The following is a 144,179-nucleotide window of genomic DNA, read 5'->3' as shown; positions in this document are numbered from 1 at the left end:
ATGATAATTTAATGGGGGGTGGGAGGAGGGGGTGGGTTCATGTAGGTGGGCCCTATGACCCCAAAGTATGCCTTGACTGGGCCTCAGGTCAAAGAAGTTTGAGAGGCTGATGTAGACGACAAAGCAGCAAGGAGGCATCATATGATCATTTAAACAAGTTTTATGACAAGGTCGGTGAGGATGGGAAAAATCGTACATTTGTGCAAACTTTGCCCGCACTTCAGTCACAGTCATTATTCATTTAATCATTAAATAAAATACAGTACACATCTTGGTTCAATAGGTTGCGTGCAGTCATTTTAATATGTTTTAATAAACATTGAACCAGTCCGGCCCTCGGCTTGTAGCAAATTTGTTTTTTTGGCCCTCTAATGTATTTGACTTTGATATCCCTGATCTAGACTATACAGTCTATGCTTGAACAAAACGAGTGAATGAATAAATAGTATAAACTCAAAAACAACTTTGGCATATATTCAAAACTATCTATAGCCTACGTTCTTATATTAAAAGAGTTCACTCCAAATTATTGTCTAGGTGTAGGTGGTCATAAAATAAATTAGTATCAACATAATAGCCTATTGTCTCCCGTAAGTCCCAAAGTGTTTGAAATAAAATTATCTGAAATGCAATGGCTTTCAATTCAATTTATGCCTAGTATTTAATCTGTTTAGCACACAGTTGATTTGACATTCATGAACAATCGTCGATTCATGAAGCAGTTTTAATTATTAGCTGCCTAGGCTACAGAATAATTATCGTTTGGCTTGCATCAGATAGCCTATAATATAGCCCGCAAAGCTGTCACTGAACAGCCTACCAAATGTGCATGACCCTTTATCAGCAGTAGACATATTTCTTTCATCAAAGATTATATCTAAAAATGCCATTATCAAGGTGATAAGCAATGTAACCTTCATACTTCGTATGGGAAGCGAACCTGCGAACACGCAAGAAAGTAATTCCTTTCCTATGCCGTCTCGCTGCACGTTACACCACCACCGAACATAATTGACGCAGAGTAGCACGATTCCTAGAACCACACGCATGTGAAGTTCAAACATTTTTAATCGTATAATCTTCATACATTCTTTGGAGCTAGTGAATGTGTAAATCCATGCTTGGTGCACTGTCGGAAAAAAACATTTAGGCCTACTTCTATTTTTGAAGTTATAGGCTACAGGTGACGACAGCGCAGGTTGACGGAACCATCTTTTTGGACTCTTTTTCCGACTGATTGTTTTTTTTTGCAACACAGCTTAATTTAGCTTGAAAGTTAACCTGCTACGGAGCAGGTTAGTTCTGTGGCATAAATTCCCATGGTTACCAAACTGGGATTCACGTTAACCTCATTAATGGAACGGAATTCTCACTAAAATTAGCGAGACTTATCGAAATAAGCCAGGTTTGGCCTTTAGCGAGGTTGATGGAATACCGGAGTACACCGGCTATAAACACACAGGGCAAGTTGACCAATTACGGCCCTTGCAGTCTGCATCGCTTCAATGCCAAATTAAGCTTTAAAACAAGCAAGGGAAACAAGGCCTCAGCTTCTACTGAGCCTTCTAACTAATTGTTATCCGTGTGTGCGAAGACAGGTGCACTTTTGACCTATTTAGCCTCAGGTAGTGACATCACTGAATCGACACCTGTCAGTCAGGGGTTCCCTACCTGTTAATGCCCCCTATGCATGGAATTCCATGGAATGTAGTCTGTCTCCAAAGAAAGTTTTGGTGATATTTTGTAACATTTTAGTTTGGTTATGTTTGGACTAGGGTTGGGTATCGTTTGGGTTTCATCCGATACCGGTGCTAAATCGATACTTTTAAAACGGTGCCTGAACCAGTAGGCCTACTTTGTTTTTAAAATGTTTTAAATTAAAATGGTCTAAAGCATGAACAAATTTGAACATGAAATTGATCTGTTATATTCAATTTACTATCAATATCTCATTGCTCCTACTAATAATACATTTAACTCATTGAATGCCAAGCTGTTTTCGGGAGCTTTCTCCTAGAGTGCCAGCAATCTAGACCATTGTTGATGATTTTTGTACAGCCACAGCATATTCTGTGTTATAGCTATGAACACATACAATGGCTTGTTTAAAAGGTGAGACTTTAAGCTCTCGGTGGGTGCAAACCGTGTATTTCTACACGCCTCTGTTTCTGAGAAATCCCAAGCTAAACAGTGGCTAGTTTTCATCAAAATCGCTGTTTTTTTTCTAGAAATGGAGATATAACGTCTTTCATGAAATATGAAGTGTTGCCTGTTACTTACTTGTGTAAACTTTCCGGGAAGTGATCAGCGAGACCTGGCGAGACTGCCACCTAGTGATAGACCCACGAAAATGGCCTGGTTTTGACCTGACGTGCATGCGTCACTGATTCGACCCAAAGCGGCAACCGAGTTATGATAAAATGTCCAGATAAAATGTCCAGATTGTGCGTTTTCATGAGTTTTCAATCGTCATATATTTCATTTCCATTAATCACAGAGTTCCCAAAATCACATATAAGGTGTGTTAGAGTGTCTAGTTTTGTAATTAAAAAAAAAAGCTAAAAACGTAATATTACGTTTTTGGCACTCAATGAGTTAAATGTTAAAACAGCTTGCCATGCATGGACACACAATGGTAGGCTAAGCTCTGCTTTCAAGTTTACCCAGTGTAGGCGGCTTGCCATAGAACTGCCAGGTCATGGACAACGGCATTTGCAAGCAAGCTAATCTAACAGGGACTCTACTTTCCAGTTAATTCAGTGTGTTCCCAAATGCTTCAAGAAATGTCATGTCTTAACCCAGGGGTTCCCAAACTTTTCCACGACAAGGCCCCCTAAATACCACTAGGTTCTGGCCAAGGACCCCCTTGATGTGTTATTAAACCCATCGACAATACTACGGCAAATGTAAGAATACATTAAAAAAAAATAGCCACAAGCACTTTGCGATAGAGCATACAGTGTTTAAAAATTGTATTAGGGGCTTTCTGCTATATGAGAGCTATCACTCTACTATTATTCACAGTCATTATCATGGAAAATATAATGTCCAGATATGCGACACAATATTATAATGGCATTGTATAACAACCCTCATAGTAATAGGTATTTTACATGTTCAAATGTGTTTATTTGTTCCTTTTATTTTTCCTTCCAACTTGCTGAGGCCCCCCTAGCACCTCCTCGCGGCCCCCGGCCCCCACTTTGAAAACCACTGTCTTAACCCATAACAAGCAATAGTTTTGAACATGTTAGGCTACATGTCGGTGTTGAAGTGTTTACATTCCCAGCGCTAGCCTAGTAGGCATTTTAACAGCAACTATGGCTATGCGCTAACACCAGTCAGCTGAGTTTAATTAGCGATAACGTACGGAGATGGATTCGTAGCCTCTTAGACAGCTCAGTGACATCAGGTATGTAACCTACATAGGCCTACAGTATTTATGTTTTTGCCAGCTAACTTGATCTTCATATTCATTGTGATTCTATATGGGCCTCATGCACATGAAAGATTAACATCATGCCATTATGTTGTTTAGAACACACCGTGAAATAAAGTTTTCACCTTACAACTTTGCTGATAACATTTCAAACTAGATGTACCGCATAGCGGTACAAAATATGACCGCCGCTCAGTCCTGTACATCCGTTCCGCGAAAATAAATCACACTTCAATTTGTCTCCATATTTTACTCCATCCCCCACTCTTGAAACTTTTGTGTATGCTTGTTTGGCATGCCTGAGTGTGTGTGTGCGGCTGCACAGAAAGTAGCCTACTGTAGCCTACCTAAGCTACAGGTAGGCTTATAAGGTAGGCCTATTTACAACATAAATTGTCAATAGGCTATGCTGGCGACACAAATAAAATCTCATTTGGAAACCAATGGCTCACGCCTTACAGTATCAAGCGGACTTAAACTGCCATATCGTGGCGAAAAGTTGTAATAAAATTCACGCAGCTCCATGAGGAAAGGAAAGCGCGAATGAAGTAGCCACTTCTAAATGGGACCCACTACACAGTAGCTTAAGGTGTGTTGCTAAAGCAGCCAAAATGAAATGAAGGTGTCATTGTTTGGATACTTCACACACACATGCTTTTTAATTTCACAACTACCAAGCTGGAATCAAAGCACATCGATTCCCCTCTCACACCCTGCACGCACTTAAAACAAAATAAACAAGCGTCTCAGTCTCACGCATGTATAGACAAAACTGTATTAGACCGGTGTAACGTTGGTAAATCTTCCATTGCACAGAATGATTTTTGTAGCATGTGCAACAAATGACAGTCGAAAGATACAATTACAGTGCTGCTATCAATTTGCTTGGTATAACCGCATTTATAGTTTTCTACAAATGCAATCAATCAATGCCTCCATCACTCAACCAACGCTAACGGTAACATTACCTATTAATATTATAAGATTAACGTACCTGCAGTAAAAACCAAGCATGTCCGATAAACATCCTCAGATTTATTTCAGCTTCAAGAAGAAATGGGAATTACATTTCATGTGAACATCGTCCTATCCTTATTAGATGTTCTCTGCGGTAAACTACAGTCCTTGTAGGAAGCGTCCATTGTTTTTCCAACCTACTTTTAACTTCCAACAAAATTACGTCTCACTGCAACAATGCGCCATCTAGTGGACAAACGACTACTTATCGCCAATACTGGAAATGCAGCCATGATGATGATGATGAATATTTATTTTGGCTTTCTTTTAATCCTACTGAATTTGTAATTATGTATCGGCCGTTCTAATACCGATAGTATGTGGGTGCCTGTGTGTGTGTGTGCATGTGTATGTGCACCGCCATCTACAGGCCAATGAGTGTACAGTCACTAAATGTACACATAATCTAATTTTTTTTAGACCCCCCCATGGATGAAATTCTACGAAACTAGGCATACCCCCAGAGAATGCCAGGTCAATCATAAAATTTGGTGCAGTTCTGAACATCTTAACTGAAGATAGGAGAATAATATTGCATTTTCATTTTTTACCGGGGGGGTGCAAATCACAAATGAGTGATTATGGGCCAGGTTGATGTGGGCCCTTGAGACCAACATACCATAAAAGATTCTTTATCCTCAGTGCCACGGTTCAGGTAGTTATTTAGGAAAAACTGCTTTTTTTGCGGTTCTGGGGGCCCAGCACGGGGAGGGGGGGGGATGGCCCCCGGGTACGAAACTAAATTTTTCCGTAAAAGTCTAGTGGGGCTACATACCCACCAAATTTCATGTGCCCCGGTGGTTCGGTGTCCCGTGTATCGTTGACCAAAAATTCAGAAAGTAGATGACGAAAAAAAAAAAAAACTTTGACAATCCCTATATGACCACTTCGCTAGCGGCGGTCATAATAAATGTCAGTTAGCACATTAGCAAGGATATTGTGTAACGTATAGGCTACTGTTGATGTTGTTTCATAGCCTTTTGCTTGTGTGTAGTTAGGCCCACTGCTAGATTTTGAAAGCTCGCGATATCACTTTAAAGAAAGCTACTTGGGCTCACGCAAGCTGTCAAACACTGTCCACTCGCCTATGGGGTGCACCCCTCTGGTTTATACATCCAGTGTTTATGTTAGCTAACTGTATCTGGATGTGTTGCTATCAGAGCAAGACGTTAGAGATGGCGCATAAAATGCAGTGATGCCTCATAAAAAAATTAAAAAAATAAAACGCAATTTAAGCACTGAAATGAGGCACCGAAATCCACGTTGTTATTCGATGCAGTTACTACCGTTTGCGTCGGCACCGGTGCCATATTAGAACTGTGTTTCGGTGCCCAACCCTAGTTTGGACTTACATCAGAATATATTAGAAATACAATCATTACTGATCACGCCCTGTTTTATTGATGCACAACTTTAAAATAGAAAGCGAGAAAGCACATTTTTTCAGCAAATTTTTTCAGAAAGCACATTTTTTCAGCATAATTTCTATAAATTATGTGTACCAAATTTTGTGATAATTAGATGAAAGGCCTCAGACTAGTTAGTTTGACTTTACTGTTAGATTAGATTAGATTCAACTTTGTTGTGATTTAGCAGAGTACAGGTACAGAGCCAATGAAATGTAGTTGACATCCAACCAGAAGTGCCAAGAAGCATTAAATACCAAAGTCCAAGTTGAGTACAGTATTTTGTGCAGTTATGTGTAGACGATAGAGATTAATTATGTACAACAGTGTATAGTTAGATACAGTAAATACAGGTTTTTCAGATTACATGTCTACAGTGGCAGATAAGGAGTATAGAGGGTTATGTACAGAGAGTATAAATAGACATTCTATATAAATTAAATATATATAATATTATTCCACTGCTTGGTTGAATTTCCCATTGTCCTACATAATTTAGAACGTGTATTAACCGTATGTTATTTGCACACCTATGAAGTAGATCCAGTTTGTTGGCCATATCACACTTATTAATTCGCCGAACTCGTTTAAATTAACTGTCACGTTGCTGTACAAGACAGACGTTCAGAACATAGCAACATTGTAGCATATGACGGAGTTGGATTTTAGCTAGTTGGATGACATGTAGGCTAAGTAAAATAGCGATGTTTCAAAGCTGAGATTCATCAGAATGCTGAGATATGTCTGCTTGACAACGGGAGAGATGGAACTAACGACTGGCCTTTGACCATAGCAACCATCCATTTTGAACTAGTAACGGCAGTTTGTCCTGCAAGATGAGAAATTAGTTGATATGTGGCGGAAAGAAATAGTTATACAAACAAGACAGTTTTAGAGATTAAAATGTACCGCTTCGCGTCGGGCCATTTTACCATCTAGAACGTGTATAAACTTTGTATAGTCGAATGGCGTGTCGTCCATTATAGAGAGCCAAAGTCACGCCCCTTCCATTAGCCACCATGGGACCTATCTTTCGAAAAATTATGAACGGCAGTCAATGGCGAAAGAGAAATTATTTTCTGGTCCTGATCGACTTGAATTGCCTTGCATTACCCATGTCAGTGTTTCCCAGAAAATTTAATTCCATTTGTGGTGGTTGGTTTGCAGAATGAACTTGAACGCAACAGTTTTTAACAAATTAGCACGGCGTGGTTATGATGCCAACCAGATTTAAGCACAATTTAGTACAACCTGGAAAATCATTGTGTGGTGGTCAATGTTGATATTGTGGTGGGCCGCCACAAATAAGTCAATGTATCATCATCAATCATCAACAGTTTTTTATTCAGGGAGAAATTGACTGAGCATCAAGCTCTTTTACAGCAATGCCCTGAGTTACAAAACAAAAACAATAATCAAAACAACAAAACAAGAACAATAAAAGATACAAAAGGCAAATAATAATAATAATAATAATAACAAAAATCAAATAAAAAAAATAATAATAATAAATAGAAAGAAAAGAAGGGGAATGTATAAATAATAATAATGATATAAAAGGTCTAAATATCATTCAAAGCAAGAACATTGTGCAACAGCCATATCATCAATCATACCCTTGAATTGGTCTAGTGACACAAACCTATCTTATTTCAATAACTCTTGCAATTTGTTCCATTTATTAGATGCAAAAAAATTAAAAGCTAATTTACCAAATTCAGATTTAATTTGAGGAGTTTGAAGAGATATAAAACCCTGTGAGCGTGTATTGATGATTTTATGTCCAGAAGAGAAGTTAGGTAAAAAGGTAACTTTCCCAGTAATGCCTTATAAACAAAAAGGAGGCAGTGCCTTTCCCTCCTATCATAGAGGGAAGACCATCCTACATTTTGGTATAATTTACAGTGATGAGTTTTAAACCCATCTCCAGTTATAAAACGTAGTGAACTGTGGTAAACTGCATCAAGTGATTTCAGAGTGGAAGGGGCTGCATGCATATACTGTACACAATGTCACCATAGACTAGGACTGACATTATAGTTGCTTGAATAATGGTCATTCTGCTTTCTAAAGAGAAGCAAGACCTAATCCTGTAAAGTGCACCTAATTTAATTTTTACCTTTTTTGTGAGATCAAGCACATGTGTTCTAAATGATAGTTTGTTATCTAGCCAAATGCCCAGATATTTGTATTGAGAAACTTGCTCAATTTGTGCCCCATTTAGGGAACAAATGTTATAGGCATTAAGGTCATACTTTCTTGATTTAGTAAAGATCATAGATTTTGTTTTTGCTTCATTTAGAACCAGTTTAAGATCTTTCAAGGATTTCTGCACACAATCAAATGCACATTGAAGATATGACACTGCTTGCTCTACAGATGGTGCATAGGCATAAAGAATTGTGTCATCTGCATAGAAATGCACTTTACAATTTTCTATTGAAGCACAGATGTCATTGATATACAATGTAAACAACAGTGGTCCCAAAATTGAGCCCTGTGGAACACCATTATTTAGTCTCAATGGCTCTGAGGTTGATCCTGTCACATCTACCCACTGTGTTCTATTAGAGAGGTAGTTTTGAAACCATGGGAAACACTGCATATGATGTTTATCAATTTTAAAGACAATTTTTCATGTCAAGACATTTGCAGTTTGTTTCGTAACTATTGAAATAAAATATTGTGAAAGATTGTAATTCCAACGACTACAAACCCATTAGTTGCGCTAGTGATGTTACCCCATTCACAGCCACAAGGGATTGTACAAGCATACCAGCAACAGGTCTTACTTGCCGATGCCGATGAAAATACCATGAGTCAGAGGATTAAACACATCAGTTGTATTCGTCCAGACTGTACATTAACTGCTAAGTGACATAGCTGGCAGCAAGACATAACAGCTAGTCATATCGTTTCATTATGTAGTCCACTGAGCGGATTCGCACAAAACAAACATAACTTTTAAAGTCTATCGGACAACAGTACTTTCTTGACGTGGAAAATGATTGTTTAAATTCACACACATCATATGTGAAATTCAAGGCACAATTCGAACAGGACCAAAACATAATTGTTATTTCTCCATTAACTCCCGTTCATATTTTTTCGAAAGATAGGTCCCATGGACCGGAAGTAGAAAAGCGTGACTTCGGCTCTCTATCCCTTACTTATTTATATATACATGTGATATAGTGTATATTGCACCGGTTTATGGGCGGGTTATGGAATATAAAAAAATGTATATATTGTGCAGTTTTGCGTGTTAGCAGTACAAGGGCATTTATGAAATAGTGCAGGAGTAAATGTAAACAGGCAAGCAGTGCAGTGCAGTAAATGTAAACAGTTAAACAGTGCAGAAGTAAAAAGTACAAGTGCTAGACAGGAGGTAGTGTTGCGCGGGTTAAGGTTTTTTAACATCCGCACCCACCCGACCCGTCTGGAGAGTCGATCCGCACCCACCCGACCCTCAAAAATATGCGCTGATTAACGACCCGAACCCGACCCGACAAAAAAAAACAATGTGCCTATAGCCTAGGCTATCCTTTGTAGTTCATATTGAGGTAGAAACATGCTTTCTTATTAACTAAACACTGAAACAAGAAGAATTTGCACTGTAGGCTATATGCTTCAACAAAGAGTTGTTGCTCTAGGCTTGGCTCGCTAGCATGTTGGATTAATTGAATCTGAATCTAGCTTCAAGGACATAGGCCTACTAAATAAATAAATAAACAAACTGAAAGATCCTTAATTCTTTATTGATGTATTTAAAGGTAAAACACAAGTAATAGGCTACATCATGTAGCCTAACATTAACTCTCTCTCTCTCCACGGGCGCGTGTTCACAGACGTGTTCAATCAGTTTAAACCCTTGATATCTGTCTGTTGCCTAAACTTTACATTTTTATGAACTGAACCAGAAATCTGTCTAATGTAAGAAAGTTGAAAATTATCATTATAGCATGCATCCACGAACTTAACAAAAGTTCTGCGGGTAGCGGGTTGACCCACACAACACTAACAGGAGGTGTAGTTTTGTTCAGCAGTGTTATAGCCTCTGGAAAGAAGCTGTACCTAAGCCTGCTGGTGCGGGAGCGCAGGCTCCTTTATCGTCTGCCAGATGGAAGTAGGGTGAAAAGACCATGGTTTATGTGGGTGGCATCCTTGACAATGGATTTGGCTTTGTTTGTACAGCGTTATGAGATCATGATGAACCTACATGCCAAGTTTTGTGCCTGTGGGACTTTTAGTTTTTGCCGCCCAACCCAATTTTATGGCAGGAAAATGATTTAGAATAATAATCCTTACAAATACAACAGGGATCCATGAGCTTCCCTGCTTGGACCCCTAATAATCGTGTTAAATAATCATGAAATATTTATCATGATGACATTCATAATCGAACAGCCTTACCACTTTTATATGAGGGTTAGCTCATTAAAAGTCGACTGGTACAGAATAGCTATTCCAAAGCCTTGTCTTTGGTGCCTTATAGTCAACAGGACAAATCTTCAAATACACATTTACATATGCGAACAAAAGCAAGTAAAATATTCATTCATAAATGTGATTATGGAATTACATAATGGAAATGCAAATTATGTGCTTTTTGCCTTGCAGTGCTATTGGACATTCTTTCTGGATGAGATCTGAGATGTATTTCCAGATCAAAATAGTGAAAGCCAAGCCAGACTTGAAAATCATAATGAAATAATCATATTTTGTTGATGCCAGCAGCCAAAAGATGGCACAGTCTCAATTTACCTGTTGCTTCTGCTTTGCTTTCATGTGAGCTGGTTCCTCTCTCATGGGTCTTAAGTGAACGTGTCGTTTTCTCAAGGCACTACATGTTCATCCAAAGAGGACTCATCAATTTATTATGACTCTGGGGAAACACTGCAATGCTGAGAGTAACATGTACATCTAACTTTAACTGCCATCCTGTGTGTAGACATGTGATGGCCAGTTGGTATAAATTAGTATTTTCTCTCTGGATATCTAAATTAAAAGATAAAATATTATTTTAGTTTAACTTTTCGGTGTATATTGCCTGAAAACCCATATTGTTAATTTTGTCTGTGCACTAGAATTCTCTCACAAGGAATAACATCTTTGTGAGAGAATAACAAAACCACAAAATGCTGCATGTAAAGCTTATTCTACTGTAGGTGAAAGTAATTTTCTGAAAATCCCATGAAGTTAACTTATTGTGAACAAATGTTATCAGAAGGTATTCTTCTCATATAATGCACAACTTAAAAAGCACTGAAAATTATACCGAAGACTGAAGATTGTGTGTGCCTTTTTAATCAGAAGAAAAATGTGCAATGAATTTGCTTGAATTTCCCCTTGAGGATCAATAAAGTATCTATCTATCTATCTATCTATCTATCTAATGGTGCAGCAAACATGCTGCATTTCCTGACGTACCAGTTTGGAAAAAGACTCTTTTGAATGCTTTTCAGCATCTCTGGAAAGTGTCTCCTGTACCGTGAGCTCCTAGAATGATGACACTAGCTTTAAAGGCTGCTTTGAATAAAAATGAATATGAAAAGGAATTTGATATGAGCCCCGATACATAGAACTACAGCCCAGTATGGGAGATGCCTGCAGGGGTCATGGTGGTAGATATAGCTTCACATTTGTGCTTTTCATCAACCAAGTGGTCAGGCAGCAGGATACGTCTTGTGAACTGCTGCAGGTCTTGTTGTAAATGTTAGGGTAAACACCAGTAAAATATCTGCCTTGCTACAGAGACTGCCTGCTGTACCTTTTCTATTCAAAGGGGAAAAAAATAGCCTAAAGAAGAAGACATGGCTGGCTTGTCACATTATACAGTATGTAAATGAGAGATCTCAAAAGGCTATAGCACTATGTTGTGCAGATGTAAGAGTGTGAAACATCATTATTATTATGCTATCATCATAATGCTAACAGTAGGCTACTATAAAAAAAAAAACTATGCTAATTAAGCTTGTACCAAGAATCGAGTACTGCTGAACTTTGAGTGTATGGTAAAATCTGATCAGACATCACACTCTGGTGTGAACCAGTCTGGCCAGTGGAAAAGACTCTTTGTCTGATTTCACATCTGCAGGTACTTGTTGGAACATGTTGCTATAGAAACAGTTTGTCAGGAGGCAGAAAAAGTAAACAGATCTTGATGTCTATTTGGTTGCATACAATAGTTTTGGCAGAAGTTTATTGTCATACAGTCAAAACCAGACATTCATGCTGTTTACAGGAAACCTGTCACCCTTGGAAAATGAATTCCCAAGTAAAGCCTGTTCGTTTAGCCTGCATTTTCAGATTCAGTGAAATGTTCTAATTAAACAGAACAGGCTCTCCTGATGCGATGCTGGAGCAGAACCATAAAACCTGCAGTTTTTTTCAGTCTACTGGCAGATGTTTACAGAGACTATCTTCATTTCCATTTCAATGACAGTGTAACGTTAGCAAAAATATTATCATATCCACCAAATGCACATGTTTTAGCGCTGAGGAAGCTCTATACTTTATGTTTAATGAGCAGGGTTTCAGTAAATTGGCATTAGAGGAAAATCTTGCAATGCTATCAGAGTCAGCCTTGGACCCCAACTAAATTGTTATGCAGAGTGAAATATTTGCATAAACACTGACTTGGAGCAGCCGTGGCCTACTGGTTAGCGCTTCGGACTTGTGACCAGAGGGATGTCGGTTCAAACCCCGACCAGTAGAAATCGGCTGAAGTGCGCCCTACTAGACTTTTACGGAAAAATTTTGTTTGGTCCAAACACTCCCAACCCACAAATATTCATCATCATTTGGCTGCATTTCCAGTATTGCCGTTACATAGTCATTTGTTCACCAGATGGCGCATCGTTGCAGTGAGACGTAATTTTGTTGGAAGTTAATCTGAAGTGGGTTGGAAAGACAATAGAGATGTGGACCCCATGTGACTACTGGTGTTCGGGACACCATTTTGGCAGTAAAAAATGACCAGCGCCGAAGCTTTCAAGCCATCGGAGTACTCATCTCACTTTAATTTGCATGACATTAAGCTTTATATTAAAAAATTAAATAGGTTAAATATTACCGACCGACTCGACAAAGTTTCTACATCCATCATGAAGGCCTTCTACACTTCAGCGGTTGAGAGTGTTCTAACTGGTAGCATCATCACCTGGTATGGGAACTCCACAGTTAGAGATTGTAGTACTCTGCAGAGAGTAGTGCGCTCAGCTGAACGTACTATAAGAACTCAACTCCCTGCTCTACAAGATATCTATTCCAGAAGAGTACTCCTAAGAGCCCAAAAGATTCTGAAGGACTCTTCTCATCCTAACAATGGATTATTCCTACCGCTGAAATCAAGAAGACGCCTATGTAGTCACAAAGCCAGAACTGAGAGACTCAGGAGAAGTTTTTATCCCTAGGCCATCCGAACTCTGAACTCACACTATACTGACTTTGCACACATTCACTCCTCAGCACTCTCAAACATTTCCCAACCCTGAACTCACACTATACTGACTTTGCACTCATTCACTCCTCAGCACTCATGACCCCCCCCCCCCCCCCCCCCCACACACACACACACCTACACACCTACATGACTTTTAGCACTTTTACATCCCTCTCCCTATGCTACAGACCTTTTATTTATTTTCTTATTTCATCACACGTCAAAACACACACACACACACACATCTGACTTTCTCCAACTTTTGCACATCTCCATAGAACTTTTTATTTATTATTTTTGATTTCTCCTCCATCTATCTACCCATGTCCTTGATTGCCTAGCCTTGTATCCTTGTATCCATACGATGCCCCCGGGGTGCTTTTAGTGCTGCACAAGTATCTCCGCTGAAGAAGACGTCCCAGATCTGCAATATCCGGATATATATAACTACCTGATAAACTTCCCATCGTCCTACTCAGGTGACTCTCTAAAAGCCTACAAAAGCCTGGAGGGTTACAAATGGACTCAGTCTGGCTTTGTAACGAACATCCAGCTGTGGAATCTTCAAGCAAAAAATTGCTTTATAATCACTGGAAGGGTAAGTGTCCCAGTTTAATCGGTAGTGTAACGTTAGCATGGCTAGTAGGGGTCCAGGTTGTTTGTTTATGTTAGCTTGGCTAGCTACCGTGGTGCGTCTGGCTATCTGTAGCTCAACCAAGTTAGCTGACATTTTTAATTTCATGTATAGGTTAATCATTCCCAAAGGCTTAATGACCCGCAGTTAAAGCCATAGATGGTGGTGAGGAATGATGGGGTTGTCTTGGGAGCCCACTGCAATTGCACAGCAATTTGAGGAAGAGTTTTCTTTTGAAAACTGCATGGAACTGACAGGGATTGTTTTGTTTAATAATAAATAAATAAATAAATAAATACATTATGCTGCTACCTTCTGCTTTTCCCAAATACAATGTAGCCTACAGGTGTACCTTTCATCTGTCCAGTTGCAATGCATGGACTGTGATGAACTGCCCTACTTGTGTTTGTTTAGAGATTTTAAAGGTTTATAACAATGCTACAAATGTTTTGGCAAGTGCTACAAATCTATTCACCTTTGCAGCGCCAGTAGGCTAGTTTCTGTGCGGCCCGCACACACACATGCCAAACAAGCATACACAAAAGTTTCAAGAGTGGGGGATCTAGTAGAAGATGGAGACATTGATTAATTCACATACATGTCTTTCTCTTTTTTTATCAGTTCACACACTTTTTGTTTCTCAGCAAATGCCACGATGAACGGTAACAAATAGACTAGGCTATGTAGGCTAAAGTCATATTGTGGGGAGTTTATTATTTCGTTTTGGCAAGTAGCCATGTAATAAGCGGGATAATGTATAGAACGCCGGTCATTATTGGGAAAATAAGTACCGACAGGGCGAACCGGTCTTGTTCCGCCCTGAAGGGACTTATTTTCCCAATAATGACTGGCATTTTATACATTAGCCCTTACATAACGACATGGCAATGTGAACTTTGACCCCCCTATTAGAAATTCATGATATTTGTCGCACTATGCTACGATGAGAAGTGGAATAAGCTTCCGGAACAATGTGTTTACTTTAATCATCTGAGAGCATATGCAGAAATAATAATCCTTAGTATGCCTGACACCCTACACTACTCTGACATACACAGCATCTCTTTTTTTATATCAAGGAGGCTTCTGGTATACAGTTTGATTGTTTTGTGCATACTCTGATAGTAAACTACTTGCATAGTAAAAGAATACAAGTATGCAAGTCAAGTGTTGTGCGTGTTAAATGTTTTACTGTGCACATGTGATTGTAAAGGCAATGTGCAGAAATGTAAACAAAACATTCAGGTATAATTTATCATTGTGAGGAACATTATAATAGCTTGGATAATTCTGGTATGACCTTGACTGAAATGGAATAGCCAATGACAAAAAGCTCTTGATCTAGTCCTGTTTGGCTTTATTAAATATAGACTTTAGTCCCCTGGTTCATCTTTTCAGGGCAGCACTGAAATCTCCTGCTGTATTTTTAATAGGAATTACATCCAGCCTATTCTAATAACTCCATGGTGTTGATTTTTAAACAATCATTGAAGGTTTCTATTTATTATCACTGAAAATGTAATATCCTCTCGTAACAAAATAACAGGAATTTTATCAAATCAGAAGTAGGTCTCCCGCAGGTGTGTTGGAAATGTGAACATATTTGGTGTATCATTTCTGTTTATTGGCTATCAGTTAATTGCATAATGTGGATACAATATGAAGCCTATAGCTATAATAAGTGTCAGTAGTAAAGTGTGATTTCACATATATTTGTCTGAAATGTTTTTTCCATTGGTATTAATGGTCCATGCCGTTGGTCAGATTCTAACTATTGAGGAATAATACACTACTCTCCACGGGATCTCTTGCCGAATCAACGCTGCTTTCCAGAACAGTCCGCTCCTGCAAACAAACCGCTCCCTACAGTGTCAGTGGAGAATCTACAGCGACCTCCTGGATTCGTCTCTGTACGGCACCTGCACACGGCGATTGCTGTCACCACCATGCAGCAGTGTCCCTGATAATGTGCCAGACTCTCTTGTGCCATCCACCAGAACAGGCGAGCACCAAGACTGCATAGGCCTACTCCCACTGATTACTCCGGACAACGGATCACGTGACCTCAAAGCCGCTGTAATGAATGTGAGGTCTCTTTCGAACAAGACCTTCATTCTCCAGGACAATTTTACGTCTCGTCAGCTGGACTTTCTTTTCATCACGGAGACTTGGCTTAACAATGGTGATGTAATGCCTTTTGGTGAACTTTGTGCAGCTTCTTCAATTCCCCAAGGTCTACTGGTCGTGGAGGTGGTCTAGCAACTGTGTTTAAAGACTGTTTTAATTGTAGAATTATACCAACTGATGTTTACTCTACTTTTGAGGTTCAACTTTTTAAAAGTCATGCTAATCCCCCTGTCCTCTGTGCATTAGTGTACAGACCACCTAAAATTGGTTCTAATTTTATTCAAGAATTCTCTGACCTTTTATCAGTCATGGCCACTCATTCTGACAAATTATTGATTCTTGGGGATTTCAACATTCACATCTGTTGCCCATCAAAACCTTTGGTTCATGAGTTTTTATGCATAGTGGACTCTTTTGACCTCACTCAATCAGTGATGGCACCAACACATCAGAAAGGCCACACTCTAGACCTTGTACTTTCCTCTGGCTTCTCTGTGTCTAATTTAGAAATTGTTGATATTGGTATCTCTGACAACTCTATGATTTTGTTTGAATGCTCTATGTTTTGTTCCCCTGTCTCTCCACCCAAGTCCCACTCCTTTGTCCGAGCCATAAATTCAACCACAGCTTTACATTTCTCTAACACCTTTATGCTTACTCAGTCACCTGCTATCAATGATGTCCTGTCCACCTGCTCTGATACGGAAGAATTAGTTAATCTCTTCAACACTTCCTGTTCTGCTACTCTAGACTGTGTTGCCCCTTTAAAACTAAAACGGTCAAAAACCAACTCCACTCCCTGGTTTAATGATTCTACTCATTCTCTTAGACAAGTGTGTAGGAGAAATGAGCGAAAATGGAAAAAAGACAAACTCCAAGTCTCTTATGACATTTTTAGAGATTCTCTGAAGATGTACCAAAACTCTGTTATGTCAGCTAGAACAGAGTATTACTCTAAGTTGATTGCCAGTAATGCTCACAGACCAAAAATATTGTTTAGTACCATCAACTCTATTTTAAATCCTCCTGCTGCTGTTCTCTTTATCACTCCCACCACTGAAAACTGTGAGAAGTTTCTCAATTTCTTCATTGATAAGATTAATAATATTAAATCTCAAATTCCTTCCTTAATTTCTGATCCCTCAGTTATAAAACTCTCACTCAGCTGCCTTCAGCAGTGGCAACCTGTGTCTCCCTCCCAGCTATTTGAAGTGGTCTCTCATATGAAATCCTCCTCTTGCCACTCAGATGTTTTACCTTCACACCTGTTTAAGGAAGTCTTTAACATCATTTGCTCTGTTGTTTTGGCCATTATCAACAGCTCTCTATCTACTGCAGTGGTCCCCATCTAGTTTTAAGCATGCAATTGTCCAACCTCTACTAAAGAAGCCCAGTCTTGATTACAGTGACCTGAAAAACTGTAGGCCTATTTCCAAATTACCTTTTGTTTCAAAGATCCTGGAAAAAGTTGTTCTCTCTCAGGTCACTTCTTATTTGAATGCTTTCAACATCCTAGATACATTTCAGTCAGGTTTTAGAAAACTTCATAGCACCGAATCTGTTCTACTTACGGTGCAAAATGATATTCTTTGCTCAGTAGATAATGGTTCTTCTGCCCTCTTAGCACTTCTTGACCTTAGTGCTGCTTTTGATACCATTGACCATAGCATCCTGTTAAAACGTCTGGAGGATGAAGTTGGTCTGCAAGGGGTGGTGTTGAAATGGTTCACATCATATCTGAATGATAGAACATTCTCTGTAAGATTAGGTAATTGCTCTTCGTCCATTGCACCTATCAAATGTGGTGTCCCTCAGGGTTCCATTTTAGGCCCTCTGCTATTCTCCCTATATATGCTGCCTCTTGGCTCCATTTTTAACAAACATAACATTCAATATCACTGCTATGCTGATGACTCTCAATTTTATCTGCCATTAACAGCCGATAGTTCCTGCACCGTGGAAAGCCTGTTTAACTGCTTTAATGACATAAAGAGTTGGATGGCTGCAAACTTCTTACAATTAAATGAAAAGAAAACAGAGATAATTATTTTTGGTCCACTCAGTTCTGTTCCTAAGATAATAAATGCACTTGGACCACTGGCTGTAAATTGCCACAGTGAGGTCAGAAATCTAGGTGTTTTCCTAGATTCCTCTTTGAATTTCAATAAGCAAGTCAGTAGTGTGGTTAAGGGAAGCTTTTTTCAACTAAGACAAATAGCTAAATTAAAGCCCTGGCTCTCATATACTGACTTAGAAACTGTAATCCATGCTTTTGTTCATCTAGGCTGGACTATTGTAACTCTCTGTATTTAGGTCTGAACCAATCTACCCTTGCTAGACTTCAATTAGTCCAAAATGCAGCAGCTAGGCTTCTTACTGGAACAAAGAAACATATGCACATAAGTCCTGTGCTGACCCAACTCCATTGGTTACCTGTCAATTACAGAATTCATTTTAAAGTTTTACTTTTTGTTTCCAAAGCCCTAAATGGAATGGCACCACAATATATCTGTGACCTTTTAAGTCCCTACTGTCCTTCTAGGCCACTGAGGTCTTCCTCACAACTTCTCCTATCAGTCCCAAAGGCAACCCTTAAAACTAAAGGTGATAGAGCTTTTTCTGTTGCTGCCCCTAGACTCTGGAACAATCTCCCTATAGAAATTAAGTCCTCTCCCACCATCAGTAGTTTTAAATCAAATTTAAAGACCCATCTATTTTCTTTGGCCTATAATGTCCATTAATTTCTCCCCTTGTTTGGTTGTTTATTTTTATTTTATTTTTTATTTATTTAATCTTATTTCTATTTCTTTTCGGCATTATATTAACTTGCATCTAACTTTACTGTACATCTTTATCTAGGCCTATAGTAGTAGTAGTTTCAGTAACCATATGTTTATTTTTATCTACAATCATAATCTGTTTATTATTATTATTATTATTATTATTATTATTATTATTATTATTATTATTATTATGTATTTTCATTTATTTATTTTTATTTTTTGTCATTTATGTCTTTATTTTTTGTTATTATTTATGTTTATTTGATTTCTGATCACCTTGGGTCAATAACATTGCGTTTAAGTGTGCTATATAAATAAAAATATGACTTACTCCATCACCAGCTGAAATACATATAAACATTTTGACCAAAAAAAAGCTTTGTTGGAATTCTGGAAGTAGCATGTGCTTTTGCTTTTTCCATCTCCTTCACACAGTAGTCTGTTGTTTCAGTTACTGGAAAGGTCTTGTTTGGGAAGCATCTTGCCAAAGATTTTTCTAGTTAAACATTTTAGAACATTTTGAGATGGACTTTGAGCTTTAGTATTTGATTTTGGTGTGTGTGTGTGTGAATCTCATCTTAATAGGGTGAAATAGGCTTTTTTTCTCTCTGTCAAACCTGTTTTATTTTCTCCTTCCCATAATATATGTCATGTTTTTATTCCTGGGAAGTGGTTTCCTTTAGGATACTTCTACTGTAATTTCTTTACATGTACTGTACACATGTGAAGACGCTGTATGTAATGTACTGCTCTCAATAAAAATGCAGATACAATGTAGATTAAGTATTTTAAAGAGAGAGTAGATATGTTTTTTTTATTTTTTCAATGGGGAAAATATCCTCCATAAGGTCACTACATCTCTTACTTTAATAGTTGTGGGGGGGAAAAGGAAAATAAAGGTTATTGTTGTGTAGTACCCTTTTAGGCGTTCCTACTCTATCTACTGTAATGTAGTGCCAGCATGCTGTGAAGCACCTGCATATGGAAATGAGGTGTCGCTTGTTCTGCTCTGTGGAAGCCCAGTGCTGTCGCCGTGCATCAGTATGCAGCAGACAGTGGCAGCTCAATGGGCAGCACGGGTTCAGCACAGGCATCCTGCAGGAGAGGCAGCATGTTAGACTCTCTGATTCATTGTTGGCCGATGCTGCCTCTGAGAGGCTAGCAATTACTGGGGGGAAAAAATCTTCGCTCAAGGAACCCTCATTTGGCTGGATCAAAGCAGTTTACCGCCATCTTATCAGATGGGAAAGATAGACATGTGGTGTGACAGTGTAATTTTGTTCCAACATTCTTATCTTTTCCAGACTATTAAAATATGTTTACCATAGACTGTTGAAATATTCAGTGACCTACATCCAACTGTTTTTATACTTGTCTGACTCTCCCAAATACACAATACAGAGAGTTTATATTTTTCTATAACAAAGGCTCATTAATCATGACAATATTTGATATTGGTGTGTTTAAATTGTATGATCTTGCTTAACAAGACACATTAGCAGTGTAGTAGACACAGACCATGAGAAAGATTCCAGCTATATTTTAATGTCCATTAATTAAAATCTCCATAAATTGTCTTTAACTCTCAGCATTGAAGACTTCTGATTTAATATTTACTAGGTTTACTCATTGGGTATATAGGTAACGTAGTGTAGACATCTCTCACCCAACATCTGTTTAATTCAGAAACGAAGGTGAAGTCTTATTTTTTAATTTGTTCTGGGAGCATATGAGTCTAATTCCTCAGTGAGTCGAGGTGGGATGGCGTGCAATATTAAGATAACAATTCTGACTCTTTAAAAAACAGAAAGATTACCTAGCTATTACTTTTGTTCCCTAAGGCTGGATAATTTGGTTTTTAATGTCTCTTTCAAAGCTTTTCTGTTTATGCTTTCAGCCAACACTGGCCAGAAACACGTGAAGTAGACTGGTACTGAATCATAAACAGCATATGTGCAAAGACTGGCTCGTGAAAATGTATTCAAAAGGCAACTAATTAGAATTAATGATTCCGTGGGAAAGAAGGAAAGCAAAATTCAAAAAGGAAAAACATGTTCACAACAATTAACACCAGCCATTTATTCCTAGACAGGGCTGCATATTCTACACCTCCAACAGTGTTAACAGGGGATTCGGAGTCTAATCTCCTAGCTCTCTATCCTACTCGCTTCACTAGATCCTATCTAGCTTCACTTTATCCTTTCTAACTTCAAATGCCAAGTTGTAATCTTGGTCATTTGTAAAAGGACCTAAAAGGAAAAAGTCAAATACACATGGAAAATACATTAAATATCATTTAGTGGTGTATATGTTTTATGAAATGGCAATGTTGACTCATTATTTATTCATGTTAGGCGGAATTCTGGAATCACAAGAGCAGATTGGTGCTACAGATATTTAAATGAGCAACAGGCATGCTGCTGTCAGGGTACAGATTTATCCAGCTGTGTGATTTATTGAATGTTGTGTTGTTTAGAACACGAGAAAGCCAGACCCAAGCTACCGTTACACAAACTGCTGAATCTAGAGTTTGAAAAAATATTTTGCATTGCCTTTGATTTTGAGTGAGTGTGTTACTCAGTGGCGGGTCAGTTTGCATGTCCATCACTAAATGTTGCTGAACGCAAACAAATCACACACATCAACCCACTGCTATAATACTTTTAACGCTATGGGTCCCTGTATGTGTTGTCATAGTGTGCCTAAATGTGTTACTGTATGTCTTGCTATGGAGGTGAGCCAGGGAAATAGTGCCATGTTGAATCTCAGTGCCAAACTCACAGGCCAAACTCACTGGCCCATTGGTAACAGAGCCCGTTTCTTGCATGGTTGAGCTTCATGCTTGCAGAAACTTGCTCCCAGTGCTATTTCTGAGTGTGGGGCAGCTGTGGAAAAGAGAGCACTTGATTACAAATGTTGGAACAGGGTTTGCCCCATAACAGCAACATGTCCTTGAAAAGGCATTACTGTAGACCAAACTTAGTGTACAATATACAGTGTAAAGATCCGATAACCATGAAGAGTACTCTAAGTGTACAGTTTTTGTGAAGATAAAGGTGTGGAAATGACAGTGATGGTCATCTCCCTATATAAGTCACTTTACTTCTGAATTAGTTTGAAGTCGATAAAAACGGCATAGTGCAGCTGTAACTGAAGCCTAATGCTTTGTTACTTAATAAATCCCCATCCTGAAAACAAGCAAATTTGTCTGCCAGTGCGCTGAGTAAATTTCTTAAAATTTCTTGAATTTTAATCTTCTTCTTAAATTAAGTCAAAATGATCTTTTGAGAGTGCTAGGTATGTCTCTTCATACTAAAAACAATACCAAATAGATTTTTTGATCTTAAGATAAGATTAATAACACTTGGTTAGATTTTATTTTTTGCAGTGTTGGATACATTTGAAAACTCCTGGTTGGCATTGTAGTGTGTATGGGGAAATCAGAGTGCTTCAAATACTATGATGTGTGGTTAGGCTGTTAGGCTGTATTTACATTAAAACAGGTAAATAAAAAAAACACATATTTGAGATGAAAAAGATCTCCGTCCATATTATCATTTTCGAATATAGTTTTTCAAAGGTTTCTCTAGTGAGTCCACCGTAGAACATTAAAATATCATAGAGGTGTTTGTTGTTGACCCTGTTGCTTCCCTTATTTTTAAAAAGATGATTCAGGGTTGGGCACTTCCTGACTCATGATTTCAATAGAGGTTGAAGATGCAATTAGAGATTAAGATGTTACACACTTCACTCAGCTGCACACTTTTTCAAGGTGATTGATTTTCAATTGATTAGGCTTTATCGTATTGGTACCGGGAGGTAATCTAATCCAAGACGCAGTGTGAGCCAGAAGTACTAATGGCTGCAATCATTTGGTAAGGAATGAGATGACAGCCCACAGGAATTTCAGTCAATAGCTCCCTGCAAGTTTTGATGCCAGTGGAAGGTTGGGTTGGGAAGTTTTCTCTGTAAGTGGAGCAGATTGTTTAAAGGCAGGGACTCACTTTGGGAAGTGCAGTAGATTCAGAAGGCCAACTGTCTCATAGAACTGTCAGCTAAAAAGGCTTTTACTGTTCTATGCAGTGCAGTGTATATTTTATATAACCATAGTTGTAGAGGATTCTGTAAGATATTCTCTGTAGAAAAACAAATCTGAGTGTTATGATTAGAACCGCTTGTATTTATGACCTACAAACGGCCGTACATAAACAAATATACATAGATAAATCTTTGACAACTTAAAGTCCTGACGAGGATACATAGCAGGTTTTTAAAACCACAGTTGAATTCCTTAGTTTAGTTAAACCACAAATTCTCTTTTCCATTTGTTAAAGATCAGCCTTCGTAAATGCAGTTTGAAATACAGTAATAATATGATAGAGGAGACTTGGATCTGTCTGATGTGTCTCTACAGATTCTACTCCTACTAAAGTGTTTTCTGTGATGTACTAGGTCTTTGTGTGACTGCTCCATGGCCCTGAGCTTGAGTACTTATTTACGTCCTCCTTGAGCATGAATGATGGGGAGAAAAGTGAGGAAATGTAGGAACCCAGTACACCTCTACTTGAAACTCAGTAGAGCAGCAGACGTTAGTAAGAGCTTTATCTCGTACACACAAGTGCACAGCTGAGTAACGTGTGACATCTTCATTTCTATTTGCATCACTAACCTCTTTTGAAATCATGAGTGCCATGAAGTGTGTGCATGCTTTTTAGGCAGAACGATAGGTGACATGAAGTATATGGTGTCATCTCATGCTGTGTGGCTGACGGACAGACATCGGATTTGGTTGAGGATGCTTTGTTTTGAAATCCAGCATACAGCGATGCTTGGGAAAGGAGGGACTATGTAATTAGTGTGAGTGTTTAATTAGGTAGTGGGCTTAGATGGTGCTGAGTGCTATTGAGATGGATTACATTGTTGACCTTTAGAGACTTGTGTCTTTAATTGACTGAAGCCATAACCACTTGGATGCTTAGTTTTAACATGGTGATGAAGGACATGGTGAGATCTATTTGTGTGGCTAAATTCTTTAGAAATTAACATGCTCACTCTTTGTTAGTCTGTACATTTGTCTAAATAAAGCTTGAAAAGATGCAGTAAAAATGTGCATTATCAAAAATAGAGATCATCCCCTAGCACAGATTGGGCATTGTAGCAAATAATCTGTAACAAAGCTTGCCCTTAGCAGTGAAATATATGACATTTCAGTTTTAGTTGAAATAATGCACAAGAGACAAGGACTTCATTTATTGAAGTAAATATAGCAACTTCAAAGAAGAAAGGACACTGGATAATTTACTTACATGTACCACTTGTATTTACACAGCTCTTTGTTTTTATAGAAAACAAACCTCAAGTCTTGTGAGTATAGCTGCTTGTCAGACCAGCAGAATGTATTTTCAGCGTGTAATTTCTGCCTTTGGCCTGTAGCATCAACCCTGACAGAAATGTGGTGTGTATACAATAGTGTGTGTGTGTGAGTGTGTGTGTGTGTGTGTCTGTGTGTGTGTGACTGAGTGTGCATGTTCCTGTGCTTGTGCATGTAGATGTGTGTGTGTGTGTGTGTGACAAAGGAAAATATTATTGGAGGTAACGAGAGCCTTGGCTGTCTAGGGGGAACATTTCCTGGAGGGACAACACAACTTTTTTCACTCCCCTTGAGGCGAAGAAATTCTTTGGCAGTGGTTTCCGTTAAAGACTGTGTGTGTGTGTGCACGCACACATGCATAGATATTGGTGTGTGTGTGTGTGTGTGTGTGTCTGCATACATATCTATATGTGTGTGTGTGTGTATGTGTGCAAGGAAGAAAAAAACAGAGATGGAAAAAGAAAGAGCTCATCACGTTACCTGCTGGTTTATCTCAAGGAGTTCAAGGTCATGCTGGTGAGTAGTTCTGTGGGGCATCTCAGCACGTTCTGAAAAGCCTACCAGGTGTTTTATCACCTCTTGCTCTGTTGTGTCAGGAAGTGTTGCAACCAACCAACCAAAATAAAGATAATAGCCAGTGGTCACTGTGCTAACAAAACATCTCAACAGGACCAGCTGAAGCCCAATTGGTTATCTGCCCTCTCAGAATAGTATAGCATTTTAATTAGCCTCCCATCCTAACCAAACATGCAGGAAATGGTCAGTCACACTCTTTTCCATCTGGGGCGCGTTTCCCAAAACCATACTAGTTGCTAACTAAGTAAGCAACTTTGTTGGTTGCAATGCAATTTCCCATTGCCAACCAACTAAGTTACTAACAGGTTAGCGACTATGGTTTTGGGAAACACACCCCTGGCCAACAGGCCTGTAAAGTCACACAAACACAGACAAAACAAGTCAGGATAAAGTTATTTATCTAGTGGTTTTAAACATTTGGAGAAACAGAGACAATGGAATACTGCTGGTGATCCATTTACTTTAATCAGTTTCAAATGTGCTTAGTAGTGTACAGATTCTGCAGAGATTCATAATCGTTCATTTTGCCATATGGACAAAGGAATAGGCTTTTACAATCAGAAATCTCCAATGGGCCAGCCAACTGAAGATCACTGAATTTTTCACAGTTCTGTTTTATTTTGCCATCTGCTTCTCTCCATCTGCTGAGGTGACTGAACATGAGCAAATTATTATGTTTTAGGCTACTTCTAAATGAAGCCAGCCTTGAAGGAAAATTCCGGTATTTAGCACTTTGAGTCCCTTTTCTGGTTTGTTTCGGATGAACTAGAGTGGTGGACACCAACATTTTGACAATTGGTCCGTTGTGAATCGCCTTTGACTAGTCAGAGTGGCTGCTTACAGGCATGCTCAAACATGTCCTAAAACAACCCTTAACGTTCGTTTTCAAAACTGTGCAACTCACCGCCGATATATGCGCCGATATATTTGAGTTTAATAATCAACGAACACCACTAAACCACTCGGTGATTATTAAAAGTGATATTAAAAAGGGTTGTTTTAGGACATGTTTGAGCATGCCTGTAGGCAGCCACTCTGACTAGTGAAAGGCGATTCAAAACGAGTCAGAAAAGTCGAGACAGGACCATCGTCAAAATTTCGGTGTCCACCACTCTAGTTCATCCAAAACAAACCAGAAAAGGGAAAGTGCTAAATACCGGAATTTTCCTTTAAAGGAGTAATCAGGCGATTTTTCATGTAGATATCCGTTTCTCAAGGTCACCAAGTACTGAAACGAAAACAAAATCTTTGAGCCCCCATTAGGGCTGAAACGATTCATCGAGTTAAATTACTCGAGGCAAAAACCCTGCCTCAAAGCCTCATTAAATTCCTATGACGCGCACTGTACGTGCAGGGATCTGATTGTTCCACACGGACCGTTGTTGAGGAAGCACACCACTAGCGCGTGAATCGTGATACATTCTGAATTTAGCTGGCGCCATGGCGGAGTCAAGATGTCCATAAATGGCAGAGAATGTCTAAAGTTTTCAAGTAAAGTTTTGGGATCATTACATACTCAAAAAGGAAAAGAACAAGTATCTGAAACGAAAACATCCACTCCATGCTGTTTCACCCAGTGTCAATAAAGTAGGCTATCTATCAATCTGTCTAGCCTATCTATCATCTATCTACGTAGCCTATAGCCTACATTGATGTTGGTTGATTTTAATCACATACTGTATTTGTAGCGATGTCGTGATATAATGTTTAGCTTTGATGTTTTTAAGTAGTAAACTTATTCACGTTCAATTGCAAGACAGTATGCCTAAAAAACAACCCCTTATACACACATGCATGCTGCACCCTCATCTTTCCTCACGCACCGCACGCGTGCACACACACACACACACAGGTTGCTAGGTTACCATAGCAAATAGGCTCACCCCAGAAATTATTTTTTAGTAGCCTAATGGTAGGCTATTTTTTAGTAGCCTAATGGTAAAATTATTTGTTAGTAGCCTAATGGTAAATGCTGCAGGTGTAGAAATCTACATAACACTGATATTTACTTTGATGTCAGGTCTAGATTACAGCATGAAACTTGTTGTGCATATTAATATGGTTATGGTTATGGATTTAGCAGACGCCTTTGTCCAAAGCGACACATAAATACAAAACAACATAATAATATTTAAAATTGAACAGGGAACAGATTAAAATGTAGGTCAAATATAGTAAGGAGAATAGTTGTAGTACACAATAATATCAATTCAAGCAATAGCCTAATAAAAAGCAATGTAAAAAAGGGGAAAGGCAATAATAAAACAATAATGTCAATTCAATCAATAATATAAAAACAATGACATGCTAAGACTACATTAAGGAGAATATCAATAATAAACAATAATGTCAAATTAATTAACAGCCCAATTAAAATAAAACAACATTATATAAACCATAACACATAAGCGCTTAAACAACTAAGTATATGTTGAGTAGGAATGTCTTTAGACCCCTCTTAAACAACCCAAAACTACCACAGGAACGGAGAGCACTGGGCAGTTCATTCCACCAACATGGAACCACTGAAGAAAAGAGTCTGGAATTAGACCCAGTTTTCATGACTGGTCGACACAACATACTCTCACCAGAAGACCGCAGTGGGCGGTTGGGGATGTAAGGCTTGATTATTGAATTAAAATAACTAGGAGCAGATCTAGTTAGTGTCCTATAGGCCAAAGTGAGAGATTTAAATTTAATTCTGGCTACTATAGGGAGCCAATGGAGAGTAACTAGGAGAGGATGCTAACCCTGTGCCTGAAGGGGATAATTTTGAGGCCAAACTGTTGGCGTTGTTACAGCAAGAGGGTAAGTCAATGGGTGACGTGAAGGCTGTTCTTATGGGCCCTCAGCCTTCTAAACCTGATGTGAGTCTTGATTTGGTGAACGCCATAGGCAAGCTAGTTGACCGCTGTAACCATACCTCTGCTGATGCGCCTGGCTGTAGGAAATTGAGGCTGTTCTCAGGATTTAGACCTGTACCCCCTAGCGAGGAAGAGTATGATATCTGGATGGAGCAAGCTACGCAGATGATTACTGAATGGCAGTGCGGTGATACCGCAAAGAGGCAACGCATTGTTGAGAGTTTGCGTGGGCCTGCTGCAGACATTATACGGTTCTTGAAGGTCAGTAATCCTTTTGCCACAGCTACTGAGTATTTAGCCGCTCTTGACACTGCTTATGGGTCCACAGAGAGTGGGGTAGATCTCATAGCCTCGTTTCGCCATACTTTTCAGAAAGATGGGGAGAAACTTTCTGCGTTCTTGTATCGCTTGGACAAGCTTCTCCATTGTGCTCTTTCAAGGGGAGGCATTGATGCTGCGGACTTGAATCATGCACGCATTGAGCAGCTATTCAAAGGTGCACTCACCAATGATGTAGTGGCTCTGCGCATGCGAGTGACGTACAGTTTGAGAGATCCACCTTCCTTTTCTCAGCTGATGCGAGCAGTGAGAGAGGAGGAGCACTGCTAATACATTAAATTGTTTTCCCTCTTCTCCCTCCCAGCACTTCACAACATAGTATGGACAGCTTTGTTCGCCCAGCTAAGTCATGCACAAGAGGCTGCAATTTTACAGAGAGCATTTTGAACATTATTTAATTGTTGGCACTGGCACTTAAAAACACTAAATGGGTAAATTGCAATAAATGGGCTTAGTTTTGTAGCCTAATGTTGAAGTTAGAATAAATACCTCTGTGCCAGTTGCTTGATCATTTTACAGCCATGTCATTATTTGTTTTGGTTGTTTAAAAATGCAAAAAATATATATATATATCCGATTAATCGATCGATAAAGTGCTAGATTAATCGATTACAAAAAGAATCGATAGCTGCAGCCCAAGCCCCCATGTTCATGCCCCCAGAGTGTAGTGCTGTAGATACCTGGCTGCTTCAGCTGTTGGAACTAGTTGTTTTCAGAGTTTTTTGTTCCATACTGACAGTACTCGAGAAACAGAGATCTGTGTGAAAAATTGCCGGATTTCTCCTTTAAAATGCTAAAGAAGTAAAATTGTGAAAATGGTTATATCTAATACCACATAAGGGCCCCTATTGTGTTCCCGGTGCACTAGTTGGATGGTCCCTCTTATCTTTAGTCAAAAGGATGCAGAGTTGATGAATGCCATGATTTCCAAAAAGAATGACAAATCTTGATTGGTCTAACCCAGTGGTTTTCAAACTACGGGGGGTCACCAGGGGGGTCACCAAACACATAGGAGGGATCGCAGAATGATTTGCAGTCTGAATTAAAGACATTTTTCCAAAAGTTTTTAGACCAACCTGTTTTAAAAATGGGGATATTCAGTAGCCGTAGATGTAGGTTTCCAATTCACAGTGTTTTCATAATGTTTCTCAGAAAGTGGATACTCTGTTAACACAAACTCAAATATCTACCTGCGCCCCTTGCAATGATGCCTCTGCTTCCAATGCCCATCTCGCAACATTTTGAAACCAAATTTTGCCGGTTGGAGAGAAGGGGGTCGCGAGGCCCATGTTTTTTGGGGGGTCACCATACAAAAAGTTTAAGAACCACTGGTCTAACCACAGCATAGTTTTTCATATCTAGTCTATTTTACACGGCCACGATAAGACAGCAATATTTATGGATCATCTCTATGCTTTCTACTTTGCATGGTAGAGTTTTAACCAGCATTTGTAGATGGAGCATCAAACTGTATTCGTAGACAATAGTTATCAGAAGTTTTCCTGAGCCCATGTAATGATTTTCATTACATAATTAGGTCTGTATTTCATGCAGTGCCATCTGAGGCTCTGAAGATCACAGCCATCCAAATGAAAGAAAGGACTGTTTATGTAAAGCCATTGACATGATGAAGTAAAGGAAGGGTTGTCCCATTTCATAGGGAAAGATTTCAACCTTTATCCCATGTACTCCATATCATTGGGTTATGGGAAATGGTAGGGATATAGATAAGAAATAAATGGGGCCTAAGCAATCACAGCTGACTACAGCCATGCTGTATTTTCACATATTTACTATGCATTATTGCCCTGTATTTCTTCATGATGTTTTCAAATAGGGTAACAAAGCACTGAGAGAGACCTACTAGCCTTTACCTTGTCTATTTGTACCAGTGCCACATTATACTGTAGATGTTCACTTCCATTAGAAAGATGAAGCACTCTGTAAAGTCAACATTCTTGTGAACATGTGTTTTCAGGCAGAAGCAAACTTTTTAATTGAGTTTGGTTCTATGAGAGGCCTGTTATGTGTGTTTTTTATTCAGGCATTGTAGGTGTCTAGTGTGTGAAACCTTTAAAAATACATGAGATCTTTCCCAGAGGCTTTATTCTACTGAAACAAAACGTCTGAATATCTGTCTAAATGCAAAACCCATGTTTTGTTTTATTCGCATTTAAATTGGGGGGAGGGGGGGTACTTGAGAGGTAGTGACACATTATGCGCTTATTCCTGATGTGAGAATTAACACAGTGGCACAGTCAATATCTATCTTGGGCACTGACTGCCTTGGGCTTATTTCTAAGATGGAGTAGAATGTTATCATCTCCGCCATCCATTTAACATTGCAAATGGACAATCTGGACTTCAGGTTCAGTGAGTCCACATCCTTATTTTTCAGGTCCCGCCCGTGGTGACAGAAACGCAATCAAATGACTCACTAAATGCATGACGCAAACTCCCACTATTTTTATGACTGAGCATACCACCTACTTAAAAACCTTGACTATCACAAAATGGAGGCAGTAGGATCCACAAGTCCATTAATAATCCATGAGTCCATGATAGAATTTTAAAAGAAAATAGAGGTTCCATAGACACTGACACATTAAGACTTGCAGATAGACTAATGGTGAAGGAAATGGAGAAACTTTACACAAATGTGGGACATCACCTCAGATATTTTAGCTTACTAGCTATCTAGCATAGACCAGCTCTGAGCCTCCATTTCTTAGATGACCCAGTTGGGGGATTAAGCCTCTTTTAATTCAGTAAATAAAACATTCTCAGAGGGTTTCAAGTTCCTTTGAGGTTGTCTAGGGTTGTCAAACCTTTTGTTTCCTACGACCCCTTGTGGGGCAGAAAATGTTTGAATGTTTTGCGGACCCCTTGGCTATGGGGCTATGGGTCGTGGACCCCCAGGGAACCATAGTCTAAATTTACCATAATAATTACTTAATATGCAATTGTGGGGTTTGAAGTTACTGCTATTACTTACTATAGGCTAGATGAACTGACCACGTAGTTAGGTGAGGTCGTTGTCATATGAGGTCCCAGATGTCATACAGTGTTTGTGTGACCTCTCCCAAGTAGTTTGACAGATCTTCAACAAACCTTGCTTGTTATTCACTACAATGTCTAAAAGCACTGATTAGATACTCAAGGTCATGGGGCCATAGGTCAAGGTCACATGTGGTCAGTGGTCAAGGTCTTGTTCTCTCCTGGCAGTGACAGTCCTACCTTGTATGACGTCCTGAGCATGGTGATTTATACCATAACATATCCTGCTGCCCCCTATCCCGCTTTTGTGCAATTGGATCACGGATAAATTGAGCCAGGATAACCAAGATATCCCGGCTTAATCCCTTATCCTAGTTTTGTGCAATAGGGCCCAGATTATCTTGTTTTAACTACAACCCCAAAACAGAAAAAGTTGGGACGTTGTGTAAAATGTGAATAAAAACATAATGTAATAATCTGCAAATCTCTTAAACTCATATTTAGTTGCAAAAAGGACACACACAGACAACATATCAAATGTTGAAAATGACAAATTTGACTATTTCATGGAAAACATATGTGGACGGGGGTAACAAAATGCTGTCAAGCATGCATGCTTATAATCATTCAATGTAGCCTACTTATTGTAGGTTGCATTCATAGGATTTGGGGTTAATTAGTGCAAAAGAACCAAGCCAACTTCCCTGAACTAGTTGCTAACAGGTATTTACATATGCTATCTACTATAACTATATCTGGTGGTAATGATTGCTGATATATGGACATAGGAGATAATATGATCTGAAAAATAATGCAATCTCCCTGAAACACTGAGACATTTTTGTCTCTCACATTACTTAAATAGTGGATATACTGTAGACTAGAGAATGTTGTTATTGAACAGGAAAACACATGTGCCGTAAATACTCATGCATTTGAAATCAAGGACACATAGTAAAATGGTTAAGTATTTGAAGTCAAAGCACAATTGAGGCATTTCTTTCTCCACAAAGAACCATTTATTCTTTACACATTTACCAAAAAAATCACGGTTTATTGAAAGGACACAGAAAAGTAGAGATAGAGACAGATGTAGCGAAGATTAATACTCAGTGCATGGCACATCATTCTCAGGGAAAACGACTCACTGTGAGTCTTTAGCTCTTCACCTCTGACACCAACAAGGAAGGAAGAGCTCAGGAATATTCAATGGTGAAAGTTGGCCAGCCAACTTGAGCCTACGTACTTTGGAAAATGGAACAGGGAATAAATCAACCTTTGCTACGATGCGTGAGAAACCATACTTTTTGTTTTCAATTTTGCAGAACAGTTCTTAATTGATAAGAGAGAGAGCAGTATCAGCACTGAAAATCTAGGTTGAACCAGTTGACAAGAGTAGTTTATTTATAAACATCACAAATTAATATAGTGGTGTCCTCACTTAAAAAAATTAAGGAGTTAACAAAGAAATGAACATTTATAAAACAAAATTACCAATACCATTGCAACCTTTAAAAAACCTATAAGTCTAGTATGCATGCCATAGTACTATGCTGCTTATTTAATCAAGAAAGTTCAAAAATTTAGTAAGTTGGGAAGTGACATTTCTACAAGAGCAGAGCTTCTATGTGACATTGGTTTTAAGAGAGTGTGTATGTGTATGCATGTATGTCAGTGTATGTGTGTGTGTGTGTGTGTGTGTGTGTGTGTGTGTGTGTGTGTGTGTGACTGAGCGAATCTAATTGTGTGCTTGCCAGCGTGCATGTGTGTGTGCTTATATGCTTTTTGAGTGAAAGAAGGGGCCTAAATTCATTTGACATCATCCAGACCATGCAGAAAATCTGCAGCTTCATCCTGTCTGCCTTCAGTTGTGTTTGTCGAGATGTGTCTTTTTAATGGCACCCTCCATTGTCATGTCGCCCTCTGATGTTCTTGCATTGCCATTTCCAGTTCTGTCATGGCTCTTCTGTGAAAGGGTCGAAACAAAAGAATGATATTCTTAATGGCGAAACAAAGCAATGATATTCTTTATGGTCTAGGCCTGTGTGAAGAGAAGCAGCTTTGTTCAGGATTAGTGGGGTTAGTTTTCAGAAAATACGTCAGCATTGCAACAAACACACAAGTTCTCAAGAGAATTTTAAGGTTAGCCATCGTATGCTTTACTGATGGATGGGAGCATTTATTTCAACAGCATATTTAGCTCATAGCAGGTATGACAGTGTGAACACCACATTTATTTTCCCTAGGTTTCAGTATGCAACCTCAGAGTCGGGCACTGAAAAAATATGAGGACAGTTAACGAGGTGAAACCTCATTATGCTTGCATATGCTAATCGCAAGTATCCCCCCCCACACACACACACAGACACAAAGAGAGGAAGGACCTGGGAACATTATTTCACCTATCCCAGTGGGCTGCCCTCTCAGATGACTGGCTCTGCACACCTCCTAAGCTCTGTGCCTTTATCCTGAGGGCAGGGGATCAGCTCTACGGTGAAATCCAATATCCTCCTAAGGACTTGATAAGGCCAGGGTACTCGGGGGAGAGAATTTACAAGCCGTTTCATTTCCACAATCCACTGTGTGATTGCATTAATATCTCCATTCATAAGGTGGGAAACAAATGGTCGTAAATGTACAAGGAAAGCCCAGAAACAGGAGCGTATCTGAGAAAAAGGTTCCAGAGGAACTTGTCAAGAGACTGTTAGCAGAGATTAACGCTTTATGGGAGAGTGGTACTTATTGCTAAATTGTGAAGCGCTGGTCTTACGAGCAGTCGCAGAGAAATCAGTCAGAGCTAACGTCAGTCTGTGTTTGCAGATAGAACCAAAAGGACCAGTAGATTTTTTTTTTAAAGTGGCATGCACTGTAAGTGCAGCCTGCTCTCTAGATCACATGAGATTACTCGTATGAGGAAAAGTGATGGCTCACCTGGGTGCTGTGAGCCATCATTTTTTTGGTCTCCACAGATACCTTCTCAGTCTGATTCTGGGAACAGGTCCCGTCGACCTAGAATGAACAGGGAAATAGTCTTAGTTAGGGCATTTTAGACAGAATTAAAGATATAACCCAGCACCCAGGCGCCAGCACATATATTTTAATGGAGCCTTTCTTTTGCATGCCATAAACTCTGGATCATTATCCTCTTCCCACTCCCAAGAAATTATCTCACTCTCTTTTATGTCTCAACATGCAGCACTACCCTCAAACTGTCTGTCTCTTCCTGTGTCTCTCTCTCCTCCTGAAAATTGTGTGTGTGCATGTTTGTGTGTGTGTGTTAGAGCTTAATCTGCATAAAGCAATGATCCATAAAAGGTCTATGCTGCACACATAGCAGGAACCTTTCCAAAAAAGCACAGATTACGACATGATGATTAGGCTGCTTTGCATTTAAAACAGATTCATTGAGATGCTTGGGGGGGGGGGGGGGGGGGGGGTACACATAAAAGAGTACAGATAAAAAACACAGAATATAAAATCATGGTTATTTGAATCCCACTGTAAATTGGAAGTGTGTCCAAAATTGACATGAGACACTTGGAAAGAGTATAATTGTTTACTGCTGGGGCTGCTTGCTGAGTTAGGATTGCTCATGCACAGTGCTTTAAGAGAAGGGTGTACACTGAGGACTCAGTCAGGAATCTTGAAGCAACGGTGGAAGAAGCACACACACCCACACACACACACGTTGACACACCACACACGTCATGCACACACACATACAGTATAGTACACACACGTTATGCACCACACATACTGTACACACAAAGTATCTCTGAGACTGCAGTCGCACAGTGAGAAATTCGAAGACTCCTTTGTGCCCTCTTCCACTCCCTCTCTAGTGGCTTCCATGTACAGAAAAGGAGATTCGGCCTGTCTCCCTACCAACCCGCATGGAAAAATATTGAACAGAAAATTGAACAGTGTTCATGAATGATATACCACAAGTATAATTTTGATCTGTCTCATCTAATCTAGACATGCAAGCCTTTTCCCAACCGCAATGGGACTTCCTCCATCAAGTCTCTGCCAAAATGATATCATCAATAATACCATGAGAGTGAACATTGTTTTTGGCACATTTTCATTAAGGGACAATCTTTCTGACATGTTGTTCGTGGAAGGTGATTTTCTCACTAGATGTGATCCCTCTGGAGGCTGTTCTCTTTATCTCTCTTCCTCTCTGCCCATCTATCTCCCCAACCCCACCGCCCCTCCCCCCACCACCATCTCTCTGTCGCCCCCATCTCTTCAGCCTCGCACGCACCCCCTCATTTCTATTAGTGTTATTGATAACCACACGTCAAGAAGGTCCCACCGCACCCAACTTTTCCCTTTTCTTTTGTCTCTCCTCGATACACTGAATCTTGACAAAGGTCCCCCTGTGGCTTCCTTGCAAGGAGGCAATGGCCATACAGTGAGAGTTATTTGGAAACTAGCAGCATGTTGTATTTTATGGTTGCTTGCTTGCTTGCCTAGTAATGAGCCAAATACAATGAACATTAGCCCTTGAAAAAAGATCATGTATGTCTCCCTCGACCCCAAAAATCCCCACTAGTAAATCATGAGGAACAATAAAGTTTGTATAAGGATTGAGAAACAATGGCTATTAGAATATTGGTTTGTAAACTTATAATCAAGTGCTTGCCTTTGCACCCAATGTTGTCGGTTGGTTGATATTGATAATGACATTGTTGAAGAGCATATTGGAAGCGTTTAACTGTGGAACTAAGGCAATGACAATGTCTTAGTTTGACTTCTCCCTGACCTTGCTTCAGACACCAAGACATTTTTTAACTCAGAGTTTCAAATCTTGCTGCAAATGCTGTATTATGTATCTCCACATTATGATGTATAAAAACTGAAAGAACACTGATTTAAGTTCAGCATTGGGTGTGTCTGTTTTTCCATTAGATGCTGTAGCGTGAAAAACTATAGCTGTTTCTTCTGAAGAGAGTTTCTGTTATTACTGCTGTGCCTTAAGGGCAATGGTCACCTTGCAACAACCCACCGATTAAAGCAGATAAATCCATTAAGTGAAGATACAAGGTAATACATTATTTAACTCAGTCAATTAAGCACTAGAGGGAAATGAATATCAGTGTACACACTGGCCCTTTCCAGAAGACCAGTGCAAACTATCTCTTAGGCACTCTGGACTTCTGACGACACCTGTGACCTGTGGACTAAAGATTTCCAGAGGAAAAGGGCAAGAATAATATAGCAGAAGCACCCCCTGGATGGATGACATTTCCTGATGAGTAGGTAGGGGTAGAGTTCCTGATGGACTGTAATGTTCTAATGACAAAGGGATGCAGTGAAGCTCAATGAACAGATTTGCCGCTACATTTGGGCCGGAGGGTCAGGAATTGGCTATTAGAATGTAATTGCACTAAAGATTTACCTTTACCACCTGGCAGTCCTTGACTCCTGAACTGTCTCTCCTCATTGCTTCTGTGTTCACAGATGATTTACTTGTTGTAGTGATTCTGGGAACTTTTGGGATATCCTGTGACAAGAAAGGAGGACAAAGGGCGGTTTAATATTTTGTGGAGAATCCCCCCCCCCACACACACACACCATCAATAATGCATTTACCCTGCAAAGATCTATATCCAGAAGCACTGTCTGAATTTATTTTTACAAAACAGAATCTGATGGGATGTTCTATAAGACAACATGGAGATGAAATATGTAAGAATGTGAAAAAAAGAATGCTTTATTCAGTTATTTTACAGGGCTTTTTTTAATTATTGCATCGACTTTGCATTGAAGTTTTAAATTAAAATGTTAAATGATCTTCAACAGTTGTCCATGGTATAATTATAGGGATTGTCAAAGTTTTTTTTTTTTTTCTACTTCCTGAATTTTTGGTCAACGATACCCGGGACACCGAACCACCGGGGCACATGAAATTTGGTGGGTATGTAGCCCCACTAGACTTTTACGGAAAAATTTAGTTTCGTCCCCGGGGGCCACTCCCACAACCCCCCCCCCCCCCCCCCCCCCCCCGTGCTGGGCCCCCCGAACCGCAAAAAAAGCGTTTTTTCCTAAATAACTACCTGAACCGTGGCACTGAGGATGAAGAGTCTTTTATGGTATGTTGGTCTCAAGGGCCCACATCAATCTGGCCCATAATCACTCATTTGTGATTTGCACCCCCCCGGTAAAAAATGAAAATGCAATATTATTCTGCTTTAATCGCCCCTATCTTCAGTTAAGATGTTCAGAACTACACCAAATTTTATGTGTATGATTGACCTGGCATTCTCTGGGGTTATGCCAAGTTTCGTAGAATTTCATCCATGGGGGGGTCTAAAAAAAATTAGGTTATGTGTACATTTAGTGACTGTACACTCATTGGCCTGTAGATGGCGGTGCACGCATATACACATGCACACACACAGACACCCACATACTATCGTTATTAGAACGGCCAATACATAATTACAAATTCAGTAGGATTAAAAGAAAGCCAAAATAAATATTCATCATCATCATCATGGCTGCATTTCCAGTATTGGCGATAAGTAGTCGTTTGTCCACTAGATGGCGCATCGTTGCAGTGAGACGTAATTTTGTTGGAAGTTAAAAGTGGGTTGGAAAAACAATGGACGCTTCCTACAAGGACTGTAGTTTACTGCAGAGAACGTCTAATAAGGATAGGATGATGTTCACATGAAATGTAATTCCTATTTCTTCTTGAAGCCGAAATAAATCTGAGGATGTTTATCGGACATGCTTGGTTTTTACTGCAGGTACGTTAATCTTATAATATCAATAAGGACCTAATGTTACCGTTAGCGTTGGTTGAGTGATGGAGGCCAATTTGATTGATTGCATTTGTAGAAAACTATAAATGCGGTTATACCAAGCAAATTGATAGCAGCACTGTAATTGTATCTTTCGACTGTCATTTGTTGCACGTGCTACAAAAATCATTCTGTGCAATGGAAGATTTACCAACGTTACACCGGTCTGATAAAGTTTTGCCTATACATGCGTGAGACTGCAGATGCCTGTTTATTTTGTGGATGCAGGGTGTGAGAGGGGAATCGATGTGCTTTGATTCCAGCTTGGTAGTTGTAGTCTGTGAAATTAAAAAGCACGTGTGTGTGAAGTATCCAAACAATGACACCTTCATGTCATTATGGTGCTGCTTTAGCAACACACCTTAAGCTACTGTGTAGTGGGTCCCATTTAGAAGTGGCTACTTCATTCGCGCTTTCCTTGACTCATGAAGCTGCGTGAATTTTATTACAACTTTTCGCCACGATATGGCAGTTTAAGTCCGCTTGATACTGTAAGGCGTAAGCCATTGGTTTCCAAAGGAGATTTTATTTGTGTCGCCAGCATAGCCTATTGACAATTTATGTTGTAAATAGGCCTACCTTATAAGCCTACTTGTAGCTTAGGGAAGCTAACAGCTTTCTATTAGGATCTAGTTTGTTAGTTACAGTTTTGTCATAACTCCCTGATATCGGGTGCCTATGGACTGCTGGGTGAACCCAGCCTGATCTGCCCACTATTTATTTTTTGATTTCTTAAAAGATTGAGCTTGGTCTGGTGAAAGCCAGACTAGCCATGGACCTCAGTTACACAATGCAAGGGAACATGAATCGGCCTATATTTGCACGAACAATAACGGACAACAGCTCTTCAACTTTGGCCCGTTAAAATGTGTATGAACAGTCTAGCGACGCATTTCATCAAGGCCCATTTGGACATGTCAGTTATTTGCACCACTGGTTAGATGTAAAACAGCATTTCGTTTCAGACTACTGTTACTTAATTTGTGCAATTCATTAACAATAACGTTTCAGACTACTGTTACTTAATTTGTGCATTGACACTAAAGTATTACATGAACTAAAGATGACTAAAATCTTATGTAGAAGAAGAAACATTCACAAAAAATCCATCCATCCAAAAATGACCTTTGTTTTTGATAGCTGTTGAAAACGGCATGGAACTGACAGAGATGTTTTTGTTTATAAATAAATAAATAAATAAATAAATAAATAACATTATGCTGATACCTTTTGCTTTTCCCAAATACAATGTAGCCTACAGGTGTAAGTGACCTTTCATCAATCCAGTTGCAATGGATGAACTGTGATGAACTGCCCTACTTGTGATTGTTTAGAGATTTTAAAGGTTTTATAACAATGCTACATCTTCTTTGGCTATTCTACAATCTATTCACCTTTTCAGCACCAGTAGGCTACTTTCTGTGCAGCCGCACACACACACTCAGGCATGCCAAACAAGCATACACAAAAGTTTCAAGAGTAGGGGATGGAGTAAAATATGGAGACAAATTGAAGTGTGATTTATTTTCGCGGAACGGATGTACAGGACTGAGCGGCGGTCATATTTTGTACCGCTATGCGGTACATCTAGTTTATCTGTGAAAGTGTGCTTATATTAGATTATTCCCTTTAATCTTCAAGACAAATTAGTTGAATCATATATCACTCACACAACCCAACAAAAAAAGTTAAAATATTAAAAAAGATTATTCTTCAATATACATTACATACAGTAAAAGACGAAAAGCATTTCGGACAAGTTAGTAAAATCAGCATGTTATTTCACCAGAGCACTTGCCACCTCTCAAGGCCTGTTAAATATGAAGAAACCCCTCCAATCTGGCTGATCCCTGAAACTCCACTAATGAATCTTTCACTAGCCGGGAATTGTGTGCAGAGGCTGCGGTGTTATCACTAGTGTCTGCTGGAGCTTAGGACATTACGCACACAAACAGAAGATGAGCCTGGTGCTAACACAAAGACAATTTTCACTTATAGCCACCAGCAACTAAAAATATATATATTTTCTCGCAGATCATGAAAATGAATGGCAAGCTTTAGAGATTGCTGTTGGGGAGACAATAGAGATTTGCTGCAATGTGTTATAAATAGATATGATATGGTTATGAGTTCTTCAAAAAATAATGTTTTATAGATAGTCCAGAAAAGTCTTGTTGAATCACAATAGGTACAAATATTACTTTAAAACAAATCATCTCTTGATTGTAAGAAAATACAATGAGGAAATAAATCACTGCCATAACAACTTAATACCTGTGCATCCACAGAGCACACAATACTTAAATGACTATCACAGTGTAGCTCCCTGTACATAAATATAACCATGAATAATTAACGCACACTGCTGATCACACCACTGTGTCTAACTGCTGCATTTCAAATTAGCTTTAAAGTAAATACAGTGAGTGTAGTCAGGCCTGATAACTCAAAACACCCTTTTCATGTTTTGAGAGAATTACGTTTATGTATTATGTCTTTATGTAGTTAATGCTAAGAGAAAGAATTTAAGGAACATCTGAACAAAATGTGTATAAATACATTGTAGGTCATGCATGTATTTTACGCTAGCATACAAAATGTCATTTGTAGTAAAATTTTACTGTGGTTGTTTTGGTTTGAATGGCGAACAATAAGCCATGTTGATAGAGTAGTTTTATGTTCATGTGGTTTTGTGTACATCCATTTATTAAGTGATAGTGTCTGTTCATTTTGTTTATTTGAACATTTAAATGGGATGAACGTTATCCCCTTGAAATTAGTTCCTGGGTGCTGAGCTTGTTTGGGCATGGCACTTTAAAATGTTTGGAACTCCATGAGCCAGTAGAGCCGCAACTTCTGCAAAACCTTTACAGATGAAAATCAGTTGATGAAATAGCTTTAAATGAGCAGAAATAGACTACCACCAAAGTAGAAGTGAATGCATTTTGAATTTGTAGTTTTGCCACGGACACTAATTGAAACCCCATTTCCCTGCCTTTCTTCAAGTAAAAGGAGTATTTCATATTGACAGACAAGAGCAACAGTTATGTATCTGACAGATACCATTTCCAATTCATTAAGAAGACTAGCACAGTGGAAACATGAGAGTACACCAATTCCTGATGGGAGATGTGCATTAGCTATTTGAATGCTAATCAAGCAGGCTGTAAAACATAAAATTTCACCATCTCACTTTCTTTAATAATAAGCAGTGTTTTCAATCTAGATTTTTTTTCGGTTGAACAAGCATATGTTTGCTGTTCACTGCTCTTGAAACTAAAAGCTATAGCCAAATCACAGGTTGCTGTGATGAGGTCATCCTCTCATGTGCTTCGCCTACTGTGTTCAGATATTAACTCGATACCATGGACGGCACTATAAGATGGCTTTTATACGACTATTTGATGTTTCTTGATATTGTTCAGGAGACGTATCCAGGTTATGGACGGGACTACTGGGGTGTAATGAAAAATAACTGCAGTGTCCTCTGGGTAGCTTATAACGTCAGGGCTCTCAGCAAGACATCTCAGAGGCTGAATGCATTCTGACTGCAACACAGAGGGAAAAGCCTCTTACATACTGATTCACTCACAAAGAGCAGTGTGAGCTGTGAGACACTGCAGTGCTGTCATCAGCTTGATTAGTCCAATATCACAGTGATAGCCTTTGTAGAGGAGCTGTCGCAAAAAGCATGTACTTCATCTAAAAAGGACTGTTTGTTCCTAAAGGCACAGCATGAAATCCATAATGACAGGAATCTTACAGACAAAGAGTGCAATACAAGGAAAGAGCTCCTCTTTCTTTGGATCACCATGATCAAAAGTGTCAATTAGCAGATGTTTAGTGAAGTCATCCTGTCTCTTTCATGGCGTGTCTTTATAGCAGGATTCTGCATGCCACTGCTGAAACTGATTGGTGTTCCTCCATTCAGTATGCTATGTGCTCTTCCTTCTTGTTTTTGTGGTGAATCTATTAATTCTCTGTACATATTCCAGAGAAGCTTTTGTATACCTCTAAAAAGTAATTTACGCACATGCTCTTGGGAGACTGTGAAGGACAATGGAATAATGGTATGTGTAGTAGCACAGCTCGAGCACATTATTCACTCAAAAGTCCACCCCTCAGATGCCTTTGGTCCAAAATGGGAGTAGGGAAGATGATGTTGACCTATGCCACACAATTACATGATCACTTTATTGTTAGCTTCACAGTGGTGCTAGCTGCTGAATAGTATAGTATGTTAATTCAGTCCCAATGCAAAAATGACTGGCAATACATTTTTCCTTGTCCAAAGCTGCAAACGCTCTTCTAAAGAGACAAATCGGTTACACTTAACTTGACAGTGTCGACATAAGAGTGACATGACACCGTCATGAATGTGTCACGTTTATGACATTACGCTTCTGTTATTAAGTGACATTCGGTTTTTGTCATAACAAGTTAGGGTTAGGATTAGGGTTGAAGGATAGGATTAGGGTTAGGGTTCATGTGTCATGACAGTGTCATGTGTTCATGACAGTGTCATGTTACTCTTATGTCGATACTGTCAAGTAAAGTGTTACCGACAAATCTTATTGCAAAACCTCAGCAATTACCCTGCGATTTCTTTCAAAAAATATATAAACAATACACACCCGTAAAACAATGCATGAACATTGATGCATTGATGCAGTAAAAATGAAAACCAATGGTTCATGAATAGTGAAAAATCTCACATCATACACAATAGGTTAGTTGTATAACATAAAAGAACTCAGAAGTCCTGCTGAACAGCTATAAGCACAAAATAAGATATAATGTTTTATTTTGCCTGCCAACCAAGTTTAGACATTCTGTGGACTGTGTAATGTGTACTGCGCTCAATGCATTGCAACTCTGGCAAGTCTAGCTGTGTCCCAGTGGGGCTAGGTAACAGTGTTGTACACGGCCTGTTTAATAGATATTTTACAGAGAGTAAGCATGTGTCAGGTTGGAAGGTACTTTACCTTTGCGTGTGGCTGCTGAAAAGTGACTCTGGAGCTGTTGATCAGTGGAGCGTACCTAAACAGGTGAGTCGGGTTAGCAGGGAATCTGTGTCCGTTTGCCGTCTGGCTGTGCAGAACAGAGGAGAAGCAGAGATGCACTGTGTCCTTCAGGGCTTTGAGCTGAGACTCCTGCAGACAGCACATAGATGTGAAAAGGGATTATAATGGCGTATTCCTCTAGTGTTCCCTGCAGTGCTGTAACCTCCTCCCTCCTTTTAGGGATGTGCTTGCTGTCTAGCCAAAATGAAGGTCCCAAGGTAGGACAAGCAGCATGCAAATGAGAGAGGGAAAGGGCAACTTAATTCTCAGAAACACTGTAATTGTCCTTACCTTGTCCAGCGCGGCTTTCTCCAGCTCCTCTTTGGCTACTCGTAACTTGTTTTCCAAGTCCATTAGCTGTTGACCCTGTAGGAAAGACACATTGCTGACACAACTGGACCTCAAGAGATTTCCATACAGTATGGTACGTATGTGCTAACAAGCAAATACAAAGCCAATGGCACAGCATTTCTCCAGCTGGTTAATTCACATAATGGCACATCAGCTTGCAAATATATGAGCATTTGTTTTGCTACAAAAGTATTCACATGCCATATTGTTCTGGAAATAGACTGCATATAAAATAGAAATGTCCTGGATTCTTCCACCATTGTGCATACCTTGATATATTATTGGCTGAAAGCTAGATGGATAAAAGCTACTGGTCCAGAGAGAGGAGAGGCTACATTGCTCCAAAAGAGGTGATAGTTTAACAAGCCATTTAATATTTTAAGCTAAGCCTGCAAAAAAATAATCTTCAAAAAAGAAATCAATAGCAAAGCTGTATAAGCTCCATGATGTATAGCCAATTGATATCAAAATGTTATTAAACTGGCATTCATGTGGACGCCTGAGATTCTGAGAACATATCCTCCATGCACATTTTCAAGTTAGCCAACTGACCTACTCAAGACCCCACACACATTGTTTTAACTGTCATGGTAGCCATGTGTAGTATTAACAACTTTTTTTAATGAACACAACACTTTTTTTGTGCTCATTTACTCAACAAAATAGTACCAATTAGTTTGTCAGAAGTTGTTGGTTCACTGAATAGATTTTTTGGAAATGTAAACAGTGGTATATTTATGCAGTATGACTTTCCACAGTTTGTGAAACGGTATTACGTATTACTACACTATCTGGTGGCTTTCTCAAGACTCGCCATGGTATGATATGAAATGCAGATGTCTTTAAAGTTATTAGACTGAAGTGCACCACATGCTTATGGCAAGTTAACAGTAGCTGCAAATGAACAGGTTCCCCAGACGCAGAATCCTAACAAGTCATTGGCCACTGGAAAACACAAGTGGGATCACATATCAATGTTTTGAAAAACTTCAGCTGGGAGCTAAAGCAATCTGAGCAATCCCTGTTGTCTGTGATATCACTGAACAATGCTTTTTGAAATGACTCCTCAGTACTTGAAAGGCAGCCGATGCTATAAAGTCTCTGATGGTCTTCTTTAATCATGAGCCCAAAAGCCAGTGGGTAATCTTTCCACATCAATTCCAAATTGAAAGGCAGACAAACTGTATGCTGTGTTCCTTAAACCAAATGACTTTAAAGTAAAGCGGACCATGGATGTACTCGCTTGAACAAAAACTGCCTCAAATAGGGACATTTTAAATATAATTGGAAATGTAACAAAAAAAAAAGATCAGATTTGTCTTTAAATACTGTCATCATTGAACCTGTGGCAGAAGAATCAAAACCTGACTTTAAGAATGAAACAGATATCACACTGATAGCGACAGTGGCTGTTCTTTACAGAATTCAAGTGGTGATATCAAATCTTTGCTTCAAAGAGCACCTAGTTCAATCATGTATTCCAGAAAGAAGAAAGTAAGTGTGTGTGTGTGTGTGGAGTGGGGTGGGGTGGTGGGTGTCTGGGTCATATTCCATCTGGCTGCCTCCCTTAATGCCAAACCATATACATGAACCACTGCACTGCCACACCTCACCTCAGCACATTTAGCGTGTCATCATTAATCTAATGAACTCCATTATTCATTTCGGTAACACTTTACTTGACGGGTGAGTTCATAACACATTCATAGCAGCTGTCATTAACTGCACATAAAGCATTCATGACTGTTTCATGAGACATGACTCAACATTCATAACAAACCTTTCATGAATGTGGAAGACAGAATGATGACAACTTGTCAAAATAAAAGTCCAACAAGTCGCAAAGCAGCATTGCCGTTTTTCTCTTCAGCCTTTGTAAATATTTCATGAATATCTTATGAAGTCTACATCGAATGTCACTTTACTATACAAGTTGTGAAGTATTCGTAATCACTGAGTTTAACACTGGGAGGTAGCCTAAACTAGCCTACATTCAGCTGACCCTTATTTGTTAACCTGGAATGGTTGGACAATGGACATTCCCAGTAGCAAATTATGAGAAATTATCTGCAAAGGTTACATCATAAAACAAATAATTTTTTGTATGAAACAAAAATTATTTGCTTGACCATGTTCTGTCTTTTTGGCACTGGAGTAGCCCATTGACTCAGATGTGACGTGATCAGGTAAGAGGTTTGGAACAAAAACGGCAATGCTGCTTTGCGATTGTTGGACTTTTATTTTGACAAGTTGTCGCCGTTCTGTCTTCCACATTCATGAAAGGTTTAGTATGAATGTTGAGTCATGTCTCATGAAACAGTCATGAATGCTTTATGTGCAGTTTATGACAGCTGCTATGAATGTGTTATGAACTCGGCTGTGTTACATTGGGGTTTGGGAAGTGACAGGCTGCACCAAGGTTAAGCATCACAGATAAACAAAATGCAAATACCCCTTATCGATAAGGATGAATATTGATCCATCTGATATTCTGTGGTAAACACTATTGGGGAAGAAATTGATGGGATTCCAGCTAGTCTGCCCTATCAAAACCGTGAGGTCAGAGATATGCAATTTTGACCCCCTGGCTTACATCATGTATGAACACTAATGTCAACTTGTGTGCCAGGTCTCAAGGTTTATAGGTTGATATGAAAATCCACTGTGTCAGAAATAACCACTGACATTTCCCCATCTGCATGCAAGACTGGAAAGGTCGCCTGCATGTGCCAATAAATGCCAATGATCATTACACGTATTCCCTCATGCAAAACCCTTTTACAAAGGTCACTTTTCTCAACTACAGTAAACTCGTTCCTCAAACACATTATTATTTTTTTATTTTGTTGGTTTTGGTGGTTAATGACCAGTTTTGCTAAATTTACTGTATCATATTATTAGCATGCTGTTAACTGCTCCTGCACCCATGTGAAAAGTTTGTAATAACCTGAAAATTATTTCAGTGTGTTTTTTACATACTTGCTTACATTAGACCTTTGGATGGATGATTTGGAAGGTTTTTATTATAAATCTTTTCGCAAAATCTGGCATAAGCAATTAGTATTGAAGATGTTAAATTATTGAATGCCAGCTCACCTTGGCTGGAAAAGAAAATGGAAGACCAACATATGCTTCTGTCAAACCCTTTTCAAGTAAGAGCTCTGCAAAAATCAACTGTGCAGTAGCCTATAACAAGGTCCCGGTATTCAGATTTTTTTAAAGGGAAGAATCCAGTCTCAGGGGAGTGACTCTGCCAATGCCACCCATTTCAGAAATGCCGTAAAAATAAAGCTGTTTTATACTGTATGGGGAAGAAAACAGAACTGAAAATTGGATAGGATGACATGTTGAGGCTCCCAAATGCATAGGCATTTCCCTCAAGGCAGGAAGTCAATGATCTGAGACTCAATTAAGCTGGAGGCCTGGCTGGAATCACCTTTGAAGGTGGACTGAAGCACCAGTTTACCTCTGTTAAGGGCCAATAATGAGGAATCTTTTTTTGGTTGATGCTTACCTTGAAAATTAAATCCTTTTTGCCGTACCTCAGCTCTTTCAGCTGCGCCTGGATTTTTTTGGACTGCAAAAGGAAGATAAGGAAATGTGCGTTAGCTTATTCAAATAGTGAAATTGGTTTTAGATCACGTAGCAGGATTTTTTGAGCCACAGCAGAGGACTCTTTTGTGGACGCTTGCTGGGCAAAGCTTCCAGTCAAAGGAGAGACCTTCACAAAACAGCAAAATATAAAAATCTTCCCTTCAGTGAACTGCAAGGCCCACACAATGATACAGTCACGCACTGGCGGCCTGCCCACTGAATAAATGCTCAATCCCACTCCCACTGCTATCCTGCCACACACACAAACCAAAACACATCACAACACACACACAAACCTTGTACATCTAATGGTGGGTAAAGACAGCCCCCTCCCCAAACAGATTATGGTGCTGTACATGTAATTACATAAGTGCATTGCAGAAAATAGTGGTTAGCATCCATAGACACATAGAAATGCTTACAATAATGAAGAAGCCATTTGACAAGCTTTTTAGCAATGTGTATAACATTCACTGAGTTATAATTAGATATTCTATAAAGCTTCATTTAAGTGTGTGTGTGTGTGTGTGTGTGAGAGAGAGAGAGATAACGAGAGAGAAACCCATGTAGTGAAAAGGGAACTTGCCTCTTCTGCATGGATGTCGCAGAGCTTGTTGCCGGACAGAAGTTTGTTCTTTAGGCTTTTGTTCTGTTGAAAAAATATGGAAAAACAAAGATGCACTGTAGTAGAGATTGATGTTTGTGCTCTAGAGCAGCTAATCCATTTGTGATCTGAAAAAAAAGTCTGTTGTATAGAAGACTCCTGCTTTGTTGTTGTCCCCAGTGACAAATACATTTCTTCTTGAGTAAGCCTATTATGACTCCTCAAGGTGACCTAGGTGCGGGACTCTCTTTCAGTAATATGAGGGAAATGACAATGAACGTCTGTCTCAAGATGGAGTGACAGCTAAGAGAACACTGCCACAAAAACGGCTCACTTCCTCCATTTTTCATATCCACCCTAGTCTTAATGGTCCTCTTTATAAACACAACATTTAGGGAGAGGGCAAATAGTTGTTCTGTCAGGGTGCCAGTTATTTGTTGCCACGGACAAAGGAAAACACATCAATACTAAAATAATGTGTTTGTGCAGATACAGGAAACATTTGGGGTAGGGGGTGGGAGTTTGCTTTCTTTGAAAGGCACTGTTTGGTTTTGTACATTTGCAAGGAGCTTTCTCATATCTGTGTACATGCTGTATGGCTTCCATGGGTCAGAAATCAAATCAACTCTGTGACACTGATGCCCCCAGCAACACCACTCTCTTCCCAGAGAGCGACATGAAACCCTATCTCATCTCCTATCTTTCTTCTGACTCTTTTGTTCTCCAGACACATACATACACACACACACACACACACACACACACACAGTTAATGAGGTAGAATAGCTGTGCTATGTGACTCAATGAGGCGGAATTGGCCTGGAATCAAGTCCAGGCACTTGCATCTCCTCTTTCTAAATAAGGGCCATCCTCTGTGCCTGGTAGAGAAATGGCAGCTGTCATTAAAAGTGACATGTGGCCACACCAGAACAGACCCTGAGTGAAAATGAGATCCATCTGAGCAGATATGTCATTGTACTGTGACTTTTTATGCGCAAAGTGCCAAGTTTCCTGCAACGCTCCACTGTGGCTGATGGGACCACTCTAGGCAATGGCACCATAACAGATAAGGCCTGTGAAAGACTTTGCGGCAGAACAAGATAAAAGCCAAAACATTTCCAGGGCATGCATGTGAGCCTAAAAGTGCAAACGATAGCACTTTTTTTATGACAGATTTTATGACACACGAACACTCCCTTTGGTACAATTTAAGAATGAACAGCAAGAGGTTGTGTAACATGTGGCACGCAGCATACTGGCACAAAAACATATGCCCTTTAAATTCAGAGTTACAATTGTTGGCAGTGGAAACAAGTATCAATAAAGGGGTTTGATGTATCATCATGAACTTTGTGGTTTAGGGCTTCATGGTGGTTGGTTCCTTGCTGTCCACTGTGCATTACAATCAACTTGCATACTGCTTGTTAAAAAGCACCCTTTAAATTTATAGATCAGTGGTTCTCAACCAGTGTGCTGTGAGGCGTGCCGTGGAATTTTGAGGAACCCAATTCGTTCTTATACAGGCTCATGAAATAGGGTATAGGGCTATTTTTGCAAATGCATCAATGACACAGCTTCTTAATTAAAAAGCTCAGTTAACATCATCTGAGCATACAGTATGCCTATCACTGTGGTCCCAGCTCATGAACACTGTATAGAAAAAAATATGGGCATAAGAATGAACACCCTTGTTATAGCTTATAATAATATGTGTGATACTTTATAATCAGTAACCATAAGCTGGTGTGGCTTAGCCCCAAAAATGTGGAGAACCTCTGATATAGATAATGATTAAACGTGTGGTAAAGACACTCCATGCCACCCATAACCCCAAGAGACTTTGCATGTACCTCTTGTTGCAGGTCCTTAATTATCTTGGTCTTCTTCTCCATTTCCATCTTGAGGAACTTGATCTGCAAAAAGGGGAATATTCCTCTCAGCTATCTCATTAAGTGTAGAGCACTGCAAAGATAGCTTTAGAATGTGTGTGTATATGTTTTCCATTGTAATTTGAGTTAAACATAGTAAAATCGGACTATAATTTGAAACAAACTGCAGAATTTGCTTATAAACTACATTGCCATACATGTTACTGTATATCCACCAAATAACCACATTCTTCAATAAAACCTTTTTCAAAGAAAAGTATCCCAAGTAATTGCCCATAACATGTCCAAACAATAAGCAAACCAAGAATAGCCTCCCAGGTCTGCTTACTCTGTCATTAAGCATACACCAATTTCCTTGCTTAGAAGATATTTGTTTTTTGTTTTATAACTTCTCAGGTAATGATAAAGTAATTTAACAAAAAACCCACTGTTCGGCAAAAGAAAATGCAACAGGGCCATTCCTGGATGTGGTGTTATGTCATAAGAGAGAAAATTTCCACAAACAATATGTGCCGTGTTTCTAAAAATGAACATGATCTGCACTGTTTACATTCCCGCGGGGCAAACACAACACCAATCAAACTATGTTTTCTACCTTCGGCCCTTATATTGAATTCGCCAAGCTCAGTCTCAAATGTCAAACACCCTCGATTCTAATTCCACTCTTCTGCCTCAAGCAATGGCCGCCACCATGGGGGGAAAATGCATCTAATTGCAAGCTAGAGAACAACATCTGTGTGTGTATCCAAAATGCCCAGCGCCGGGGCTAGTTTTACAGTAATTGACTCGCAGGTAATTATAAATTCAGCTATGGGTATCTTCACACAACATACCTATATTGCTGTGCTGTTTAAGCTAGCAAGCAAACAAACACAAATGTGCAAATATTAGGACACTGTATTTGTATGTCAGCCAAAATATTTGAATATTGCTCACGAGAGGCCCCTAATTTATGCACTACTCATTTTGTGAGTTCTGAATGCACTGTATGTCTACTGTACTGGACTGGACTGGACCCAGCCAATAAGAGACTGAGGTGAGGAGCTGTGACAGAGATGAAGATATAGCAGGACATCTGATGGTGCAGCAGGGGAGAGAGAGGCATTAAAGGGCCTCTTTGCACTCACAACAGGGCAATATTGAAAATGGTTTCAACATATTTCCCATTTCCATTATAGTGGCCTTTAGAAGACCACAGAGGTGAATTCCACTGTCACCCATCAAAAAATCACTATCAAAGCTCCAGAGCTGCACCACTGATGGGGGTACAAACGTGCTCTTGTCACAGACAATACCACGTTTGAGTGGATATGAATGCCCTTTGTATTATTAAAAACGCTCAACAGAGGGACAGAAATCCCCAACGAGAATAAAGCCTGCAGCCTGAGTGCACTGACATATTGCCATCTTTCTCCGTTTGTGTCACCTTTTAGGCTGGCTGGCAGACACAGTGAAATAGAAGACCACAAAGTAAGTCACTGGACCGATTCCTCCAAAAATAAAAAAAATCAGGCACAATTCATGTCCATACTTTTCCATACTTGTCCATAGCACTGATTATGTCTTCAGCTGAATGGGCATACTTTTACAATTTTCAGGCCATGAATCTGTCACCAAATGTGTAATTAGCGTCAGATGATGGTGAACTGGGAGCGCAGAACAGCTCAGGCTGGTAAAATGCAAATTTTCCCCAGTGATTCATTCAGATTCAACGCACGGCTGCCAGAGAGCTCTTCTCCTGCACAGCCTTTAGCAAAGTAACTGGGGGAAGAACGAGAGTAGCTGAGGAAAAGTTCCAGAATGCAGATACCTCTCTACCCCTGCCACTGAGATGCCTCCCACTGTTTTCTATAATTAACATACTCTATACTTAATAGATATAAAAAATATATTTTAATACTTAAAAATACAATACATGCCAGTCTGCCTCTCCACCACATAATCTGTGACATTAATTAGACATCCTGTTTTGATTTCCTGATAATTAGCTTTAGAGGGCACTTGTGCAGGCAGATGCTCATAGGACCGTGATGCCACCACGACAGGAAGGAAGAAGAAACGCTGTTTAACAAGTGAGTTGCATCAGTCATGACTAAACGCACTGTGCAAACAAGCCTACTTAGCTGTTGTTGTGCAAACGTGCTGATGTGGTTCTCATAAAGCAGTCGGTTACATGCAAGCAGATGAACACGTACTGTTGGTTTCATACAGACAGATGGTTAATGAGCTACTTTGGATGCTAGTGAGTGCCACAGCCAGACTACCCAGGTTATGGAGAAGGCGTACTGTATGTGCTTCGGCTGCTGGCTAATTGGTGGAGAAAGCGCCCAGGCACTTTGTGATCGTATAGTCAGTGGCCAACTTCTATACAATTTAAGAGGTGTGAAATAAATATGTAAATTATTTGGAAAAAAAAGAGGCGTTGTTAAAATAACATTTGCCTGAGAGTGAACTAATGATGCAGGCTATGCCGGGGTGACTGTTATCGTCTCACATGCAGGGGCATGAGGCAAAGGCCTACCATGCATCTGACAACTTTTAGCTGGGGTGTGCCGTGCCGTTTATGCTTGAGCGAGGCCCACTGGAACGTGATGAGAGGGGCTGACAGGGGAGGAAAGCGGCGGTGCCAGTGGACTCGGTTTGGATCCTGTCACACTTGCTCTCACCTAACCAATGATTTCATACGAGGGGTAATGAAAGCAAGGGTTCAGGTAAAGGGGGAAGAGGAAGAAGAGAGACAAGCAATAGGAGGTGGGGGGGGAGGGGGGGGGGTTGGGCTGTAGCCGGGGCTTACCGTAGCCTGCTGCTTCTCTGCTTTCTCCGTCGCCTCATCAAGCTGCTTCTGCAGGGCCGTCTGAAGCGACTTCATTTCCTCCCTGTGAGTGTGTTGGTGTGTGTTTGACGTTTGTGCATGTGTGTGTGTTTATGTGTGCATGTGTGTGCAAGAGGCAGAGAGAGAGAATAAAGCAATAAGAGAGAGCTCACCAGAGTGCCTGAGTGTGCATTAGAAAAGAGCATGCATGCCTACAGTACATCCAACAGGAGGAGTAAATTGAATTTTTGAAGTGTGGTCATTTCCATTGTCAGTGCAACTTGAATGAATTCAATGTTTTCAGTGTTAGTCCAATTCCATATGGACAATTTAAACCATACATACTGTACAGTATGATGAATAGCATTTTGTTGAAGGTTGTTCAGTATACCGTCTTCAAATATGAGAGCTATGTTCAACAGTAGCAATTTATTGTTTATTGGCAGGAAGATTGGTGTGGAGGCAGAGCAGAGGGTTAGGTTGTCCAAACAATTTCAGTTTTACACAAGTCCAATTACTGAAAGATCTAGTATGACTAGTCCAAACACTTTATATGAAAACATCTCATATCTGTGATCCTACACCCAAACAATATGTAACTAGGGTATTATATTTTCTTGATAACTTGCATGTGTATACAGTACATAGGGGCACATTTACTAAAAGGTGCAGTAATCCCAGGTTAATGAGTTGCTCAATATCTGTGATATTGGCTTATTTAGCAGTGAATTAACAGTTTAAGTCATTTAAAGGTGCGGTATGTAGGATTTAAGGGATCCTTTAGCATGAATGGGTTATAATGATTTTTATCAGTATAATCAGCTTTAACTATGAATCAGTAGGATTATCTTATGATGAGCTCTTTATATATACATAGGGAGCAGAGGCGATTGCTCTAAGACTACAGGGGAAGCTCAGCCTCCTCTAAAATATCACAGAAAATCGCATCAAATAACACTATTACATTAGCTTCTTGCCTACTATTCCAACTAGAACATGCTGAAAACATGTTCATCTTCATGGCTAGTTTGTTCAGCAATAAGGTTTTGCTGGTCATTTGTCGTGATTTCGCACCCGTAATAAATTGCTGTGATGACACGATCCATCAAAAAACCATGCAAAAAACCCATAGACGCTGGGCTTCACTGGACTTTCAGTGGCACTACAGAGTGGGCTGATCTCAGTGCAGAAAAGCTACACGTTTATTGGACAAGCGCCACAAAATCGTCATTTCCAGGGAAGCCCGGCGTCTCTGGGAGTGAATGGGACAGTGGGATGGCCCGGACGCCGAGCTTCTGTATGATGATTGGAGGAACCGTCATAGAGGCTGGACTCTTTTTGATTGACAGCATATGTCGCGATCTGACAGGAAGTGGTTAAGTTCAAGGAATGAGTTAACGTTAACGTTGGCAGGTGAAATCGAGAGGCAAGGCAATTTGCTGCTCAAGTTCTCATAATTTGGGAGCAATACAGTCGGTTTCTATTTGTCTTTGTAAATAGCATACTGTAAATAAAACCGTAATGTGGAGTTACAGAGTTTGTGACTTGCTTTTGTTTCAGTTGTGTATTTAGGCTAAGTTAGGTAGCGCGCTATATAACGGTGTAGGTTACATTACATTATGCCATGTCTGCCATGCCTACTGTTTGGACTATTCTGGGTTTTGGGATTTTTGCCCTCAAAGAACAATATAGCACCTTAATAATATTAATTTAATAATTGACCATTTTTATCAGAGCTTCCCCTGTTCCAAAGAGCAGCAATTGCCACTGATAGGAAGTTGGTCCTTATCTACAAACCAGTAACTCTTTAGTAACTCGAAACAGACAACATACAGTAGGCTTTAGAGCAGGGGTGGGCAAACTTTTTGGCTCAAGGGCTACATTGGGTTTTGAAAATTGGCCAGCGGGCCGCACAACCCGCTTCCCAATTTAATGGAGTAGCATAACGTTCAAGTTAGATCTGCTGCAAAGGAGATAACTAAGAGTAGGCCTATCATCTCTATTTAACATGACGTTTTGACATTGTAAACATTCTCTAAGGAGAGTGAAAAGCAGTTTGCAGTAAAGCTAACCAACATAGTCTCTATCGCAGGAAAAAAATAGCGAGCAGTCTGATAACCAAATTAAATGCTCGGCGGGCCAGATGAAAGTGCTTGGCGGGCTGGATCCGGCTCACGGGCCGCAGTTTGCCCACCCCTGCTTTAGAGAGTGCCTTTTGCTTTTTTTCGTTGAAGTGGCAAGAAAAGGAAAAGGAACCAGTGGTTGCTGAACTATTTTGTGATGACTGAAGTTTGAGATACTAAATTTAACAAATATAGGCTCTATATACTGTAGCTCTACAGACTAAAGACCTAACAGTTTCTGAATATATTGCGGCCATGGACGATGGCACCATTTTGGATGTAGCCCTTGGCACCTGACAAACACTGTATATTCCCCTACATGCAGTATAGAAACTGCTGGTAGATGACACACAGCACCATTAACATCACTGTAATAATACAGTAGCATACTGTTTGAATCAGTGTTTTGCAAAGGACTTCTTACTGTGATGACAAATGCAGTTTATGTAAGAACTAGTCATTACAGCTGAAGATGATGTTTGTGATGTTCCTGAGGCAGATGCCACAGCTTGGGAACATACATTCAGCTCCAGCTCGCTAGAAGCATCCATCTACAGTCCCCTGTACCATTTAATTGCTATTCAACCAGAAGAAGAACACCACTTTTCACAAGGGCCCATTATCTTGAACGGCCAACTGCTATTTTAAGCTATGGATTTTTTTAAAGCTGTCTGCAGAAGTAAACAATATATCAGAACTATTCTTATTAACCATCATTTTTAAACTATTTAAGCTATTGAGTGTCTGCAGGAATAAAATCAATCCACACCTGACGTTCAGGGAAATTGAATTCTGTCACTGTCTAACCTGGAGCCGCAAAGAGGATGACCCTTAATGGATTTAATCTGTTGCTATGATGTTGTCAAGGAGAGTTTACGTGGTAGCCATCTGAAGAATTAAGTCTAACCAACTGAAGCCTGACTTTAGGGTAAATGAAGGCAAGGCCAAGTGAACTATCAAGCATGCTGCAATTCAGGTATAATCACGCTGCTGTTTGAACTGATGAATCAGTAATCTCTTTTCTCATTGTTTGATTCATGGTTTGATCTTAGTGCCACTGTTTTGGACAGTGTTCTGTATTCTGAGCATTCTGTTTTGGATAGTGTTCTGAAACTACATAAGTGCATCAGTGATATGACAAATGATTCAAGAGGACTTAATTTGAGGCAATGGCCTGGTGCTAACTTGCCAATAGTGCTCAGGTACATTCAAGGATCAATGTGTGTCAGTCAACGCTTACGGAGATCATCCCAGTGCCATAATTACTGTTGTTTTCACAAAAGACTATTATAATATTTGGCTAGTAAAGCACCCCTTGGCAGGTTTTAAAGTAAATTCTTATGAGGGTGGACGGTAATTCCATTTGATGCAGCACTCTATTGATTCATCAGATACGTTTTTTCAAATTCATTTAAAGCGCTCTGGGGAGAGAAACAAGATTACTGATGAAAGCAATAATTTTGAGGAACAGAGGGATGGTTCTACATAAAAGAGTCCAAAAACTGTCCAAAAAAATCAGTGGTTATGTCACGCCTTCCTCTTTTCTTTGAAATATATGAGAACATTTTCAATTGATTAAAGACAATCTAGAAAAGACTGCATTTATCTGATATTGCAATACTTATGGAATAGAAGAGACCATTAAAGGAGGGAAAAGAAGAGAAAAGAAGTTGACTGAAGTCAAACAGATTCACCTCTGCTTGTGGCTGAGCTCCAGAATTCTCTGCACATCCGTCTTAGCCACGGAGTCATCATTCTTCAGCGTCTGGAGGAGAGCGGTGGAGAGAGAGAGAGAGGGAGAGTCTTTTATTTTCAGAGAAAAGTCTGCGGTACTATAAGAGTCCACTGCCTTGCTCCAGTATCCTTTTGGATAAATCATATCCCTTCTTAAAATTGTAGTTCCCAGACTGTCCGTGTGAGCGTTTAGTATCAAACTACATGGCTGAGGGAGCCATATAGTGTATCACAGTATACACAGTGTATTAGTTGTTTTAGCCAGCATTATAAATAACATTACCTTGTTGACAAACAACTGTGGATTCTTAAAAATATCTATCTGGGATAGTTTATTTTGAACTCTGCACAGTAGCTAAGGCGATGCATAGATTTTTAGCAGTAGATGTCACATCATAATCATCCCTGAATCATCTGTGTTAGCAACTATACAATTAAAGCGCTCTTTTAATGAGGATTGTAAGTACCCTGTAAGTACCAGGAGAGTGATTAAAGATCGCCATTTACACTACTGGTCAAAAGTTTGGGGTCACTTAGAAATGTCCATTCCACTCCATTATAGAGAGAATACCAGCTGAGATCAGTTGCATTGTTTTTTTAATCATGGCAGCAGATTTCAGATTATATTATGTGCTTACATAATTGCAAAAGGGTTCTTGACTGTTGTAGAAAGAAATGGCTGATCTTCAATGCAGTGTTTCTTAACTCATTGAGTGCCAAAAACGTAATATTACGTTTTTTCTTCCCATGCGTTGAGTGCCAAAAACGTAATATTACGTTTTTAGCTTTTTTTTTTTAATTACGAAACTAGACACTCTAACACACCTTATATGTGATTTTGGGAAATCTGTGATTATTAGAAATGAAATATATGACGATCGAAAACTCATGAAAACGCAAGATCTGGACATTTTATCTGGACGTTTGATCTTAACTCTTTTGATGGTTGCCGCTTTGTTTCGAATCAGTCACTGTTTAGCCTATCAGTGACATGCACGCCAGGTCAAAATCAGTGGGTTTATCACTAGGTGGCAGGTCTCGTTAGATCTCTTCCCAGAAACTTTGCAGGCAACACTTCTCAGGTCATAAAAGACGCAATATCTCCATTTCTAGAAAAAACAAACAGGGATTTTGATGAAAACTAGCCACTGTTTAGCTTGGAATTTCTCAGGAACAGAGGCGTGTAGAAATACACGGTTTGCACCCACTGAGAGCTTAAAGTCTCACCTTTCAAACGAGCCATTGTATGTGTTCATAGCTATAACACAGAATATGCTGTGGCTGTACAAAAATCATCAACAATGGTCTAGATTGCTGGCACTCTAGGACAAAGCTTCCGAAAACAGCTTGGCATTCAGTGAGTTAACTGGTGGGTCGGGACCCAAAAGTGGGTTGCAGAACCGTTCTGGGTATTCCGTTATTCACACAAGAGACAACTGAGACAAATTGGGACAGAAATGGAGACAAAATTTCTCTCTATTTAGACAAAATGGGACAGAAACCCCAGTGAGCGGTGTTCACTGAATTACTAACACATGAGAGAAAATGCCACATGGAAACAAAGCACCTCTGTCAATGACAAACCTGTCGAGTACTTCATACATGTAATGGCAAACAAGTAGGCCTACAGGCACTTTGCGTGGCTTACCATGTAGCTCACCGTATCCGTTGCCAATTTATAAGTGACCCCAATCTTATGACCGGTAGTGTACGTCATTTAGCATTTCCCCACAAACACGAAACACTGTGACTCATAACACACATGAAATGAATCACCATTGAATATCAGCACTTGACTATCACACAATCTCTGAGTCTACACCATTTGTACCATGACCCTCTCCAAGTATCCTCTGTTAGAATGAATCATTTTGCCTTTGTACCCAAACCCAAAGATAGAGTGTTTCCGGAGTAACAAAGATGACCTCAATCCCAAGAGGTCTTTTCAGAGTTGCCATTCATCCATTGAGTCATCCATTGCACCTGAGTTTACTTAGCTGCCTTTGATTTGAAACAAACACATCAATAAAGTGCCTTCGGCAGGCCTTTTGACTCAAATCAAGGCTGAAATCTGTGTACTTCAGAGGAAAATAGATCAATGAAATTCAAGAAACAATCAATGACAATTGAACAGAAGCCCTAGATTAACATTTAACTGTAAGCGAGCATTCATTTAGTCTCACACAGCCTCATGTGCATGCTGTTTTGTGCAACAGTGACTTTAAAACGGCATGGCAACATATATGGAGTCTAAACACAATTCTAGAATTAATAATGGAAATTAATGGAGGTGCCCTGAGCAGCAAGATTGCATTACTGGTGTACAACACAAATAAATTGATATTACAGGACACAGCATGAATACAAATGCAGGTGCAACCTTGAATTGACCCTTATGGTTTGAAAGGCCTGTTTAGATTTGTGATATTATTTCTCTTTCTTCGGATCTTACATAATAACACGAATGCACATTGATACCGAAATATCTTTTCGTGTTTAGACCATCATTATTTCCAATTACCCAAACAAGCTCTTTCTCTCACACAGTACTGTATGTGTGTGTGTGTGTCTGTGTGTGTGTGTGTGTGTGTGTGTGTGTGTGTGTGTGTGTGTGTGTGTGTGTGTTTATTCACACACAGTAGCTGATCTGTATAGTATGATCTGACAACCTGATGTCCAAGGCATGCTGGCATGAAGCCACTGCCAAGGTTCACCCTAGCAGCCCGTAAAGCCTCTGCCAAGTCTATGAGGTCCATCAGGCAAAGTTTAATTATCATAAGCTGACCCACAGTCTCGGGGTATCTCATTATGAAAATAAACACTACCAAAAGACAGTCTTCCAGAAAAGGTTAATCAGTCACATATACATAATTGATCACATTAGAGTGGCTAACACTGATGATAACTATATGTCTGACTTTAAACCTCACATACAGTATGTTCCAAATAATGCCACATCTACCAAATACCAGTGTCATGGTAGGCAAAGGCAGTTGATAACACACACACACACACACAATGGTATACTGTACACACACATAAAGTATACTTGAGCAATGCAAATACAGATATACATGTGGGTGTCATCAAAGAATACTTTGTTGTTGCAGACTTGGTGCAGTCTTAGTGAGTCAGTGCACACAAGTTTGTGACCTTGTAGAGAATATGAGGATGAGTGTTGCTTTACAACTTGTACATATTTTGAGAAATGTATTACTTATGCAAAAGCAAACATTTGACCTCCAACAATCATTGAGGAACCATGGGTAAGGCTTACAGTGTATATAGTGAGCAGGGATGGAGAGAAGTTGAGAAGTGTGATTTATTTTCTTCACATAGTACATACAGCACCGTGTGGTGGTCATGTTATGTAGTCGGTGCGTCTTTTTCTGTAATGAAATTATTGCAGGATTCTTTACACATTTGCAGTGCACGGGCAATATCTTTTCAGTGTCTGCAATAGACACATACACCATGAAATGCAGTTACCTCTGCAGGCATTGAGCGCCTGCAGACTAATACAACTAGGACGAGGGAACTGAATAGAAAGAATATTCTTTGAAGAGGCATGTTGGTACCTCTGCTCAATAGGTGAATTTGGCCCTGTAGCAGAGTATATGCAGCTGCATAGCTATGGTTCTTTTAGCTGAGTCTTGATCCCATATATAATATCAGAACTGTCATTTCATGGCCATCAACTCGCATCCATCTTTGCAGAATGCTTTACAGATCATTTATTGTTCATTCTCTCAAGGGTCCCTTTTGGCTGAGTAGTGACATTTCATTTTTTAAATGTTTCTAAGAAAGTTCTACTATACATCCAAGAGATTACTGGGGACCGTCTCTCAAAGTTCCTGTAGCATTCACATCAACTTATTTGAACTGTGAAGGCTGTCAGAGAGAGAAAGAGAATACTCACCTGAAGGTTTCCTTTTATGCTGTCCAGCTCCTTTGAAGTTTTGGAGAGTTGGCGTAAGATCCCCGTTCTCTCTGTGAACACCTCCTTCAGCTTCTTCTCCAGGCCCTCATAGCTATGGAGGAGAAAGAGAGATTACTTCATTTATACCGCTTGCCTCTAGAGAAAATCAGTTTAGTATTCCAGAGTCTGCGTGCAGAGCCTGGAGAATTTGCACCAGGCATTTCATGAAGATTAACATGCACTGAGAGGGTGGCACATTAACCCTGAAGATGAACAATCCTTACTGTAGTTTAAGATTTTAGAATATCTGCTGATGTTTTTTCATGAGAATTTGGCATATGGTTTCTTTCTCCACAGCTAATTGTGAAGCCAGCTGAAGGAAATTACAGAAATTCAGAAAGGGAAAAGTACAATGAAAGCAAAAAGAATACAACTCCAAGGGGTTGGCAGGTAGAAGTTCTCCATATAGTGTGCTATTTTATGCATGACCATTCGCTTATTCAAAATACTGTTCTTGACATTGTGCAGGGAGGAAATATTCACAGGCCCCGGAGAGAGCACTGATCAATGCTCTTTTTTCTCTTTCACCCTTTCTGTGTCAAAGTGCCTCTCCATCTCTTTGCCCTCTTTTCCCACTCTACCCCCCCCCCCCTCTGTTTACCTCGCTCTTTCTCTTTCTCTCTCTTTCCCCTCCCTCACTGTGTGTCTCTTGCTCTCCCTCCCTCTCTCCCTGTCATCTGTGCTGGGAGATAAAGATATGGGAGACTGATGTCTGACTGCTTCAGGTCTGCCTTCCCTGCACCAGATGGACCACAAACCTAAAACAGAAACACTGAGCTTGTCTTGCTCAAACCATCAACACATTTATTCATTCACACACACACACACACGAATACATAGATGTGCACATTTAGTGCTGTACAAATAGACATGGGCAACATGTTCGATAGGGACCAATTAGAACATTCACACTGCTGCCTTGTGAGTAACAAAACCACAGAAGGCCTCCATTGCTGAAAGGAATGCTTCATTTTGATGCACTCACACAGCATGACTTATGTTGGAGATGATCAACAACACCAATCAGAATGTTGTTGGTACTGCTTGATTTTGTTCATGTAAATAATGCTGGTGGGGACTAAACAAAAGCTGTTGGCTTGTTCAAATATATCCGGGCATTTACAGGCATGTATCCAAAGCCCCTCAGCAGAGCATCGCATTGAATCTTGTCAAAAATCACGTCAACATCTCCAGCACAATAACACATAAATCAGTAATAGAGTGAGCACCTGGGAAATAAATAATGCATACAGCAATGCACCCTACACAGGAATCCCTTTCTCTTGGCATCTGTGAAATTTATACTGGATGCGTGTGAATTCAGATGATTTTTTTTAAAGACAATTTTTTTTTTTAAAGGGAAAGAAATCACCTTGTGTCTGCCAAGCCTGTTACCCAAGGGAGTCGGCTCATCTGGCTCTGTTGGTCTGCAATTTGAGTCCCACTGACACAGAAACAGCTCTATTGCAATACTACAGATAGCTGGCCCCCGTTCACGTTAGGATGAGGAGTAAATTGGTCATTACTGTGTGGGGGGAAAAAAAAAAGTGCGGAATGCATAATTGTGCTGTGACCTCTCCTGACACGGATGTTCTGGCAAGCTCTCACACACAGGAAAAAGAGTTGGATTGCTGAAGTGCAGTAATGAGAAGCTGGGTGTCAGACAAACGGCCTTATGATCACTCTCTGCAGTCTGTACTGCGCTGGTGCCAGTGATCACATAAGTGTGGTGTGGGGAAAAGAAAAATGGCTCCATCTAATTTGTAGTTTATTTTCCTTCCAAATTAATCCAGGATAGCAAGCAGAGATGACCTGTTGTGCTCTGACCTGAGAGGGCATGCACCTTATTCTCAGAACAACGTAATTGTCTGGCAGAGCAGAAAACCAACATATTTCAGGGGAAAGACAATTGGAGGGAAAGCTGTTATGTCTGTAACATGGCTGTTGCTATGAAGCCAATCAGTGGATTATAGCCTCAAGATTATGCAAATACTGAAACGTTCAGATGTGTGGCCTCGTCTTCAGAGGGGAATGGCGTGATATGCATGGGAGATTAGCTTTGATTTACTAATTAGAAGATTAAGTGACAACGTATTAAGGGACGCCATGTCATTGCTAACTCGTTCAATCACTGATTTACCCCCCCCCCCCCCACCACCACCACCACCACCAATAACTTTCCGGAACTTTCTAGGCTCAGTTTCCACAACACTGACTGCACAGGCCCTCTGAGGAATGCAGTCTAGCAGTATTGGATACGATATTAGATGGAGGCTCGGATAGTAGTCTGCTGCATCATTTGCTAATGTGTATTATCAGTTGGTTTACATCTGAACTGTGTGTGTGGAGGATTCTGCAAGTATAATTATTTATAGAATATAGTATACTGGCAACACTATCAGAAACAAAAAATGGTTTGAGGTATTGTTTCCTTCAGAGAAATAGATCTTTTAATAAAATAACAAAAAAGGCATACTGCCAACCTGGAGCATTTACGTCTCAAAACACTTGGACCAAAACCAGTTAAGTTCGCAATATAGAAAATACTATATTGCTGGTGATAGACTGTGTCATGCCAGCTCTGGTTAGAGCACATGGGGACGATCTGCTCACATTCTGAGAACAACTGTTTCTGTGGCCCCGGCAGCGACTGAGCTAAATGAAGTTGACCCTGCCATATAATGAAGAAGTGCTGAGCTTTGGGCCGAGAAGAAGGAAAAGTGCTGAGGTGCACAAGCCAACCTCACTGATACAGCTCAATAAGGTTGGACAAGGCCAAACAGGAGGCCGGGCCGGGAGATGTGCTCCACTCGACAGGCCAGGGACAACCACTTCTCCACTCTAGCTCTCCGGTTAACAGTTATTGACCCAAGCCCTTAGAATAAGCATTAATAGCTTTAAGACGTTATTTTGCCTTTTGTGGCTGTACAGTAAAAAGAGGGGGATTGGATTATGTTAAGAACATAGGAGACCTTTTTTCTTTATTGTACTAATTCATATTCTGCTAACCCCAGCGTAGTTTACAGAAAGCAAACCTTGTCAGTGCGCCCAAAAAGGTTGTTACCGGTTGAGAGGGCAACAAACAAACTCATTATGTCTTGTCCTGTTGTCAGTCAGTTTAATTTTAATAGCAGCAAATTAGATAGTTGACTTTTCTGTCATAGACATTATTGCCTGACAGCAGTTGTATAACTTCCAATTTATATGTGGATTTATAATGCCATTAAGAGGATGCAAATAAATAGTTTTAATGAGGAGGACAGCCCAAGGGTTGTAAGGAGATTGATGCATTGCTTTAGCTGAGCATGACCACCAAACACCTGCGACAAAATCAATCAGTCATGTTTACAGAGTCTCGTCTTGTACAAACATCCCATATGAGTAGAATATTAAGTTTGTTTCTGTCTGAATTTTTGACACTAAATCTCCTGTAATTGCAATAGTACTGAGCTGTCGTTAGACAAAGCTTATGTCGCAGGCTCATTTCCCATTGACCGCAGATGAGAAAGATGTCAAGAATCGAGTGTCAGAGGCCAGGTGTACAGATGAGTATAGGGCTGGCGGCACAGGCGCCGGAGGCTAGGGACGAATAAGGGCTCTCTGCAAATCTGCCATTTATCCCCAATCAACTGGAAAATATGACAGCTTGATAGCTATGTAACCCATTTTCGTCAGAGCAGTTCAGTTCCTGAATGCTTACAACATTAGCATAGCTAATCAGCAGCTTTGTTCTCTGAAGCTCTGCTTGTGTTGGTCTGTAAAACCAAGCCCATGCGATTTCAAGTGCAGCATCTGTCTGTTTACACTATGGACCTCTGAGACTGCAGGCATTTACGAGTGATATATACGGCGATATGTAAATACCAGCTTGCTAACCTCCAGCCATTCCTCACATGAAAAGCTCCAGAAGACTGATGTGTGAGCTGGGCTCATAATGCTAATGGAAATAAATCTTTGGGCAGCATACCCTTGTAAGCCACAACACATATTCCCTAAACCATTCATCTATTTAAATACTCACCCCTCTCCTTCAACCAATTATGAGTTTGGTACTGATAAGCACGGGCTGTCTTCAACAAGCTTGGAGCAAAGCAGGAAAAACCCATCAATAGGCAGTGCTATGGTGTAGTTTTTTTTTTTTTTTTTGAGACAAGACCGAAACAACGCAGCAGGTTCAAAAGCCATCCACGCTAATATTGTGTCTGTGCCCTTGAGGCCAACATTTGGCCCGAAATGACTTTAGCTGAAAATGTGAAATTTAAATAAGGCAGCTTGCAAAGCAAAGATAACACGAGGCAGTAAAGCACAATACAAATCATCACCACGAGTCAAAACTTCACAGCTGATCTTAAGAGGCCAAAATGTCAGTAATTTGCTGAAAGATTTGCCTCCTAAAACAGCCTATTTGTTATATGTCTTCCAATGTGAGGCCGTACACAGGTCTTACTTTAAGCTTTAGCATTTACTCAATGGACAATGAATGACCTCTTGAACTTGAGGGTAATTCTTTGGTTCACTCACTGATGAAGTATAGGGGAAAAGCCAGGCCACCCTACTGTACATTCCTTTATTAAAAGGACAGGTCATAGAGAATACACAAAACATCAACAACAATGTCACAACTAAATATTACTGCACAGGAAGTTATGGGTAACATTGTACAGGTAAGGATCATTCATACGTAAGTGATTAAGAATATAACAGATGCATTTCCTCATAGTTCTCCACATTTCTTCCCCAATGTATTTTCTGATATGCTGATTAATTCTTTATTAGGACAACAATGAAGTGGATCTGAGGGGTATTTCACAAAACCTAGATAAGGGATTAAGCTGGGATTTTTTGGTTATCCTGGATGAATTTAGCCTTGACTTGGTTTCACAAAAGAGATGGCACATCAGTTACCATGGGGATTCATTCTCTGCACCTAGTCTGGTCCCGACCAGGCTAACAGCCAAGCTAAGTTAATTCTAATGCTAATTATGTTGTCTTATTGGTTCAGCTAGCTGTCATTCAAATCAGACCTCCATGCTATTTTTTTAAGGAGCTTTATTCCATTTATATACTATTTGCTAAATGTATTTGCTCGCAAAACAAACAAGATTGTCTGCCTACTACTGGTTATTATTTTAATTGTGATATCCTTATAATTATTAACATAGGCCTAGGTACTCCTTGTTTACTTCTTTTGTTGATAGATGTTTGATGAATAGCCTACTGTAGGTGATTGGAAGTGGAGGGGCAAGTTTTTGAAGGTGTTTTCAACTATAATATAAAGGTATATCATACTATGTGCATCTTTGCAGTGGCAAGCGCTTTCTTAATGACGTTGCGTGCCGAGACAAGGAAGCACTCGGACGTGGGTGCATACGTAAATTTGCATTCAGTTGGTCTACCACGCCTACTCCTGCTGTTTTACAGAAATAGCCATGATTCCCCATTCCAAAAAGGACAACTTCACTCCATTGTTAGTCTATATCAAAAGCAGTTGTTCACTTTGTGTGAATGACGCTATTTTCCGCGTCTTTTTTTTTCAACCGTGAGTTCTTTGGGGCAGAAACGAGAACGCGCACACATCATAAATCAAAAAATAGTTGCTCCTACTCATCTTGGATTGGCGTTAGTGAAACGAGTTTAGCTAGGATGACCAGAAAACGCTATGTCAAACCTCGCTTTATCACTTATCTTGGATGTGTTAATTCTGCCTTTGTGAAATAGGCTACCCCTCTGGTAAAGACGTTTAGTTGCTGTACCGTGTCAGTGCTCTTTTGAATGGCAACTTTAACAACCATAGTTGGCTAAACGACTGTTGAACAAGCAGGCTTCGGGACAGTGGAATCAATTGTAACCAGGAACACACCCTCATTGTCCGTAGCCGAAGAAAGTAGTACAACAAATTGAACAGGTTGGCTTCTTTTTAAACTGAACCTCATGTTTCATTTCTGTGCTATAAATGCATGCCTATTTCCTACATGAGTGAAAGGCAGGGAGTAAGCGGGACAGCGGACTTCAAGGTGCCCTGATGTATGGAGTTAATGAACTTGGCGGAGGAAACTCCACTCCGCTTCACGTCGTGGAGTTCTTTGTATCCGCCTCATCCATTAATTTCATGGATCAGGACACCTTAGTGGCCATTATCCCTTACACAGTTCTTCACAGTTGTAAAATATCTTAAATCATAGAGAATCATAAATGATCAGACAAGTGCTCTCTTTGAGCAAGCACTTTCACTAAAGTCAAGTCAACTGTCAGACTCTGAAGACTTATTTGATCACTTTAATGCAAAAAAGTTAAGGACAAACAGAAAGCACCATGGAGGCAAAATCCAGCAGTTAAACTTCTAAAAAGAGAGTGTAGGAAGACTGAAAGAAAATGGCGTAAATACAAACTTCAGATCCACTATGAAATCCATAAAGAGATGCTCCGCACATATAACTCTGAAATATGCAAAGCAAGACAGTCTTTCTTTTCTAACATTATCAATAGAAGTTCAAATAACACTCGTATTCTATTTTCAACTGTTGATAAGTTAACAAATGGTTTTCGGGCAAATCACAGCACTGAAACAGCTCTCATTAAAGTTTCCAATGACATACGCCTCAACACAGATTCAGGTAAAACATCAGTCCTAGTGCTACTGGACCTTAGTGCAGCATTTGACACTGTTGATCACAATATTTTACTACACAGACTAGAACACTGGGTTGGATTTACAGGCATAGTTATCAGCTGGCTAAAATCATATCTACAAGAAAGGAGCTTCTTTGTTGCCATCGGAAACTGTACCTCAACACCAACGTCCTTGACCTGTGGTGTTCCCCAGGGGTCGATCTTGGGGCCACTATTATTCAACCTCTATATGCTCCCACTTGGACAAATCATTCAAAATAATTTGATTTCATATCATAGCTATGCAGATGACACACAAATTTACTTAGCTCTATCACCAAACAACTATGGTCCTCTTGAATCTATGTGTCAGTGTATAGAACAAATCAACACCTGGATGTCTCAAAATTTTCTTCAGCTGAACAAAGAAAAAACTGAAGTAATTATATTTGGTAAAAATGAGGAAAGACTTAGGGTTGCCACTCTCCTTGACACAAAAGGGTTGAAGGCAAAGGATACTGTTAAAAACCTTGGTGTATTAATTGACAGTGATCTAAATTTCAACAGCCACATGAAAGCGATAACTAAATCAGCTTTTTACCACCTCAAAAATATTGTCAAACTCAGAGGGCTGATGTCAAAACATGACTTAGAAAAACTCATTCATGCATTTATCTCCAGCAGGGTTGATTACTGCAATGGACTGTTCACAGGCCTTCCTAAAAAGACTATTAAACAGCTTCAGGTGATACAAAATGCAGCAGCTAGGACTCTAACAAAAACTAAAAGAACTGACCACATTACTCCAATTCTTAAGTCCTTGCACTGGCTTCCAGTAAGTCACAGAATTGACTTTAAAGCACTATTGCTTGTTTATAAATCAGTAAATGGAGCAGGACCTAAATACTTGTCAGACATGCTTCAGCAGTACACACCTTCTCGTCCTCTCAGGTCCCAGGTGAAAAACCTGCTAGTAAAACCTACAGTTAGAACTAAACATGGTGAAGCAGCTTTTAGCTGCTATGCGGCTCAGCTGTGGAACCAACTTTCGGATGACATTAAAAAGGCCCCAACTGTAGCCAGTTTTAAATCTAGACTTAAGACCAAACTGTTCTCAGACGCTTTCTGCTAACTGTGCCGAGTTACAAATTCTGAATCTGCCTCAATAATTATTCTACTTTGTCTTTTATTACTTTTTTTTTACTACTTTTGCCTTTGTTTTTGCTTACTAATTATTCTTTATTTTTAAATGATTTTACCTTGTGTTTTATGTTTTCTTTTTATTATGATCTTTACCTTTTAACTATTCTTTGACTATATTGCCCTTCTATGCTTTTATTTGTTATTATTGTTTGGTTTTGTTTATGTAAAGCACATTGAATGACCTCTGTGTATGAAATGTGCTATATAAATAAACTTGACTTGACTTGACTTGACTTAATGACATGCTGAAAGCTGAATTAATGATGACATATTATTTTAACTTTACATTGCACTATTTCCTTGAGTAAATCCATCTGATTATGTCATTTGATAGTGCTCTGACATGACAGGTTTGTTATGTACCCCCAGTTTGGAATGAGATACAAATTTCTCACATTGTGTAGCTGTCTGTATATAGCCAAGTGGGGATATATTCAGAGCAAGTGAGCTCTTAATAATCCAAGACACAAATCACTGCTCTTATAGTGTGGCAGACCTGTTTTGTTATTTCCTCATTTTTTTTCTTATAATCGTATTTCAGTGGTGACTTGGCCTTTGCCGACTGCAGAGTGAGCCAGTCAACCTTAAAACACTTTCTTGAGAAAAAAATCTACTTGTCATGTCTGCAATTTGCCCTTAGAATATACAGCCATATTTGTTACACAAGCATCAGTGAGTTATATTTTTTTTGACAGTCTCAAACTGTTTTAAGGAGTAATGGAGTGAATTTGGTTGCCCTGTTAACTAGAACAGATGACATCAGTGCTTGCCTTTTTTCCTGAATGTTTTGGACTGGTCTGTGTTAACTGCGGTAGCAAAAATGTATTTTTATCGACTGAGACTTGAAAGGGAAGTAAAATGGGAAAGCCATTAGGACACATTGTAGTTTTGATGATAACAATTCAATGTGTGTGTTGCCCATATAAACTTTGTGGGATTTAAAGCCCATTTTCATAAGTAATTCCGCTTGCATACTTATCAACAGACCCAGCAGAGCATCTAACTCAGTCTTGGTAAAACATGAAACATCTGTGCAGTCAGATTTTGATACAGCTTTTATGTTATCTCAATATCATCAACAATTAACAAGATGATGACTAGCTTTCATTGTCAGTTACTTTACCCAGTATAAAATCAACTAATTTCTTCATCACTTGAATAGTGTGATATTTTTAGAATTGGAATTAATTGAAATAGAAATACTTATCATAATGGATGAATAATTCAGTAATTTCTTACAGGCATATCCATGCATAAATGTCAGCCAATTACTTCCCAGGCTTTAAAAGCCTTTGTCGTTCTGTAATTTCCTGTTTGTGAAAGACATTTTTCCTGTTTTGTTCCCATCCTACATGAAGGACAGATGAGAAGAGTAGGTGTCTGACATAATGTCACTGCTTATCACAAAAATAAATAAATAAGCACACTGCATTTCAGGGGCAAGAATCACACATCCATGCACTGAACAAATCAGAGAGAGAGAGAGAGAGAGAGAGAGAGTGAGTGTTAGTGTGTGTGTGTGTGTGTGTGCGCGCGCATGTGAGTATGCATTTGATGCCGCTGAGCCTGTCTATATTTGTGGTCTTTTTTTCTCATGCACATATTTTGATTCTTTCCAGCCTTAGATGTGTGACACAAAGTCATCTTTCTAGCTGTGGGCCTGTCTGCAGGGATATTTTATCAAATAAAGCTCAGGTCAAGCTGGCTAGTCTTGCCGGTATTAAACTTGACTGCCCCTTTGAAGGGGACGATCTGCTGGGAATTGTTTTTTTTGCTAATTTAATAACCTGACCATGTTTGTCCCAACTGTGTGATTTTTAAACAAACGTGTGTACAGAAGGGACTTCGAAATAATATTCCTTCCGGAATATCAGGCCCCACAGTGGGGATCAATGAATTTTTCAAACATTCGGGAAGGGATTTGGGCTTTTGAAATCCTTATGAAATACATTGTGGGGCTAGCAGCTCTAGCACTTTCAAAGCGAGGGCTCTGTTCACATCATTTTCATGATGATAATGGAAGTAAAATATTTTAATCACTAATAATGTATTAAGAGACTCCAGAGAAGCCTTAGTCTAAAACCTCCAAAACAGTCCTTAGGGTTACTCAAACTAGGGTTACTCAAACTAGTGCAAACAGAGGAAGAGTGCTTACTCCTAATTGTGCTTGAAACTAATCCAAATACTGCTAGGCCCACAATGGGAGAAAGATGTCAGATATTCTCCATATTCTCTCAGACAACCTGTCCACCAGAAATTGTGTGAATTTTGCCCATAGCTCCGGCTAAGGCATAGACAGCATAATGACGGATGATGAACACGTCGAACAGTCATGTCTGCTAATGAGGACGGTTTTGTTCTCCCTTATGCTGTGAACACCGTAATTAGCACCCCAAGCGCCATTACACAATTAATACTAACATACATATTTGACATAAAAACGAGAGCAAAACAGAGAGGTAGAAGAGCATATACTGTAGTCTCTATAGCTACAGTCAAAACAAGAACACAGTGATTTAAGGACATAAGACCCATCAAAGGCTTCACATTCTCTTCAGAGTGTGCCATGTAAAAACATTCTAAATAATGCTCTAATGGCATGTTCATAGACACAAGTTCATGGCTGAGGATGGTACAGAGCAGTGATCAATCAAGACATCTAAAGGGGTCGACATAAGAGACTGCCTGTTGTTAAGTGTCAGGTGCAGTTGAGCATGTAATGCCAAAGGGGATACAGCACCCTGTCCAAGCGGTGACTGTACCAGAATTGTTTTGACACGTGGTATATCGTGATAATGTAAAATTCTTGCCAGTGTTGTCGTATCGTAACAAGTACAGGGATTGTACATTTTATTTGCCAGAAAGGTTTTATCATCATGCTGTTTTCTTTCACTGCATTTTTGCTAGAATAAAATGCTTCAGTCAATGTGAGTTAATGAGAGATTGACTTGACCTAAGAAGTATTTGACCATCTATGGTGAAGGACCATTCTCTCCATGTTTCCTCTCAGTGGTGCTTCAAAGAAGGCTAAAAAAAAAAAATCTAATTATGTTTGGTAGAACACCAATACGGTGAGTGGTGCTTTTGTTTCATTCCGAAGGGCACAGAAACATTAAAAATCAATCCGATCCCATTATGCACAGATACCAGCATTGACTTCCACACTTGCCTCGGCTGATAAGACGTATGACAAAGGACACCAATCTGACAGACCCAGCCAAGTCAAAAGAATGACCTTTAGGGTTCATCTGTGATCAGGAGAGTAAAGCACGGTAGTGGGAGGCTTCCAAACCCCACTTTGGACCCGAAGCAATTTCCAGAAGACAGGATGCACTTGTGCTCACTCAAGCATTCACGGAAAACAGGCCAGCAGAATGTCCCTCCATGCCAATTCAGTCTAAATGAAAGCCATGTATTTCAATAGGATGGACCCCAGCGAGAGCCATATTGGAACAGGGTGTGTGTGAAATAAGGACAATCTCTCACCCATATTTTCCACATTAACCTATCTACACAGAGAACAGTGTCACACAAATGATAAGCTATCTGGCTTTTTTTATGCTCTAGCATGACTAACTGATGTCATAGCTGAGCATGGCTGTGTCTGAGAAAGGCACCAAGGACCACAATGTCACGTCCATCGTCTTTTGAGAAATGAAGTCTGAACCCAATTTGAGCCTCTTCTTTTTTTCTTTCGTTCTTTCTCTGTTTTTCAGAGAGGGACATGCTGCCGCTAATTACATTTTCCCGGAAGTACAATATCTGTGTGCACTCTACTTACAGTGGCTCAGATTTAAATGAAAATGATAGGACGCTTCTCTCTGACTGAATTATACAGGGTCCATGAGAGTCTGACCAATAACAAATGATTTAGTTTAGCTCCTAATGAAGTACCTCGCAGTGTTCAGTTGTTCACGTACACTCATCCCCCTGAGGCGAGGCACAACCCTCAAACACGAGACAGTCAGCTCCGCCTTAGGCCAGCGTGCGGTGAAATAAAGCCTGTGCTCACTAAAACCGGTATTAAACTTATGCGCTTAGTTTAGTTGTGTCCTATTTAATCAGGATGTTTTGAATAAATGGACTGGGAAAAAATAAAGGCTAAAAAACAAAAGATATATCGTAACAAACATTAGTGTTGCATATCACAATGTCAGGGTAACCTTTCAGGGGGCGATTAACACACGCCTCAACCTTGTGTGAGTCAAGAAATTAATTGCATTTGAGGGCTAGAGGAAAGTGGTTAATTGCCTAACAGATAAGGCCTATCTTAGCATCTGACACAGGGAGTCATCCTGGGTTCCGAGGACAGAACAAACCAAAGATATTTCCTTATGATTTTGACACTGAGTGTGCTGTTAAGTTTTTTTTTTTTCTTTTTTTTTTTTTGGTGCATTATTCATCTCTCATCTAATTAAGCAACTCATTTATTCGAAAAATTATTTGCTTCACAAAATATTTGGTAATTAATAGGTCATCCCACAGAGACAGATGTAAAAACATTTGTCATTGCTCTTTTAGTTTTGAAATTTGCAAGTGCTGGTTTGTTGGTTTAGTTATGGTATATCTGTATCTTAAATTGGCATCGCCACAACAGGAAAGCCCTCACAGTAGCCTATTATTGTTGGGATGCATCTCTGGGATTAGAATGATGACGTCTTTGGAGTTTTCCCAAATTAAATCGACGAGGTATTAGATGCTAAAGGTATTAGACTGCAAAGTCAAGTTCAGGTTGCTCATCCTTATAACCATAAGAGTATTAAAAAACTCAAGGTCAGTGTAAACTTGTGAATTCTTGCCAACATTTTCTTTCAAATGATCATTTAGACCAGTTTTTTTTGGTGAATATTGTGCATTTGTTGACAGATTGAATTTGAGGTTTTGGATTTAGAAGTAGCGAGTGAAGCCAGTCTGTACTGTGTCAGACCACTCCATAAATAAAAAGATGGAAAAGAACTGTCCTATGCCTTGTAGCATATGAAGTGGAGGAAGACAAATTCAATAAGACAGTCTATTCCCTGTTGGACCTAAAAAAGTGGCCTCTTAAAAAACAAACATCCTGCAATGAGTTTGAGTGAGAAAGACAGAAAATGTCAGCTCTCATTGAGCCTGTGTAGAGTTGCATGGCACACACAGTGTCTAAGGGGTAGTTATGTGCAGCTTTTGTCCTGCCACTTGAAAGTTACAGATTTATACTGGCGTTCTGTTAACAACCATTACAGTCTTTGACTCTTGGCACAAAAAAAAAGTAATCAGGTTGTCAGGCTTGTGTAATGGCTAACTTGAATAAATCAATCCAACTATTTTCACAATTTGTAACAATAAACAATACAGCCCAAATAATAGATTTGGCAGTCATAAAACCAGTGTGATTTTAATGGCATGGTATTAACTCAAAATGCTGTATCTAGCACTACGTAGAGCCATATTTGTAGATTAATGAATTATTAACCTTGATTTAATGACTTTGCTGGTTTCTTATCAAGGCTTTTTTAGTTCATTTTAGTCTAGCCTTGATAAACATCTTTTTCAAACTCCTTTCTCTATTAACTTTTCTTATTTCCCATTTAAACTGTTTTAAAAGGTTGTGCTTTAAGTGATTGCTTTCCTGTATGCTAACGATGATCGCACCTTTTGATGATCACACCTCTCTCTCTCTCTCTCTCTCTCTCTCTCTCTCTCTCTCTCTCTCTCATATATATATATAAAAAATACACTTTGCTGTCAAGGAACAGAATTGGAGAGAAATTAAGTAACCTTGTAGATCAGCCTGAAATGAATTACTCCTTAGTCTAATGTTTTATCATGGGTCTTTTATTCAGAGAGTAAACAGAGAATTTAATCATGTTGCTCACCACCAGTGTGTAGGACTACGAACACTGCAGCCCACATATTATAGACAGGGCATAACCCAGAAGGATCTGATTCAGGTCACTAACAAGCATTTCTCAATTCATTCTATAGTACTTTTTCGCGTAGAATCCATTTCTGCTTGGGACATTTTTATATCACCCATAGTTAATGAGACAATTTTCATATTGCAATACCTTAGCGAATATAAATGCACAATAAAGAAATGTATTGATAATATGGCTTTAAGTAGATAGATTAATGGCTTTAGGCCCAAATAATATTCAAATTGTATCAAATATAACAAATGATCATACAAAAGTATGTTTTTAGATAGGATATTGCAGTTACATTATGTAAATTAGGTCATGTTTTACCTTTTTCGTTCATGTACAACTTCACCTTTACAAGAACATCATGGCAAAGCAATTATGGATGTTTTTACTTAATTAGTGTAAATATACACTCTGTGCATTATTTTGTGAGAGCTAATTTGCATGTACCTTTCAACCAGTATTGCCATCAGCATAATTTGCTAGCTATCAAATCAAGACCAGCTAACGTAACGTTTGCATAGTAGGAGGCAATGGTTTACATGTCAAAGAAATCTTATGACGGTTGAAAGGTTTTTGGTCATATTTTCAACATTAACAATAGATTAATTAGGATTTTAATACTTTTTTGTAGATAACTGTTGATTGGCAATGGCAGTCCAGCCATTTTTAGTCTCTCATTCCACAGAAGACAGCAGGTGCTTGCTTTGTTCAAAAGTCATAGGTGAGAGAGATAAGAAGCAAAGTATTGCTGCGTCTGGTTTGAGCACAATTGAAGACAAAGCATCTCTGTGGGTCAAGGTTAGGGATATAACGGTATGAAAATTTAACCTCACGGTTATAGTGACCAAAATTATCACGGTTTTCGGTATTATCACAGTATTTCTAAAAGTGTGTTCATTGTGTTAACTTACCCTACCATAACTTGGAGTTGGCTATTTCTGTTATTTGGATGCAATGAGTGAGACCAAAGTAAGCATTCAAAATAAAACTTTAGGCTACTGTATTCTCCTGATAACGTGAGTGGAATTGATTTAAATGTGGACGGAGTGGCTACATGATACAGTGCACATTTTGCGGTGAAAAAGTTCCCGCCTTTTAAAATTAGGTGTAGCCTAATCCGAATCGTAGTTAAGACCATCAATTAGACAACAGAATCAGTAGGGTACCAGTTTTGTTCCATTGTACCAGGCCTACTGTATGTCAAAAGCAGGCTCGGATGAAGCTGGAAATTCTTAAACACATGGTTTCCATACCGCGGTAATCAACAGTGATACCATTACCATTATACCGGTAATCGTTACATCCCTAGTCAAGGTGCAAGTACATTCTGGTGATGAGCCTTATGAAGAATTTACTTATTGTGAAAGACAGACTCGTGAGCACGACTGCACAAAGTGTTCATGCTCATTCAACTTGCAGGTTGATTAGGACACATTTAGAGAGAAAGCAAAAAGAGTGTTGTGTGAAAGGCTGTCACAGGTGTGGATACACCTGAAGAAGTATATGAAGATGACAAACAGAGAAGAGAGTCAAAAAGAACAAAAAGAAGAGAGTCTCTGAACGAGTGGTGAAGAAACCATCATATGTTTCATCTGCAACAACGGGACAAATGCAGATACAAATCCATATGCAGATTGTAGCCAAGGCCGATGCTCTAAAGAAAGGTCTTTCAAAAAGCTACATAACCAAATGACTCTACAAAATGTACCTGGAGACAAATTTAAAGTGGCAGCAAAGAGACTAAGGGCCCTATCTTGCACTCCAGCACAATTGACTTTGTACACTGCCGCTTGTATCATTCCTATTTTGCATTCGAGCAGAATGCAGCGGAGTTTTCCCTCCACAGTCGCACATCGGTTAGGGAATGAACTTGCGCTCCAGGGGTTTGTTCAGCGAAAAGAGGAGGCGTGTTCTGGCGCAAACGTTCCCTGGTGCTATTTTGCAGTTTCAGAAAACAATTCCGCCACAGACCAGAAAAAACCTAGTCTAAAGTCAGTGGCACGTTTTTCAGATGCTATTTTAAGGGCGCATGCTTGGCAATAATGTAGCGTGGTTAAGATGCGCTTGCTCATAATTTTTCTATTGTACAGTGAGATGGAGTAAGTCTTGGGACAGAGAAGAGACGCGGGAGGGAAAGGGTCTGTCGGCCCGGACTGACCTCTCTCTCCCTCAGTGAGGAGGAATGTAGACGTAAGCTACACCTGACCCGTCAGGCTGTGACAGATGTCTGTCATCTCATGCCAATGCTATTTAATCGAAAACACACACAAACACGCAGTGTAATTGAACGAACATTCGACATATTGAAGATGTGCTTCAGGTGTTTGGATAGGTCAGGAGGCACTTACAGTACAGTCCGCAAGAAGTCGCAGCATTCTTTGTGGCATGTTGTGTTTTACACAACATTTCCATGAATCATGGATGTGTTGATGACATAAATGAAGAAATATTAGGGGACATAAGGAGGGGTGATGTTGAACTGCATGTACCGATGCCATTTAACCCAGCAGCACGGAAGAGGAGAGCTTATCTGACAGAAGAGCTGCATCGTCTATAGTGAGGTATAGTGAAGCAAAGTAATCTCAGTCTAATGTTAGACTACATTGCAAAAATATCACCATGCATTCATAACCTCGTGAGTCAGTGAGAGTGAGCCTAAAACATTAGAAAGTACAGTATGTCTTTGTGACATTTCTTTATTTACATTTTGTCAAAAAGAAAAATGGCAGCCATGGAAACAATTGTGTCAGTTTCCTCCCACGCCTATTTAACCGAAGCAAATTTGGGTGGGTTTCTCCCAGCCCCATACAATGCCACTTCTCTGTCTTTTACGGCCCTGACGAGAACGTCGGTCTCATCGGCTGTGAACCGCTCCTGGTGTGCACCTGGCAAATCAGCCATTATAATAGCAATCTGCCATGAAACAAACGCGCCTGCTTTTAAAGGGAATGTGAGATGACTCTCTGATTGGCTTATTGCTCGTGTAATGTTGCTACTTCAGACCAACCTATTTTAGATTTGCGTCGGGCACAAGAGTCATTTATCCCGCCGGTATAATAGCAACAGCGCTTGAGATCCGCCCATAAAGCTACTTGCGTTTTGCGTTTGATACTTGTGTTTCAGATCGTTAAGATTGTCTACTCAAAAGAGGACCTTATCATTTGATATGTTTGCTGTGGATGTTTACTACCATGGAAGCTGCTACCTGTCTTTTGCCTTCCCTTACAGCCACTTAGAGACTACACTGGACAGAGAAGAAAAGGAAACATTGAAATATTGGGCTATATTTTGGCGATCAAAAATGCATGGTCACTGGCGACCATTCAAACAAAATAGCCTACTTGCATCCTCACTTGTCTATTATTTGAACTCATTGGCAAAGTGAAACTAACTTCATCGTGGTGTTATAGTCAAAGACAAAACAGTAATACACAGTTAATTACTTTCACTAATGACTGACAATGGGTTACCATCGAAAACATAGCCTGAACAAATTTACCCCAATAATGTTCGAATGACTGAATAAAAAACTTAAGGACATTTATCCTGCAGAGGAGTTGCTGCTTACATCTCGTGACAGTGCGTCTTCAGCTGTGCTCCATATGCACCTTGCTAAAGACCAATTTTATCTTGGTCAGTGGTGCAATGCTTCTTAGATAGTGTACGATAGCGATTTTTAGATCTTGCGCCAGGCCACACCTTAGGTCGTTCGCATTGAGCCTGAGCGCATTGTTCAATAAAAGAGACGCGCATGGCGAAAAACTCGAGTGTACAATCGGAATAAGCTTTGTGTCGTGATAACAACACACTTTGCGCTTTTGATCATCATATTAGAGCCCATAATGTTACTGAGGACTTTCTGAAATTGATCGAAAGGAAAGTGAAGGAAAGTGATTTATCCGATGAAATATCTGCCGGAGGACATTGAACATTTGAACACTGAAAAAATGGGTTGCAAGAGCTTGCTTGTGCTAACTAGAGTCTGCATTGGCATTTTTCTTATTGGCATTATTTATGTAAGTTTACTAATATAACCATGACCAGAATTTACACTGCAGATAACTTTACACCTGAAAGAGATAGAATATTCGGTAACACTTTATTTTAATGTGTCGCTGTTACAGTGTACTTACCTAATTAGGTACAGTGGTACAACCTGTGTAACAACATGTACTATCAGGTACTATCATTGTACTTGCATAATGTATTTGTGGGTACCTACATATAGTTGTTACATTGTAATACTGAGTGCTTTTACAAAACTTTGCCAATTTGCCTACATTTTCATCAGAGGCAAAGAGCTGACCTGAGACCTGCTGGATGGGGTAAATCGGGTCATGATAGATTTGATATACAAAGCATGCTTAGCTCCAGTCAAGGCCTCATTGTCTTCAGTGTACATGTAACAGCTGTGCTGCTACAACCTTGTTGTACACTGTAACAGCGACACATTAAAATAAAGTGGGTACAGCCATTTCCACATACATGCCAAAAGCTTTTAAAAAATAAAGACAGCGCTTATGTGTTGCTAACAGCGTCCTTGTACCAAATGCATAGCAATATTGGCAAACAACATGGCAAAATGTAGGCCTAAATTAAGGACTATACCTCAAGACGTTTATGATTTGTGGCCTTTGTCCTAAATGTTATGCTGTCCTAAATGTTATGTTTTCCTTAATGTTATATGCAAAGACTATTGTATGCCTGGGAACATTGTAGATGAAAAAAAGTGTACAGCAAAACCAGCAGCCTCAAATAAAATATGACAGTTGCCACTCAAGCTGAAGTTAATCTAGTTGGATTCCAACAAACTATGCAATAGCTAAATGGGCAGGCCCTCTTACATTCGAGGTTAAGATGGTTAATGGTGAGATTGTCACCTTCAGGACAAATAGTGGCTGGTTAAAACCAGTGTCTGCCAAACTCTTATGATATAGTGAAAGATGTGGACACCCAAGCTCGCACACCCAAGTCTAGGTGCCATGGGGTTTATCAAATTAAATTAATGACTAACTTCTAGTAGCTTATTCAAACATAATGCACTGAATCAAATGGGCTCTCTAAAGATGGACGTAAGACGGAAGCACTACATATACAGCCTTCTGTGTGCTTGGGGACTACAGTCATGCTACGTTAAATAACCACTGATGCATTGACCATTTACAGTAAGTGTTACTTGTAAGTGTGTGTGGTTATAGGTACAGTAAGTGTCCATGGTTTACAGTGATTTTAGAACAGCTAAAGTGTTTTTGCATCGTGCCTAACAACAACCCCATATCTGTTCCACTACAAAACACAACCTCTTGGTGCTCATTGTTTACATTTTAAATACAGCCCAAGTATGCATATCTCTTCTGTTGAGATGGAGACATTTCCATGTTATGCCAAAGTGTATATAATGTGACTGTCAGTCAGTAAAAAACAAACAATTTGTTTGTTTTTTTATCAGTTTTTATCCAAAGCGACTTACATATGTCAATTATCGTAACACCCCCAATTATCACCACTTTTGTTCAGAAATTCTAAAACAACGATGTTTTTTAACACTTCAAAATAACATTTGCTAAATGAACCTTACATTTTTCAAAATTGTTAAAATTCCACTGGAGCTCCAAGCGGTTGTGTACACGCAGCCTTACAACACTGTTCGAGTGGATGGAAGCTCTTCGAGTCACAGTAAAATGTCATTTTTGGTACATAGCTAATTTAGATACACCTCTTTAGGAGTCCGCCGTCTTGGTTTGTATAGAAATGGATATTAAGTGACACATACACGCAAGACGGCGGAAATACGGGACCGACGGTAATAGGGGGAGTTTGGATATATTACAAGGGCCAATGTCCCTGGAGCAACTTGGGGACTTGCACACACCCACAACTTTTCAGGTGTAAACATCACTTCCTCACTTATTAGTAACACATATTTTTTGAGATAGACTGGGAAATGTTTAAAACTTAGAGTAGACGCAAGATACCTTATGCATCTGTCATTCTTCAAACCTACAGATATCCGTAGGTTCGTTCAATCATTCACTGTGATTCCAGTGCATCCACCTGATACTTCAGACCTACACACCATCATGAAGGAGCCTCCTACACTCACTGCATTCATGGCAGACTTGACTTGCCACAGGGTGCAGGGTGCTCTGTGAAATGCTCCATTGCCTGTTTCTTGGGTTGTGCCCCCTGGCAGTTGGCACTGCCAGCTGCAACATCCGCCAAACATTGGCAATCAACGGCGTGTCTTGCAACGGGAACCTGTTTCAGATTTGTTCCCATCATGTTGGGATTTAAAGAGCAGCTCATGCCCCTGATGCATCTGTCTGCTTCTTCAGTTCTTTAGGGAAGCTCTTCTAAATTGCTTGTCTAATGAATAAAGCATTGTAGGATTGTGTTTGGCATCCACCGAAGTTTCAATATGTGTCTTTGTGGAATCTTTGGCTAGAAAGGCCAGGTTCTAATGCCCCCCCCTCCCTCCCCCCTCTAGCCCCAAGCTTGGGGTGGCTTTAAATAGGCTCATCAGTCATTTCAAAATCTGCTGCAATAATACATCAATGAATATTAATGATGTAAGAAAAATAGTTATTTCTTCAAGCTAAACATGAATAAAAAATGCCTCAGAGCCTGTCATAACGGTCTGCAAAATATGCTTAGATGAACAATCATTAATTGACTATAGAATTGGATAAGGTGGACAGTGATTTAGCATATGACTCATATGAATGGAATTCAGCGCATGTTATGGGTTGTTATGGTTGATCTAGTCTTGTGCCACTCTTCCTTGTGTTGTTGTGGTCAAAGGACCTGGGGTTTATTTGGCAGAGCAATCTCCCCTCACATAATACAGCGTAGAGTCGTATCAGGAGCGGGCGGGGACCAGAGTGGTCAGAGGATCTGTGATCCGTCCTCACATAGACGTGTAGCAGGCGGGACATGACGGAGAATAGAATGGTTTCACTAATCTTAAATGTGCTAGACTTTCTATTTAAGTCACAGGGACAAGATGTCAAAGAAGGAATCGATGGGCACTTAACACCACACAAAACAGGTGTCAGAATTCCTTCACATATGTGGCAGAGGAGATGAGAACACTGGCCTGTGTAATCCTGAGCTGTCAGCGTGAAAAGGGCTTGCTGTTGAGTAAGACCGCAACCAAAATCCCCATGTCATAATTTTTGACCATAACTGGCCGGTTGTGTTTCTAGCTATGTACAGTGATATATACTTTATGAACAATGGAGGAATGCCCTTTTATAGGTGTATGTGTTTGTGTGTTTATGTTTTGATATAGGTGCACTGTGTATATGTTTAGACACGTTCTTGACAATAAATCAATAACCTGTGCGGTACCTTCCATTTTATTTCACTCAGCACACGAACTGATTCGTACTGATCAAGCACTGTTCCATTTTAATAATCTCGGTGCACAACTATTTCATCTAGAGGGCTTTCTCAAATGGAGCATTGTATCGACAAATATCAGCCCTTTCAGTGGCGCCCTGGCCCCTTCCGTCTTTCAAGAGCCCTGAGCACACAAATAAAAAATCATCAAAATGCCACAAGTCTCAGCAGAGTTTAATCCCCCTAATGCTCCACAAAATTGTTTGGATTCGTCTTTAATTTACTCTTAAAGTTGTTACAAGACGTCTGTGTGGCAACGCAAATGGATGAAAATTGAAAATAACTCGGTGGGCTTCCCAGGAGAGGTCATCTACCTTCATGAAAAAGTAAATTTGCATATTCCAATTTAAAATGAGCCAAAGAAAAAAGTTTGGATGCTTCACCAAATTGTATCAGCAGAGATAAACATGACAGGTTTAGCTGTGTTTACCGGGCTTCATAATTTTCATATTTTTTTTAAAAAAAGGAGAGAAAAGAAATCTATGCATACAGTAGTGATCAGCAGCTGGAACAACAAGTGGATGGAAGGTCTATTTGAATGATGTGTTTTAATGCAGCTCTGTGGATTTGGGAGGGTGCGGGGGTGGATGGGTTGGAGGGATAAAAGCCTTTGTGCTTCAGTGGGAGGAGATGTACTGTTGTGTCTGGAAGGCAATTCAGAGTGAAGATGAGAGAAAAAATATGCCATAGCTTTTTCTAAGAATGTTTTTTTTTTTTTTTTACTGTAAATTCAAGGACAGCAAATTCAGTGCGATACTCCCTTGGGAAAGGGCAAACCCCCTTTATCTTTGATTTCTTTTTCAGTCATGTACTGTACATTATGTGGAGTGGTTACAGATGATCAAGAGCAAACTGTGCATACATGCACAGATGCCATAAAAATAATGTATATGAATGTACTGTATATGAGTATATGTCTGTTTAAAATGCCATTGTTATGATGTACGTCAGACCTAATGCATCATAGCACCTGTTGTACAGCAACAGGTTTTAATTTGCACATTGTCTCTCCAAACAGCGATGTCAAATATTGTTTGGTGTAAATCCTGTGTGTAATGTATTTATCAGCCAGTGTATCAACAGATAAGAAAGTCAGTCCATGTAATGGGTTCTGTGGCCTCACGGATCCCATAACACACCTAGATATTGTTGCTGATAAACATGATTACATTGGCACACAGAGGTACTGGAATAGAAGTAGAGTATCCAAGAAACATCTAGGTTGCATCCACAGATCCACGAAATATCAGAACATTATTTTGTGTGGACAGAGGCATCTAATAGTGTCATAGATGCCCTCTTTTAGATCCAGTGGTGCCATGGGAAGATGAGTTAATGGTTTGCTCCACTGTCTCAAGCCCCCTACTGTCAGGCAGGCCCAAATTAGTTTGGAACAGTGGCACATTGTAACAGCCATATAGCTCAGCTGTTTCAAATGTCCCGACCAAGTCTGCCAAGGCAGCTGCTTATCGTGGCTGCAGCATGGGACTGCAGGAATTGGCTTGCTGGAGGACCACACAGTGCTAGCACAGCTTCCTCCACAGAGCTCACCCTCTGGCACTAGCAGACCTGTCCAGGAGATTAGGCTTGGATAAACTCACAGTTAGGGACAGACACGGGGGTGGGTGGTGGATGGTGGTGGTGGTGGTGGTGGGGGGGGGGGGCTGCATCAGTAGTGGCTTAAAATGAAGTCTCTTATTTAATCAGACAGAGACTGGTTTAAAGTCATGGTAGCTTGGGTGCCGGAGTGACACGTATGTCTCTGGGAATTAGGTGTAGCCAAGGTTGCTCTGAGGCTGCAAGCTGACGACATGCTCCCTTTGCCATGACAATGCTCCTTCCTCATGTGTGTGCACTCCCGTGTGTGTGTGTGTGTGTGGTTGTCTCTGTGTGTACAAATCAATGTCAGGAGCTCACTGTGTTTGCACGCAATGGCAGAAGTATGCATACACCCGCATGAACACATATACTCATGCACACACACATCAACACATAGCCTATATTCAATGACACAGACTCCCTTTTTCACAGTTTGAGTGCCTTGCAACACAGTCTTGCACAACAGATGACCTTTACGACTCAACACATGGTATCTGAAGTGCTAAAAATGGTGAAAGAAACCAATTAAATATTTAGGGTGCCATTTAGAGTAAAAGGATTCTCCAAATAAAACACACTGCTGTTTCAGTAGTGTTCCAGATACACAAGAAAACAAGGATAGACCAGACCAGTGCCACTGAACAGCATATAGCAAAGTCTCCCATGCAAGCAGTGTTTCATGGTTTATGCCGCCCTATTCAGGGTTTTTGTGTGTGTGTGTGTGTGTGTGGGGGGGGGGGGGTTGTTGTTTTTTTAAGCAAAGGAGGAGGTGGGGGTAGCAATAACCCCAATAATGAAAATAATGTGATTATTTAAAAAAGAAAGAAAAAAAAGTTATTGATCTACTGTATCTAAAAAGTTTTTTTAAGATGAGGGGGATAATACCTATTATAAAGTAGGCTCAGGGATTTAGGAGTTTTAAGTTGTCAGGCGCAGATATGCAGAATAATTATAAAAACGAATTGCACATCATTTGAAATTGAGATCCCATTTATCCAAACAATAAGTAATCATGCCAGCCCATCTTTTTCATAACAAGTCTGAGTCATGCTGGGACACTGCACCTGTTTTTCAGCAACAGGTTTCAATTAGCCTTGTTTGCTTTCAACCCATTTTAATGCATTCCTGTGCAGACTTTATAGTACTTGTGAACTCCAGCCTATCAGTAAACAGAAAAAAAGTAATTTCATTTTTAGGTGGTGTTTTTTGTCGCCATATTTTCCATATTTTTCATAGTTCAGCCTACGAGCCAATATAACTTTGCTAATAAATTGTAACAGTGAAAAAAAGCAGGGACCATAAAACTACAGAAGATAACCCTTTCTACCCTAGTCGCTTCTCGACTCTTGATCTTTTTGAACCTCCATCAATTATAAAAGACAGATTGTTTCCTCCTTCAGTCAGTCGAGTCCCCCAGGAATAGTTGGAGTGTTGCACTCGATAGACAACGGGTTATGTTACAAGTGAAACAGTAATTGCTACTTCATGACGATAAATCACCTTGTTCAAGCAACAGATGAAGCCTCTTGAAAGCAAATAGAAAGAAAAGGAAAATAATACACAACTGATCAAGGAGACCTACAATAAATAACACACCTTGTGAACTCATTTAACTGATGATCTCTAACAAAACATGACATTGAGCTCTCTGCTCTTCAATCAGTGCCCCCTTTTAGAAAGAATGTTCTCTTAACTCTTAGCATTTAAAGTCTTAAAACTTTCCAGACCAAACCCATTAAAGACTGACAAGGTAAGAGGTAATGCCCATTTTTTTCTGATGATAAATAATGAATAATACACTACGTCAATTGTGGCTGTCTATGTCTCCTCAAAAAGTTGACATTAAATCTCTCCTGACGTTAACATCACAAAGCAGGTAACAGACAGCAGACATTTTGGACCATTGTTTTTCTCTGAAAACCCACTGCCCTCCACTGCCTCCACCTATCCCTATTGAAAGTACTCATGATTAAAGCATATGCAATTACAATGCTCTTGAGGAAATAAATCAGGTGTATATTTAGCTAATCCGGAGTGATATTGATGATTTAAATCATGGACATATGCAAGAGCTGGAGGTTACTGGAGCAGAATTGAGAATCTGCCGCTCTAGATTACCCCTAAAATGACTTGGGTTGAGGAGCTACTTTTAGTGCTTGAAATGCTTTCTGGATTTCACCCAAATGAAAAATGTACGAGCCCTAAAATTAGGAGTGGTATTACTTTTAAGTGTTACCCCTAAATCAAGCCATTACAAGTTATATTTAGTTTAGTACATTCAGGTTTTTCATATACTGTATAGGCCCTGATCTGATGGCAGTCAAATCTATTGTTAAGTTTAGTTAAAGCCAAAAATCTGATTAGCGGTGAATATGATCGGAATAGGACATCTTCAAAATTCCAGAGGATGCATCTCTGGCACTTTCACATGTAGATGGCTTTTGCAGTTCCACTGACATCTCTTTTCCCTGGGAGTGCTATTAGTGTTAGTATAGAGATGGGACTAAAAATGTGCTTGCTGCCAAAGAACAGTAAAGCCTTTCATCATCTTGGATTACACGTTTTTGTTTGGCTTTTGCATATCTTGGGACTTAGCAGGTGGCACGCTGAGCCCCTAACAGACTAATTGCATTAGCGCACATATACAACTGCGCATTACAATTGCATTCAATTGCACTTTCCCTTTGAACACCAGCAAGGAGCACTTGCCAGCTGAAAAGGATGTTGTTGTTAGGTTGTTGTAAAAATAAGTATTTTAAGTCTAAAAGAAATCTCAACAAAGTCTGAACAATGTTTACTTCTGAAGTCGGTGTTGTCCCATTGCTGATATTTCTCAAGAAAATGGATAATTTAAAGAACAATGTGTACTTCTAAAGTTTTTTGTCCCATTGTTGATATTTCTCATTAAAATAGACATTTCAAAGTCTGAACAATGGCCACTTCTGAAGTCGGTGTTGTCTTGCTGTGGCAGCAGCATCTCTGTTGTCTCAGACAGCTGGGGTCAGATGGGTAGCATCCGATGGCATCAGAGAGATTACAGACACCACCAGCCAGCCAATTCCGTCTGCTGTTGTGTCGGCCCAGTCTGACAGGGCGAGCAATAATCAGCTCTCTCATTAACACTCCTCAGAACACACACTGTCTCCCATTCAGATCTAAACTGGTGGAGGTTAGGCCCCGGCTCTGAAGAACTGATTTGCATTAATGTCACTTGCATTGAGGTCTGGCCGTCCTCTCTGGAGACAAAAGAGTCAAAGTCATCAGTGAATACTGAGACGATGAACACCAAAGGTAGTGAGCATTTGCTTCAAAGTGGCTGAGATTTAGATTTTTGCTCATATCCTGTCATGGGGTTTTTCCCTCCTGTTCTCTACCGCAGTAAGAGGCATGTCATTCAGATTTTTTTGTTTCATTACACCATATGTGACGTCAGTGAGCCACGGCCTGAAATCATAAATTTATCATTTAAATGTGGAGAAGCCGGAGGGGGTGGGGTTTGGGGGGGGTGTCTTGATTCCTTGAAAATTGAATGTAGGCCAATTTAAGCCCAGTGCAAGAGCCGCTCGGTCCTGGCGGGGCGTAAAAGTCCTGGCACGCAGGTGATCTGCGCTGCACTGAGTGACACCGGATGGCTGCTTATGGTTGCATCAGGATCGATTTGCATTCAGACCCCCACCCCACCCACTCACACATCCAACAGGCTCTAAGCTAAGCACATTATGTAAAACACTGCACAGCGTGTGCACACCGTCCCCCTCCCTGCGCCCAAACTCCAATTCACAATGCACTTCATGCCTTGGAAAGCCTATTTTAGGCTCAGTGTGTCTGGTGTTCTCCTTTGAGGACACGCTCGGGGTACAAAAATCTCCTCTGACATTGACTCACTCTTCCTGACTGCATGTCACGGCTCGGAACAGGTAGCAGTGCTCTCTCACTGATTACACAGGGGGAAACAAGGGGGACATACAAATAGAGGCCTCTAATTGCATGAATTACTTGTATGAGACGAATGCTAGAATGCTTTTCACTAATACAGACGGGGATCTGCCAGCAGTACAGACGACAGCTCCAAGTTTTTCCATATAGCTTCACTAGCACATCCTATCACAGAGGTTAAAATGTAATTGTATATTTTTAGGCTGCTGTTACTGCAATCTGATTTGTAGTCGGATCCCTGGGATGCCAAATGGGTAGCAATTTGTGCTATGGATGTAGTTTCCCATGTTTCAGTGCATTTTAAGGGAAATGTGTGATGGTGATTCAAGAAAATCGTAGCCCAACCATTCTTCATTACACATTAAAGTCTCTACTCAGTTCATTAAAGCTATCTATATAATTGAGTGGATTGATTGGATTATTTTTTTTAATTTCCTAAACAATTTGCCACTAAACGCATATGATTTTACAAGCTACAAGCGAACCCCTCAAAACATTAGTAATACGGGATGCATTTCATTATAATTCAATTAAGAAGAGGCTGACTTCACTCCAAAGTAATTACATTAGTCATTTTAAAATTTGTCGAGTTAGCTACTTTTGTATAATGCACTTACAGTGGGTCTGTATTACTTGGATAAGGATTGTTCTGATACTGTGAATTTAAAACTAACGATCCAATCGTAAACACAAGCATTTATTTTCATGATCATCCATCTCATGTCAGACTACAGAAGTCAATTTAATTTACGTCATGTCTTTATTCAAACTATTTGTTGTGGCGTTACTTCCATGAGTGGCCTGAGAAAGGATACCAAATATGCAATTCATTGTACTAGTTCTTTATTTTCCAACACACGTCTAATCTTGATTGCACTGTAAATGCACATATTGCTAAAGTTCATATCGTAACCTCATGGGTACGTATTCATATGCTTGTAGGCCAAGCTACTGCTAATAATGTAGACTTAGGGACATATTCCCCCCTTGTTGGTCATTTCACTGAGGACACATTTGAAGGTAAATGCCGGCCATATGCTTCAAGATTTGAGGCAATATTAGACTGCTCATTTCCCTCCTCTGCAGGAGATTTGCTGCCAGTCCATGCACTATTTCATCATCTCCCTGTCTGTTTCTCTGTACAGCTCTGATCTCCCCTGCCAAATGGCTCCGTAGCCTACAGAACCTAGAGAGGGTTTTTTTCTTTCTTCTCTCTGACATCCTCCTTTCCAGTGAGGAGAGTCACAAACGACTCTGTGATAATCAATTATTTAATGTCTCTCAAGTGTCGATAGCAACGAGATATTTCATGGGATAAAAATTACCGAGGACATGACCTCTGTGTTCTCAATGGCACTTGGCCTCCTATGGCCTTGCACCATATCAACAGTACAGAGATGGCCCTTTTGGTGTGAAGGGGCAATAAAATAGCTCATTTCTAAATAACTCACGGGTGATTAAAACTGAATGCACTGTATATGCTGTAGGCATCAGCACACTGATCAGCAGCCTTTGCAAAGGCTTTTCTTTTGCTTTCAGTATAGAGCTTATATATTCAGCTATATATTATATATTGCATAGGATTAAAGGGAAGCTTTGATTTGCTGTTGAATTCAAGTTCACGGGCGATTAAAACTGAATGTATATAGGTAGTCATCAGCACAATGTTATTTGTTTGAAAACGTTTTATTCATTTATTTGCTTTTAGCGTATTTGCTTTTTCTTATCTATTCAGAAATAATCCATTGCATAAATCAACAGGGAAGCTTTGAATTCAAGTCGGTCAGTTAAGTTATCTGGGCTAAAGTGCAAAACTGGCGGCTAAACACTCGTTTGGAAAGCTTTTGCATGGTGGCACTCTATCCAGGCCCAGATTGGCTCCGAATCAACCTTTTAAGAGGGCTCTGCCTCCTGAAGGCTCCTGTCATTAATGGCTGTCCCCCCTCAGACAAGGATCCTCCATCTCTGCTAGGGTGACACTGCATGAGTCCAAAGCCCACACCAGCTTAGATCAATTCCTCAAAGTGATTTGCTATTAACCTTGCTGTGGTGATGGACTTCTATGGCTGCCGGCTTAAACCAGGCCATTTTTTCTGCAGCCAGAAGTTTGATGGGAAAATAATGATTGGAGTCCCAGTTCTAATCTCTCAGGGTGTAGGGAGCGATGCTGGGGATGCAGGGCTCTCATGGTCCAGTTGGCTGTGGGCATTTGCAACACTTGGGTGCTCTGTTTTCACCTCTGCAGATACCATCACCATCTTTCCACTTAAATTCCTAGTAGAAGAAGAAACAAATCCCAAACCACCTCTTATTCTTTAGCATCCAACACTGGAAGTTGAATAGAATGAATCCAGGTAATGGACCAAATAACATCTACTGTAATTTCTACTGTAATTTTAATCTGTGTGTTTCACTGAATATGTTTTTAAACATTTGGATTATTTTTCTGACTCAAACAAATGTTATGACTGCAAAGGGAAAAAATATATAGTCCCCTGGAAATGATCAACTGACAACCCGGGCTGATGAGATGAACTCCACGAAAGTCATCTCAATCTCATCTTCAAAATACCACAGAACACACAAACACAATTGATCAAGAAAGGAGATATATCATGGTCATGGTCAATGACATAAATGGGTGTTTTAGGGGGACAGTTTCCTGAATACCTGACATGTACTTGTCATGTAATTTTACATAACAAGTAATGTTTGCTGCTGACACATTAGCTGGGTGTCACATTCACACTCTCTCTCTCTCTCTCGCTGAAGATGTTATATGCATTAATGTCAAAGTGCATGAATACTGCCCTTTCATCATCACCTGGTCATTTCAAAGCTATCTTTGTGGACCTATATACTTAAACACATGCCAATTTCAGCATGGAAACAGTGCATGAATACTGTAGTTTAGTGTTAAAACATAAAACCAGGCAAACACATGGCATTCCCCAGATGTAACAGCTGTGGTCCTTTGAAAAGCACGTTTTTTAGCAGCCATTCATCAAGTAGGACTGATTGTTAATGAACTAGTAACTTGACACCATCCGTCTCTTGACAATTTTTCTACATTAGTTTCCTTGCCATTCGTTAATTGACGATTCAGAATCTGATGCCACCGCTGTGGTATTATTAAATATTAGAACCATGAATTAAATCCATTTTGGATGTGTAGTTCCTTGCTATGTTTGCCTCTGCCTGACAACTGCAGTTCCCCTTGAGGGCAGGTTGTGTTTTCCGTGACGTCTGATAGAAAATGTCAGCCTATCCCAAAGCATGTTACACCCGTCTATTGAACATGAGGAGCCTCGAGAGAAGGGCTGTCATTATTGATCTGGAGATTCTTTCCTCCTGCTGATCCCCTCTACCTGAAACACAAATACTGAAAACTTCCAATGTTTTCCTTCTCAACCTGAGGAAGTAATGTGTGTTTATTTTTAGTCTGGGTCGACATTGGGCTTGAGGGTGAAGGTTTGCTGTGTGTGTGTTCAATGTTATTTTTCAATTTCCACATATTACGTTCTGCTAAACCAGAGGAATTTCTTAATAACCACCTATGCCTCCCAACTGTGTAAACTGTCATATATTCAGTTATGAGGATTAAACATGGAGAAGTACTATAGTTGCTGCAGGGAGCCCATTTAAAAGCCTTGAAAAGCGTTATTATAGAAAGCTATTACATTCGTTTATAAGTAGGCCTACAATAACTTAAGGCATATGGATTGTGTTACGGTAGGATTGTCGGATGCAAGGTGTGTTGTTACAGTACGTGTGGCTCTTAAGCACCTGAGCTAGCCTGGAGAAGGACACTGGTGTGCCAAATAAGGGGATGATGTGGAGTTAAATGTAGCTTTTGAGAATTTTAACATACATGACTATATGGTAATAAAATAATTGATATTCCAAAAGTTAACCCTTTCAGGACCAAATAAACTAATATGTTGTATAGAGACAGTAGTGACTCAGAGGAGCTAAACAAGCATAAAAAAATAAATAATTGTCAAATCCAGCTGTCAAAAGAGGTAAAAAATGTCATATCAGTAGTGAAGGGAGTTTCCGCTGTAGTTAAAGTAACTGCATATAGGTATTTAATTGCTAGTATCCCAGATGAGAAGCTCATGGTGATTTATATCCCTTTCTCAAACAAGAGGAATTCCAAGACAGTTTCCTCACAGATTTATGGCACACTCCCTGCTCCGGCTTGGACTGACAACTTCTTTGTTCAGGAGACTTTGCATTTGTCATCTCTCTCCTGACATGTCATCTCTCTCCTGACATGCCATGATCACAAACCATGATAATCATCACACTCCCAGGCTTTCCTATAGTCATTCCTGAAAGTGTGGCATGTAAAATATTACTGTATGCGATCACCACTGCAGCCTCCGTCTTTTTTGATCCTCCCTCAGTATTGCTGTCTTTCAGCTATATCTGAGGATTATTCCCCACTGGGTAAGATATTGCCTTCAACGGTGCTCTTTCTCCCTACTGTTTTGGAACGGCATGGGTAACTAATATAATTAAGTAGAATTCCTGTTCTTTGATGCTCACAGATGGGGATCTTATAATGTGTCCTGGTGTTGGCAAGCAAACTACTACTCTCACAATACAAGTGGACATCTTGAATGAGGGCCTGTTGTTACAACAGTGTAGGCCAGAATGCATACTGGGGAAGCCTTCAAAGAGCAAACAAGCAATGAGGAAGGAGGCGTTTTTGTGATTTGAAACCAAAGATTGGTAAATATTTAAAATCCTACTTAATAATTGAAAGCCGTAAAAAAAAAAATGGGAAAGGAAAGAGACACATTCAACATTTCAGTGTTTAGGCTGCCTGCAACCAGAAGTGGTAGAACATAGCCTGAAACAATCACTGTGATACTCTTTAATCTGAGCAAAGCTCTTTTATATTCTGGCTCAACATTCACTGTTCATCCAGCCAGGCATCTAAAGAGAGAAAATGACGTGAAATAATTGCACATGTGTATAAAGCAATGATTTTGTACTTTGGTTAAGGATTGCCGTATCGAGCTTGAAATTATATGTTAATGGAAACCAGCATAAAATTTGGCTTTCAGGTTGTTTTTGTTTTTTTCTGTGAGCACATTGGCCAAAATATTGAAATCACTAACAGGGAAACGGCTATGATGGTAACATTTGTAAATTGGCAAGCAGCAAATGGTTTGTGAAGGTAAAAAAAGTCCATTTCAGATAAGTTGCTTTCACATTCATGGCATCAATATTTGATACTATATCATTGGGAGATATGGTCTACATGAATCAAAACTTTTTTCTTGCATCATATCCTCAAACAGACACATACATTATAAAGTGTCAAAATTCAAACCATTTTAATTAGCCAGCAAAGTCTATGAGTGACCAATGTTTAATTGAATGGGAGAAAATATGACAGTTATGTCAAAGAAGAAGAAAAAAAGGGATTAATGCAGATGACATTTTTCTTTGTTCATGAGTGCTTATGAGTGCTCGCCGACACTGTTCTGGATTGCAAGTTTGTTAATGGAACAAACTGGGTGATATCATCTTTAAATACCTGGCATTTAGTCCTGTTTTGAACTACCACTGAATTGGTTCCCAGGACCACAAAGGGGGTGGGGGGGACTGTGGCATTCATCTCATTTCTCTCCCTTGATGTTCTCAGGACTGTGTGCCAGACCTGCCAGAGTCCCTAGAGGCCCAGCGGAGGCCGTGCCAACAATGGGCCGGGGGATAATTAACTCTGCTTTCCAATTAAGATGAAGCAATCCTGGGAGAATACTGAGAGGGACAGGATAAATACCGAACGATATACGTGAAAAACGGCAGAGGAGCATAAAATATCTACCACATTATAAAAAAGGATGAACGGCCGTGTCACATAAATGCTGAATAATGAGCAAGTCTACATACACAGCACGACTGTGCCAACTGAAGCCTGAACTGGTATATCTTGAATACTTAAGTCGTATAGAGATAGACCACTAGGCACAAAAGTATTAAAGGGTTGATTGAGTGCTAGATATTAAGTGTTAACAGGAACTCTGAGGAGATAATGTAGAGGGAAAATTTTTTGTTTTGCTGCAGCCCGTAACAGACTTTTTATATGGCCCACATTTCTAGCCAAGTAATTTATGATGACAGGCCTCGCAGCCATGCTCGTCATATCTGAATCCTGAAGAACTTGAACGGTTTAATGTGGGACATACATCTGAATAAGCTGCAATTAATTTGAAATCTGCTCCAAGGCCCTAAATCGACTTTCATTGTGTAGGAGAGAAGGTAATAGGTTGTGACTGAATTATTATCAGTTGGATTAATTAGTTAAGTTTAGGGGGCTGTGTAAGACCAAAGCGGAGATTAATCTTAACCTCTAAATTTCCATTAATGCATCATTCTTTATAACTTTTATATTCCTTGTCATTCATTGAGCATGCTGGTACAATCCTTTTTTATGGTCTTGAGATAAATAAAAAAAAGTTATTTCATCATAATGTGCTTTCAATTATGACATCTATTTTTGATACCACCATTTGTATATTTCCTTTTGAAAGTGTAATTTGGTATTTAAAAATGTTATATATATCTCCAACCAGTAAGGATGAATCTGTAAGATTGTTATAGTTAAGAAGGGTGGGAGAATGCAATACTGGTTACCGGCTCCCAATGTGATTTTTGTAAGCTTACATCCTATTAATGCATTAGCAAAGTACCTGAATATTCAGAGGTAGAGAAGATCTTGCAAAGAATACATCCTCTATCCAATGCACACAGCTTCTTCTCAGCACTGTACAGATCCATCACAACATATTGAGATCCCATTTACCAAGTACAATGAATGTTGACTTCAAAGGAAAGTGTACCAGAAGTGCCTTTGAACTGGATCAGGAGGAAAAGATTTACTTATGTTGTGTGAGCACAGTCCTTGATGTACTGTAGATGGAACGATGGCGGGCTTTGTGCTACAGCGCTAGCCTATATGTTTTGGGTCTTTTTTCACCTGTTCTTTTCTTGGAAGCCAGACAGTACACATCGAGACGCTGCTCTGGTAAATTCCACATCAGACAGGTAGTCAATACCTGAAGGGCAACCTCTTAACGAGGAAATACAAGGGGAAGGTCAGTACAAGCATGTGGCATGACAGGAGCCACACTGGCACTTTACACGTCTTACAGCTGATTCAGTGCCAGGACCGTTGTCTTGTTCATCATGGCTTGCGTTCGGGATGGGAGACAGAGGGCTTAGCTTGTTAACCGCACAGGCACCCATAGGTCCTGCTTCGGTGTAGCTACAACTGCTGGGGCTGAGTCGTAGTAGGGTCTCTCAACCTGGTAATTGTCAGTGTCTTCAACCACAATTACCAGCTAAGTGCTTTCTCTGTCTGATACGGGGGGGTATTTTCTGGTACAGCTGGTATTTTCTGCCCTGTTTCGAGCACAGCTTATCAGAAATGCATTGATACTCCGGTCCCCACCGTTGCATTAATTGTAACGTCCTCTTTTTCGAACTGCTAATTTTTTGGAAGCACAGCTGCCCGTCCAATATAGCCTAGCAATAGACCAGATGTCTTGGTGATGGTGTGCCTTTTTTATTCCCTGTCTCTCCCTGTCTTATCCAAGGCCAAAATAGCCAAGTTACAAAACCATTGTAGATTTCCCTACCGACGCAGAATCACAGTCTCAGAGCAGCATATTTCAAGGGCAGGGCTCTCTTGACTGATCAGTGTTTCATCCTGCTCTCATCTTAACCTGCTTTTAATGAGAACTACATTCAAGAGTTGTGGACATACTTAATTTTGACCATATTTAATGTTGATATTTTTCTTGATTCCTGATTAAATCATTGGTATCAGATGCAGCCCATATTTTGGTTAGTGTAAGAAGGCATATCGTATATGAAATGTAATCAAATATATATGAGCTATACTGAATCAACTGAAGAGTCTCCATGCCAACCAGATAATCTAGTGTTTTTTTTCTGAGGGTAGTACCTAGCAAGCAGAATCCATATACTGTAGACTGAAATTGGTCTCTACAGCTAAAGGAAACATTTTCCTTTTAATTACAGACTGACATCTCCCTGCTGTTAGGCTATGATGTCATCCAAGTGTTAGATATCTGAAAGGTTCCTTTGTTCATTAAATTCACTCCTGTTTCAGTCAATATTCCACACGCTCTCTCCGAGGCTTCACATGGAAGTTGGCTGGCTGCCCGTCACATTTTGCTGTTTAGATCACTCCGTATCATGTGACTTCTGGCTCATCTGGGACACTGACACTAGGGACCAGGCAGAGAGGAAGACACCATATCAGGTGTCTGTCTCTGCTTCCCAATGTATCTCTTGCACATCTGAGCCTCCCATTCTGCATTTCACATCGGAATACAAAGCCACAACCTTGGGGTCATTTTGGACAGGTAACACGGTTCCTTCCTGGTGGTGGTCGGCTGGGTTCAGTCGAGGGAGGCACATTCCCCTCCAGAGACCCAGGGCCAGTTCTGCTGGCTAAGTAGGTCTGCCTCATTTGCTCATAGCAGACAGGAGTTACTTGAAGTATGACGTATCCCAAAAGGTGGTTTTTCTTCAGGAAATCACACTTGTGGTTAAAGATAGCTCAAAATGGAAGCCTGGAGCCATGGCATTAGGGCAACATTATAAAATATTAAGGTGAATTCCCCAGCCTAAACACAGTCTGATGTATGACACATCTGAGCCACTTCTGCTAATGCCCATTTTCCACTGGCCGGCCTCCAGCTACACAGGGAACACACACGGATGGACAGGTAGCTAGCACAGGGCTCTGCTAACCAGGTTCCTGTGAGGCTGCAGCAGGAAGCTAATCCAATTTGCCCTGTCTTACTCGCAGAAAAAGACCAAGGCCTTGTCTTCATCTAGTTTAAAAGCAAAGAGGCAGTTATGGTTCACAATAAATCCTATTTGAATTCTGTTTTCCATTAGCAGTAGCAGGAAGCTTGTGATATAAGGTAGGCTTTCAGTATGGTAATACCAAAAGCCATCATATCTCTGTGATCAGTTTCAGGAAGGTGAAAAAAAAACACATGAAAATAAGCTTTGCATTTCCATTTGTGACGCAGCACACCGAAATACCTGAGGGGTAGATTTAAAGCTAGGCTATGACCCAAGGGATAAGACAATACCCTGAACAGAAGCTTACGGAATATAAATATGTACTTCTATTCCCTTAAGGGTGGATGCAATCAATGCACCCATGGGGGTTTGCTGTCACAATAAACAGTGGAGGGAGATGCATGGGGAGAAGGCGGAGAGTGGAGTGGCTCTCGCTGGCTCTGTGGTAATGTGCCATCCCTGAGGGGAGGAGGACGACTGACAGGCAGGTGCCCTGATTTGAAGATCTTTGTCAGTCACGCAAGCTAACAGACCCATCACTTTCACTAAAACCCCGTCGCGGCAGATAAATAAGCACATTACCCGAAAAAACATTGCCAAAAGAAGCAAAACAGTGCAATCTACCTCAGGCATTAAGGTGACGGACGGACAGGTTAGCTGCCAGGAACATATTGTGCCAAAAACAAAACCAGAATTAGACGATTAGTTTATAAAACTGACAGCCTACAGTAGATTTCTATTTTCACCTATAAATGACATTCTGCTACATCATATATCAACGTCATTACATCCTATAGTCACTAAACAAAATTGTTTTGTCAACATTCATGTGTAAGATACAGAAGCATAAAAAAGCACATGACTTGCCATAAACTAACAGGTTCAATGTTGGCTGTGTAAGATATGTTCATATCTTAATCCGGTGGCACTTTGTTTTGAGGGATCTCCGAGCCATATGCGCACGCTGTTCAGCCCACAAGGAGTAGGAACACCCTACGGATTCAAGCACATCAGAGCTGATTGAGGCCTGCTGCGTTTCCTGATTACTCTCTCGCTGATGACAGTGGTGCGCCTTGTCCTGCGGCGTCCACCCTTTTTGCTGGCTGCACCTGAGCAGGGGCCCCACCGTGCCCCGGAAACCACCTCACAGGAACCTTTCTGCCCCCCGCGCAGGGGCACATATGTCCGTCTGTTTGTTCCTGGGCCAGGCCTGGGGGCACCAGGGGAGACACCAGCATGGAGCTTCTGCTGTCTCAGGTTCTTGGCCCGGGCTCTTCAAATGGACCGGAGATGGGGTGCAGCCTGTCCGCCTACGCATCGCAAAGGCCTGCTGGTTGCTGGTGATAACTGCTGGTGCACCAAGGACACCACGGCAGGGAAATTAAAACAGCGCCCTTGTAATGTCATTGCTAGACCATGCACTGGTCCAGCATGCTGTATCCATAGGTGTACTGTGAAATGATCATACCAAATTCATTTTTGGAATCAATTGGTTTGTTTAATGGTGTTACATGATGGTAATGGTTGGCTCTGAATTCCATTGAGTCAGTTCATCATTATTGTTACTACATTAGTACCTGGTCTTTTCCTGTAAACTGTATTTGTTGACAATTTGTTGTGGTTATTGTTTGAACTTGTACAGTTTACAGCAACAGGCCAAATCACGGTCAATTTACAAGACATCTGCTTATACTCAAATTAAATTCAGATCCATGTGTAAACAGTGTCCTGGCCATGACAGTAGCAGTTGCATCATCTTAAGCAGTGGATCCAGCTTGCAGCGTTATGAGAGGTTCAGATAGCTTAGGGTCCTTTTTATGGACTATATTGTTCCCACAATATCATTTGACTAAGCCGTTGCCTTTTCATATCCCTGCAATGAGGACATGAGTTACAGTACGAGTTATTGGACTCGAAGGGGCCAAAAGGCTACAATGAAATAGGCTCATCGCCCACAGTAAAGCGTACAAAATCTGGTCACTTCATGCCTGTTATCCATTCACGCTGTAGTGTAAACATTTGTAAATGATCCTTTCAAAATGCATAATTTTCCTTTAACCTTTAATCTGCTTGACCTAGAGAAAGCATCCACTGTTGACAAAGCAGTGATGTGAGATGACGTTGCTTAAAGGCTTTGCATGGCGGGACACCTCTGTAGTCTAGCAGCACAGCAAATCCCTGCAAACACATGATCATTGCTAATCCAGTTAGGGGAGAAGTAACGTTTTATTATTAGTCTCATCCATTAAGTTAATGGGATTCCGCTGCTATGTTACCATACCCTATATTCAGATTTTGTTGTCAGCCAAGGAAGGTATTTGGGTTGATGGCGGTTGTATAATGCATTATACAAGACCATAGTCACTTAACAGAATGAATACTCAGATATGCACCCTCACCAGTATGTACCTAAAACAGTGTTTAATAAGCACTAATGCAAAATGATTGGAAACAAATTTGCAGCTGTACACAGGGTCTGTAGTTATAGAAAACTGTATGTTAAACGGTTTAGTAACTTGGAGGAGCTGGACATTCAGATCAGTTCATAACTCCAACTGTGTTATAGCGATTACATTTTGATATATCCTAATTGTATTTTATAATAAATTTTGTCTGATGGAGTTATCTCCAGTTTCATCACCCACCCTGACTGCCTGTTTCAAAGAAATCTAATTTTATGCAATTGTGAAAAGTTACGTTGTCACAGAAAGGCCTCTAACCATTAATTTTCAGAGACTGATACTTGCCTCCATTATTATGGATATTTTTACAGGTTTATCTAAAAGTATTACAGTGTCACACAGAGCTTTTAGATCTGTCTTTTTTTTCAAAATAGCCTTCCATGGTCCCTTCTATCTTACTTTTAGTCTGGTATGTGATCATTTCTGCCGAGTTCCTAAAGTCCCATAGTTATACAGGGCATTTAGTTCAATCCTCATTGCTGCTGTTGTATTGCACACACCAGTGGCGGAACAAGAGACGGGCCGGGGGCGGGGCACATGGCCGGGCCCTTTATTAAACTCATCATAACATAATTTTACAACATAGGCTACACATGCCCACAACAGCGGGTCTTACAAGCGTCAGCGCCACGGAGAGCAACTATGTAATTTTGAAGTCCATCGAACGTAGGCTACATGAAGTGTAACCAAGAGAACAACAACTAAAACATTAGGCTACATGACCCCTAATAATAAAACAACAACAATAATACGCAGCACTATTTGAAAGGCATACGACGAGCCTTGCGCTCCGCGAACTCGTCCACGATGCTCTGTGTATGTCCATTTTCTTTGCTCTCTCATTCTCTATGGTGGTTTTTAATGATATTTAACTTGGAGAATGAGCGCTCAGAGGTTGCAACGATGACGGGAAGAGTCAAAAATAAAATTAGGGCGGTGCAAATCTCACTGAATGCAGAAGTTACTGCTGGGTGGTTGCATTGGCGGAGCGAGGGGGTGGTTTCGGGGGCTCAAGCCCCAAATCTCTTTTCAAAAGCCCCGAATATTTTTTTTGTATGTGTTTTCAATTTCCAACGATTCTAATTTCTAATTTAACTTCCCCTCGCTTTCTCTATAAATGTTACAAAATGTAGCCTACTATTACAGAGCAAATATCCCTTACTTTCAAAGCCCAATATTGACAGATAATCCGATTTCCCACACGATGAGTTTAGGCAATGCCAGAGCCGAGATGCGGTTTACGTCATAAACCTGGCAGGAAAGTTTAGCGCGGCGCAGTCAGTTTAAACAGCAAGCCGGTAAGAAAAACTATTGTCAAGACATTATGCAATTAGGCTACTGTACCCCGGAATACAAAAATAAACTTCAGAAAGACAGAAAGTTTGTTGTAGGCTACTGTATTCATAGTCTCAATGACCGAATCAGTAGATACCTGTTGTCAGTTGAGTTCGTTCAATTTATTGTAGGCTAGTAGCCTAGGCAAATATGAAACGGAGATGTAACGTGGCTACCGGCTGGATTTTGAACTTGCATGTTTCATGCATTTTAGGGCAAAAATACCATGGGATTGATGTGTTCTCCATTTGAGGAACGTAATCAATTGCGGACGTGCACAGACAGCTCAGACACAGAGCGCATAGGCCTAGGTTAGGCTACTTTCACTTTCTAGAGCGCATTCATTAGGCTACGTAAAAGATGCTTCATACCAAAACAACGATCAAACATTATCAAATGTATCATGACGTGTTGTCACAAAGGCTTACTCCAATTAGAAAATCGAAACCAAAATCATGTAGGCTAAGTGTAAGTGTTAATTCTCATTGACGTCTGTAGGAGACAATATCGTTGATCCAATTTTCTAAATTTGCACGTCGTAAAGTTCAATATGAGAGTTAAAATAAAGCCAGTCATACAGCAGAACATTTTATTCAATATTTTACACCTACTAAATCATCAAAGTAAATTTCAAAACTTTTCAGCAACCGTGAGTCATAACTCGTCCTGACTGGGGCAACCTATAAGCCTAATACGTCCCACTCTGATGAAAATGATTGAAAAGAAACCGTTTGCATGATCTTAGCTCCTCCGGCCTTGTGCCGTGGGAGAGGCCCGTCCCGGAGGTGGGGGAGGGGCGCCCTCGCACCGGGGGCCCCTGCGGGTCCCGGGCCGGGGGCGTGCTGCACCCCCCGCACCCCCTCAAGCTCCGCCCCTGGCACACACTGTGACTCAACTATGAGACCACAAGCCAATGCTGAAAAATACCACTACTATGCTGATACACTGTATGACAGCATGACCTTGAGCTATTGCTATTATGTAGCTGCGTGATTTGTATGGAAGTTCTCACAGCGATGACACAGTATTTGGTCATGTCATCACACCATCAAATGAAAGTAACATACATCTATTTAACAAAGCATCACTCTCAACTTTTACTGTACTGTATACCTATAATTGTTGGCTCTGCTTTTACAACATTGTTGCTTTTGCAAGTGCCTTCGCAAGCTACAGGATGAATAGAATACAGATATTGCTTGCACCACTTGTTTAAACCACAGGCAAGATTTTACAGCCCCTAAACTATAACTAATGTTTGACTATTTCAGATATTTGCCACAAATACCTGCTATTAAGCCCTGTTAGAGGCGTGATATTAGTTGAATAGTGTGATGGAGGAAAACGGGTGATTAATGAAAGCCCTGGTGATCATCTGAATTAATCTCTTTATCTCTCTCCACAACATAGGCAAAGAACTATCAGCTGAATCTTGATTTGGGGCTTAATTTCGTAAGGATGTGCTCAGATCCAGTGCTGTCATGTTGCCATGTTGTGTGTGAAAGACAGCGTCGCAGAAAAGATTGGTAAGGTCATCTGAACGAAGCCCACCAAAGCCAGATGGGCTGCTCCACATCGGTGGCCGCCTCTGATGAAGGGGTGGGTAGTCAGCCATCCGTCAGTGGCGAAACGTTAAATATTATACACAAAATCACCCATGCTGTCAATACACACAGGACATTCAAGATAGACTAATTAATAGAATGTGTTTTTGGACTGTGCACTGATTTGGTACTTGGCTAATAAAACTTTGTGTCAAAACAAGGTACAAAGCACTACTCTGCAGAAAAAAAGTCTGCAAGCAAGAGGCAGAATCAGGGGCATGTGCTGACACTATGAAACCACTTGTGAGCCATGCTGAATGTGACCCCTGAATATAGATTCAAAAGAGAACATGATGAACTGCTGACATTCTATAGGAATGCCTTTTTGTGCTTGTGCTATCCTATATAAATGCTTGTGTGAGCAGTCTCTGTGTGAGATTTGTATCCGTCTACAGACAGGCATCTATTTAATGAATGCTGACTTCATAGTCCAACACTCTATGTTCCTACTAGAGCAGGTCTTAGAATGAAAAATGCCACGGCATTTGGCAGAGGTAGAGCACAAAAGGCAACTGGCACATGACAACAGTTTCAAGAGGAATGGCTCTCGAGAGGACAGTCCTGCATTCACACAGAATTAAAATGTCACCATATTTTAGCTTGATACCAACGTAAACCTGTCCAAGGCTTTGTCTCATCTTGGATTATTGCACTTGTTTGCTTGTGTGCATGCAGGAACCGTGCAAATCATTTCAATACTGAATGTCCAAAATGTGTCAGTCGAGAGAGAGCCTGTTAGGTCAGGCTGCTTTTCCTGGACAGAGAACTGCACAGCTTTGGGAAGACTACCCCTGAATAATGAAACCTGATTTGATGAACTTAACTTTAACTTGAATTCTGAAAAGAGAGGTAGAAATTGATACCGAATTCCAAAGTAGTCAGTTAATGTTTATTTTGGATAATATGCATGAATTCATTTTTCCCCATGAGATGAATATTGTTGTTATTAAACACAAGCTACAGTATCAATTCTTGAGCAGGATAATTTCCATAAAATCGGCACACAGGTGGATCGTTCTCATTTTGGGGGTTGAATGGAGTAAGCTCTGACTCTCATTCATAGAGATAATCAAAATACTCACAAAAGCCAGAAAATACATCACACCGTGAAAAATCACCTATGGAAGAATGCCCACAGAGACGGCTATGATCCGGACTGACATGTGGCTGCACGTCTGCACTCAGTGGCCGGGTGAAACGCTGTCTTGGTGAGAGTGGCACAAGCAGTAATGAAACTAGAAAACCACATCATCGTATGGAAAGAGATATGTAAGCTCAGCTTGGACATTTCTCTGCTGGGTTGTTTATGCGTGCGGTGTACCTGTGTGTATACACGTATACAGGAAGTATGCCACATGAAGTGTCTGGGTACTCTGCCATCTATGCACAGTGCGCCCATGGTGAAACAATTAATAAATGTAGTGCAGTGATGGATTGCTTGTGGGCACCTGTGCATGCAGGGCTCTGTGTGTATGTCCTTATGTGTGTGTATGTGTGTATGCCTGTGCATGCAGGGCTGTGTGTATATGACCTTGTGTGTGTGTGTGTGTGTGTGTGTGTCTCTGTCTGTCTGTGTGGTATGTGTGTATATGTCCTTGTGCGTGTGTGTATGTGTGTCTGTCTGTCTGACTGTGTGGCATGTGTATCTCCCTGTGCACGCAGGTCTGTGTGTGTGTGTGTGTTGGACATACCTATTGTAGTACAGTCTGTCCTACGACTCTGCCTGTTTCAAATGGGGCCCTCGGGTGTTGGTGGCACACCTGAATTTTGTAATCATTCCACACACCTGCCGGCAATCTGCTGACGGGCTAATAGGGCCGCACTAGCAGATTGTGTCCAAATTTCCATGGCTACTTATCAATTACTTGCTAAATGCTTGCAGCTCAGCAAATCCAACAAGCCAATTTCAGTAGCACATCCTGCGAGTACCCTCTTTTCTAAGTAATAAATATGCTAGAGAAGTAGAGGTAGTGTTGTTGGTTCAGTATTTTTGTATTTTTCAGCATTTTTGTTTTTAATAATACAGTTAAAATAATACAGTTTTCTTGTCAGGATCAGCGATATGAGGGGAAACTGTTTTAAAAAGTAAACCCTTTTAAAAAATGAAGCTTTTTTTCTATTTTTTCAGAAAGCCTGAAAACTCAACCACACTGAAAACACTAAATCATGTTGATCAAGCAAGAAGCACTATTAATTTAGGCTGGTTGACAACTGACTAATTTAGTCTGACATGTATGTTATAGGGCAGTTTGGACAAGACTGCTCTCTGTGGCACGAGATAAAATGCTTTACCATTGCACAAACTACTTGCTGATTAAAAACCAGTAAATAGTGAATATTTCTAAACAGCCATTTTAAAAAGCTTTCATAGACTGATATGAAATTAGGCATCACACCCACAACTGCATGAAACATTGGCACTGTTTAGGTTAACACTTGTTTGCATACTTCTTCTGGTACACTGGTTGTTTTGTTGCCTGTTTTGTTGTTACATGTTGAATCTCATCCGTCACCTCTGATTACTGTTCTATGAGCCTAATGTACTGTTGCACTAATCCATTGTAGCATGGCATCATCCTCCTGAAACGTCTTGGCTGTGTCTGTCCAAGCACATGTGTAGCTTCTGCTGAGCTGGGAACCGATGCACTCCTCGTCAACTGGACTGCGTATGTGTGTGTCTGCCTGTGTCTCTCTGTGTGCTGGATCCTCTAGAAACAGAGCTTTCCACATTGGCATTCACCCGGGTGCACCCTTCCCGTCATTCTGTCAACGCCGTCACCAAGATGCAGCTCAGCCAAGCGAGCATTCAGACAGACAGCCCTGGCAAATGGGAGCTGTGGACTTCAGCAACACAACAACACCCTCTCACCACCCACTACCCAAAGCCACGGCAACCCCTCACCGTGGCAACAAGACCTCAACACCCTAAAGGCCACACTGGAGGGAATGAACAAACACACGCTCACATGTGAGGTGCCGGCTACGAGACAGACAAGTGTTAAGACATGCTTGCAATCACCAGTGAGGACACCCACTCTTAATTTGTTTTTTCCCCTCAGATACAAAGACATAGTGCAAATTATCCTTCAGATAAGGCTATTGCCACAGCACAACACGCCTCAATGCACTTCCATTAAAACCAGCGATGTTTTCATTTATACAACAAATTCAATAAAAAAAACCCTTACATCCTAAAAAACTGTCAAAGAGGACACAATACACGTGGTTATATAACCCAAGGCTGCTCAGAGTGAGAGCAACAGCCTCAGCCTTGGCTACTTTCCTAACGACTCTCCTCACGCTCTCTAAACATTTAGCGAGGGGAAAAGCACAACATAAAGCGGAGGCTATATGTTGCCAGTGGGGATTCCTGACCCTCATCGTGAGATACAGTTGAAAACCAAGTGGAAAATGTGAGCGCCTATGAATTCAGAACACTTCCTGGCATATTACATATACGCTGAGGGAAATAGCTTGCGCTCTGTACGAGATAAAGATGCGAGTAGGTGAGGAGGATATGTGTGTTTTACATGTGTGCCAATTTGCTGCTGAAGTCGATTTATACCTCATTTGCAAAAAAAACAAAAAACAACAACAACATAATATCATAGCTCTTACAATGGGAAAACAAAGGTAAAATGCCCTGTGAGAGACTTTATCAGTTCTACTTGAGGACCACTGGTCACAAAATGTTCGCTCTTCAGGAATACTCCGGGGGAACTTATCGGAGCTGAGTGTCCCTGCAAACGACTGCAAAGTGAGGTGCGATATGCACTCCAAAGAACCCACTTCTGTCAGCCAAGATGAATTCGGACACAGAAAATGAAGAGAAAGAGATGAGATAAAAATAACGAAATCCATCCAGATGTCATCAGGAGTGCGAGGTGACCGATAAAGATTCAGATTTATGTAGTCCCACACTAAAGAAGCACAGGCATGACATTTGGAATACGACGAGGGAATGTAAAAAAGGATAGACTTCACTAACATGCACACAGAGGCAACATAAGAATGTGTAGACAAGTGTCTTTGACTCCATGGCAGACAGTAATCTTTGAAAGATAACAGAAATGGAATGCATTTTTCTCTCTATTGTTTCCTTGTGAGAAGAGTGTGTGCAGCAACTTTAATTGTTACACGATTCATGTTGGTCTGCCAGCGAGAACCACTTGGATTTACTCCGCAGTGTTTTTGTGGTCGAGTTTTTATCACAGAAAACACTTGGCCTCTATGTGCTATTCGTGTTTTCTCACTCAAAATCTAAGAGAGAGAGAGAAAAGATTTTTCAGTTCAATGGCCTCCGTTTGAAATTCCATGAATAAATAAGGCCCACTCATTAAACCATATTGGTAGTGCTGGTTCTCATGAAGTCAGTCAGGCAAAGCAGGCTTGCATTCCAGCGCTATCCTCCCACAACATGACAACAACACAGCACCTCTCCCCTGAAATGTTAGCTCTCTGCTAACAGCATCATTATCCAGTTTAAAAATAGTGACTAAAGGTGTGCAAAAGGAGTGAGAGTGAAAACAGCTATTTGTTTTTGAAAGGCCATTTTCTTGTCTTGTTTGTCATCCTTTAATGCATGTGGTTCGTTGTTTCACACGGCTCAAATGGGCAATCTCTGTACTGCTGTTTGGCTAATTGGGTGAAGTCTGTAATGTGGACACCGGTGCATGTCTCCATCTAAGGGATGTGCAATCCCGGAAAGTATGTTGAGCAACCTACTAAGGTATATTGTCAGAAAATAAAGGATTTTGCTGTTACAGTTAAGTCAAAATAGTCTGTTACTATGGAAACTATGTGTAAATGTTGCAGGTGTATTGATGGTAAACCACAATTATTATCACTTTTCTCAACATTTCTCAAATAAAGCATTTTCTTTCCATGGATCTTCACAATGGAAGATCCATTTTCAAAAGTGCTCAGGAAAAGATGTTTGGACTCTAATGGTAGTCTATAATTTCTATACCTTTCCCTATGCAGTTCACTGTAATATGGAGCATGTTCAGGCTGCAGTCTCAATCAATAAATGTATTATAAAAGGATTGAAATTGTTGAGAAATTGACATATAAACTTAGACATAATCTTCATTACAGTTTACGTTAGTTTAGTTGGTAACACTTTGAACTAAGGGTGCCTGAATTATCATGAATTCATGCATGAATTAATTGATGATTTATGTATTACTTCCTTAACATCTCATGAATCATCAGGTATTGACATGAGTTCATAGTCTATCATTCGTAACCTCATACATGAACAACACATCAACTAAAGCATTAGCATTTATTAAGAATGATCATGATTTTTCCAAACATATTAACAACTTAATTAAAAAAAAAAAGAATGATCAGGATTTCTTCTTCTGCCAAAAATGTGGTCATCACTACTCAAATTCTAATTTGAACTCAACTTGTGCAGCTCCCTAAACACATGTCATTATTCACAACTTTAGCTGAGGTGCCACAGACATGATGAACTCATGAACAATTAACTTTAAAATCATGTAATGATGATCATGCTTAAGAAATAAAATAATAATGGTATACCCATCATACCTAATGCTTTAGTTTATGTGTTGTTCATGAATGAGATATTATGAACTCATGTAAATTCCTGATGATTCATACTGTAAGATATAAAGGAATGAAGTAATTCATAAATCATGAATTAATTCATGCATGAATTCATGATAATTCATGTACACTTACCGTAAAGTGTTACCATTTAGTTAGTTGGACTAAAGTTGGTCTTTCCAGGAAGGAAGCAATGTTAGAATACAGGTGATTCTGTTTGAAAAGATCTATAATAATACAGCAGAAACAAGGGATCAATAATCTTCCAATTAAGTGAAATAAAGGCCGCGTCTACTCTTTTTGTGTGGAATTGTGAATCCTATTATAAGCAATCAACTGATATTAGCTTTGTAGGTTCACCTTGAAGGCAGTTTGGTTAGGAACAGACTACTCTGTTGTGTGTTCAGAATTGAGTGAACCCAATCAGCACAATTATCTTCAGTCATCCTGACATCAATAACTCGACATACAGTTTTGAGGTCTGCCAACTCAGGCTGAGTTCAGGCTGAAGTTTGGAGTTTGTTAAACCAGAGAAATGAATACAATTCTATGGGAGTACCCTTTGTGTTCAACCTAATTAATCATTTCTGGTCCAGGTTTTTCGGATTGGTAGTACAATAATGATGTTAAATGTACAGGCACAACTTCTGTACCAGTGTGAGTTTGAATTATTTCAAGGGACAAACTGTACACGTGACAAAAATGATTGACAAAGCATGGAAGAACATGACGGTAACCCTGTTCAGCATGTAACCTTCTTCCATGCATGCATGCAGGCAAGAGGAAGTGTTGGAGAGAGGAAGAGAGAGAGAAAGTAAGTGGGGGGAGATGAATTGCCCCAGCAGCAATGACCATAGAGGTGAACTACAGTTCACATGGACCCCAGAAAAGCAGTTATAACCTTAGCGAGGTCAAAGTCAACCATCGGTCCTTTTCCATCACTTCAACTAGAAGAGTCGCCCAAGCCTCGCATGAAAGGAGAGAAGCCTTGCAGGCTGTGATGGCTTTGTTTTCATGGTCTGGGTGAGAGACTTTTTTTAATGTGTATTATTTATGAATTTCGCCTTTGTTCATGCCCAACCCAATTTCTTCTCACTCTCTTTAATCTCGCTAATCAGTGGTGAGCTACGCCTGTGAGCATTTCGCCTCCTACCATGGGGGACCAATTAAGGCCCATTAGAGAGGGAACAAGACAACGGCTGGCGAAGGCATGTGCAGAAATTGTGAATAAAAGACACGATCACAATTTAGATAGCAATATGAGATGAAGTGCTCAGGAACTAGTCAGATACCGAGAGTTATACAACGATGCAATCTCATATTTACTGTCACGGTCAGTGTTAACACTGTTGATAGTACAGTATGGAAACATACCACAGCAATACATTTATCACATCTAATGGCTACTGTTAACAGACAGTAAACTCTAATTAAACCTCTCAAGATATTTAATAAATGTCATTAGATACATTAGTAAAGCCTCTCATGGCTACTGTTATCGCTTCATTCGTTTCCATGGTGTTCTGAAGTCATGGCATACTAATGGTTAATGGTAATGTGTGCTTTGTGACACCAGTCGCCAAGTTAGATTTTCCCATGACGTGGCCTCCCTTTGGGCTCCATCAGGTTGTGTTTTTGTAAGCCAGACACAAGTGGCTGTACGTGACTCTAATATTGTGGGACTTGCTCACTCACAGTAAAACACTGCATCGTCCTTCCAAAGAAGTGCCACGTCATTGTCAATGTCATTAAGTGTCACCCTCAATTTAGAAAAAAAGCCACTTTGGTACCAAGAGGCCCAGATTGAGGCTGATGGCTTGATTGATGGCAGAATAAAAATAACTAACGGCTAGGCCATGTATTCACATGCCCCTCCGGCCTCTAACCCCTCCTCCTGCAGCTCCCCCCACCCCAACCCCCGGACACACACACACACAGATGCACATTGAAACACACACATTCACAGACACGTTCCGGTTGCCAGGATTGCAGAGAAAAAGGTCTTTGAGTGACAGGCAGCAGATTTTCTCTTGAGGGAAATTCAAGGTTATTTTCATAAAACATAAACTGCCAATAAGACAAAGGAACAATAGGTCAATACAAATCCTGATTGTGGGGTAAGCTCTTAACAATTTCCTTAGACAAAGGCGAAATGCAACCGTTCTGTTGTTTTCCAAAATAATTTCCTGCATCCTCTATAAAGAAATGTCGTAAATGAACTCAGTGTGAAGTATGTGATGGATCAAGTAATAAAAACAACCATTTTCATCACTCTCCAGTGAAGATAATACTGAATGCATCCTTCGGAGCCATAATATGCTGTTATGTAAATATATTGTCTGTGTTGTTCTGCTTGGTGCTTTGGAAATGTGGTCTTATTTCACCTGTAAAGAATGCATTGTGGAGGCAAATAGAAACATGCAAATATATGGCCTAATGGCGTAATGCCTATATGTACACAGAAGATAGTGTGCTGGAGATTTGTGGCATTTCCTGCAGGCCTAGAAATGAAGCTCAAGCCTAGACTAAAGATTAAGTTCATGTCTAGACTTGATTAAGTACAGTGGTTCCCTACATGCTAGTTGTGATTCTGTGCACATGATTCTGTGCACATTGTGTGCCACATGTCTGGTTTGTAGGCTACCTAATGGACTCCAGGCTACCAGCAGGGCAGCTGGTTAAAGCAACTCATTGACAAAGGCGGCTGGCGGAGGAGGTCATGAATTTTGCAGACAGTACAACAGTGTGGCCATAAACGAAAGCACAACTCATCGTAATTCATCGACTCCCACCTCAAACGAGAAACCACAAATGGCGGAGGAAGGAAAACACTGAACACCACGCGAGTGTAAAACAGCATTGACTGGCTGACTGGCTCCATGCAGTGCTGGTGCGATGGTCTGCCCAGGGGCCACGGAGAGGACCGCCTGAGAGCCGATCTCTGCAGGGGATGCTCAAGACGTGATGACAGAGGGAACGTTTTTTTGCGGCGCATAACCGGTCCCTTGACGAAAGTGAATCAGCATTAGCATGGCACAGGATTCCTGAGCACTGCTGCCAATCAAGTTCAGCCATCTGCGAATGGATTACTTCTGCTCGGAAGTATTCTCTCATGTCATAATTCCAGAGGAACATCTTCCAGGAATGGGGTTTTGCGGCCGAGGTGGGAAAGGCTTTTGCTTTTTTGGAGAGCTACTCTATTCCCACATCTCAGTCCAGTTGAGCATATGAGGACAGAGATCCAAAAACCAGCCAATTTCACACAGCCATTGGAACGAGAAGAGCTGCTATCATCATAGCCCAGTGTCCGTGTAAGGACTTCATTCACCTAGTGGAGTCCACCATATGACTCTCCATACGACCCTCTGTGAGTTTCATTCAGTCTATATGTGGCAATGCAGCCTGATCCAGGTTTTTCATTTGTTGCCACTGGTATGGTATGTCACATTATGTGAATGAATGGAGACTTTTCTATCTCGTTTCAAAGGGTTGGGTTAAATCGTTTTTGGTCATCTGTGATCTAATGTTTTGTGTGGTTGATATGGCACCTTTCTCGTGGCTGCTTGATTCACTGAACTCTGATGACATAAGAAGTACATACCTGAAAAGAATGAAAAGTTACCCTGCACCTTGACAACACAGTCACACAAATGGTTTCACACGGATCTTGAATCCATTTCACACAGTGGTTTCCAAGGGTTTAACATTGAGGGTAGGAAGAAAAGGAAAAACTTGAGTTCCTTTTTAACCGATTTCCTTTCACTCAGTGGAAGCCCATTTGATGTGTGGCACCAACGTTCCCTCTGAAAGAGCATTCCTCAAATCCCTTTCAACCACTCAGATCCCCTGTGTTCCTTTACCACTTTTCAGTAGTAGTCCCTGTGGGATATTTATTTATTTGGGCCTTTAAAAACCTATTACGCCATTCATTATTCTCTGGGCAGCAAACAGAACACAATCCCACACAACCCCTATAATGTATATTGATCTGCCTTTATGGTCCCTGCTATAATATCAGGTTGTCTGTTCTGCATGATTCCCGCTCATATTTCAGCATCATCAACAGAACGAAAATGAAAAATGGAGGTGGTTCCAAGCGTACAGTTCAATTTCCCAAACCAATGCAAGGAGCCCTGTGGGATGCAATCATCAATGAGGAATACGGGACCATTAGCATGGGATATTAAATTTACTGTTAGGACTAATGCAAGTATTGGCATTTTCCTGATGTGGCCATGAATTATCATTGTCATCAGCACAAATTATAACATCTTTTTATTATATTCATATAATATGAATAACCCAAGGTTCTGTTGATTGTGATCCCTTTTGGTGGTTGTCAGGTTGTCTGTGGCGCTATAGTACACTGATTACAATGTGCCCTGTGAATTTCAATTATATCAACTTCAGGGTAGGAAAGACTAGAGGACAGAGGCATAGGGGAAATTTGGCAGGAAGAGGGCTTTGAAATTACCTTGGTGTGTTAAAATATATTCGTTATGTAAGTAAATGTTTCTGTTCAACTTTCATAATGTCAAGGGATTTTATTGCTGGTAGATTTTTCATTTGGCTGACTGAACCATGCTTATAGTGGCCTGTCACAGGCTCAGTTATATTCATAGGCCCACATACAGTCCAAAATGTAAAGCATACATATTTCACTGTTGTCAAAACAAACAGTGTGCAGTCATTTTAAAAAGCTCAATAAAACAATATTTTTGCATTTCTTTACAGTTTTTGCAAGTAAACAAATTGTCCTTTCAACTTATAATACTCTAAAACAGTGTTTCTCAAACCTTTTCAGACCAAGGCCACTTAACCAATAAAAAAAAACTGACGGACCACTTAGCTAAAAAAAAAAAGAGTAGACCTACTTCAACAATATATTTACACAATAGGCCTACTCAGTGAACCACCTTGCTTATTGTCTTAGCGAGTTGCTTATTGTGTCAGAGGATTTATATGATTTAAACTGGCGTACATAGGCAGTGTTACAGAACTGTTTGGATTTACATACAGGTTGTTTCAATATTGCAAACAACTCATCTATATTATATTTACCATGTCTGCTCGCGGACCACTTAGGATAGCTTGCGGACCACCAGTGGTCCCCGGACCACACTTTGAGAAACACTGCTCTAAAACATCAAAGTAAAAAAAAAAAACACATTTAGAAATCTATTACAAACATTTATGGTGAGACACCGTATATTCTACCTGTAATGAAAGGTTCACTGCAGGCATAGCTATACAACCACACCAGATGTCTGTCTTTTACAGCACTGGGACATCAATGGCTCTGTCAGAAGGGCGGTTTGCTATTTTCCCTTCACTTGATCCCCTGGAGATTCGCTTGCCCAAGTCGCACTTTGGAGAGCAGGTGAGCTTTAGTGAGAGAAATCACCTCCAAGCACCACTTGTGAAAGGATCGCAGACAGTAGTCAGGCTCTTTGCTCTCTGGAGGGTTAATTCCCCCTCCTTGGCCAGGCATCCTCTCTGTGCTCGCATATCTGGCTTAGACTGCTAACTTCGGCATCAGGGGAAATAAACATGCCAAATGGGGCACCTTTGCTTCAGACTAATCATAGGCTGTAAGCAGGGTACCATTAGCAGAATATACATTTGAACAGAGCAGCACCTATCTGGGTTAAGCTTTGAAAACGGCACACGGAAAGTCTGCAGAAAGTACACATGAGTGTGATGAAGTTAATTGTTTCAATTGTGTCAATATTTCCCTGTAGGTGTTTTAGAACTGTTGCATTTTCATGCCAGTATGTGACTAAATGGTTAGTGTTAAGGTTTGTGTGTGAAACGAATGGGGACGATCCTAACAACTACAACACAGAGGCAGGCGCTCATATGTTAGTTAGCCTCTGGTTGGCTTAGCCATCCTATTATAGGAGGGTTCATTTAAAGTTGACCAAATGACATATTTCAGTATTTCACCGTGAAGCACTGCTCCCAAATCATTATTCACACAAAGGCTAAATTGAATACCTTATCATATTTCGGAGGCTTCAGTGAATAGACTTAACCAAGAATTTCCAAGCTATTAAAATATGAGACTCTGTGTCAGTGAGTGATGGCCTGAAATGACAGACATTACCACCAACACAGAGGCAAGCCCATATCCCCCTATAATAAGACACCATCATTCTGAGCAGTGTATTTACATTTCATGTAAATAATCTGTGTTTGCAGTCATGCTTCACATTTTCACTCATACATATTCAGAAGATGTCAGCGCCGGTTTGCCAGAACTTTCTGAGACCATGCTGACACATAAAGCCATAGTCTGCCAGCTGTAGTTGTCAAGTATAAAATATCAAAATGTATTTATGTGGCACTAACAAGTGCATCCAAAAGCCAAAGGTCAACCTTAAACTTAAGCACTGAAGCGTGTGCTTAAGTGCCCATACAGTACTTCAATTGCTCCATGAACTTTCTGATACTTGTGTATTGTAAACAGCGTACACATAACACTGATAGATTGATTGGACTCGCAATTAAAACAGGTTCCATCTTCTTAAGTAATTCATCATTCACCCAAAGCCAAGCTAAAGAACCAGATTGCTTATTACACAGTGACGAAAAGTGAAACTTCTAGAATAGGTACAGTGTCAAGGTGATGAGACACATCCTGTCTGTCATTCACACACATCACTTTGGTCAGTGGCTGTCTGCGAGAATCACGTTAACTCAGCTTTAATGACCGTGTCAGATGGCCAGATGTATATAGACTAGCAATTGAAACAGCTCATTTTCGCTTGGTTTTTATAGGAGAGTAATATACTGCCTGCTTTAATTACTGTGGAGCAGGTGTTATTTTTACAGTACTGTTTCTGGTTTGCGAACCACCTAAATGAGATGCAAATGATGGAAAAATCTATAAAGTTCAGATGACTTAACAAATAAAAAACAATATATGGGTTCATTTGTAAATCAGGAGCTAGTCCACTTAGTTGTCATGTTTATGACTGTGTGTGTGTTTGTTTGTTTGTTTGTTTGTTTGTGCGCACATGGGTGTGTACATGTAAATACAGCCCTATTGTGTTTTCCTTTGTCTTAGCTCTGTTTATGTTCTTTAGTAAAATCAAAATTATTGTTTAGGGTCACACCACATTAAACAAAGCCATCTGTTTATCAGAGAGACAATGATCAAAACATTTCCTCAACCTTCTTGCTGAAGAAAAAAGGGATCCATGGGGATACTAATAAACAAACAAGCCTGACTCTACTGTCAGAGACTTCCCTGTGAAGATATTTTAGACACCTTCACATATTCCAACACAAATGGACCAAATCTTTATCTAAAACCTAAAAGCACCTACCTAACTGCAATATAATTCAAACTGCACACCAGTGTTCCTGAGTCCCGTCTCTGCTTGCTGATTGTTCATTCCATTAGTTATCCTCAGATTTGCAAACATGTGCATATGTGAGTGTGGATGAGACCGAGGGAGCAGGTGTGAGCTGGGTGGGTGGGATGGTGGGAGGGTGGCTTTGTTTGGTGTGCATCCAAGCTGCTTCCTCTGCATGGAATTACCATTGAGAAGAATATCTCTGCGTAGAGGAGATATGCAAGGCAATAACTTTAGCAAACTAGATATGTAAGATTTCTCATGGCCTGTAACCTCCTGGAAAAAGAAAAGAAAAGAAAAATCTGCGATCTGTGAAAGTGATTACCACTGGAATGATGTTTTGTAAAGCAGAAAGTGGTGAGATCAATGGTTTAATTAATCATTAATCCTGAATACTCCCTCTGCTGTGCATGACTCCTCCTGTTTTTCACCTTCTTTTCTCATCCTCAGAATTCTTCTGCAGCATTATTCTACACAGACACACACACACAGACACACATGCACTCTTCCTCTCTCTTTCTCTCCCTCACAATCTCAGACACACACAAACCTCACCTCCAACATTGCCACAGTTACCCCAAAACACTAACTGATTAAAAACTTGCACGCATGATTTCCACGGACATTTTCTGAGCTCCCATTCAGTCAAAGCCACTGGAACATTTCCGTCAATTTATCACCTTGACTGAACAAGGGACACCCCTTCAGTGAAGCAACACGGAGCGCAGACACAGGAGTACGGTGAGAGGAAAGTTGAGAGGATAAGCCTCTTTTCTTCTTTCTTTTCTTGTCTTTCTCTCTCAATCTCTCTCAATGACAGCAAGCCCGGAACACACAGATATCTACCGGAGACAGCAGCTAAACCAGCCAACAGGACTGAACACAGACACAGATTCATATCAGACATTAGCCAAGGAAGGCGCCCGTACCGGCTTATCCTTAAAAGAGAGACTATAAGCACAGAGAAATCACTGCGTCTTTCTCTTCCTTACCTGGTGTTGAGGCTAAAAACGGGACAGAGAAGAAGCAGGCAAACAGCTTGGACGAATTTCATAGCTTTGTGTTGCTCTCGGTGCTCTCCGCGTCTCTCTCTCTCTCTCTCTCTCTCTTAGCCCTCTCGACTGCACGCTTCTCCTCTCTCTGGCTGTTGGCTCGCTCTCTCGCCTTGCTCAGTCGCTCTCTCTCACTAGCGCACACGCACGCCCCCGAAGACACGCGCGCGCTCACACACACTCTCACTCTTTCTCTCTTTCTTTCTCTCTCTCTCTCACACTCTCCCTCTCTCTCTGTCTTGCTCGCGGTGGCGGACAGATGCAACACAGTGAGCTGCGCGAGAGGGAGGTTCTTTGGCTTTAAATAACAGGCCAGGAGACGGACAGACTTATTAATGGGCAGAAACAGGAGGGGCAGAGATCCAAGGAGAGGAGCGGTGGATGATTTGAGATGGCGATGTGATGTCAGCACCAATTCAGCCACTGGCTCTCTCAGGGCTTTTTCCCCTGCCTCTCTTCCTCGCTTTTCCTTGTGTTGTGTGATGAATTTCTGGTAATGCATTCTCCCATGATATCAATCAGGCAGCGTTATTACCAGCAGCAGGGGTACAGGGGAGGCGATTATCTGGCCACACGTAAACCAGGGTCACTCTGGCAAGAAAATGGTAAATGATTGACTCTGCCCTGCGATTATGCTTTGATGGGGGGGTTCATTAGGGTGTCATTTTTGCCTGCGTTGTCCATCAAAGTAATTGATGTCATATATTTCTCCTTACTCTTCTATATTGTTTGAAAAGAAGGGGCAAGGATTTTGATGATAAATACTACCCATCGCTCAGTCCTTATTTCCCCACTTTGTCTCTGTCTCTACTGCTGTAATATATGTCTCCCTTTCTCTGCCCATCGGGTTACACATGCTGATCTGTTTGTCTGTGTAATTTAATGGAAAAGCAGTACTTTTTGTTTGGTTAAAAAAAACAGACCTCAATACGCTATGAAGCAGTACTTGGCAAATGGTGAGGGGATTTCGCTCAGGTTGAGGTCACATAATAAAAAGCATGATAAATGATTTCCATTACAGCTTTAATGGAGTTTGGAGTCTATTGTCCCATAGTGTTACTCCTACGCCTCATTCTCCATGGCTTTTCCCTGTCTCATTTTTGCCTAATTAGGAGACCTGCAGGAGGTAAGGAGGCGCACACCGTAACCCATATCAAGTGCTCTCGGCCATAACCTACAGGAGGATCCGAGAAAGTGTCCTCAGCGGACCCTGATGATCTGTCTTAATCATCACTTCAAATCAGCCAGAAAACGGCCCGCGTTACCGCAGGGAAGAGTGACAGGAAACCTGTCACATGTCAGGTTATTTAACTTTGTGAGACGGACTGGTGAGCCATCACAAGCGCATTAGGGAGAGAAGCATGTGTGACGGATCCTCTTTTAATCCTACGTAGTTTAGAGAAGCCTCAAAGGTTGAGCTAACAAATGCACCAACAGGATTTATGTAGTGGGGGTAATCGATCATTTTGGTGAGGGAATACCATGCATGGGCGGATTATGAACTTTCGGGCCCCTGGGCACAGATGTATTAAGGGCCCCCCACTTATGGTCGTATATGTGGGAGGGGAGGTTTGGGGGTCATCCCCAGAACATTTTTAATTTGTTTGATGTGATTTTCTGTATTCTGGTGCATTTTGGGGATGGCCAATACTAAATTCAATCAGATTCATAGCCTACATCCTGATGTGTTGATATTGAGGCAATGATTCCATGCAAAGGCTTGGGCTTCAGGGCCCCCTGACCCCGTGCAGTAATCCATCCCTGATACCATGCATTTGACATGTATGAGTGAGAAAGTTGAAGATGAAAACCTTTATTGATTAGAATGAATTGGCAAAAATTCCACATCTGAAAATGTGACTTATGTTGGATCATGACTCCACAAGAACTAATTTAGAGAGTTTTTGCTCTGGAACAACATGTACGCGTTTCTGTCTCTTTCAATGTACTGGTTCAATGGTTAGGCCAACGGGTCAAGCTGTTGGACTTGCTCTATTTCAACAGATAGGCTTCTATAGTCTTTGAGGTTTTGCTGGCCATATGATGTAATCAATGTCCAGAGAGAGGGAGAGGGAGATCACACATCCACAGTTCATTTTACAGCTATCCTTCATGTAGAAAAGAATCAATTGTTCCACAATCCATCACCTATGGCCACTGTGCTCTTTACCCCAAATCTGTATTTCCGTCACTGAACGGGTAGGGCAGTAGCAGGTTAATACCAAGGTGCTGAGTTCAATGTGTAAATCGCTTCAGATAAACATGCTTGCTAAATGACTGCGTGTGAATGTAACTGTGCCCAGATAAGCTTTCCTAATCCTATTTGATCCCTGTCTGGGCTTTTTTTCAGCTGCAACAAGTTTGCATGAGAGACTGGACTTACCCAATTCACACCACCAGCTAGCTGAAGTGCTCTGTGGTCTAACTCCGCTGTGCATCAAACTGTGGAGGAAGGATGAAGGGCAGATCAGATTTCAGCCACTAAAACAGAGACTTAAATAACTCTGAAAAAGAGCTAGATTTTAATTTCTGCTAAGACACCAGCAGACCAACAAAGGTAATAAGATGGCCTATTAAATCAACATTAGGCTTCGCATCAAACAACTTGCATATGCATGTGGCCAATTATTGGTAAGGAGTTTAATCAGATTAATAGGACCCCAAGGCCATCAGGAAAAAAGTCAAGTGTTTAATTATTAAGCTAGAACTTTGATTCGCTTTTTCTGCAGCCCATTTGCTGTGTCTTGGAAGAGAGCAATCTCCCGACACTCTAATGGATTGTCGATGAACGTGTATTTGGACAGACATAGCCTAGTATTTGTACTTGAATTACAACATGAATGAGAGCATCTTGTACAGAGAGAAAGCTTAATATATGACAGTGGACATGGTGCCAGGTTGATACCGAAGGGAAAAATATTGTGCAATTTGTTTGTCACCAAGGGTAGTTTAATGTTATCCTTACAGGCTCAAACATGACTCCAGCACTCTGTGACAAGAGTACACAATCCAGGGGAAATCTTGTTTAGATTTTGACTGAGAGAGCTGACAAGTCGGTGGCTTTTCTCCTGAAATCCATGTACAGTTCGACAAATAATACCTTCGCCTTTGCTGTTCACTCTTTGTATCGACTCCGTTGAGCTTCTCTCTCACGAGGCAATGGATTGATTGAGAATGCACCAACAAAGCCAAGACATTGTTTTTCACACATGTTTAAGCTAAGGTCAAGGTCATTAATTTATATAGCCCCTTTTAGACAACAGATGTTGAACCAAATTGCTCAAAGCCTTCATGTTTTTCTTTATAATATGCATATTGTCATATATGTTTTTGTGAAACTAGTTTACTGTTGTTAATACTGCCCTCAGAATAATTCAATGTGTACTGTAGGATGTATCCTATGATGCCATGGTTACTGAATAGTCATTTGGATATCTAAGACTTTATCTTCAAATTGATCTTGTTTTGACATGCCTGAAATACTAATGTGTTGTTACTTTAGCACATCATCAGTTGGCATGCAGTTTTATTGACAGATACTCTTGAAAATGGCTACCATTGTCCAGATTATAGATTTCAAGGATCAAAGATTTTACTAAATGTGTTTGAAGGTTGTCTCATTTTGCAGAAATATCAGGAATTGGAGTCAAACATCATGTGACTAGGGTACATTGAAATGCTGTTGAGGGAGACGCATGTATAATTAGTTACACAAAAGGACTTAATTTACTTGACATCAAATCATGAATAATATTTATTTGGTTTGCTTGCCTACATTACTTAAAAGGAGATATCTGTAAAAAATATATTAAGGAAGTTAAGGCCATATTTTTCACATGCTGTGTAACACAGATACCCACAGAAATCGTATACCCACAGAAATCTTTGTTGTAATGATATGAGTTTGTGTGGATAATGGCACGGTGAGATACTGGAATGACCCTATTCTACACCACGTGTTAAAAGAAGAACCACTCATGTAAAGAACCATTATAGCGTAGGTTCAAAAAATCTCTTTCATTCTATTTCTATGAAGTTCATGGCCAAAGAATTAAATAGAACTGTACAAATGTTATCTTAGTAGAGAAATTGCAAGGTTAAAATAATTATTCTCTGGGGTTTCTGGTGTTAAGACTACTGTACATGCCATGTTGGTGTCAATGTCAAAAATCTGTACATGGTATTGAACAACTCTAGATGGTGTTATGAGAAGATTAGCAATTTCTATCACATCTGAGTCATAAGCTGTAAAATATGTTGTACAGTAATTTTCCACTTGCCCTTTTTTTGTTTCTATCTTCTCTTCTCCAGTTGGCTTGCCTAGTGTCAGCAAGAAAATACCATAAACTTTGAGAAGTGACAAGCAACTTGCACAGCACTATTTGACACTACAGGCTTTTTGGTCAAAGGCTCCTGACCTTTCCTTTTGAAATGACCTTTCTTTTGTAAAAATGTCAGACTTGAGTCTACCAGGTCAAAAGCTCTGACAAGAATTGGATACGATGCTGACCCTGCAAGGGGAAAAACATGCTTGAAAAGCAAAAATATGGATGAAAGCCCCCTTGGGTAACAGATGAAAAACGTACTTCAAACAGCATGAAACCTATTCAAGTTGAGTTCTTAACGTCATTAAAATTCAGATGGCAGAAATTGAATTACAGTAATGAAAAATGTTCACCTTTGCAATACATTATCCTGTGTAAATACATTATAACAATTATATATGATCTTACATGCTCACAGGGGTGACAAAGAGGTGTTATATTAGGCTTTCACATTTTACATGCATTAATTTCCAGGCTACAGTATATCAAATAACATCAGCTGGAGTTGTCGGTAATTATGTACAATATCCTCTCCCACACAGAGCCTGTTTATTAGACTTGGAACACTTGTGTATTTATATAGATCCAAATCAGACACTTTATGGTTCTATGGCGAATTCATCCTCTGCTTTCCACCACAATTCAGCCGATAATTAACCGATTATCCATTACCAGTAATGAAAATATTACAGATTGGTTGAATAAATGCCAAGATTAGAAATGATGGTACCTCTGGACATATAAATCATGGCATTACACAAAATGAAGCCTCCCTCCTGCTCGCAAGTGCATGACCTCCCTCTCTAATATGGATGGCATGGCTGTGCGATTGAGCCTAAGGCTGCAGGTCCAACCAATAGCATGTCTGTGGGTGAAGTGGAGGACCAGGACTGGGCCTCTTCCTCTCTCTGCAATTACTCACGCTCTTCTCACAACCCTCGAAGGAAGAGAGGAGACAGTGGCCATTAGTTCTACAGGAGAAAACAAGGACTATAAATTTAGCTATGTATGCCAATGGGAGGCCTCTTGCTCACAACCAAGCCATGAATATGTTTCCTGCATAGAGATGAGTTCCATGAAGGCATCATTTCAGTAAAGCACACTAAGCATACTGTATGTTACTGGCCTCAAGCCTAGGGGAATATACCATGAAATCTGAAAGGATAATTTGTGAAAATATTTTGTATTTTCAGCTTTATTAGTTTATCAAGACAATTGCATCATTCATTTTATTCAATTTTCTTATCAAAAAAAGATGTGTATAATTTAATCACTTTAACTCCAAGGCTGCCAATTCATAATGTAAAAAGGAAAGTCAAATGCTTAGGGCAGCTCTAACAGGTTTAAGCATCCAGTACAGACATTAATCTGGTGAGTCTGAAAAGGTGTGCAATCCCGTGACCTTTCCATGTGTCCTTCGAGATGCGCCCTTTTAATATCTCACTGAAATCACTGCATTAGCACTGCAGTGAGGAAAGAGCAAGGAGGACCAAGTGTCCCTGACGTGTCTTGTGTTTGGGCGCCTCAGAGCTCTTACAAGATTAAAGCATCAGAGTCATTAATTCAAAACAATAAACACGTTAAAAAATAATTCCTATTAACTATAGATTTCCATGTGAGCGAAAGTCTGGTAAGCTGCAGAGACGTTCATCACCAACCACAGGCACAAGTCACTGACCTTGGAGACCTTTCGATTGGAGGATGGGGGATTAGGTGGTTTCAGAAAATATCACCTCCGAATCATGCAGTAGAGTGCCAGGACCCACTGCGCAATCTCTGAGACGATCCGCCATCTGTGGGCAGTTAAGAGGTCCTCAAACAACACCGAGGTCGTCACTGCCATGTCCTGATTCAAGGTCAAGCCGAGATTGAGGCTAAACTAAAGCACTTAAGCCACACAAACACTCTGCACTAGTGGCAAAATGGTGCCATGACCAGAGGCCATCCCACAGCTCATCACTTCCTCATGACACCAAGCTATTTGCATGTTTTCCGTTCTTGAATTGATTTATTATTCTGAAGATGGTAGTTTAGACCTGAGACCTGACAAAAAGACTCATAATTGTGCCCTATGCAACTCTAGCCACAAACAGACAGGGAATTTCATCAATTAACCCATTTAAGCCCAATTTTTCAGCCCAGACATGCAAATATTTAAATCATGTGTTATTATCAACCCTTTGAAGTAATCAATAATTATTTTATTTTTTTTAATTTAGAAAAGTAGATGAAAAAGTGAGTTTACTCAATTAAAGGTTGCTCAAATTGCTTTTTTGTTAAAATAAAGGTATTCTGACAGGACTTTCCTGTCAAACTGATATGAACACTGAGACCAATGGCAATAATAAATATGAAAAATTGTAAACATTGTTTATTTACCAGGAGCTTCGGCTCGTTAAAATAGAACCCTGAATGTGTATGTCTGTACGTGCGTGCGTGTCTGCATGTAGAGTTAGTGTATATGGTCTGTGTGTGTGTATCTGCATGGGGTGTGAGAGTTGTGAGTGTATACAAGGGCGTAGGTTTGGTCTCAGCTTTGGTGGGGACATATCCCCAACTCCTGTTGTCACAATACCAACATTATTGTTTCAATAACAATACTAAGAATCTCGAATCGATACTTTTGCGATTTTTAAAAATTTGATTTGGTTTGTGTGATTTGTGAGATCATTCACATCAGTGGCAATCATAGAATTTGATTGACCCTCCACACACACACACACACACACATACACACCCATAGAAAGTGCTGGTTGTCATCAGTATTGGGCAAGTTACTTCAAAATCGTAATGTATTATGTATTACTCATTACTGTCATTTCAAAGTAATCTGTATCTGAATTGTAAGGCATTACACGACTATTGTATTCCTTTTAAGTTACTTTTACCAAAATATCTAGAAATATGGATTTGGAATTCTAAATGCAGTTTATTATGCTCAATGCAGCTCATTGCACTTCTAATGGAGGGCGAACATAATGACTGAGCTAGGCTTAAGGCTAACAACAGTAGAATGCAATAGGCGCAGTGATGGCTCATGATGCAATACAAGGAAAAATCATAGCCAGAATTTTGTTAAAAGCAGACCAAAGGTCGAAGTCTGGTCAATTGTGATAGAAATGCTGTAACTTTAGGCTTAGGCCTACTCATTAAAATCAACAGAGAGCCCACTACCTGTATATTGTAACCAAAAACTTAAAGACATGTCAAGATAGGCTACACAGTGCTGGCCATTTTGGTGCCCTAACTGGTGAAATACAGTATTAACCTAAGTATGTCATCATATGGCCAACTATAAAGATGTAATCTGCCTGTTCTCAGGGATGGGTAGTATTTCTGAAACATGTAATATGTATTTCAAATACAAAATAGTAATTTGTCATTTGTATTTTATTGGGTTGAAGGAAATGGCTCTGTATTTTGTATTTTTGTATTTTAAAAATATTGCAAAATACTATATGTGACACTAAAAAGTAGATACTACACAATGTAATGAATAATTGGTAATTAGGCAACAATGGTTTATGTTTATCGCAATCAGCTAATGTGAGAACAGCTGTGTTCAACGACACTCACAGCTTTTCAGTGATGGCTATTGCTGAAGCATCAGCTCTGGTCTGAAGTATAAGTAAGTATAAGCAAATAGACAATACAATAAGTATATATACTCTTTTGATCCCGTGAGGGAAATTTGGTCTCTGCATTTATCCCAATCCGTGAATTAGTGAAACACACTCAGCACAGTGAACACATGATACTGATCCCGGCATACAGTAGTGAGCTGCCTGCAAGAACAGCGGTGCTCGGGGAGCAGTGAGGGATTAGGTGCCTTGCTCAAGGGCACTTCAGCTGTGCCTATGGTCGGGGTTCGAACCGGCAACCCCCAAGTCCGAAGAGCTAACCAGTAGGCCACGGCTGCCCTGAAGCACTGGTGTGAAGTCGTACGCAAGTAAAGATGAGCAAGTTTACCTGTGCAAGTTCACATAAGGACACAGACAAAGGCAACAATGTCCTATTGTCTCCATGCCGATCTTTAACAGAAAAAATGTCAGATATCTCAATGAACCACAATGACATCAATAGATGGTAAGGTGTTGAGTGTGTTTGAATTCCCTTCCTTGTAGCATCCTAATCTGCATTCCACAGTGGGGAGAAGTTATCCTTGTTTAATTAAATAACAATTCTATTTCCTTATTAGCTGCATACTTGAGGTTGGAGATATTAAGGCATGTCAAGTTTCTCACATACTGGAACTTCAAGATACATAGCCTTATGATTTTCTTATTCAGTTCTGCACTGGACTTGAATTACGAAATTCGGCACAGATACACAATTATGATTTTGGCCTATTGATTATAATGTGGTTAATTAAGTAAGTATAAGTATATATACTCTTTGATCCTGAAAATTTAATCTCTGCATTTATCCCAATCTGTGAATTAGTGAAACACACTCAGTACACAGTGAACACACAGTGAGGTGAAGCACACACTCACTAATCCCGGTCGCAGTGAGCTGCCTGCAACAACAGCAGTGCTCGGGGAGCAGTGAGGGGTTAGGTGCCTTGCTCAAGGGCACTTCAGCCGTGCCTACTGGTTGGGGTTTGAACCGGCAACCCTTCGGTTACAAGTCCGAAGCGCTAACCAGTAGGCCACGGCTGCCGAATCTGTCAGTTGTTTTGGATAAGCATCAGCTAGATGACTACATGTAAATGTAAATTCTTGAATTATTCTTAATTCTGATCACACTACATGAACTTGCATCCGGTATACTATTTGGTATAACGGGCCAAATGTTATTGTTTTTTACTATATAGTTTTAATAGGCTAAATGTTTGGGATAAAAAACGTTTTTTTGCAGTGCTTCCATACTTCCTTGAAAAAAGTATTTTGAGTATTTTCTAAATACAAAAATACAGTATTTTTGATACATTAAAAATTATGGTAGGCCTATTAGGTATTTTATTTTGAAATATATTCTGATGTATTTTTGTCCATCCCTGTCTGTTCCCAGCATTAGCACAACACTTTGCGATGGTTAGCTTGTCACCTGTGACGATATGCTAGGCCATGACCTATCTGGGTGCGTTTGGAGATGCCTGATGAAATCAGACGTTGTTGAATAGGCATAATTTATCCTGGTGCCACACACCTTGCATGTAGCTGTTCGCTTATTTCCTCTGTGCACGAAGTTATTGTAACCGAAAGTAATGATAAAATGCACAACTCCGGGAGGACTTCTTGTCGCATGCATTTTTTTTTACTTCTGTGAGTGCGCACATGCGTTACGTTGCACATTATGGCAAAGGGGCCATACCGCTCATTATACGTTTTCCAAAGTATTCTGTATGTAGCAATAAAATAAAATAGAAATACATGAATACATTTAGATTAAAAAAAGAAATAATTGCATGAAATACAGCTTGTTTAGGAGTCTCGAAGCTCGAGTCAGAGTCAAGTCTGAAGTCTTCTGAGTGGAGTCGCAAGTCAAGTGTGAAGTCATTGTTTTTGCGACCTCATTGTTTTAGGCTAGTGAAAAATAGTTTTCGCAAGTGCAAGGATATGTGGATTCAATTCATCATGTTTGCTATGTCATTAGATAAAATAAATGTTCAAAAAACTAAGTCAAAGAAAAGCTTTATGGGATGAGATCATAGAAATATCTGGTGTCTCGAAATGTTAATTTCTAAGGAAATGCACCTAGTTTATCTTTTATTTCTTTGCATTGTTTATCTTTTATTTCTTTCCATCAGGCTACATTCACAAATACACTGCAAGATTGGCAGCCCAGTGACTTCTAGGCTATTCTTCTTCTATAGCGACTGTCAAATGCGGCACACCCATAGCCTATTCAACATGATTGGTTGAAAGATTACAGAAGCTAGGTTTAGCTGTGACAATATCCTTACAGCTAATGTTATTTTACACAGTAAAATCCGAATTTGAAAGCCTGGTCACCAGTTGCCAATTTGTATGGCTAGTTTGCTTAGACTCTGCATAATGAAAAAGCTTTCTTTCTTCTTCTTGGGTGGCATAGCTGATCTAGCCTACAAACCACAAAAAGGGGCAAACATGTACATGCTGAAGGGCAAAGGGAATATCAAAATGTTTTACTGGGGTATGTATTGGCAGACAGCCCTGGTAACTTACCGTTGTCGTTAACACACCTGCTCGCTTGACTGCCAGTGCAAAGTAGCCCGTGCATTGGCACTCTCCATGCGTGTAGCGTGCGTGTCAGATAACCCTTCCCCCTACCCCTCGATCAGCCAATCAAATGACGTTTCTTGTACTGTCGTGCTGGCTGTCGGAATGATCAGCAGCACAAATAAGTTCGCTAAAATATTGGTGGGGACAATTTTGTCATCTTAAAATTTTGATTAGGACTAGTCCTTAGCGTCCCACCCTAAATCTACGCCCATGATTGTATATATATACGCACACACACAATATGCACACTAACTCTCACACCCCATGCAGATACAATGTATATATCATAACTAGACACATTAAAGACCATGTGTACAAAAAATATTTGTCCTATGTTTATTTTAACATACTTTAAAAACCTTTTATTTGGGAACTGTGAGGCCGTCATCCTCTTCTCAAGGTGCAACCAGGAAGTAAACAGCTCTGGTCATGTGACAATTTACTCAAAACATTTGACACTGCACACATTTTATTGAAACACTCTATTGTTTCAATATTTACTGAAAGAGTATTGGGATATTCCCCAGTTACAGTTTTAGAGGCTTATAAGTACATATTTTTTTCGGTCACAATTGTGACCGATGGGGTGAAATGGGTTAAATGTTATCACCTTGAAATAACAGTATTGCATCAAAATGATCTGACATGAATGAACCTTCAAGCTGAAAGACCCAGCAAGGGGACAAATTGGAGCCTGTGTTTATGTCCTGTGGGGATTTGAACACCTGTTAGAGTTCCAAAAACAGCCGTATCTGCCAGGCAATCCATTAACAAAGGAAAAGAGTCGCTGGCCTCCCAGCAGTGAGGCACATACTTACACACGCTGTATTTATTCATTAACAGCAGGAGAGCACTCTAATTGTGTTAAATGATAGGGCTCCAATATGCAGCTTCACTTTTCCATCAAATGGACATTTCCATCAAGCTACTTTTGTTAATGACTGATAATTACATCTGTGCTGAATGAATACCAATAGTGTAACCAATAAGTTTTTTTTTTTCAAACAAGTCTTTCATTTACTAATTCCTAAGAAATGGCTGATCTTAAATTTAATAACTATTATTATTACATGGCTCTTCATAATGCAGAATGCTCCATTCACTTGAATTGGCCTTCCCAACGTTCGGAGGTCTGATAAGTAAGAGATAATGTATAGAACGCCGGTCATTATCAGAAAATAAGTCCCAACAGGACGAACAGGACCCCGACGCTCAGCCAAGGGGTCTTAATTGCTTCCTCCTGAAGGGACTTATTTTCGGATAATGACCAGCATTCTATACATTATCCCGCTTATTACAAGACTACTTGCCAAAATGAAAAAAAAAAAAAACGTGATCAACCGTCAACTTTCACTTTTGAATGAAGTTCCAATGCAAGAAGTGACTGAACTAATTGCAGAGTGATTTGAAAGACGTGAATTAGAAGCAAAAAAACAATTTTCCTTGACGGCGGTCTGATATACTTAGCAACGGTTGATCAACAGGTTCGCCCTGTTGGGACTTATTTTCCCGATAATGACCGGTGTTCTATATATTATCCCACATTAATCCCTGGGCAATTAATCCTGGGCAATAGAAGTAGGATAATTATAGCAAAAAAACATTTTCTTCTTGTCACTGGGGAAATGGGAACTTTGGTTCCCTTTAAAAGCATGCTACTGTTTTAGCTCTACAACAAGATTCAACAGAATTACAATCGGAAGCTATGCTTACAGGGCTTTTAGTGCCCTAAGCCATGCTTAATGCTTCTTTGCAGGCTGAATTTGGCCAAATTTGAATGAGCTGAATCGCAAATATTATTTGACAGTTTCAGATACCTCATTCCTATTTACTGGACAGTTAATAGTACAAAACCAAGCATTTCACCATATGTGTAAACATATGTATGACAACATATTTTTACTTAATTACATGATGGTATAGAGAATGTTAACTATGTGACCAATACGTTTCCCAAAACTGATTCTTCAACACATTCTCCTTGGTTTGTCATCCATTATAAAATTTGAATTAGCTCCACATTTTTTCCAATATTGAAAGCAGTATATCTCATGGTTAGACCAACAATTCAAACAAGACAAAAAAAGCTTTCATTTTACAAAAGAGAGTCCCATCATATTTGGTGTCAACAGTACTTTCGAGAATTGCAATCATTCTCTGCTATTTTAATTTTACTATATGTTACTAATATCATTTTACTCTGGCCTACAGCTTTTTAAAAAAATAATTATCCTAAAATGGCTAGAGCCATCATTCTCCTGGGCAACTGCTTCCATGCAAAGGGGAGAATTTTGAACAGAAAATTGAGTTTGCAAAAAGCTTTCACATCTCCCTGAAGAACTGAATACATAAAAATGTTTCTAATCAAATCAATTTGAAAGCCTCTTCCATCAGAATAAGCCCCCAACCTCAGGTGATACTTTGTGTATGTAACACAACATTTTTCAAGGTAAAATTGAGGCCTTCTGAGAGAACAAACCCTCAAAACAATGCTTCAGCATTTTAGTAACATCCTTGAATCCTTAAATCGGTGTCTTGGCTCTGGCAACCAAAACTCATAAATACATATATCAATATCTCTCATCCTGTGTCTAACATGGCATTCTGTTCTTCTAGGCATGTAATAAAAAAGAGCAGCAGAATGCTACCAGTTCTGTCATTATTAGCCAATCAACAGCTCATGTGTAAAGGCGGTAGACGGCGGCCTATGTGAGCAACTGTGGAGAAGAGACTGACATACCATGAATTGTATTGCCCTGTATCTGATCATGTAGGAATTCACTCTGTACTGATTTGGAAGGAAGGGGAACATTTTGCCAAAGAAAGTATGAAAAAGGCTCACCAGATTGGCTTTGAAAGCAGATGGTGCTTGGGAGGGTTTGGAGCTTGGCATCCTCAAGTCTAATGCAGTTTTGTTGAGGGAGGGGTGCGTCAATGATTTAATGAAGTCCTCTCCCCACCTCCACGCTTTAATCTGGAGCCATCACTTCACCACTTCGCTCCCTGACACACACAGGAAATGCAATCAGCATTACTGGGTGCCCTTGAGAGTGTTCATTGAACATAAACACATGAACTAAAATGTTGACTAGCCATTGGAGGTTCTACCTTTCTGTCTATTTGAAATACAAAGAATTTACAGAGCTTTAATTGGACCTCCACAGTATTGATGAATCACACACTAGCAATGCAGCCTTTAAAAAACATCTATAGACACTGATGAAAAAAGAGGGGATAAGATGAAAAGTCAGGGATATACTTCCTGACTCCACCCCAATAGGCTGCTGTTACCACAGTGGCAGAACTGATTACTCAAAACCTTTACATAATGAATGTAAAGCAACTGTTCCTCAGCCTAAAGATTATGCTCAAATCTGACAAAAACAACACACTGTAACTGGATTCAGCCATGCTTGCAAATGCTAACGTTTATTTTGTGGATTAAATTACTTATAGACCACTGGGGAATGAGAGGTTACAAACACACACACCATTTTCCAGGGACCCTGCCAGTGCTGCTGCTATCGGAGCTCTCCTGATCTGCTCAGGAGGCATGAAACAGCGTAATGGCTGCTCTTTAAGCCCCACGGGTGAAAGACACGGTGAAGGCACATGCAGGCTGGCACGTGTTGCTCCTGGGGTCTCACAGCATGGTTCAGTTTATTTGCAATCCCTCTGACCTAGACGACGTGTGAAAACAAACAATTAGTTCCAGCCATGTTATTCATTGAAGAGTAATTTTATAACATTAGCGTTCCCTCTTGCTGCTGTTGAGAGCTCTGAATCATGTTGTTAGTTAGTGTGATTGTACAAAAAGTGGATCTGGGTGGCCTTAGGGTGGGTGGTTGTTATTGTATGATTCTACTGTCTTTGTGGATGTGTTTTTATAACAATATTTAATTACCTTATAAATGTGTTTTATTCATTTCCTTTTTTTGTTGCCCATGGCTTACTCTGAGGTGGTCATTTCAGGTTTTATTTCTTTAAAATATATTCTACCAAAACACATTTTTTCACAAAAATTTCACCTGAATGAAAAACAAGGCTAATGTATCACCTAGATGCCTAAATGTTAGTCATATCAAGAGATATGGCCAACAAAAAGCAAAAGCAAGCTTGTTTTTTTTTAGAGGAAAATTATCCTACGAGTGATTACACAATAATTACAGTGTATCTACATAGGCCTGTATGATGAATGTTGTGGTGATTATACTGAACAAGCTAGTCACTAATTAGATGCATTTCTAAGGAGTCATTTTTGTTTACTGTTGTATATTGTTTATTAGGTGAAGATTTCAAAAGCTGGCAATTAAGTTACCTTGTTCAAATTACCTGTAATGGAGATCTTTGAGATAACCAGATGTTAATTTGATCTAATATTGTACTTTGTAAAATGTTAGTTTAATGTCCAAAATGATTATTGATTAAAAGTGTATATTATAAGTGATTTCTTTTTTCTTCTTCTAATTCAAGAGGTCATTGTCTGTTGCTGTGCCCCAAGTGGAGAGAGTTTGCGTTTGCATGCAAACATTTGCATTACATATGAGATAATATTGCTTAGGCTGTTTTCCTTAAAATGCATGCATTTTTTATGTATTTCGTCCTGTGATTATGAAGTATAGTAAATGTCGCTTTCACCCACTGTTCTTAATTAGTGATATGTGATATGTTATTGTACCATAGATGGCTGAAGGGTCTAATTTAACCTCTTCACTGACCTTTTGCTGAATGACTGGTGCACAGTCAGGCAAACAGGCCCTTGAGAACGGAAGCCTTGTCATTATGCATTAGCACATTCGCTGATGGTAAATGCTTGTAAATGATTAGAAAATGTCTGTTTTTTCAGCATTATGAGCACCATAATGAAGTGGATAATTACTGCTTTCCTTTGGAAAACTCTAGGAATTTCCTGCAACACTGCATACTGCAATAAGTGGAAATCTGAAATTTTGCTGAAGCCATTATTTGTCTCGTCAGTGATATTCATATCTCACTGTTTCCACTATATTCCACTATTTCCATCATTTTACTAGCCTAGAAATCTAGACGCACCCTAGCGGCAGCAAATTACATTTGCTTCCAGGGCTAGTCTAGCAACTTTCCGTTGGCTTGTGAGCTCGAAAAATTATACTTCTATCAGGCCAATCAAATCGTGTATAGAGTCGTTAGGCGGGCTTAACATAATGATTGATGGCAGAGTTGCAACGGTTTGGCTTGAATTCCCTGCTACTTGAAAACAAAGAAGATGGATGTTGCTGTTGGCCAACAGTGTGACACGAGTTAAGCTTGTTTTAAGTTGGCAAAAGTTTGAACTAGCCAACTAGCTCCGCTGGTGGGAAAACGCATGGGACTCAGTGCTGTCCTATTGCGTGCAGAGGGAATTTGAAAGACAACCGATTATCCCGCCCCTCGGACTGAGCACTGCGAACGGTGAGTGCCCAGACCCTACATTTTAATGTGGGTCTGGCTCGTCAGGCTATCACTTTACAATTACAAATGGAAATACAATACATACGAGATGCGATTAATCACAATAAATGTCTTTTTAAAAAGATTTTTGGGTCAGATTTCACTCTACTCTGTTGTGGCATTTTATTTTTGTACATTTTATTTTTTTTACATTTTACACAATCCTTGATGGACATGTCATGTCATGTGTATATTCACATTTCTTTTCCAGCAGCCGGTTTCATCTTGTCCATATCAGCAGCCTTATAAAGTCATGCAAGTGTATCGGATCCAATTCTTTCCAGTAATTCACACACATCTCTCCTCTCTGAGGTGGTCATTTCTGAACAACTGGTGTTATCAACAATGGTGTGAGCTGTTCCAAAGCAAGCCGTATGTCAGGAACACTGTGGGGAAAAAAATCCATTCGACAAAGGCTTTTGCATGGCTGAAGGGTTGAAAGTACCTGGCCTTGGGGATGGAGTCAGAGGTAATGCAGATCCAAGGAAAGACCCAGGAGACAGCAATGGCATTAACAATTTAACCCAAGAAAGCAATGTTACAAGCATTGTGCATTACAATGCATAAGCCATCAGATTGCTAAAGGAGGAATCTTATAACTCTCTGGCAGGGGCCTGTTGAGGACTGAGATTCGAGGTTTCTCTCTCTCAGATCCTACTGGATGGAGGAGACTGGTGAGAAGCCCAAACATCAGGACAGAGCTCCAGGGTAGAGGAGGAAAGCACTGAAAAGCAACAAAAACAAAAATGTTTTCACATATTTTACCAAAGATGGAAGTAAGTCATCCATTTGTTAGGGGTAATGAATGCATGAATGACTGATTTACTGACCAATGCCATTGTAATTGTAATGACGAAGCAGTTTTGCATAACCTGATATTTCCAGTTTCTTAGCTCTGCTCTAGTGAGTAATGATTAAAGCTTGGCTAGAGTAATGATTAAAGCTTGGTTGTCAGCATAATACGCCTGATTTGCAGGCTGATTCTCCCCTAGCTCTGACAATCACCTGTCATGACGTCAGTATGGTCTTAAAAGTGATTATCCTGTGCTTAGTCTGAGGTTTGGGAATAATGATTGTTTTACCCCTCTGATCAGATAGTGTGTGAATGTGGTTTTTAGAGCTAGAGAGTAAGTATTAAATATCTCATGAAATGTTACTGAACATGTTACTACATTCAGACTGCATTCAGGTTTCATTTAATTGGATGCAATGGTTGTTTATCCTTGCTCTTCATTTTATCTACAGGATGTAATCATAACCAATCTTGAACTTATGCTTATTTATTAATACACAGACCCCAAAGCCTGAGCTGTGAACTCTCTGTGTAATCACTCTCACTGACTCAATAAGATCCCAGTGGCAATAGCTTAGCAGTACAGTATGTCCTAACTTAATTGAATATCTTGAACATGGCCTTGTATTGAGATGTGCTGCAAGGCACCCCATGGCCAAGCCATTTGTCGATAAAGTGTAGACAACAGCCTCTCTCAAACGTCCCCCCGTTTGTGGATGCACTCAGGCTTCCAATAAAACTTGCAATATTTGTGATTAAGTTGAATCCTTTATTTCTGGCAATGTCATCCAAAAGTGTATAGGTTTCCTACACATGCGAGTCTGGGTCGGGCTGACAGAGTGGCTGTTTACCACCCCAGACTGTTCATTATTTTTACCAGGTGTTTTTGGTGTGGGTTGTCTGCCTGTCTGTTTGTCAGCAGGATTACAGAAAAAACTACTGACCAAATTTCCATTATACTTGGTGGAAGGTTATAGCATAGGCCAAAGAAGAACCCATTAAATGTTAGAGCGAATCCAAATCAAAGGACAGACACAAAAATTATTTTTCACTTGCAAGATAGAAATTTGGCCTTGTCGAAGGTATCACTCTCTGAGTGCCTTTCTTGTTTGTTTTTATTGAATAAATGGTTAGTCTTCTAACTTCACAGTCTGAATAAACACATGTCCTCATTGCAGGTTCTGCCTGCTCCACTGTAGGCAGTTCTCGAGAGGGAACTTTGAATTCTGCTGGTTCCTGATAGCTCAGGTATCTGTCGACCCCATCATGGAGCTTCTTCATGAACGTGCCTTCTTCCAGAGAGTTGCATATGTCCTCTGAGGGCACCACTATAATCCTGTGTGCCCTTGGCATTTACATGTTTATGTTGGAGTTTTATGGGGGACCTGCTGATGCAAATATCACCAAGCAAGGTTTGTAGTCAGCTAACACATTCAGTGTCTCCAAAAGGACTGTGTGTGTGTTGAGAAAAAATCAGTTTGGGAGCTTTTGTGCTCACAGCCCACCTCTGCTTGGCTGCAGACTGGAACTGCCTGAATGTAATTATGTGCCTTTGCTGCCAAGTGCACATCCTTGGCTGCTTCTTGCATAATCAAATTTAGTGCATGATTGCTGCAATGAACATACAGTAGGACACCGATGTTTCACTTTGGTCTGGACACCAGAATGATCAGAAGCGGCTAATGCCATCAACACCGACACCTTGACGTCATTCAACTGCATGGGGGATGTGCGTAATTGTATCATTCACAGTGCTGACCTGAAATGTCTCCATGAGGGAACCATGGTGATTGTACCCAAGGTAAACACTCCAGTGGTACTGTACTCCAGATTGAGTCAGTGTACTGCAGACAACATGAAAAATGTTGAGATGAGCTTGCCATGGCGTTGCCAGCAGCTACGAATCCAAAGAATGTGCATTCTCTTGCTTCAGAAACAATTTCTCATATAAATGTATATATGCAATGTTCTCCAGGATTATTTGCCATGGTGTTATGGTGCCAATCATTTATTCCATGAAAGCTTTAGACAAATCATGTTTGGCCAGGTCTTTGACCAGTGTTTCAATAATGTTTCACTGGGATTGTACGAATAAGAAAATCTAGAGATAATGCGACAATTGCACCAATGCCCCCATAGATTCTCTCCTCTGTGCTTTAGGATGAGAGAGTATACGTAAACATACCATGCTCTTCAAACACACTGCTCCCCTCCCATTCCTCTGAATCGGTAGGATTTCTATGGCACAAGATTCCACAAATGCCATTCGTATTAGCTCTTGGCCACTTGGCTACTGGTGTTGCAAAGCTCTCACAGTTCCACAGTCTCTGATCAGGGTCCTGACACACCTCCCAGGGATTGTGCCGCTCGTCTGTGCGAAGACGTGTGCAGATGAAGTGTGGATGTGCGCAGGCAGCGGAGCAGGGGGAGATCAGCATCTGCACTCGTGAGGATGAACCTCTTAAAGGCAGGAATCAGCGCTGGAGGCTCGTTGGCAGGAGCATAGAAGATGAAGGAGGGAGATAAGTCGCTGTGGCCGCGGTGGCGGAGGGAGGGCGCTAGCCTTGGCCGTGCTCCTCTTGGGTCGAATGGAGGGCGCAGCCCCCCCTGGAGGATTAGAAACAGGTGCGGCGAGCTGGATGTTGGCATGAATAGGCACTAGATGTGATGGAGAGACACTGCATTAGGCATGGCTCCTTTTGAAAGGAAATGAGAGGCGGTGGGGTTGGGGTGGGGGGGTCAAGGAAAGCCAGGGACATAACTGCTAGCTGGAGAGGATGGGTGAGCATGAATTCGTAACAGGAGGGGTGGGGGTGTTGGGCAGCTGAGAGAGGGTGAGCCCCTTAAGTGGCGGATAGGAGGATACGACACAGAGCTGTACAGAGCAGAGAGGGGAGCAGGAGAAGAATCAAGGAGAAGGCAGCTGATGGCAGGGCCGAGGGGGCAGCATTCGAATGACGTGGGAGCCAGTGGGAGCTGAGCTCTCATACAGAGAGGACCAAGCTCCCATGAAAGCAGTACAATCATACACCTATGGGGATCATTAAAAATTACCAGCACACAAATAAAGCTTTTTTTCTTTCAATATATCAAATAATATTTTCGTTAAAGATAGTTAGGAAGGATACGAGAGCTGTGCTGAGCAGAAAGGGGAGTAAGAAAGGGGTCAAACAGCAGGCTGCTGATAACAGGGCAGGGGGGGGGGGGGGGTGATGCAGGGCCGTGGGCTTTAAGAGCAGAGGGGAGAGACTGATTGCCTCATGAATGGTGTTGATGAGGCGTAGGTGAGTCATGAGCCCAAGAGCACTGGGTCCAGGATCCACTGGTTTACCTGATGCTTGGTTTGACCTGATCTAAGCTGACGTGAAGGGGTCAAAATGCATGTTGCATATAAAATCTGGCAGTGTAAGATTTAAGATTAGGTGCCTGCATGGCCTGCATAGGAGACCTAACCGGTTTATTTTAGACAGGGAACAGCACAGCAAAAACATTTTCAGTCACTATTCTGGCTTTCTGAAAAGACTATTTTCAAGGTCAGAGAGTTTGTGGGAATGAGTGATGAAGGGAAAGGATCTGGCAATTCAGACCGACAGGATATGTGTGTTCAGTCACTGACAGATGACATGTTGGTGTCACATGCCATTATTAAATGTAAATAGTCTAGAGAAATGATAAACAAAAATTGCTATTAAGCTATCATTATGTTTGACGGGTTCTGACATGAAATCGTGAATTCCCTGACAAATTTTTTAAAAAGTTCTTTGTTTTTTTATGTTTTTTTTTTTTTTGCTTTTATGCCTTTAAGCTGATAGGATAGTGAAGAGAGTGACAGGAAGCAAATGGGAGGGAGAGATGGGTGGGACCAGAAAATGACCCGGGTCGGACTCGAACCTGTGTCCCCGAGGGCACGTGGACCCAAATGTGGTACGGACACTGTAACCAGTTGCACTACAGCGCCCCCAAAAGTTCTGTGTTTTTTACAGAACTTTACAAGCCATGTCTAAGCATCCCACTTACTTAAGACTGGGTTGCGAACCCACACTGTGGTAATATGCATAGTTAATGTACCCAGGAGCATTTGAATTAGTGACTTGTGGTGATAGAAATTTGCTGAATACGTTTATTAAAATGAATCACTTGCAATTATGAATTATTCAATCAAATCCACATATTTCAGTCCATGCATATGTTTCACATTTCTCATTAGCACAGCTTATCACATATTTTTGCGTACTAATGCAGTCTCATCACTGGGAGTATCAATGATGAGGGTTATCCATTGTGAATAGCAAGCAATGCAGCAGAAATACTGGGAAGACCTCCAAGGTCACAAGATTTGAAGACTGCATTACAGTATGGAGTGCTTTTTTTAAATAGTCAAGGTCTTGCTGTACAAAAACGTGACGTGTTGGGTGCCTGCTGAATTGTTTGTGCGGTGTCAGCTTTGAGGGGCGGTTTAATTACCTCCCCAAGGAACGCCGGCAGCCACTTTCACAATGCGGGTGAACAGCAGGACTGCTCCCTGTGTTCAACTGATCTTATTCTGCCAAACTAGATAAAGGGTCCTTACCATGCAAAATCAGCACAACCTAGGAAAGGTTCCTTATGCATTATGACTTGTCTAGGCTAATGTAAAATAGGGAGGCACTGTCAGCGTGTCGCATGCGCTCAGAGAGTTTTTTGTCACACAAATTACTTTCAAGGAATACTCCCCTTAAGCAGTGAGGGCATATACTTTGAATTTTATGAAGATATCACACTTCTCATCCTTAAAAAAACTTTTAATAATTGATCCATGCATACTGGTGTGATTTATCCAGGGGCTTTATCAAAGGATTTTCTTTCTTAAAAACAGAGAGCACACTGTTGTTTTCTAAAAAAAGAGCAAGTTTTCATCTTCAACAGGCTATGTGTAGCTGAGACCATTTTTTTCTCCCATGTGTATTATGAGATCCTAATTGTCTGAGAATGATTTAGGGTGTAAATGGTAATAAAAATCATATTTACTTGAGATCATTAAGTGTGAATAATACCTTCTTGACAAACAGATATTATTTGAGCCAAACTCGCATATACTCTCACCTTACTCTGATTTCAAGCTCTCTGCATTCACACCTTGTCAGCTGACTCCCCCGCATTAGTTAAAAAACTTTGTTTTGACGAGGGAGGAAGATCTAAGAGAATTCCCTGGCACTACTAATCAAACAGCCCACAACTCAAGTGTTGGTGGCACCTAGACGTGAAGCTGCCACTTATCAAAGGCCCTGTCGCTGTCTCTGTTCTTCAAAAGACTACCGACTATGCCATGTACCTCGCTACGTTACAGAGGAGTGTGCAGTGACAAAGTTTTGTGAGTTCAGTATGTAGTTGACTTATTTCACATTGAGGTCACGGTCTCTTCCGATTGTTCTATTTATACAATAAGCTATTTTCAACCCATTATTGAGACTTACTGTACTTCAAAGGATGCAGTGGGGAATTCCTCAATAAAACACCATGGCGCTCCTCAGCTTTTGTTTGTGCCTTATTTGACATTGCACAAGGAAACAGTGTGCGGATGACGCAAATAGCTGTTGTCAGTTCAGGCGTCTCAGGGAAAAATCTATACAACCCAAATGCTCTTGAAAATCTGTTAATTTTCTCAGTCCTTGAATGTTTAAACCAGGTCTCACAGTTATCCAGAATAGCATACGTTGTCCTTCCAAACTGACATTAAAGGTCTGTCTTATAAAACCCCATATTTTTCCTCATTATTTTCTCTGCTTAATAGACATTGTATGCACAGTTATAAAGCTTTGGCACTTTTTGCAAGCCTTTTACTGGTAATTGCCATTAATGTGATAACTCAGCCCTCAATAATAAATAGCACTGGAGACAACCGGGAGCTAATGCTCCTTAGAGGAGCCTTACCTTCACAGCTGGACAGCATTCATAATTTCAGACTTTTAATTAAGAGATTTCCTTTGTTATTGCTGAATGCTACTTTTTTTCCTTCTTGAAGAGCTTCCACTGAGTCTGTTGAGAACAGAAGAACAAAGAAGCTTTCGGTTCACTATATCAAAAGCTCAAAGCAAATCCCCTCTAGGTAACACAGCATAGCTGTACTGTCAATATTTTCGTAGAGTAGTCGTCCCCTTAGAGTTTTGAGTTAGCCTACCCTGGAAACCTGATGATCCCCAGAACTTTTTTAAACAGATGGTGAGAGAGAATGCATGGAATTCTTCAGACAGTTTGGCTCATTATGGAGAATATTCTAGTTTATTTTTCAATTAGTGTATAGAGATTACCCATGACAAATTATTTACTGGATACATAAGGGTATTGCTGTCCTTGCCTCCACAACAAAGATGCAAGGGGGGGGGGGGGGGGGGGTATGACAGGAACTGCAAGGTGTACAAGACTTATACTGAATACAAGTTCAAATTCAATGTCAGTAAAAGTCTCAAGTTTTCATTATTAATGAATAATTACATTTTGCAAAGTAGTTGAGATGTAAATTGAGTACAAGCTACTTCTTTATACAAAAGCGGCATCTTGGAAATAATGTATGCAGTTGAACTGTTCAATTTCACCATTCTCTTGTGAGAAATATGTAGCTGCAGAATGATGAATTTCTCCCTGAAGCACTTCCAGACAGCACCAGCCTCATATAATTCTACTGAAAGGATGTTGGAGTTGACAGGTTTTCTATTTAGCTTCATGAACATACTGGGTGTGTGGTAGTCATTTGGTGCAATCAATCCCTTCAATATCATTATATTCCAATATCTGGTCCTCCAGCATATGGCTAGGTTGACCCTACAGTATAGCTGGCAACAAAATGTTCAGTCAAACTAAAGGCTGTGCCAAAATGTAACTTGTAACAGAATTTATTTTGCAAGCGGCATCATGATTATACTTGACACCTGCTGTGGGGATTTGTGGCATCTGCTAAATATGTTCAGTATACTCCACAAAGCAAGATAATCTGATATGCCTGAATTAGGCATCGCTAAACAGCAAATTAGACAATTTCCCCCTTAAAACAACACCAACTGCAAACATAAAATTTTATATAGCACTAACTGTGCTGTTTAATAGGCTACATGTGCACAAGCTGGGGATCCAAGTTTTCCTCAGTTAATCGTCAGCAGGAGAGCCAGAAACACACAGCAAGGCTGTGTTGAAGCCTGCCTGCCTGACAACTATTAGAATAAAAAGGAAACAGTTCTGCCCTCATGAAGTCTGCCCCGTTTCGGAACAGTCTGACTTGCTCTGCACAGCCATCTATTTTCCCTGAGGTGTGGACTCACTCCTCACACAAAAAACACACTCCTGCCTCAACATTGCTCTGCTCTGCTCGCTGTGTTTGATTACGGTGCTTTGGAGAACCATCTCATGTGGTGCTTTGTCGGTGGGTCCTGTGCCCTGTGTAATGTACCATGGGCTGAACTTCACTTTGCCTCGGGGTAAGAACAGCCAGGCCAGTGTGCTGACTAAGAGAGCTACACTCACGGGCGAGGGATAATGGGAGTTCACAGAGGGCTCAAATCAGCCATGGGGGAAAAACAGTGATGGTCACTGCTGTCATTTTTTTTTTCCTGGGAGCATGGCTTGGAGTGACAGCGTAACAACTAAGCATTACAAGCTGTCAAAAGAATTTGAAACAACACAGCATATTGCCTCAGAAAAGAGGGGGAGAGAGTTCATGCTCTGAATCACAACAATGGGAAATAAACTAACTTCCACTGGACGTTCATGTCTATGTCTTAATATAATGGTGGCGAGTTTTCTAAAACTCATTATTCCATTCAGATAGAGAAGTTTCCGTTTTTTAGATTTTAGTTTGAATTTAACCAACTTCTGAATGTGATATTAAGAATAAAAGGGTGAATTTAGTGTCCCATGGTGGGTTAATGCCCTTTGGATCACTGACATTTTTAGTTTAGGTATTCCTTTCAGTAAACAGTAAATATCATAATATGAATTACTGGATTAAATCAAATAATAATAAAAGGGAGAGTTATAATAATTTTGGTTAACTGTATTTAATAAAGTTTCACATTCTTCAGTGTGGAACCTTTTAATCTGCAAAATGCATCTTTATCAAAACAATAGCCTTTCTTTTTCCTAAAAAGGACTGATGAAATAGAGGACTGCATAGATAAGAGGAATGCTGAGAAATACTACCAACGACAAATGTTAGTTCATAAAAGATATGCATGAGAAAGAAACAGGAGAAAGATATAGATAAATGCAGCAGCATAGTGCAGAAAAAATATAGCCTTAAATGCTGATTATCAGGACCCAAGCATTCCTTTTAAAGTATATTTCTGGGGCTTTTGCCTTTATTCAGATAGGAAAGTGAAGAATAACAGGAAGTGAGTGGGAGAAAGAAATGGGGTGGGATCAGGAAATGACTGCAGATAGCATTCGAACCTGGGTCCCCGTGGACACTTGGAACCGTACCCAAGCACCCCCACTTATTGTAACGGGGCTTCTTTGTCATAAAGTAAATATGTTGCTATGGAACACCTGGAACTAAAATTTATTTGCGTGAAGAACTATTTTCCCTCAGCCACAAAACAGAAACAACCTTATATAAAAAGACATAATTGTGTGAACCGTCTTTTCTCATCTTGGCGAGTAGTCTTAATAAGTGGGATATCATATAGTCCGCCAGTCAGTATAGCACAGTAAATCCCTTCAGGTAGAAGCCCGCCCCTCCGCCACGCCTACGCCTGGATGTTTTGGCGATGTTTTCAGTTTTCAGCACATCCCTGCGCCCCAGTCAGTGCCTGCAAGTGTCTTCATCAGGGCCATTCTGCTCTGATCTGGTTCTTGTAGTTCCAGTGTGTTCCCAAGTCTGCAGTCCGGAGAAACCCCAATGTATGTTAGATTTTTATCAACCTGATGATCTTCAACTTTAACCTTCACCTTCTGGATTTGAGTGGAGGGTAAAAATTATGTCTTACTTTCATTCAACTTCACTAGTTATAATTTGTGTTCCATGCCTCTAACTCCTGGGGGGGGGGGGTGCTTGGGTTTTTGCAGTTGAGATGTGTGCTTCGCTGTATCAGAGTGCAAGATCATCAGCATAGATAGCACCTTGAATGCTTTTTTGGTATATGCTGGGTGATGTCCTTGATAAAAACAAGGAAAAGTGTTGGGGAGATCATGGTGGAGAGGTTTGCGAATGCTGATAAACCCCATAGCTAAGTCACCCGAAGTCTTTAATTCTGGCACAGTCACCCATGGTAGACAGGTTTGTGGAGAGGCTCTAAACGCTTATCCAAGGGGATGTGGAAATGGAGGATGAAATCAACAGCTGTAGAATAGGTTCTCTATAAGTACATCACATTTCAGATTTTTTGCTTGATTGATTGCAATGTGTCAGTTTAGCATGCAACCACAACCATGATATTGTAGTGATTATGTAAATCAAGGGGAAAACATCCCTGAATAACTTTTGCATTTGTTTGTGGATGATGTAGCCTATGCCAACTTTTGTGAGAATCTGATTAGTTCATCAGACCGGTTAATCTTACTTTCACTTTTCAGCCGAAAATGTGGCTGCCATAATTGGCACGAATGGGTGATTTAAATGTGGGAGCATTCCAGATATTTTTGTTCTAAGCCCCAGCAGTGGAAATGTAGCAATTATCATAGTGTCCCTTAAACTATGTCATTTAATCCATTTAGAATCTATGGTAAAGATTTGGTGCCTACACAACTTACATTTTTCTGCTACCCATTGCATATTTTCCAAGTAAATAAAAAGAGGAAAAACAAATATGATAGGGTGCCAACTGCTTCACTGCTTAAAGAAAGAAATACCCTAAGAAAAAAAATTATTAAATACATAACTTATCAAATAATACCTATTGCAATCAATGCAAAAATCGCTGTATATGAACCAATATGTCAACACAGGAAATCTTAGAACAGAAACAACAGGTAGTGCTAAGGTCTTTGGGGATGTGAGTCATGCAACAGTCAGTTAGTTTCTGCAATGGCCTGTTCCTGTGGCTAAGACATGTTCACTGGTTGGAGCCAGACATCAGTGGAGGGGAGCAGAGCAGAGGGAAAGCCTTTGGGACCAGGCATCTGCAGATCAAAGAGGTGCTATAGTCTACACAGAAGGATCATTATCTTGATCTGATGGTGATGGAGAGTGTAGTGGACTGATACAAGCCCATGCAAGCCCCCCCCCCCCCCCCTCCCTGTGTGCTTACGTACATCCTATAGGAGCCCTTCACCAGCCTCAATAGCCATCACCAGATTCTACTGTGCTTATTAACCAATGCATTCATGGAGTCAAGGTGATGATGACTGCAAAATTCATGACATGATTCTGAGATGATTAGGTGGTAATGGATTGGAGATATTTTTGAACATAGTGGGGGGCTGACTCAGTAAACCTCCTCAGCTTTGCAAATCCAATACAGCAAGCCTAAAATGTTGACTAAAATCTATCATGCTGTTTTTACAACCTGAATTTGACATAACTGTCCTGAGTGACTCAGTACACTTTATCCCTGTAAACAAATGATATCTGCTGTTTCTCAGTTGACATGCAGGGAGATAGAGAACAGCACTTTGTTGTCACATATCTCGGTATTTTGGAACATTCACACAGCCAGTGCCAGTCAGGGCCATGCTGATACACTGGATATAGAGATTCACTTATCTCCTGCTTTTATTCATAGCATTGAACTGAGAGGAATGAAATGTGAGGTTGCTAATGAATAAAACATGCTGATTGCATGAGGTAACTCTCTTTCTCACGTTTACCCTTTCTGTCTGTCTTTCATACACACACACACACACACATTTACTCATCTTCTCACTCACATACACTCACACACACACATACATACACACACACACACACACACACACACACACACACACACACAGAGACTCATGCACACACACGCACACCCACAAAAGAAACCCTCACAAATGCATGCGCGTACACTCCTCTTCATCTCTTTGGGGGGGGGCTCATACGGAAAGGTCCACATCAACGCTTGGAAATCAACTCAGGGTCCATAAATCAAAGAGCAGCTCAAGCTGCACTCCTCCACCATCCATCAGCAGCCTGGTGTCCCCCTGGCTGTTCGGCCTCCCAGTCGTGTCAGCACTTCACATATAGCACCTTGCCAGCAGGCCCACTTTGCAGGACTGCTCTGTATGTATATATTCATTCAAATCACAAACGCTTATGCCTTATTTATGGGCCTGCACAGACGGCACCTTTGGCATCTGTGTGGGATGTTCGGTGGTAAATTGCTACAGCTTTGACATCGCCGGGGCTGCCTGTTTATGAAAATGAGGGTTGACACTCTCACCCCACAGCCTTGCTAATGTTACAGCATAGATATGCAGCACTTCACCTTTTGTCATTCCTCTTCAGTGTTTGAAATTAGTACAGTGTGTCATTAGGGGAAATTAGGCTCCTACTGCATAATTTCCCCTACTCCTGTTTTCCAGAGAAAGGGTGCCCTCGTGAAGGTGTGAACAGACGGCCTAGTTAATTCCCTCTAATGTTTAGTTTTGTTTGCCACCTATGGACTTTTAATATGTGTAGGCTACAGTAAACTGTCATTTAGAAGATACAATGGGAAATCATTGCAAACACGCAGTGTGTTAAAGTATTATTTCCTTGTGCATTTCAATATGAAAGATTGATAAAGGGGGGTTCTGAATTATGTAGGCCTATGCCTAACATGATCCCAAGACTAAAACGAGATCAAAAACCCCTTGATTTGGTAATTTCTCATTGAAACCCTCAAATTGGTGGAACAGATGTCAGCAAAATTGATAGCTCAGACATTCTCAGCATAATTGCTCTTGTGTACCCATGACGTTGTCACACTAAAGGCTAAGACTTTTCAAAGGTAGGCAAATTAAATTCTGTCACAACAATAGACTTAACTCCCGTATTGTGAAATAGCCTAGGCCTAGGCCTACTTGAAAGCACTGTGCTGAAACTCGGTGTGGTTCTACTGCCATCGTGCGACCAACTGAAGAGTTTCTTTGGCAGACATAGCAGCCTACACAACACAGGGATGTATGAGAGCAACATGTTTGAGTGTAAAATCGGACCGTAATTCTCGTGTCCCGATTTTTGGCCCATTTAATATAAGGCAATTTGATGGCGAAAACATTTCATCATCTGACATTTAGCATACGTAGCATAATCTAAAGGTCTCAAATCGAACAGTACACCATACCACATGGGGCGCTATACAAAATGAACGGTATGTGTCCATTATTGCTAACTGTGATGTAGCTAAATCGATGGTAGCTCATGTAAAGGGAGCTAAAATTATTTTGCAGGTGTTCGTGTTTTGATTTTTGAACGCCATGTCCTACAACTACGTTGTCACAGCGCAGAAACCAACGGCAGTAAATGCTTGCATTACTGGTGAGTGAATGTCCTGAACGGAATTGTTAATCTGATTGGCATAGGTGGTCCTGAAGCCTGTCATCTGTGTGCACAGCTCCCGCGCTTAACGCAAGTCGCAAAGGCCTAGCGC

The 144,179-nt window shown here is 40.3% G+C and overlaps 2 protein-coding genes across 2 annotated transcripts in view; one reads left to right on the top strand and one right to left on the bottom strand.

The window, feature by feature from the left end:
* Window positions 1-31,993: 31,993 nt before the first annotated feature.
* luzp2 (leucine zipper protein 2) lies at window positions 31,994-115,165 on the bottom strand. Its single transcript, XM_042060786.1, has 12 exons — window positions 114,803-115,165; window positions 59,899-60,010; window positions 55,940-56,010; window positions 52,105-52,186; window positions 49,272-49,334; window positions 47,404-47,466; window positions 46,738-46,800; window positions 43,164-43,238; window positions 42,795-42,962; window positions 36,402-36,506; window positions 33,929-34,006; window positions 31,994-32,963 (listed from the first exon to the last, which is right to left on the bottom strand). Exons 1-12 carry the CDS (start codon window positions 114,862-114,864, stop codon window positions 32,862-32,864), a joined length of 1,044 nt encoding a protein of 347 aa, XP_041916720.1. The 5' UTR covers window positions 114,865-115,165; the 3' UTR covers window positions 31,994-32,861.
* A 28,747-nt stretch (window positions 115,166-143,912) lies between these two features.
* The window catches only part of ddb1 (damage-specific DNA binding protein 1), a 20,725-nt gene continuing 20,458 nt past the window's right edge, over window positions 143,913-144,179 (top strand). Inside the window, exon 1 of the mRNA XM_042062650.1 lies at window positions 143,913-144,067. Coding sequence (XP_041918584.1) covers window positions 144,007-144,067 — 61 coding nt within the window. The 5' untranslated portion in view covers window positions 143,913-144,006. The remainder of the gene's footprint in view (window positions 144,068-144,179) is intronic.

This window comes from Alosa sapidissima, chromosome 14 (genome assembly GCF_018492685.1).
Source record: "Alosa sapidissima isolate fAloSap1 chromosome 14, fAloSap1.pri, whole genome shotgun sequence".
In the NCBI taxonomy this organism is placed as follows: Eukaryota; Metazoa; Chordata; class Actinopteri; order Clupeiformes; family Clupeidae; genus Alosa; species Alosa sapidissima.
Note: the sequence above shows the minus strand (reverse complement) of the source record. Positions and strands in the feature narration are given on the sequence as shown.

Excerpts from the sequence above, each read along its gene's own strand:
- luzp2 (XM_042060786.1), bottom strand. The coding sequence starts at position 114,864 with ATGAAATTCGTCCAAGCTGTTTGCCTGCTTCTTCTCTGTCCCGTTTTT. Across the intron at positions 46,801-47,403 it reads GCGACATCCATGCAGAAGAG|TCCAAAAAAATCCAGGCGCA; the intron begins GCAAGTTCCCTT and ends TTCCTTTTGCAG. Across the intron at positions 32,964-33,928 it reads TGATGGCTCACAGCACCCAG|AAGAGCCATGACAGAACTGG; the intron begins GTGAGCCATCAC and ends ACCCTTTCACAG.